A 128,267-nucleotide genomic window follows, 5' to 3' on the forward strand; every position below is an offset into this window, starting at 1 on the left:
TATATATATATATATATATATAAAACGGAATACTACTCAGCCATAAAAAAGAATGAAAAAATGCCATTTGCAACAAATATAGATGGAACTAGAGATTATCATACTAAGTGAAGTCAGACAGAGAAAGACAAATATCATATGATATCACTTATACGTGGAATCTAAAATGTGATACAAATGAACTCATTTACAAAACAGAAACAGACTCACAGATATAGAAAAAAAACTTATGGTTACCAAAAGGGAAGGGGTTGAGGAGGGATAAATTAGGAATTTGGGATTAGCAGACACAAACTACTGTATAAAAAATAGATAAACAACAAGGTCCTGCTGTACAGCATAGGGAACTACATTCAATATCCTATAATAGCCCATAATGGAAAAGATTATGAAAAATTATATATATATAAAAACACTTTGCTGTACAGCAGAAACTAACACACTGTAAATCAACAATACTTCAATAAAAAAAGAAAAAAATATTATATTTTCTAGCTGCCCACAAAGTGATCTTTGAGGAACCTCTAGTGCTCCCAGTATTCCTGGTTAGGATCTACTGTTCTAAATAAACCCTAAGGAGCATATTTTGCAAAATCGAATCATTTTAGTGTTAATCAATTGACAAAATAATCCTAGAAATCCAAATCACCTAAGTGATACGTCACTTTTTTATTACTTTGGGGGTTTTCTATTCAAAAGTAGGTAAAGATTCCAAATTTTAAAATGCAAGAAAGGTATAAGAACAATGTGATGTAACATCACCATGAATGACAAATAATGTTTCATTAAACCCCTAAGAGCTGAAATGACACCCAATAGTGGATCATGGTCAAAGAGTCAGAGACTACTAGACAGAGGCAGCAAATTTTAAGCTTCGTTTTAAAGGAGAAAAGGAACATGACTTAGTAAAAAGAGATAAGGTAAAAGGCATAAGATATAAGTAAAAAGATACAAGACCTGTTCTTGTTTATTTGTTTATTGTTTTTAAGGATTTCCAAATCAGAAATTTTATCAAGTCCTGGTAGCCTGCTCCAGGGTATGTAACAAAAAGGGAATGAAAGTCTCTAACATACAAAGGAGTTTCAGTTGGCTTACTATTTTCCCTTGTGTCTGTAATTTTGTTCGGCTCTGTTTTTGCCAATTATAGATTTCAACACAGAAACAGCCGGCTAAAGAAAATAGCTTCTAGATATATGTTGTTCTTAATGACTGGTTACTAAGTATTTTCAGATCTTAATTTTGGGTCAGGTCCTTATTGTAATTATTGATTTCATTTTGAAGCTTAAAAGTAAAAGAGTTACTGTGCACTCACATATCTATCCTGTATTCAAGTTATTAAAAATTGTGTCATTTTATAAGCCATGTTATAAAGCATTCTAGTAATATTGCTCAGTGTCTCTATTTTAATAGGAAGTGCTCAAATTTTGTCTCAGACATAAGGCATAATACCAGAAAGTTCATGAGTCAGTCCATTGAACGACCAAAAGCAATATACTCATCCATCCTTTCATTTACTCAACAAATATTTATTAAAGGTCAAAGCACGCACACACACACACACTCCAAACTCTTTTGCAGTGATCAATGATTATCAAACCACATGTTTTCAGTTCTAATATGTTGAGCTTTTTTTTAATCTCATACTGATTTTTATTTTTTCTAGTTTTTTTTTAAATTAATTAATTTATTTTTGGCTGTGTTGGGTCTTTGTTGCTGCGCGCGGGCTTTCTCTAGTTGCGGAGAGCAGGGGCTACTCTTCGTTGTGGTGCACGGGCTTCTCATTGCGGTGGCTTCTCTTGTTGCAGAGCATGGGCTCTAGGAGCGCAGGCTTCAGTAGTTGTGGCTCGTGGGCTCAGTAGTTGTGGCTCGTGAGCTCTAGAGCACAGGCTCAGTAGTAGTGGCACATGGGCTTAGTTGCTCCGTGTCATGTGGGCTCTCCCCAGACCAGGGCACGAACCTGTGTCCCCTGCATTGGCAGGTAGATTCTTAACCACTGCATCACCACGGGAGTCCCTATCTTGAGCTTTAAGAACTAGAAATAACAAACAAGTGAGTATTTAACTCTGAATAAAAGCCAGTGAGCTTCATTTCTTCCCAAATTAGATTATACATTATGTTAACAACACACATCGCTCCCCTTCAGGAGAGGAAACTACAATGGAAATGCCAAATTTACTTGTGATCTCAGATAACACTGGCATTCAAACATAAAATTAGGAGCCACAAGAAAAATCCTAATAGTTCCCCCTGAAAAATAGTATAATGTTTGTCTTAGGTGGTACACTTATTTTTGTAATCAAAATGGTTATTGCTACTCTAGTTCATCTACATTTTCATTTTTTATAGCACCTTAGGAAACTCATCAATGGCTCTTCAGTAAGGATGATAATGAGGATATTGTTTCTGTAGTACAAGTGTTCTTTTGAGACACTCAGGTGACATCTCTTTATGGTCTTAGTGTTAAGTGATGACCATATTTTAAGCAAGTAACTACATTATATTGCCTTGAATCACATATTAAAATATGCTTCCGCTTTGCACTGACTTCTGGAAAACTCAAAGTAAAATCTGTGATTGATTCACAGCGAGTAAATAAGGAGAATATATGCTCCATAAGAATAATGCTTACTCCATGAGTAAAGTTCCTGGACTGTATCAGTGTTACACTGATATCCTATTAACTGCATCAATTTTCCACACAGTTATATTTCTTGATGCCTGGCTTTTAGTATTGACCTTTACTTGTTTCAAATATTTGCTGTCCTTTAATAAAAGTTTTCTATTTTCTGTTTTGAGTTCATAACTACTAAGTAATTTGTACATACCTCTATACTTATATAAACAGACACACACTATAGTACAGATATGACCACAACCGTGTACTTGACATATAAACCCAAGGATGATGGCCAGCCCCAATTGCTTATAGGTATAGATTGCAATAGGTGTAATACTTTTTGTTTTTATTGCCAGCTTTGGGTGTTAGCCATACTAGCAGAACATCAGGAAAAATCTTATTCCATATCTTGTCAAGTCTTCCCTAACAGAATCTTAGTTGTATTCAGGTAGCCGGCTAAGATTCCTTCATCTCAGGGAAGGTAAGTCTTTTGTTAGCCCTAGAAAATGACCCATGATTAATAAAAACTAGTTACAGAAATCCTATTATACCACGTTCCTTCATTAAATATTTTTTCGCAAATTTCTTGGAGACAGAGGTGGTCATATCACAATAGTTATACTCAACAAGACATAAGAGAAAGTCTGCTAGGAGACTTTGGGGAAAAATTTTGTCCCCCTATAAAAAGATAGACTTTGCAAGAAGAAATTTTTATGTCCCTGGCCCTTTCTACTCAGGATACTGGTTGTGTGGTTTCGGTGCCTGCAGCTGCTGCAGCTGTCTTGAGACTATGTCTGGAAGGCCCCTGAGAGAGAGCGTGGAGATGCTAACAAAGTGAAATGCTATCCTTGAGCTGCTATACGCAACCTGTCATCACCTTCGTTCAGATTTCTTGCCTTTCTTATATAAGCCACAATCCATCAGGAATTCTAATTGCATATAAATTCCTTCCCAACTGATAAAATTAATGCTTTAAAAATGTATGGTTAAATTATTAACGGACAAGCATTTTTCATTAAAAAATTATATTTACCTCCAGATAATTTCCTCCCAGATATTAGGACATGTAAACACACTCTACCTTGATGACAGTCTCTCTACCAGTATGAGAGGTTAAATATTGCTTTCTGGAATAATTACTCACTGGTCTCATTATCTTCAATAGCTGTGATTTCAAGGGATTGGAAATAAAAAATAATTTTTCTTTAAAAATAACTAAACAGTTCCTATCAAGCATCTAGTTCCTGTAGCTGGAGCTAGAGAGTCAGTAAAAAATGAAATAAAGTTATAAAGAGTGTCACAAATGGAAAAATCAGAGTTAGACTAACTTTTAAAGTAAATATATGACATAAAAAGAATGCCCATAATTTGAACATCTGTCTTGGCAGAGATATAGATGGTTAAACTTGGAAGAAACTGCTACGTGACATTAATTTCTACTATTATTTGCTGAACAGGTAAGTTCAATAGAGTCTTTTAGAAGAGCTTACAAGAACAGTTTTATATCATGCATATTTTTGCAAGGAAAAGCTTTTTAAAAATTAAATTTAGCCCATCATGCATGTAACAAGAACAATAGAGTTGGTAATTCATTATATTAATGATATATTTTCAACCTGTGTTATTTTCCATATTCTAACTATTTATTTAAATACATAATTAATATATTTCTAGACAACTATACAACTTTTAACTCCAGATTTACTTTAGAAACAGAGTTGCATATTCCTACCTGAAATCTAATTCTTTTATATTTAATCTTCCTATCACAATATATGTTCCAGTTACAAAATCGTGTTTATTTAATTTTACTTAACTAATTAAATGAGATAGATAACCATAAGTAGAATTTACAAATACAGCCTCTTTCTCTTTCTCCCCAAGGGAGCTATACCGGTCCTTTAGTTGCTTTATAGTCTAGTTAACTGCAGCTAAAAGTAAATGGTTATTTTCTAGTTGGAGATTTGATTTTTCAGGGAGAAACAAAATACTTGTTTGCTTATGCAGGTTCAAGCAGCTTTGTTTCCCACAAGTTATGTAAGACAGATATTTTTGATGCTACTATTCTCAGGCTAAATTTGTTAATATTTCAAAAACAAAATTCATTTGGGATTTTCTTCTGTTACCACTAAGGAATCATTAAGCTGTGTATCACAGACTAAATGTGCACATTTCAAAAGAAAGGCCCTAGTCTTCCAGTATATCTATTCTCATTGCTTGCATGGTATTTTTCCCCATTGTAACCACAATGTATAAACCACATATACACAAATCTGGGAATAACTTGAAAAGTAAACAAATTTTTGTTTCTTAACTGGTGTCTTAGCCAACCAAACACAATATTCTCTGATTATAATGCTCTAAAAGAGACAGATATAGAGGAAATTGTGACTTAGGCAATGCTCATTTTTTAATGGCTTCTTTACCTCACCTCTGGAACTCACCTCTGCTTTCTATTTTCTATAGCCCCAACCAACAAACCATTAATTCAACTGGCCACTCTCACAAAAGCAGCTGAGCATAATGGACTTTGCAGGGTCGCTGCTTATCGTATGTGTTGTATATACCTTCCTTCCCAGTTCCTTAAGGCTGTGCTTTCCCTGGTGAATCTCACACTAATCTAGCTGACAAGGTTTCATTAGGAGGAGCCCCACACCATTGCCATATTTATTACAGCCTCTGAAAAATAAATATATTTTTAAAACTCTAAGTTGCTATGTAAATATAGGTGGCCATTGTCTTAGTCTGTTCAGGCTGCTATAATAAAATACAAAAGACTGAGTAGTTTATAAACAATAGAAGTTTATTTCTCAAGGTTCTGAAGTCTGGAAGTCTGAAAGCAGGGAACTAGCACAGCCAGGTGAGGGCCCTTTCCTAGGTTACAAACTTTGTTTGTATCCTCACGTGGCAGGAGCAGCGAGAGATCTAAGCAGAGCCTCTTTCATAACGGCAATAATTCCATTCATGAGACCCCTACACTTATGACCTAATCACGTCCCAAAGGCCCCATCTCCTAATACCATTACCTAGGGGGTTACATTTCAAAATATGGATTTGTGGGAGGCACATAAACATTCAGACCATAATAGTCACTGCTGATGTTTCTGTTGTCAATTCAACAACAATTGATATTTATTGAGTGCCTACCACATGCCAGGCACTTTTCTAAGTGATTTGGGATGGACCAGTGAACTACACAAAAAAATCTCTGATTTCCTTCTATCAAGAAGAAACAAAATAAATATTAAACATAATGAACTAGTAAATTATATGTATCACAAGTACCCTAGTGAAAATAGAACTGCAGATTAGGGTACAGAAGTGTAAATTGGAGACCAGAAAGTAAGATTTAATTTTAAATGGGATAGTCAGGCCTATTGAGAAGGTGACATTTGAACAAATATTTGAAGGAGGTGAGGGAGTGAGCTTTGAAGATATATATGAGTGTTTCAAGCAGAGGAAGCATCCAGTGAAATGCCCTGAGGTTTGAGGGCTCTTGGTGTGACTGAAGACACATAAGGATGTCTTTCTGGATGGAACAAAGTGAATGAGGGAGAAAACAGTAGGGACAAAGTGAATGAGGGAGAAAACAGAGGTCAGAAAAAAAATGGGGAACAGTTTATACAGAGCCTTGCAAGCCATTGTAAGGAATCTGGTTTCTATTCTGCATGAAATAGGGGAGCCATTGAACAGTTTTGAGCAGAGAAGTGACATGATCTGACTTATGATTTAATAAGATTACTCTGACTACTTTGAGAAGAATATTCTGTAGAGAGGCAAGTGTGGAAGTACTGAGACCAGTTAGGAGACTAGTGCAACAATACAGACAAAAGATAACAGGGGCTGAATTAGACCAGGCCAGTAACAATAGAGATAGTGAGAAATGGTCAGCCTCTGGATAGAGTCAATAGGATTATTAAGTAGAGCCAGTAGGATTTTCTGAAGGAATGAATGTGGAGTGGAATTTTTTTAAAATGAATCACGGATGACTCTAAGATTTGGGGCTTGACAAGGAATTTCTGAAAGGATGGAGTTGTAATCAACTGTTACTACCAGCAGGGTTTAAAAGTTGCCTTCATTACCATGGCCTGGAACAAATTTTGGTTGTTGTTTCTTAGCTAGCTTCTTATCTTAATATAATCAGTAAAGGTGAGTTCTATACATGGAAAAGGTGTCTATGTGGCATGATTTCCAAGTAGCAGGGAAGTACAGTGCCCTCCAAAGTCCCCCACTTCTTGTTTGTGTCTTGAATTTAAATTGTTTGAACTTTTCGTAAAGGTTTTAAATACTACTACAATACAAATGATCCTAAAAACAGATGCCATTTAAGTTGTTATCAATTAACAAGTATGTTTACACCTTTTATGCAAGAGTGGTCAAAGACATATAGAAAGATGGAGATGGAAAGGGTCTTTTCAGCTGTTATGATGATTTAAAAATAAGTAACCTGAAAGTCGTAGAAATTAAGTGACTTGTCCAGGATCATAAAACTCATTGGGGGGCTTCCCTGGTGGCACAGTGGTTAAGAATCTGCCTGCCAATGCAGGGGACATGGGTTCGTGCCCCGATCCGGGAAGATCCCACATGCCGCAGAGCGGCTGGGCCTGTGAGCCATGGCCGCTGAGCCTGCAAGTCCGGAGCCTGTGCTCCGCAACGGGAGAGGCCACAACAGTGAGAGGCCTGTGTACCGCAAAAAAACAAAAAACAAACAAACAAAAAAACTCACTGGGGCAAGATGAGACCAGAATCCAGGTCTCCTGGTTCCTAGTTCAGTGCTTGTTTTGGGTAGGTTTGCTGGAGGAACAGAATGAGTAATGCAGAATGGATCCCTGTTTGGGAAGACAGTGGTGCTAAAGGTGGGAAGGGACATCAAACAGAAGGCAAGAATTATTATAAGGTGTACACCTTGAACATATACAATGTTTATATGTCAGTTATGCCTCAGGAAAGCTGTTAAAAATAAGTAAGATAAACAAACAATTAAAAAGTAAATAAAAATTTGACCCTAGATTCTTCTTCACCTCCTGCTACATCTACATCTCTCTCCACTCACAACCGCCTCCTAGAAACAAAATCTACACTGGATGACCACTTCTCTTCACTTCTCATTCACTCTTCACCCTACTGCAAGCAAGTCTCCCCTCATCACTACTTAAACTCCTCAAGCAAAAGTCACTAATGACCTCCTGAGAGACCCATAGAATCTTTTTCGTTTTCTGAGACTTGATTTCTCTCGAGCATTTGTTCCCCCCAATATTAAAACTCTCTCTTCACTCAGTTTCTATGACATTATGCTTTCTGGGTGTTCCATCTTACAACTCAGCCCACGCGTTCTAAGTCTCCTTTTCAGCTCTTTCTCTTATACTTGCTCTTTAAATGGTGGTGTTCCCCAGGGCTCTATTCTCGGCCTTCATCTCTTCCTGCTATACAAGCGGTCTCTGAGTGATTTTATCCTTTCCCTTGACTTCATCTACCACCTGTGTGCTCATCTCCATCTCCTGGCCAGACTTTTTCTCTAGTCCTTCTCTCATGTGGTCATTCATTTAATTATTCAACTTGTCCAAATCAAGTGCCCCTTTTGTGCATTCTATCCACAGGCATCTGAAACTCAGCAAGACCCAAACTGAAAGCATCTTTTTCTCCAAACTCTATCTACCTGCTGATGTACTCCTTATCTACCTGCTGATGTACTCCTTATCTCTATAAAAGGCACTACCTGACTCACATATTGCTCCCCTCCTCGTCATTCCTCCTGATACTGCCTTAGTCCAATTCCTTACCCTATTTGGGCTCACTAGCTGCAATGATGTTCTAATAATCTGTCTCCAGAGTCTTCCCATCCGTCTGTTCCCCACAGCATAGCTAGAATTATCTATTATACAAATCTGACCATATAATTTCCCTGATTAAAATCATTCTATGCCCCCCATATTGATAATGGAATAAATTCCAAGGGCCTTATCATGGTATAAAATGTTCCAATAATCAAACCCTTGGCTACTACCCCATTTTAATTCACTTCTTGCTCTTCCCTTACCATGTATTCACTTTCACCCTTCATTCCACCTATGTGCAACAGCCTACAATTTCTTCAAAAAATCCACCTCCAGGCCTTCATACTCAAGAGGCTCACTTTACTGAGGATAACTTATCTCCTTGTCTACCTGGAACATACCTATTAATCCTTCAACACTCAATTACCCAACACTCGATTATCCTCAGCAGTTTCTAACCATCCCAATAGTTTGTCATTCACTCATTTATGCCCTCAAAATAATCAGCACTCTATCATAGGGCATATAAAAGTTCATTACACTCATTTTAACACAGCTTTCTTTTCTTACTAGACAAAGAGAGAAATTGACAAGGACTCTATCTCATTCAACTTTATATTCCCACAATTTGTAAAGCATTTGACATACAATTATGTAAAATAGTTGCTGAACAGAATGTATCATAAGTAAAAAAATAAAAAATTACTGCATATGTAATATCTTTATCCAAAGAAATAAATATCTAATTATATACTTTCAAGTACCAAAGTAACTGTGAATGGGTATTTTAGATATGGAGGAGTGGGGAGTTGGTTTCTATATCCTTTAAGTTATTCTCATATTGTTAGTGCTTCTACTATGCCTGCCTAGGGTACACCTGCCTCACAGACTTCATAAATTTTCCTTTGCATTATATAGCAATAAGGTAGCAGAGAAGTCAACTCTGTACAGAATTTGGTCTGTATTTTTATCTTTTCTGTGCACTATTTAAAACCTCATTCAAACTAGCAAAGCTTACTATAATTTTCAGGCAGTGTCTCTACAAGCCACAGCATTTTCCTTCAAAATGAGGGTAATGATCATTTTCCTATAAGACTTATTGTACAGTAGAAAAGCACTCATGCTTCTCCAAGAAATGGAAGGATATTAAATTATAAAGAGAAGTTCAGACTAAGTTAGGAAATCTGTCTAAACCAATATTTTGGTACTTGCCACAAAAGATTTTAACATACCAGGTTTTCAAAAAACACTCTAAAATAGCAAAGAGACCCTTATGACATAATAGCAGTGAAACATTTTTTTGTAGCTTCCACATAGTTATATATTTATCTCTAATTAGAAAATAAAGCATATGGTACAGAGAAACTAAAAGTAAGATTTATTTACATCTACAAACATATTTTTTCCATCATTCATTTCAGTATTTTGAATTTTCTAATGACTATATAGCCAGCAGTCACTATAGAAATATTACATCTCTTTAAGCTTGCACTGTAAAAGGGATGAGGATGATAAAAAAACTTAACTAAAACTGGCTCTTTAGGGCAGAGGAACTTCAATAAATCTGAAGAGTTTTCCAAATACATATCTGTATTCAAAATGACTGAAAACACACATTCATAAATATTCTATTTTGCATAAGAAGATGACTCTTTTGTAATCAGGGTAATACTCACTGATGATTTGGATTTATTTTCAATGTTTAATTAAATATTTCATTTCTGCCAGTATATCCATTATGAATTACCCTCCTTAATGATACACATTTATGCTTTTCAAGTTGATTTTCATATATTAAATTTAACTGGAAAAAATTGAACAAATATTCTGCACAGGGGAAATAGGCATTAAAGCAACAGGACTCCTTTACTGGTTTCTGGTAGAACAGGTGAAATTCCTCCCACTCCTTGTCAAACAAAATCTAGAAAACCCACATTTGTTAAAAATATTTGGGACACAAAAAGCTTCTAGCTATTGTAATACTGTTTGGCTAAGAATTTCTTCTACATGGATAATTGCCTTTCAAAGGATCAAAATAATACAATGAGATATATAATACCTATTGATTACAAATGAATCATTTTTTGATGAGGGTAGTTCAAACTGTTGAAATTTCTCAATTACCACCTTTTTCAGCTTCATTGAGGTATTGACAAATATAACTTGTATATATTTAAGGCATCCAACTTGATGATTTAATATACATGTACATTGTAACATGATTACTACAATCAAGTTAATTAAGATATCCATAACCTCACATGGTTATTATATTTTTTGTAGTGAGAACACTTAGGATCAACTCTTCTAGCAAACTGCAGGTATACAATACAATACTATTAATTATGGTCACATGCTGTACATTAGATCTCCAGAACCTATTCATCCTGCATAACTGAACATGTGCACCATTTGAACATCTCCCCATTTCTCCCATCCCCCAGCCGCTGGCAAATACCTTTCTACTTTTCTGCTTTTATGAGTTCAAATGTTTTAGATTCCACAGATAAATGACATCATGTAGTAGTTTGTCTTTCTGTGTCTGGCTTATTTCACTTAGCACAACGTTCTCCAGGTTTGTCCATGTTGCAAATGGCAGGATTTTCTTTTCTTTTAAGGCTGAACTATATATATATTCACATTTTCTTTATTCACTCATCCATTGATGAACACTTTAGGTTGTTTCTATGTATTGAATATTGTGCATAATGCTGCAATGAACCCCATAGAAGTGCAGATATCTCTTCAAGATACTTGTTTCATTTCCTTTGGTTATATACCCAGATATGAGATTGCTAGATCATATGGTAGCTCTATTTTTAACTTTCTGAGGAATTTACAAGCTGTTTTCCATGATGGCTGTACTAATTTACATTCCCACCAACAGTGTACCAGGGTTCCTTTTTCTCTATATCCTTGCCAACCGCTCTTTTGTCTTCTTTTTTTTTTTTTTTTTTTTTGCGGTACGCGGGCCTCTCACCGATGTGACCTCTCCGGCTGCGGAGCACAGGCTCCGGACGTGCAGGCTCAGCGGCCATGGCTCACGGGCCCAGCCGCTCCGCGGCACATAGGATCCTCCTGGACCGGGGCACGAACCCGTGTCTCCTGCATCGGCAGGCGGACTCTCAACCACTGCGCCACCAGGGAAGCCCTTGTCTTTTTGATAATAGCCATTCTAACAAGTGTGAGGTAATATCTCATTGTAGGTTTGATTTCGACTTCTCTGATGATTAGTGATGTTGAGCATCCCTTCATCCGTATACCTGTTGGCCATTTGTATGTGCTCTTTTGATAAGTATCTATTCAGGTCCTTAGCCCATTTTTTTTTAAACATCTTTATTAGAGTATAATTGCTTTACAATGGTGTGTCAGTTTCTGCTTTATAACAAAGTGAATCAGTTATACATATACATATGTTCCCTTATCTCTTCCCTCTTGCGTCTCCCTCCCTCCCACCCTCCCTATCCCACCCCTCTAGATGGTCACCAAGCACTGAGCTGATCTCCCCGTGCTATGCGCTTAGCCCATTTTTTCATCGGGTTTATTTTTCGGTTTTATTGTTTGCTTGTTTTTGCTGTTTAACTGATTGAGTTATTTATATATTTCAGGTATTAACCCCTTACCAGTTATATTGTTTGCAAATATTTTCTCCCATTCTGTAGGTTGCTTTTCCACTCTGTTGATTGGTTCCTTTGTTGTGCAGAAACATTTTAGTTTGATGCAATCTCATAGAAAAATAGACAAATCTCATTGTCTGTTTTTGCTTTTGTTCCTGGGCTTTTAGTGTCATATCCAAAAAAATCACTGCCCAGACTAATGTGAAGAAGCTTTTTCCCTATGTTTTAATCTGGTAGTTTTGCAGTTTCAAGAATTATGTTTATTCCTTTAATCTGCTTTGAATTGGTTTTTGTAGATGGTGTGAGAGAAGGGTCCAGTTCTCCCAAAATTTATTGAAGAGACTATCCTTTCCTCATTATGGGTAATTAGCATCCTTGCCAAAGATCAGCTGACTGTAAATGTGTGGATTTATTTCTGGGCTCTCTATTCCATTACACTGATCTATATGTCTTTCTTATGCCAGTACCATACTGTTTTGATATAGCTTTGTAATAAAGTTTGAAACCAGGAAGTATGATACCTTCAGCTTTGTTTTTCCTTCTCAAGATTCTTTTGGGGTTCCATATGAATTTGGGGATTGTTTTTACTACTTCCGTAATGAATGTCATTGGGGTTTTGATAGGGGTTGCATTGAATCTACAGATGGCTTTGGGTAGTATGGACATTTTATGAATTCTTCCAATTCATGAACATAAGATGTCTTTCCATTTATCTGTGTCTTCTTTAATTTCCATCATCAATGTTTTATAATTTTCAGTGTATAAATCTATGTCTTTTGTTAAGTTTATTCCTAAGTATTTTATTATTTTTGTTGCTATTGTGAATAGAATTGTTTCCTTAATTTCCCTTTCAGATAGTTTATTGTTTGTGTATAGAAACATGAATGATTTTTGTATTTATTTTGATTTTGTATCCTTCAACTTTACCGAATTCATTTATTAGCTCTAACAGGTTTTGTTGGTTGAGTCTTTAGGGTTTTCTACATATATAATTATGTCATCTGCAAACAGGGATAATTGTACTTCTTTTCCAATTTGGATGCCTTTTATTTCTCTTTTCTTATCTCACTGCTCTGGCTAGGACTTCCAGTACTATGTTGAATAGAAGTGGTGAGAGTGGGCATTATTGCCTTGTACCAGATATTCAAGAGAAAGTTTTCACTTTTTCCTTGCTGAATATGATATTAGCTGTGGGCTTTTCACATATGGCCTATGGCCTATTTTGTGTTATGGTAAATTCCTTCTATACATATTTTCTTGAGAGCTTTAATCATGAATGGATGTTGAACTTTGTCAAATGCTTTTTCTGCATCTATTGAGATTATTATACAATTATATTAAATACTTATTATACCTTGATATAATTATTATATATTATTACTAGGTTGTTTGAGATTTTTCTTGTTTCTTGATGTAGGCATTTATCTCTATGAACTTCCCTCTAAGAACTGCTTTTGCTGTATTCCATATATTTTGGTATGTTGTATTTCCATTCTCACTTGTCTCAAGGTATTTTTTTAAATTTATCTTTCCATTTCTTCTTTAACTCATTGGTTGTTCAGCAGCATGTTGTTTAATCTTCACTTATTTGTAAATTTTCCAGTTTTCTTCTTGTAATTGATTTCCCACCTCTGTGGTGGGAAAAGATGCCTGATATGATTTCAATCTTCTTAAGTTTATTAAGAATTGTTTTGTGGCCTAAGATAGGATCACTTACGGATAATGTTTCATATGCACTTTAGAAGAATGTGTATTCTGTTGCTTTTGGATGGGATGTTCTGTGTATTTCTGTTAAGTTCATCTGAACTAATGTGTCATTTAAGGCTGATGTTTCCTTAATGATATTCTGTCTAGATGATTTATCCATTGATATAAATTATTGTATTGCTATTTCTCCCTTTAGTCTGTTAATATATGCTTTATATATTTAGGTGCTCCTATGTTGGGTGTATAAATATTTACAAATGTTAAATCCGCTTGTTGGATTGATCCCTTTATCATTACGTAATGCCCTTCTTTGTCTCTTATTATAGTCTTTGTTTTAAAGTCTATTTTGTCTGATATAAGTATAGCTACCCCAGCTTTCTTTTAGTTTCCATTTGCATAGAATAGCTTTTTCCATCCTTTCATTTTCAGTCTGTGTGTTTCCTTATATCTGAAGTGAGTCTCTAGTAGGCAGCATACAGACGGATCTTGCTTTTTATCCATTAAGCCACTCTATGTCTTTTGACTGAGGAATTTAGTATATTTATATTTAAAGCAGTTACTGATAGGTATTTACTTATTGTCATTTTGTTAATTGTTTTCTGGTTGTTTTATAGTTCCTCTCTATTCCTGTCTTCTTCTCTTGCTCTCTTCCTTCATAATTTGCTAACTTTGTTTAGTGGTATGTTTAAAATCCTTTCTCTTTAAGTTTTGTGTATCTACTATAGGTTTTTGCTTTGTGGTTACCATGAGGCTTACATATAACAACTTACATCTGTAACAGTCTATGTTAAGTTGGTACGAACTTAAGGCTGATAACATTCTAAAGCTCGACATTTTTTCTCTCCCCCACCCAACAATTTTTTTATGTTTTAGAAGTTACATCTTACATCTTTTTATCTTGTGTATCCCTTAACTAATGATTGTAGTTACAGTCCTTTATCAGATGAGCCTTTTGCAAATATTTTCTCCCAGTATGTGTCTTGTCTTCTAATTCTCTTGATATTGTCTTTTGCAGAGCAGATTATTTTAATTTTAATGAAGTTTAGCTCATCAATTTTTTTGTCATGGATCATGCCTTTGGTATATTATCTAAAAGTACCATCATCACCATACCCAAGGCCATCTAGGTTTTCTTCTGTGTTATCTTCTAGGAATTTTATAGTTTTGTATTTTATATTTAGATCTGTGACCTATTTTGAGTTAATTCTTGTGAAGGTAATTTTGGTATTTTAAGGTATGAGATGGTTTCCAGGATTGGTGCCCCAGTTTATAACATTATGCATATGGGAAATAAGGATTTGATTTACATAAACTTGTTTTTTAAGCATCCAGGAATCAATTAGTTCATAAGCTGGAGGTCATTTGCTCAAGTGGTTTCCAAATATCTGTCTTTAAATTGGTTTCAGTAGAGTTACCTGAGATGGTTGGATGGATTTGGTTTGTTTTTTAAAAATTAACTCTCAGGAGCTAATAGTCAAGAGGGGAATTTATGGTACATAGAATAATTGATCATTAGATACTACTATCATGCAGTATGTAAAGTATTTAAGTTTAAGAGCCCAAAAAGGAATTCAGCAAATTTACAGGATTTAAAGGAAGTGAAACTCATACCTAATTTTGCCATTGTCTCCAAAATTGACCTAAAAAATACACCAGTGCTGATGTCTGAGCATGGTGTTAACCTTCTAGTGGATGGAAGCTTCAGAAAGGTTCTTCATCCTCTGGCAAGCATCATTTTATGCTAACACTACTATGATTAACCTTCCTTGAGATTTTAGATTCATTCTGAAAGTGCTACATCACATTTGTACTTTAAAATGACACATGATAGAAACCTTTTAAATATTCAAAAAGTATTTCTGGGGCTTCCCTGGTGGCGCAGTGGTTGAGAGTCCGCCAGCCGATGCAGGGGACGTGGGTTCGTGCCCCGGTCCGGGAAGATCCCACGTGCCGCGGAGCGGCTAGGCCTATGAGCCATGGCCACTGAGCCTGCACGTCAGGAGCCTGTGCTCCGCTACGGGAGAGGCCACAACAGTGAGAGGCCCGCGTACCACAAAAAAAAAAAAAAAAAAAGTATTTCACTTCTATTTTTGTCAGAATTGCATAATAAATATTACTTAAGTCATAAGCATCGAAAGACTTATCTACAATATTACTATTCCTTAATGCTCAGAGACCATATTGACAAAATCAGCTGGAAAAAAAATGCAATTAGGAAAAGTAACAATTGGGAATGGAGGTGGGGAGGGACTCAGAAGGGTACCAAGGATACAGATTATATTACCTTCATTAATAAACACTGAATATAATCTCTTATCTTTCCTTACCCAACAGACCCAACTTCAACTTTTTCCTTGTGCTTACCTAACTTACAAGCATTGCTTTATTAACACCCAAAACAAGTACTTACAAAGAAATGGTGCATTCCCGTTTCCTTATGTCCTAAGTTCATGTCCAATGCAGCATTTTATGTCCCGATTCCAAATTTTGCTTTACAAATTAGGAGAGGCAGAGTTTTCAGTTTGCAGGTTGAGCTTGCAGCAGGGGAGATAGAACAAACTTTGGACTTTGAAATAAATTTGACCTGCAAATCACCAAGGAAAAATTAAATTGAAAGTGAACACTTAAACCTATCCATGACTAGCCTGAGCAAAAACTGTGAAGTTCTAAACATTGTGTTCAAGTCACACACCTCCTGCCCCCCAATGTGGTCAAGCTACAGCAAAGCATGCCCAGGCCCTATGATACCATTTCTTGTTTGTTTGACCTGGCACTCATTCACTTCAACACAGCTGATCACCTCTACTAGCACCAATTTTCCAAGACAATGTTTCTTCCTCTCACTGTTAGTACTACACACACTTTAACAATGGCTTTGGACATTGTGATTCATTCTGAAATAGTGACTTTGACCTTAATATTTTCATTTTGTCAGGAGGAGGAAAAGCAATCCTAAGACAGATTGGTAGTAAGGAAAATGGAAACAAAAAGTCACTTTTGGCAAAAAGTCATCTTTGGCAAGCCTCAATCACACTGAGTGGCCATCAACTTCACTTCCACAGAGCAGGCAAATATAAGTAGAATATGGGATAAACTTCTCAAGCAATTTTATTAATGATCTTTCTATTAAGGAGTGCTGGGTCTGAATGATACTTGTTGATATACTCTGCCTTGTGTCATCAAGCAATTACACACCTCTTGCCTTCATTTTTCCCATGGCAACCTAGAAAGTTTGGTGAAAATTTGTTCATTTTTATTTGATAGACAACATGACTTAGTAATAAGAGGAAATAGCCTAGACAGAGAATCCAGAGGAATTCTAGATTCTCTTGTTCTCTGAGAGCCAAACTGTGGCAAATCACCAAATTTCTGAGACACAGATTCCTCTTTAAATGAAAAATTTAAATATCTCATATTATCATTTTAAGATCAAATGGAAAAACGAACATGAAAGGGCTTTGCAAAACGAAGTTCTACTCCTAAATCATCAGTCATGCTTTTCTGCCTCCAAAGGGAGTTAAATTTACATTTACTCATTTACTACCTCTCAACCATTCCTCCTCCTTGAGAACAACTTAAAACATTCTTTTCTAAAATTGATGACCTGAGTTAGGGGCAAGGTTAGAATAAAGCTACTATCCCCAAAAGGAACTGGATCTATAGCTTTGGCCTAGTGGACCACACAAGGAAGCAAACGGTCTGACTTCAGCTACATTTACAGTTTCAAGAAGAAGCAGTTGAACTCTATGTAGACTGAGTGGTTCCCTGATTGGTTGATGTCTGATCAACTGATTCCCACTTGAGGAATGCTATTACATCTTTAGCATCTAATGGGTGGATGAACTGAGTGTTGTCAGGGGTGAACAGCTATTTCACAGCTGCGAGCTTCCAGAATGCAAAGGTGCAAAAATGAGCATTAGCTCTGGTGATTCTAATATGAAAAAACATTACTTCATAGAGAACTTTTCAAAGACTACACAGGGCACTTTGCAAATACAGGATTGAACATACCATTGGAAAATTCAAGAGGAAGAATTTTCTTTAATTGTAAGAACAGGATACTGTATAGAATTCCATCTCTGTAGATGAAATTACATCTCCAGACACACAACTGGATCTACACTTTAATATTTTGTACAGGATAACAATAATGTCTATAGAGATTAATTACCCTGATCAAGCTGAACAAAGATGAAATTATGCTGTGCTTATTTTTAAATATTTCTGCCTGGTACCAGCTGAACTCAGTCAAATTATGAGCTTAATTTTCTGCTCCAATGGTGAAATGTGACATAAAACTATCAAAGATAACCTTTTACAGCACAATAAACGTTTAAATATGGAGTTTCAAATTACACTTCCAAAAGAAAGGCTCCATTATGTCTTGTATCAATACTTAGTTAAAGGATCAGTTCTCCAATGAAGAGGGACTCTGCTTGCCTACTGCTCCAGCACTAGCATTTCTTTTTCAACTTGCCTTATGAAGACTTGGATAAGGTCACTGATTTCCACTGAATTCTACTGGTTTCATTTATGCAAATGGCCTCTCTTAAGCTATTTTAGAGGTCTAAAGAATATGGACCACTCCGGACTCTCTCCGCAGCTAACGGACGCTCCCATAGGCAAGAACTTACTTTTGTCCTTCTGTGATCACACAAGCCAAGACGCCACTCCACAGTATAATGCTGAGTCCTTATTAGGTACTCAATCACTGAGTGCCCCATGTTCCTGAGGGTTATTTTTCAGGGTCTTGGCCCTGAAGCCTCTCAGTTATGCCAGTTATCTAGGCATAAGCCTACGTCCAAGAAAAGCGGCTACCGCTCAGTGAAGAGAAGGAAAAGGACTAAGATATTGGAAGGCCAGCTTCAGCACAATACGTGTAGTTTTTTCCTCATCTTAAAATATTTACTCACATCTCCCTGGAAAGTCTTTTAAAATCACTTTTCTGAGGGAGATAAGCTTCATCCGTAACTAATTAGTGGCTGCTTTCTGGAAACAATTTAAAAGGTGCATTTGCAGAATTCTCTTCTTTTTGTTAAAGCCACAACTCTTACATCTGGCACTCGCTTCAAACTGGTCCCACTCCCTTCAGCCGGGAGCCTCGCCCCTTCAGCCGGGAGCCTCGCCCCTTCAGCCGGGCGCCCCGCTCACTTCTAAATCCGCTTAGAGCCCCGCCTCCTCCTTAGAGCTTCCAGCCAATCCTGTATTCTCCAATGGCTTGGTGTCGAGATATCGCGAGACTTCGACCGTGTCTTTCGAGAGTCTCTAATCGTGTGGACTTGCGCAGAAGACACTCATGAAGCCACTGCCGGACAAAGGGGGCGGGGCGCTCCTACGTGCGCGTTCACCTTGACCCCTCGCTCCAGCGCGCGCCCGGCACCTAGGAGCTGTGGTTTCTGGGCCCCTCAAGGAACTGCAACACACGCCAGCCTAAATCGCGCGTGCCTACCTCAGGTGGATGTTCGCTGGGTGGCGAATGCATGTCCGGGACCTGCGGGGGCATTAGAGGGCCCTGAGCCTTGGTGCAGAGAGGCTCTAGGGGCTTGGAGAACGAGTCTAGGTAGGCGCTTGGGTGATGGAGGGTCAGGGGTCAGAGGTCGGGGACGAAAGGCGTCTCTGCACAGAGACGGAGGTCCCAGGGAGGGAGGACTCTGTTGTTCTGGAGTCCGGGAAACTAAAAGGCTGAGAAGGAGCCGCAGCGCGAGTCCCCCCGACCCTTCCCCATCCCAGACGTGTGGGCCCGTGCACCGCCGCGGCTCCCCCGGGACGAGGTGGGGCCATGGGAAAGGAGGCTGTGCTTCTCCTCGGGGGCTGGGGCCTGGGGCCTGCAGTGTCTTGTTCGAGCGCCCCGAGGGCTGTGATCGCGCTCCTCCGCCTCGCGGCAGCTTGTTTGCCCGGCCTGCTGGGAGCGGTCGGCGCTGACAGCCCTCCTCAGACTCCTCGAACCGCTTTTGAGTCTTTTGGAAGAAAACTGAGTGGGTATCACTGTTCGCCGCAGATATGCCCCTGGAGACTTGGAACTGGGCAGCTGCCTAGCTTCTTGGTGGGCGGGGTTGTAATGTAGTACAGGGGAGGCCGAGGCCAAGTTAGTCTGAAAGTTCTCAGTTGCCTCTGGAGTCATATTAATTACATTCGCATTCTAAACCACCAGTGCACATTGTACACTTTGACTCCTTGGTAGTTGCTAGTTTCCAGAACCAAGATGTGTTTTCTGATGATTGACGGTCACTGTCAGATAAACAGTATTATTAAATAATGACCATTAAGCTTGTGTCTTTTTTCTAAGTGACTTGACATTAGCCATGAGGTTAAAAATCCTAGATGTTTGGTGTTTTCCTACTTGTGTTTAAATTAACTTGTGGCTTTAACGGAACAAAAAAATAATAATTTTAAAGTCATTAAAGCCATTTTTTACTATTCGGTTGGGTGATAGCAAGAATGATGAAACTCCCATGAATTGAAATAATCCATAATATCTGTACTGTCACCAAAAAGACTAGTTGATTTATGATCAGTAATCATGCTGGAAGCAGTGTGGTAGTGAACAGTTGTGGGATAAGTGTACCTGTACTGCAAAAGCTGGCACTTCCTGGAGTTTACAAGGTCCACTTGGCCAATAAGCTGGCAGTTGAGAATAAAATAGTTTAGTTTTGAAGGATGCTATATATATGTATATATATACTCTTCTTGTCCAGCCTGAAGAACTGTACTTACAGGATTATTAAAACAAATCTTTTATTAAGAGTTCAGGCTAGAAAGATTTGGGGGAAACAATCTGCTGGTGAAAAATCTTATGAGGGCATTTTCTAAGTATCTGTGACTAACATATGTTCTAGAGTTCAGTAGATGAAAATACTCTCAGCCTACTGGGATTATCACTAAAGAAGAAGATTGTGGTAATGCTAGGTCACTGAGAACTTTTCAGTTATCAGTAGTGATTGGGCTTCACTTGCATAAGGCTTACCTTGGACAGCAATATCTCAAATGTATATACTCTTTGTTCCCCTAATAGCCTAAACCCAGGCCTACCATGGATTCGTGGTAATTCAGGATTGGTATGTGTCTTTTAATGAAGAGCTAATAATTTGGAGAGGAAAGAACCTGAATAAGTTTAATTGATATCCATTTGTTGTATTGTCTTAGTAACTTAACATTTTATGTTTACTCTTCTAGCAATCTATCTTTGTTTTCTGTTAAAGATACAGGTCAGTCAGTTTTCTCTGTCTCATTCTGGGCCAGAAATAGTAAGGAGTAGTTTCACACTACCTATAGTCTTTTAGAATATGGTTAAGAGAGATTTTTCCATAAAGAAATATGAGTAAAGTACTGTACTAGGTCCTTAAAAAGAGAAAGGGTATTGAGAAAATTAGAGATCTTTGGTTCACGCTACTTTGTATGTCATTTCCATCCTGACACTGACCTGGCATTGGGAGTACAATGCTGAATAGGATACTGTTCTTGCCAAGCTTTCAAATAGTTCAAAGTCAAACAGTTAAGAACACTGTAGCAGTTGGGATCAAGGAGGAGAGGCCCTTAACTCAGCATACCTGGTCATGGAAGGTTTTGTGAGGAGATTAGGACAGCGATAGGCAGAAAAGCATCAAAGGGCATTTCAAGCAAAAGGCTTTTTACATCTTAAGTGAGGGACAATAAAAATGTGGTCCATATAGAAAACTGCATATAATCATGTTATACCCAAACACTGATATTTAAGGGGAGGAAGAAGAAGCAGAATCATCAAAGATGAGATTCATCTGGTATGAGGAAAACAAGGAGAAGGATTTAGAATTGGAATATGATTAGAGATACATGGAATTTTACCAGTACTTGACTTATTAGCTACCAGTTAACATTATGGTTATAAGTAGCTTTGATCAAATATTATCTTCTTTGGTTCAAGAGTTATCCCTAGATAGAGATCTGCTAGAAAAAGAGTCAACCAAAACAGGATGGTGGGGTGGAGGGAAGGCAGATCATGAATGTTTGCTCAATAGAGAACTGAACAAAACGAGAGCCTTGCTAGAAATCCTGGTCTTTATTTTTCTTCAACTTATCATTGTAATTGACAAATACTTCTGTAATATTAGAAGAATCAGATTGGAAGCAAACATCTGAAAGAATGTGCAGATTATAGTGGTATATATCACTTAAAAGATACTGGATGAGCCTTACCAGAGAAAAGAACAGAGAGTTGAAGGAATGTGTTCGGATTCAATAATATCTCTATTACAAGACTGTTGTAAGAGAAAGGGCACATATTAACCTCTCTTCGCAATTGATTGGCTCAAAATGGTCATGGATTACTAGAGATGCAGCACCAGTTGAGCAGACATTTCCCATCTATACTATACTTTGGAAAGAAAGAAGTGGATTTTAGTAGGCAGCTGGCTAACAATAACGAGATTTCTCAAACTTGGCTGCGTGCTGGAATCGCCTAGGGAGCCTAAGAAATAATGGAGGTAGTGCCTGGGCCCTGCCCCAGAGATTATAATTTAATTGGCTGGGGTAGTACCAGGCATCAGGATTTTTTAAATTTCCTCCAGGTGATTCTAACGTAAGTCAAATTTGAAACACACTGATCTATAGTCTCCCATCCTGCCACTTTAAAGTTTGGTTATTGTGAAATATAGTTTATAGTGTTCTCGGGGTGATGATAATAGCAACTACCACTTACTGAATATGTGCTAAATTTCTGTTGCTGTGCTCTTGTGCATACACAAAGAGGCTAGACAATTTGTACGTGCAAGGCTAGAATTAGAATCTGTTGATAGGACTTCAAAGCCCACATTCTCTCCTGTAAACCGGATTGCTTTGCAGATGTGAGACACTTTAGCCAGTTGCTTTGGGGGCTTTTAGAGTTAATGATTCCATAATTACCATGTTACTAATATTACTGTGATTGGTGTGATAGGTTGTGTAACTGGCCCAGTTCCCTCCCCATCCCCTACCTCATATCCACGCTCTTTGCCATGAGCGGTTCCACCCATAAAGAAGTGTAATATATCTCCCCACCTCTTGACTTTGAGTCCATCCATGTGACTTGCTTTGGCCCGTGGAACCTTAGTGGTTTTACCCTGACCAAATGCAGGAAAATACTTGTTTGGTTGGATTTGTACTCTTACACCTCAGTCACTGCCGTAAGAACACTCCTGAGTTTTTTTTCTGGTCCCAGGAGAAGGATGAGGACTACGTTAAGCAGAGCCAAGCTGCTTCTCCTGAAACCTAGCCCAGATCAGTCAACCCTCAGCTAACCTGCAGATCTGTGAGAATAAATGATTGCTGTCTCAAGGCAGAGCTTTGGGTGATGTGTTATACAGCATATTTATGACAGTAGCTAACTGATCAACTGGTATAGCCTAACTTCAGCAGAGTGACCCAATTCCAGTATTCCAACCTGTGCTCTGAGGAGAACTGGACACAGATAAGCACTTAGGTTATTAAGGGCTTCCTGTATTATTCTGACCTCTTATCCAAGATAGTAGAGGCGATAAGATGCTTGAAGAGTAGTTAACTATAGTCAGAGATAGATCACCAGCTGCATATTCATAAGCCAAGCACTGGTTGAGGGAGTGGAATTCTCATGATTGACTTAGACCAGCAATGTTTGATAGACATTTTGCAATTAGGAGAGTGTTCTATATATTTATACTGTCCAGTACAATAGCCACTAGTCACATATGGCTTTTGAGCTCTTGAAGTGTGGTTAGTGAGAATGAAGAGCTGAGTTCAAATCTTTTTATAACTTAAAGTTAAATAGCCACAGGAAGCTAGTGGCATCCTTATTGGACTGCACAAACAACTTCCTTGAGACTACGGAGGAAACCACTCTTCTTCTAAGTCACAAGGCCAATGTGTTCCTAAGTAAGAGAAAGGTTCTGTCAACAAGGAAATGAGGTAGATCTTAGGTAGATAAGTAATATTATATGTTTCTTTTATGGTTATTGTTCTATTCAGATCTTCTATTTATTGGACCAGTTTTATTCATTACATTTTGTTAGTAAATTACACATTTTATCTAGATTTTTCAAGTTTATTAGAATAAAGCTATTCTCAATATTCTCTTACAGTTTTTAAATCACTTCTGCACCTACTTTTTGTCTTTGCTTTTTAAATTAGGGGTTTTTTTAATTTATTTATTTATTTTTGGCTGCGTTGGGTCTTCCTTGCAGCGCGTGGGCTTTCTCTAGTTGCGGCGAGCGGGGCCTACTCTTCATTGCGGTGCGCGGGCTTCTCATTACGGTGGCTTCTCTTGCTGCGGAGCACGGGCTCTAGGCGCGCGAGCTCTAAGCGCATAGTAGAGCCACAACTTCAGTAGTTGTGGCTCGCGGGCTCTAGAGTGCAGGCTCAGTAGTTGTGGCTCACGGGCTTAGTTGCTCTGAGGCATGTGGGATCTTCCCCGGCCAGGAATCGAACTCGTGTCCCCTGCATTGGCAGGCGGATTCTAAACCACTGCACCACCAGGGAAGTCCTGCTTTTTAAATTAGTTTTATTAAGGCAAATTACATGCAATAAAATTCAACAATTTTACACATACAATTTGATGAATTTTGACAAATGTGTACCATCATGTGATCACCAGTAGAACATTTCTGTTACCCCAAAGGTTTCCCTTCTGCTTCTTTGCTGCCAGTCACCTCTTACCACTTCCTGGCCCCTGATAACCACTAATCTGCTTTCTATCACTAGATTTTTACTTTTTCTAGAATTTCATATAAATGGAATCGTACACTATGTAGTCTTTCATTTCTGGCTTCCTTCACTTAGTATAATGTGTTAAAAATTCATCCATGTTGTTATATGTATCAGTAGTTTATCATGAGTAGTATTGCATTTGTTTATCTATTCATCAGGTGATGGACATTTGGGTTGTTTCCAGTTGTAGGCTTTTATTAATAAAACTGCTATTAACAAATTCAAGTTTAAGTCTTTTATGATTCTGTGTTTTTATCTCTCTTAGGTAAACGCCTATGAGTGGGATTAATAGGCTGTGTAGAAAATATATATTCAATTTTGTAAGAAATTGACAGACTTTTCCTGTTGGAATGCTGGAGAATTCAGTTCTAGTTCTTCTACATCCTCAGTCTTTTAAATTTTAATCATTCTACTGGATATGTAGTTTCTCATTGTGGTTTATGGGTTGAATTTGAAATGCCTTAATAACTGATGATGGTGAAGATATTTTCATGTGCTTACAGTATTTGCAACGTATAGATCCTCTTTGGTGAAACGACTGTTCAAAATTTATGTCCATTTTTTAATAAGGTTGTTTTTCTTACTATTGATTTGCAAGTTGTTTATATATTCCACATAGAAATCTTTCATCAGGTATTTGTTTTACTAATATTGTTTCCCATCCGCAGCTTCCCCTGTCATTTTCATAACAATATCTTTTGAAGAGCCAAAGTATTTAATTTCATTAAAGCCTAATTTATCATTTTCTTATAGTCTCTGCTTCTTGTGTCCTATTTAAATTTTTTTTTTTTTTTTGGCCTAATCCACTGTCACTTAGATTTTCTCTTCAGTTTTCTTCTGGAAGCCTTACAGTTTTAGCTTTTATATTTCAGTTTATGATCCATTTCAAGTTAGTTTTTATGTGTGTGGGGAGGTAAAAATCAAGATTCTTTTTTTTTTTTTTGCATAGAGGTATCTATTAAAAGGGATATTCTTTCCCCCTTAATTGCCTTTGAATTTCTTTCAAAAATCAATTGACCATGCTATGTGGGTCTATTATGGGACACTTTATTTTGTTCCATTGGTCTATATGTCTATCTTTATATCATTACCACACTGTTTTGATTACTGTCAGTGTAAGTCCTGGAGTCATTGTTAAATATTTCAACTTTACTCTTCTTTTCCAAAATTATTTTGACTCTTCTAGTTCTTGGGAATCAGCTTGTCAGTTTCTACAAAAAAAAAAAAAAAAAAAGGCCTGTTGGGATTTCGAATGGGATTACTTTGACTCTGTAGATCAATATTGAGGAATTGACATTTTGGCATCTTGAGTCTTTCAGTCCATAAACATAGTACATAGTATATATATATCTCTATGATTATACTACTAGGCTATTTCTCTCTTTTTATGTAGACTTGACAATTTTCAGAATAAAAAATTCTTAAAGTTATCTTTTAAAGAACTGTAAAAACAAGAGAAAAAGACATTTATGCACATATTTTTCATTCACAATGCTTTTTATCCCATTGTGTAGGTCCAAATTTCCATCTAATATCATTTTCCTTTGTGAGGACTTCCTTTAACATTTCTTGTAAATGTGGGTCTGCAAGTGAATTCTCTTGGCTTTTGTCATTTTTTTCACCTTTATTTCTTTAAAGATACAGTCAGCCCTCCATGTCTGCAGATTCTGCATCCACAGATTGAGCCAACTGCGGATCGAAAATATCCAGTAATATAATTTGCTTTCCTAAAATTGCCAGTCAGTTTTTTTAATAGCCACCTTTTTGTGTTATGACTTCCTGATTCTGTTTCATGAAAACAATATGTTATCTCCCTGAGGATGTAATGATTTGACTGTTTTATAAAGTTCTTATTCAGATTGCTCCATCTGTTTGGGTGAAAGTTTCTTTGTTCATTTATACTCCTGTTGGAGATCCCTTCATGTTTGTTGATTGTGAACTCATCTTTGAGGTTCAGATTCCTTGCTTTACCTTTCATTGTCTCTGCTTGTACAGTTTGCTTAAGGGGAGGCTCAGAAGCAGATGTAAGACTTGTTTTCTGTTGTATTCAGTGAGAAAGGGAGATTGGTGAGACCTCCATATAGGCAGAGTCCATTATCGTCTGCCTTTTTTTCTTTAGTCAGTGGCAAAGGACATCTTTCCAGTTTAGGCACCGCTCTCACCAGAAAATAGATACCCCCATCACAGCTACCTTGGCTTTGGGAGAAATACGGCAGGTAAGGGCCTGTGGGTTTCCACTTTATTGTTCCACTATTATCTGTGCTGTAGCCCTGGACTCACTTTGGGTTCCACTACCAGGTCCCCCACCACTGAGCATGTCAGCCCGCTTGATGATGCTCCCATCTTTTGTGCTAATACATTCACGCTGTCACTCAGCTTTCCAGTCTGATTCCCTCTGTATCATTCTTTAGGAATACCTCAAAGTTTCTGGTCAGCTGAGATTTCCCCTTGTTTTGTATTACCTTAAACAGGGCTAGATTTGGAGCAGAGTAATTAAGGATGGCGAGTTAGTGGAGGTAGAGGGATGTAGACTGCTGTGAGCTCAGTTTGTCGTCAAGAAACCAAAACACAGCTTATCGTCTGTATTGAATTAAAGACCATGGTTTGATCTATACTTCTTTTATATCCTCTCCTCAAATACAGCACGGTGTTGAATACTTACTGGGGACTCGGCAAATACCTGACTGGATTTTATTTAAAAATGGAATTACTGAGAATATTTCTCTTTTTTGTTTTTCTATATATGTTATATATATATTTTTAACATCTTTATTGGAGTATAATTGCTTTACAATGGTGTGTTAGTTTATGCTTTATAACAAAGTGAATCAGCTGTACATATACATATATCCCCATATGTCCTCCCTCTTGCATCTCTCTCCCTCCCATCCTCCCTATCCCACCCCTCTAGGTGGTCACAAAGCACTGAGCTGATCTCCCTGTGCTATGCGGCTGCTTCCCACTAGCTATCTGTTTTACATTTGGTAGTGTATATATGTCCATGACACTCTCACTTCGTCCCAGCTTATCCTTCCCCCTCCCCGTTTCCTCAAGTTCATTCTCTATGTCTGCGTCTTTATTCCTGTCCTGCCCCTAGGTTCTTCAGAACCATTTTTTTTTTGATTCCATATATATGTGTTAGCATACGGTATTTGTTTTTCTCTTTCTGACTTAACTTCACTCTGTATGACAGACTCTAGGTCCATCCATCTCACTACAAATAACTCAGTTTCTTTTTATGGCTGAGTAATATTCCATTGTATATATGTGCCACATCTTCTTCATCCATGCATCTGTTGATGGACACTTAGATTGCTTCCATGTCCTGGCTATTGTAAATAGAGCTGCAGTGAACATTGTGGTACATGACTCTTTTTGAATTATGGTTTTCTCAGGGTATATGCCCAGTAGTGGGATTGCTAGGTTGTATGGTACTTCTATTTTTAGTTTTTTAAGGAACCTCCATACTGTTCTCCATAGTGGCTGTATCAATTTACATTCCCACTAACAGTGGAAGAGGGTTCCCTTTTCTGAGAATATTTCTTAAACTGCACTTGAAGGCAAATTTTGTTTATACATCCTTTTTTTTTTCCCCAGCTACATGGTTGGAATAAATTGGAATAGGCACTAACCATCATTATGACTTTGTGATTTAACTTCTCTGAGTTGTTTTATGCTATGTATAGGAATTGGCTATTATTTTGGGAAACGTAGTTTAGGACCTACCTTATATAGGCTGCTTTTAGCCCAGTTTCCTCTTTTGAGTTGACAAAGCTTTCTTTTCTTTTTTCCCTATATTTTTAAATTTTCTTCTTTTATTGTCTCTGCCTTATTTCCCCTGTTTGCCATCACCACCTTATTTCTTGCCCAGATATCCCTCTTATTCTTTTTATATGCTGATTCACAAAAAGAAATACATTTCTATGTTTTCATCTTCCTCTTTTGAAAAAGAAGATATATTTTTAGGGATTTTTAAGTTATGTAAGAGTCAAGTGAAGTTTTGTTAACTCTTTGGGATTATAAAACAAAATTGAAATTCTATGGTGATGATATGAATCTAAATGTCACGAAAAGTTTTCAAATAAGCATTTCCAGGATATCTGAGAGATTTACCTTACTATCATGCCGCTCATTAAATGTATTTTTAGAATTTATTTTAGTTTAAACAACAAATTATCTATATTAAATTTATCTGTAAAAGACCAATAAGACCATTAGAATTTATATGATACATGAGATTATAGTGAGTGTGTTCCAAAGCTGTATTTGACTTATTAAAAAAATTATCCATTACTTTGTGTGTCTCTGAAGATTCCATGTTATGTGTGGGATTATTTTTCTCTGCTGAATTTCTCATCTGGGAGTATTTTAATACTAAAATCCTCTCTTGGAATGCCTACTGTTGCGTTTGTCTTCTAGACTTCATATTTACCAAGATAACTTGAAAATGAGCAGCCGACGGAAACGTGCTCCTCCAGTGAGGGTAGATGAGGAAAAGCAACAGCAGCTTCGTTGGAATATGCATGAGGACAGAAGGAATGAACCTCTCACCTCAACTGATGACGAGCAGTCCTGCCCAGGTTTGGACTCCTCTTCTGCTCACTGCATCATCCTAGATGATAGTCTAAAGGAAGAAGTGGCTCACAAAGATAAGAAGAGGTGTCCAGAAGTGGTGAGCGTCTCAAAATCAGTTGAAGAAGAGACTGGTGGCATTTTTTCCCCTTTGTCTCCAAAGCTGAATATTGTGATTTCTCCCTGTCACTTTGATAATTCTTGGAAAGCATTTCTAGGGGAATTAACTCTTCAGCTTCTTCCTGAACAGAGTTTAATTGAAAATTTTTCTGAAAGGAGTTTTACACTGATGAGTTCAGAGTCGAGCTGTCAGTTTGTGATCTATGTTCATTCAGAATGCGAAGATATAGAGAAAAAAGAAAGAGGACTCAACGAGCCAATCAGTATTTGTGACAAAGGTATTCAAGTGGAATCATCCTTTAGTGGTGAAATGTTAGAAGATTTGGGGTGGCTGCAAAAGAAGAAAAGAATAAAACTTTACCAAAAACCAGAAGGAAATCACATTATCAAGGTATGCAATTTCTGTAGTGTCTTTTAAGGTTTTTCTGCAGCAGACAGCCCATTTTGAAATTAACTTAGAAGGAAAGTCTGGAAAGCCAACAATAAGCCTCTCATTATTAAGTGTCAGAGTACATTTTATTTGGGACATTCAATAACTATAAAAAATGTATATTATAGCTAATCATTTTCAGGCTGTTCTTTTTTCAGGATCTTCCTGATTCGCCCTTTCCAGTTCTACTCTCAGTGACTTGTTTTGGTCCTCATTATCTCTTTCTCTTCCTGTAGCAATCCTTTAATTACTGCCTTTTCAACTCCTTCATTTCCTTTGTCTCTGGGCTGGTATGCTATGAATGCAAATGGAATTCTAGTCTATTTACTGCCTCTAGAATTAATGATAATCTGGCATATAAGTCTCTCCTTTGATAAGCCTTTGTCTCCTTCTCCAGCCTCAACTCTTAATCACTCTGCTTTTTAGTTTGTCCCAGAAAGTGCAAATTAATTTGTTTCCTGCAGATACCCTGCTGCCTTTTTGCATCTCTGCTTTTGCTCTCACACTTCCCTCTGCCTGGGTTGTGCCTTCCTCATCCCTCCAAACTCCTGGTCGTCGCTTAATGTTCAGCTCAGAGTTTACTTCACCTAAGGAGATGCTTTCTTAAACTCCATGGATGGTGTTACATGCTCTTCCCCCATAATATCTAACACATATGCTTATTTTTGCCTTGGTCACTTGTAGTGTACTTACATTTTATATCTTTCCCCCTCACTAGACTATGAAGTTTTTTATCTTCACAGCCCAGTAAAATACCATGTACTAAACAGATTTTCAGTAAATGAATGAATAAATTTACCATTCATTTCAGGCTCTGCTATTCACTAGCCAAGTAACTTTTTGTGAATCATTTAAAGGCCCTAATTTCAGCTTCTTTTTGTACGAAATGTAAATAGTACTCATTCTTTTTACCTCATACAGTTGTGTTGAGAATCAGGTGAGGTAATGTAAGTAAATGTACTTTGTCAACTATGAAGCAGGTTTATATGCCTTCATGCTAGAACTTGAAAAGAAATTCTAAAATGTTAAATTCACCTCTGTTCAGTTGAAAGCTGTGTTATACATTTGTCACATTAAAAATCAATTATATTGATAGCCCCATTTATAGTTTCAGAATTGACAGAAGGAAAGGAGAAAATTTAGAAGCATTGGATTGTAATTAATTCTTCCCTGCAGTCTAACTGTACAACCAAGCATTCCCTCTCTTTGCTGATAGTGAGTGCCAAAAATTGTGGCTCAGGGATAACAAGTATGTAAGAATTCATGGATTGTATGCCTGTGTTCTGTCTACTTCTCCCACCCACACACCAAATCTTGATCTGTTCTGTCTTCCCTAATCCCAATTTTTATAAACTTTTAAACACTTATTGCTGCTGTAGCAAGCCATCTCTAGGTACAAAGCAGAATATAAGTAGTGAAAAATAATCTTTGCCACTTATTCCTGTATAATGCTGGTTGATTCTTGTTCTTTAGTGAAAAACTATGAGAATCTCAGTGATTAGGGAATCAAGCTCAGGATAATACAGGAAAATGAAGGAAACTGTATTTATTGATTATCTACCATTAGGAAGTTTTAAAATTGTACTAAGTGGGCTATCTCATATAGGTTTCTCTCTATTGGGGTCAGAATAAATCAATTATTTTGTTTGTTTATTTAGCTCTTAAATATCAATGCCAGTATTAAAATTCAAGTATTTTGACTACAAAACTTCATACTACATTGTTTCACTAGACTCAAGCTACATAACCTTAATCAAGGTCTGTTTTCCTATACATTTTAGTGTTTGATATAGTAATAGGGATTCCCAAACCTAACTGTGCTTAAGAATCCTGTCATGTGCATCAGAATCTTCTGGGGGAATCTGCATTTTTAACCAGCTTCATTGATATTCTGATGATCATCCAGTTGGGAAATCATTGACTTGGTTGGTAGAATTGGTGTTCTCATCACAGTCTCCCAGGTTCAGTTTCAGTTAAGGAAATATTTTTTTTCTAGCTACTTAAATGGTGCATCACACATACTAGGTACTGCATTTGTAGAATGAATTTGTTATTGAAAGTGAAAACATCTAAGGGAGATTTGGTAGGTATATATTTAGTGCTTGTGGGGTAAATACTGTGAATACCTTTAAAAATGATGATGTTAAAAAATGTTTTTCTTATATCCTCAAAAATGGTATAGTACAATCAAAACTATTTTTATGTTGATTAATTCTATGTAGGTTGGAATTTATCTTTTGGAAGGTGGCCTAGCAAAACTAGATTTTCTGAGTGATGCAAACTCAAGAATGAAAAAGTTCAATCAACTCATGAAGAGAGTGATGGAAAAGTTATACAATTTTATTATTCCAGGTAATATTTAAAGTAAACTTTAAAATTACTACTACTGAAGAGCTGTGGGTTTTCCCCCAAATCCTATACATAACAGCCAGAAAAACAGCTACTAAAACCATAGTAAAAATTAAACCTTCATAAAATTGCTATATGACAAAATTATACTTATCCGAAATACCCCTACTTCTATAATTTTTGTCTTTATTTGCTTAATAATGTGCTTAGCTTATAGTAGTTACTCAAGAAATGTTTATGGAGTCAATAGGCAGAATTTAAAGGGATCTGAGCTGATTGGAATTTTTGCATTATTCCTGTGCTTTTTTATTTTGTCATGGCCAGAGATTCTTGGCTGGCCTTTATTCCACCTCTCCTTTGCAGTCTGACAAATAATCTCAAGAGCCTGCTTCCCATAAAGACCAGTTAACTTTGCTACTGTTTCTTGGCAAGACGTTGTATCGTTGGTCAGGACTGCAGTTTCAGAGTTGTCTGCCATTGGTTCCCAAGGGAGAGTGTGGATGGCTTGATGCAGCCCATCAACACTACTGGAAAAACGGCTCAAATTCTCCAAGTCCTGCTCATGGTGGGTCAGCCTTATTTCAGGTGCAAATTATAGAACATTTTTATACTGGAATATTTGGGAAATCCGTTTCTGAGCTTGGTTATTGAATTGTTTCTGCAGTACATTCTTTGCAAAGCTTCATGATAACTAATAATAGTAAATCATTTTGCATGTTAAAGACTTAAAATTGGAAGGAATGCTTTTAAGTACACCTAGAATTTTTAAAGTTATAAGAATTCCATTATTCTGCCTTTTAAAAATAATAAAATTTGAACTTTTCAAAGGAAAACTTCAAGGATTTTAAAGGAAAACTTCAAATTTAGTTACTAATACTGGAGTATACACCTATACTAACAGTCTGAAATAACTAAGCATATAACCACACATTAATTGTAAACTTTTGAAAATCTTAATATGACATAATTTTTATTGAAAATAGTAAATTATGTATTTTATGGTACAGTTTTTATTTTAGAGCATATGAGGCCTGTTCTATAAATGTGTGTAGGCCTATTTGAAACCTTTCAGTAATAAATCATTAGCTTTAGTTAATAGGGTTTGTAAATTTGTTCAAGAGTTTGAATTTTTTTTTTCATGTGTAGGCATGAATCTTCTTCCACAGGGCAATTGTGCCCAACAAATGAGTCTGAAATTCTTACGAATTTGTGTTGATGGCTTAAGCCCTTAATCTCCTGATTGGCTGCTGGTGCTGCTACCAAATACCTATCCTTTTTAGCATAAGAAATAGAATGGGAATCCTTGTCTTATTAGACATAGAAAAATTGCGTATGGATTTTTTTTATGTTAAGATGTAAAAGTGAAATAAATTATCCTTTTACAAACTGCAAAAGATATTCACATTCAGTTCCTCAGATGTTTATTAAACATCCACAACGCGCAAGGCACGTGCTAGCTGCTCTGAGGAACTATAAAAACAAAAGACAGCCTTTGCTCTCAAAGAGCATTACAGTTCAGTGGGGAAGGGATGAATACACACAAATGATTGTATTACCAGACAGATTGCAATATATTACTATATCCAAAGTATAAGAGTATTGCATGAACACAGAAGAGAATATTAATTCCGACCAGGGAAAACAAAAGAAAATGTCATGGAAAAAGTATCAGTTGAATTTTCTTGAAGGATGGATGGGTAAATTTTTGATCAGTCAAAAAACATAGTAAGAAAGGCCCCAGAAGTGGAAGAATGCATGGTATGTTCTTGAAATAAGAATTGCTTATAGTTATAAATGTGGATGGGATTGTTTTGAGTACATTTGTTCTTGGATATACAGATGTGTTGGAAGAGGATGAGGAAGATTCAGAGAGTGAGCCAGAGGGACAGGACATTGATGAACTCTATCACTTTGTGAAGAAAACACATCAACGAGAAACTCCATGCGTCCAAGTGGATGTCCAGCATCCTGCACTGACTCCTGTGTTGAGACCATACCAAAGAGAGGCTGTAAATTGGATGCTACAACAAGAGCATTTCAAAAGCACCCCTGCTAGTGGCAAGTATAAGATGCTTAAAGAAAGGCAAATTGATCAGAGGGATTATATGAGAGAGAGGGTAGGGGGAAATCGATCAGTAAACAAATCATATTGAAAACATAGGATAGAATGGGTGCTACTATGAACAAAATTATTTTCTAAGAAATCCTTCAAAACTGAAATCTAGAGAAATTCATATATGAGTTCCCTCATCCATAAAAGTTCAAACTGATTTTTCCAGCCAAAGTAAAGGCTGCCTTGATTGGAATTTTTAAAAACCAAGAAATTTTTTACATGCCTTTCCAACTAAGAATTGCTTTTGTAACCTGACCAGATGGAATCTTCCTAATATATGTAAAAGGCTTTACAATTTAATCATGAATGTTAGGGACAGAAAACAAATTTACAAAAGTGGGAGACAATGTGTAACTAACCTAATTTTCCTAGGTTTGCATGTATTTTCTTTACTCCACAAAATAAATAATAAAATGAAACACCATCTAATAAGTGTTTTCAAAAAAGTAGTAGATTTATGGGAGTCATTTGTGCCACTTCTTTATCATTGTCTTTAAAGGCATGGGCACAAGATGAGATTTTTACATGACTCTAGGAAGTAAAGTGTTAACTATTTCTCACTCTTCCTGTATAGATTTATTTTAATCAGTGATGAATAGCTCTTATTTCTCCCACTTTTTTATCCAACAAACTTTATTTTTTTAACTTTTTATTTTGGAAATATCAGTTCATAGCCAATATTATTTCTTCTTCCTCCTCCTCCCCCAATATTTTGAATTATTTTGAAATAATAATCCCACATATTGTATCATTTCTTCTGTTAATATTTCGGTTTATTTCATGAAAAGATAAAGGATCTTTTAAACAGATATAAATATATGTAGAATGCATTTTAAAACCCAGTAATTCCTTAATATCACCAAATCTCTCTCCCTTCCTTCCCTCCCTTCTCTCTATTTCTCCTTCTTATAGTTTGTTCAAATCTGAAACCAAATAACATCCATATATTGGAATTAGTTGCTGTCTCTTAAGTTTCTTTTAGTCCATAGGTTCTATCTCCTCTCTCTTGTATTTTTTTCGTATATTTGTTTAAGGAATGGTTAGCTCTGTAGAGTTTACCACAGACTGGATTATTTTTTCTCCAAAATGAAATAATTTTTTTCAACTAAGGAATTTGATTAAGGTGTAACTTACATACAGTAAAATGCACAGACCTTAAGGGCACAGTTTGATAAGTTTTGATGAATCTATGCATCTGTGAAACCAGCAACTCAGTTAAGACATAGAACCAGACTTTTTCAAGTGTAGCCACTGGCCACACATGCCTCTTGAGACTTGAAATGTGGTTGTCCAAATTATGTGCAATAGGTTTAAAATATATACTAGATTTCAAATAGTACCAAAAAAAGAATGTGAAATATCTCACTACTAATTTTTATATTGATTGCATATTGAAATGATAATATTTTGATTATATTGGGCTAAATGAAAACAAGTATTAAAATTAATTTTACCTGTTTCTTTTAATATTTCTATCATACAGGACTGACAAAGTATTTCCATCACCCCAGCAAGTTCTATAATTGCCCAGTCAGTTCTCCTACTTCAACCCCTTCGGGAGGCAACCACTATCACCGTAAATTAGTTTTGCCTGTTGTTTTTGTTTTTGTTTTTTGGGGTTTTTTTTTTGCGGTACGCGGGCCTCTCACTGTTGTGGCCTCTCCCGTTGTGGAGCACAGGCTGCGGACGCGTAGGCTCAGCGGCCATGGCTCACGGGCGCAGCCGCTCCGCAGCATGTGGGATCTTCCCGTACCGGGGCACGAACCCGTGTCCCCTGCATCGGCAGGCGGACTCTCAACCACTGCGCCACCAGGGAAGCCCAGTTTTGCCTGTTTTTGAAACAAACGGAATGATAAAATGTGTACACTCGGGTGGAAGGAGTTGGCCTCTTTCAACATAATGTTTTCGAGGTTCATCCGTGCTGCATGTGTCAGTGATTCATTGTTTTTTGTCCACAGGCTGGATTTTGTTGATTAAATCCCATGTGTCATTTAGTAGTTTTTCTGTTCCCTTGGTTCCCGTAAATTAAAGCTTTTTATCTTTTAATTTTTTTCATTTTATAAAACCTATATGTCTGTATTCCTACTTCATCTATTAATCCATAAAGAAAGTAACAAAAAGTGACTTACCATTTCACTGGTGAGTGGAGCCATACTTCCTACTTAGCAGTTGGTTTGAACAACTTAAAATATTAAGGGAAGGGTTAGTGGACGATTCTGGCTGAAATAAACTCAGTACTTCAGTGTTATAGTTTTAGATATTATTTCCTCAGTTAAGCCTTTCCTCCGACTCAGACCCATATAAAAGGTTAGGTCTGATTTACGTTAATGTATTAGTCCAGTATCGTATATCTGTTGAGTTATTTAAAGACATCAGGTAACTTCTTGAAGGATTTATAAAAGATAAGCTACTTTCCTTTATTGGGTAAGACTTGGTTATATGTATTAGTTTTCTTTTCCTGTTAATCCTCTGTAATTTGCTAAACTTTTTCTGTCTTATCACTTGTTTATATGGAACATATTGGTGCCCAAAGCAAAGAAAGCTAAAGAATAATATCTGAAGAAAAGAATGAGAGGAGTCCTAGCCTTTTTCCCATGTGTATGTGCCTTTCCAGGGTGTCCTGACTGTTAACTTACTTTTATTTTAATGTGATTATCTGGCAGAAAGGAAAACAAACAAACTTGTTCTTATGATTATATTTTTCTTTAGAAAATGCCCTGCACTTCCTATGGCGAGAAATTGTTACATCTGAGGGTTTGAAACTCTACTACAATCCATATACAGGCTGGTAAGGCAAAACGATAGTAAAAATAAATATTACAAAAACCTGTATGAGATTGGTAGCGTAAGTCTTCAGCCTCAGCAGTACCTCAAGAAGGAATACTAAGTCCAGGTCTCATTAGACATTTTTATAGATAGACATAGAATTAATAGCACTTGTAATTTTTCAGTAGATAAATGCAGTATAATAGACTTAAGATGCATAGTTATTGATATTTAAAGAGATTATAATTTTAGGTAAAATGTCATCTTATTATGGGCCAGTTCATTAAATTTGTTAATTTCTATTACAAAAGAGTTTTAGGAATCATTAAATATGACTAGTGAATCAGTAGTTATTGCCATTCTTAATTTTTTATTCACAGATTCATAAAGGTCACAGAAAGAAGGTAGACATGCTTCCTTTTATTTATAGAAGAAAAAAATGATGACAGTACCAATTCTGTTTCTGCAGACTTTAGTTGTCAGCTCAGGCAGTTTTTTGATCACAGTTCTTATATTCATGATCTAGGGATTATAATTGTTGCAACCTAAAATATAATTTTTAAAAGCTTAGCCTTCTATGCATTTCTCCCAGTTCTCTTTAGGAACAGTGTAATTTTTATTTGCATTCCTATGATGTGTTTTTCTTGTCTTTTCCTTAGCATCATCCGTGAGTACCCAAATGCTGGGCCACAGTTGCTTGGTGGAATCTTAGCAGATGAGATGGGTCTGGGAAAGACAGTAGAGGTTTTGGCTCTGATTCTGACACATACTCGACAAGATGTCAAACAAGATGCTCTCACTCTTCCTGAGGTAGTAGGAGTACTATAGGGCTTGGGAAAGCGGGGACATATGTTCTCCAAAAGCATCATGTATCAAACATTTGCTTGGCACTTAAGTCAACACTTTCAGTTTACTCTGCAATTAATGATTTATATTAGTTGTTAGTTAACTTCAAGTAGGCACAGAAAATGGGATGTTTGTGACCTGGAGGGGTTTTTTTAAAGTGATATTGACCAACTAGGAAGGCGACATGCTGTCACTTACCAAGCTTCCTTCTAGCTGGCAGAGAAATTCCCTTAGGAAAGTTTTATTACTTCCTCAAATGTTTTGTCACTACTTCACATCTCTGTATTACTGCTAAATATTTTTGAGAGCTATTTTTCAAAAACTGTGCAAATCTCAGATATGTAAATCAGAGTCAAATATCAATAATTAGAACTTTGTTACAGGATAAACAGCTTAGTAATTAGATTGCTAGATGAAACAAACTCTGAGTCTTTATTCCAAAATACAGTTGTGTTTAAAAATGCAAATTTTAGAGTTTATAAGAAAAAGAAAAAACTTCAGTGAGGCAAATATAGCTCACAGTTCATATTTTCCAATAATGGAATCTGAAATCAGCCCATTTAATCCTGCCGAAATGAGGCCACTAGTTAAAGGCATAACTGTAATTACCTGTAGGGCCCACCATGCTCACAACCTTAGTGGTTATGTGATCTTTTAATAGTGTAAAGTTTGCAAAATTAGCCTTTCAGATTTGAGTAAGGGTTAGAGTAGGGAATGTCTATCTCCTTTGTAGAAAATGAGTTGGAGTATTCAGTTTTAACTATCGGTAACTTCCTTTGGATATTTTCTGTTCATTAGCTGTGTTAATTTTAAGTTATTTTGAGTATTACTACAAATTCAGTGGGTTATTACTATTTTAAACAAGGCTTGAAAAGTTAATTTCAGAAGTTTCACACTTAAAATTTAGGTAATTTAAGATAACGTGCAATTTTAAAAAGTGATGGCTAGCTGTAAACTCTGAAATAAAAAATAAGGTTTATATTTGTGCATAACATATTTAGCCCTTTCTTTCATAATTTATTATAACTCTTTTGCATCTCCTTAATAGAAGGAGGGTTTGTCTTATTAAGCAACTCAGAATACTGAAAGCAAAACACTGTGTGACTACTTAATGTTGTTTATATCAGGGAAAAGTGGTGAATTATTTCATTCCATCACATAATTCTGGAGGAAATGTAAAAAACACAGAAACCCAGAATATGGAATTTGAACCAAAAGAAAAAGTTCAGTGCCCCCGTAAGTATGAAATCTCTTAAAGGTAACACCTTTTTACAGTGATCTTTGTTCTGGTTCTTATTATATAGAGATATCTTGTAATTGTTATGAATAATTGTTTCTACAGTTATTTATACTTTGCATAAAAGTTCAATTACAAGGCATATTATCTTAACAAAAATAAACATTTATTCTTTGGTTTGACTTGGTCCAGACAGTTTTTTGCTTAATTTGTAACATTTAAATTTCTTTAGCTTACAGTTTAAATCAGGCTTTGATAAAGAGTAGCTACTTCAAATTCTGCTAGCAAATGAATGTTTCCCTTGCTAATGGTAGCATTTATGTAAATAACTGTGAGAAGTTTTTTTTTTAATATGTAGTTTTAAATAATAGTTGATTTGTAAGATTAGCAAATTAATGTAATTCTTCCTTAAATTATTCCATTACAGTAATTTATTTCTTAATTATTGAGATCAATTTTTATTACATATTCTTCAAAATGATGATGTACAGACAACATATCTTTAATAAATCTTTGATTTATTTTCTTCTTAACTTGGTCCTCGGTACACATTAAGATTAACTGAGTTTTCTTTTCATTTTAATTGTTTTGACTGAGTTAGTGTATCCTTTTGCATTTAGCTACACGTGTGATGATCCTGACAGCTGTTAAAGAAATGAATGGAAAAAAAGGAGTTTCCATTCTTTCCATCTACAAGTATGTCAGTTCTATATATAGATATGATGTTCAACGGAACAGGAGTCTTCTGAAAAGGATGCTGAAATGTTTAATTTTTGAAGGTCTTGTGAAACAGATCAAAGGCCACGGTTTTTCTGGTACTTTTACACTGGGAAAGAATTACAAGGAAGAGGATATACATGATAAAACAAAAAAGCAGGTAACAGAGCATTTATTAAGTAGCTTTATGTGATGCTTTACAGAATAAGTTGACAGACCCCACCTGTCTGAAGCTCTTACAGTCTGATGATAAAAAAACAAACATTGGGAAAAACGCTTACGGCTGAGGCATATGTTTTCTACTTCCTGAATATAAGTTCCATCAGAGTAGCAACTTTATTTTGGTCACCATTAAGCCTGGAGAAGAGTGCGTGACATGTCAGGTACTCAATAAATATTTATTGAGTGAATTATATATAAAATTAGTTTGTTAAGCATATTATAATTTAAGATAACTTTTCTTACCCTCATGTTGTCAGCAGTTTAAAAAGCATGTTCCATACTTTATAAAAATATTGATACCTTACATTTGCATAGCTCTTTATATACAATGAATCTTTTATATAAGTTTTTATTTTTCCCATGTCATCACCTTATAAAATGTTTATATTTTTTTTATAAAACTGCTGCTTTGTGGCCAGTAAGTTCAGTTTGCTTTTAAGAAAATTGTTACAAATTGGCAAACATAAATCAAGAAAAGACTAATGACAACAATTTAGAATGTAAAGTTACCAGCTTAGCTACTGTGAAAGAAATGACAGTCCAAAAAGTTCATTTCCTAGAGCAGGGAGTCTCCACCAGTTTCTCCCCAGCTAGGTTAGAAGACTGCAATGAACTTATGTGCTTTTAATAATCCTTCTGCTACCCAAAAAAGAAAATCTCCTTCAGTTAATGCCAGTCATTCCATGTTAATGTCATTCATTCCTCTGTTCAACCTTGACTGTGACATCACTTCTAGGAAGCTATTGCTGGCACCTACCTCCCCATCGCAGCCCCTCTGGGTTATATAACCCTCTTATGCATTCCTATGGCGTCATTTTATTTTTTACTGTTCTGTCTTTTCCAACAGACCCCTTTGAGACCAGGAGCTAAATACTCCTCATATATATATCCTCAGCATCTAACATGATGCCTGGCACAGAATTGGCATTCAATAAATAATTGCAGGAGGGTACACAGTTAGAAAGGAGAAAGAAAGAAGGAACTTATTTGCTAATTGCAGTAACTAGTAGATTAATTTTCACTTTGTTTAAATGCTGTATTTTAATACTTGGTATTTGTATAATTGCCCTAGTTTGTATATTTATATATTATAAACTACCAGTCTTTTATTGATTTAGGCAGATTGTAAATTATAAGAAGTTGATGCCAAAATTAGTAGCTTCCTTTATCTTTCTAACTTTTGTTCACTCCAAATCTTAATGATATAGCAGTAGAGCTTTCTTTTGCTTTTGGAGGGGAAATCAGGGAGGGGAGTTCTTAGAGCAACTTGAAAGCCACTGATCAAGAGTGATTCTCCTCAGGGAAGGGGTAACAAAGACTGGCTACTAGATTTTTATGTAAAGCACATGAAGTTGGGCATTTAATTTCAGATATGTCACTCTGTTGAGATAAATTAAATAAATAATATTTTTCATAGGTTGTGGGGAGTCCAAGGAAAATTCAGAAAGAATCCAGAAAACCAGGGAGCAAGGACACAGATTCCGAATACTTGCCATCAAACACCTCTGATGATGATGATGATCCTTACTATTATTACTATAAGGCCAGGAGAAATCGTAGTAAATTGAGGAAAAAGCCTGTTGTTCCATCCACAAAAAAGGAAAAAAGTCAGCTTAACATCAATCTCAACTCACAGGATCACTGTCCAGCTACTGGTGACTCTGCAGTTACTGATGTTACCACATCTGAAAGTACATGTGTCTTTGAAGTCAAGCAAAAACATGCAGCAAAGGACCAAGCTGAATCTCTAAATCCTGTTGGTCATGACATGCCACATTCTAATATCATGGGTCCCTATAATTCCTCCGATTATCACTTTGAGTGCATATGTGGTGAAGTTGACCAGGTAGACCGTAAGCCTCGTGTTCAGTGCCTGAAATGCCACTTGTGGCAGCATGCAAAATGTGTGAATTATGAAGAGAAGAATCTGAAGATTAAACCTTTCTACTGCCCCCACTGCCTTGTTGCGATGGAGCCAGTGTCAACAAGAGCAACGCTGATCATCTCCCCTAGTTCCATCTGTCATCAGTGGGTGGATGAAATCAATAGACATGTGAGGTCATCATCTCTTCGGGTCTTGGTAAGGTAGTTTGGACTCTTTAAAGGGATAGGAAAATGTAAATTTTCACTCCATGATTTTTTTTTTTTTTTTTTTTTGAGGTATGTGGGCCTCTCACTGTTGTGGCCTCTCCCGTTGCGGAGCACAGGCTCCGGATGCGCAGGCCCAGCGGCCATGGCTCACGGGCACAGCCGCTCCGCGGCATGTGGGATCCTCCCGGACCGGGGCACGAACCCATGTCTCCTGCATCAGCAGGCAGACTCTCAACCACTGCGCCACCAGGGAAGCCCCATGATAATTTTTATAATCTTTGTCACTTTGTTTTTTGTCCCCAAAATTAACTTAATGAGATAATAATAATATTAAATCAGAACTTGAAGAGGAAATTGAGAATAAGAAATAGAACCGTAGACTGTTTATTCTTTTCTGACATCAGAAGTTAAAGCACTTTGGATGGAAAGATGAAAGCTTTTGAAAAAAATCTTGATCGTATAAATGAAAAAGTCTTTGTATAAGCGTTTATACTCTGAGAGAAATGCAATTCAAAGGCAGCATTGTGTAATAGTATGAACTTGTATGATCTTTCAACTTTTAGCTCCAGAATCTTCCTCTGAAGCCTCAGTTACCCCATCTGTAAAATAAGGATTTACTCATTCAACAGATATTTATTGAGTACCTATTATGTGCCAGGAATTGTGCTAAGTTCTGAAAGTAGTACCCCCTCACAGACTTTTTGTGAAGATTAAATGATTTGATAAAGTGCTGGCACATAGTAAGTGGTCATTTAATGTTGTTGTTCACTACTGTTAGTTTTCTTTACTCTCTTTGTTCTTCTTTCCACACAAATGTTATGTATGTTTTCTGGATTTCAGCCACTATGATAGGCATGGAGAGTACAGTAATATGTAAAAGACCGTCTTTGCCATTGAGGAGCTCTGTTCTGTAGGGTAGGCAAACCTTGGTTTGAATCTTGACTCTACCAGTTTGGAGCAAGTCACTACATGTTTCTTATGTGTGGGATAGAAATAATAACAACTAACAGGATTGTTTTTGAAAGTAGGAGATAAAACTTTGCATGGTGTCTGAAATATAAAAGGCATTCAGTAAATAATAGCTCTTATTGTTCTACTTTTTCACACCTTTGTGCTTTCGTACAAGCTATTCCATCTACCCACCTACCTGTAAGTCCTTTTCCCTTTTTCTCCACCTGTGAGGACTCCTCAATGTACTTCAAGATCTACCGCAAATTTGAATTTCTCTCTGAATTTACTTTCTTAGCCATAGAATTGGTCTTTCCACTGTGAGCCTTCACATTTACTGTTCCATTCACATTACTTATGTTATTAGTCTTACACACTAAAATGCATCTTTCTCTAGACAGGTATAGGATGTATCTTATAGCACGTTTGGTTCTAAACAAATAGAAAGGGCTCAGTAAGTGTATAAATAAATGACTGTTTCAGTATCTTTGATGTGCCTTTCTGCAATAACTATGTCTATGCTGATTATTTCCTAGGTATATCAAGGAGTGAAGAAAGATGGTTTTTTACAGCCTCATTTTTTGGCAGAACAGGATATAGTCATCATTACTTATGATGTCCTTCGTTCAGAACTAAACTATGTAGATATCCCACACAGCAATAGTGAGGATGGGCGTCGCTTAAGGAACCAGAAGCGCTATATGGCCATTCCGAGCCCCCTTGTAGCTGTGGAGTGGTGGAGGATTTGCCTTGATGAAGCTCAGATGGTTGAATGTCCTACTGTAAAAGTGAGAATTTCTGCAGAACCTTCTGAGGGCTGGGGAAGAGAAAAGGGAAAGGGATTGGAGGAAACTGTCCATAGAAAATTTAATAGTTTAAGTGTAGTTAACCCACAGCATTGACATTGGCCAAAAGTTTGCCTTTAAACACTCAACATTTGCTTTTCTCTGTGTATGAACTATATAATCCTTAGGAATTAGTTTGGTAATCTGTGAATCATTGCTCTAAATGCAATGCACATGTATGTTTGATTGAATAAGACGGCAGTTTTTGTGTGATGCAGATCAAAGTATTTAGGGACTTTTATAAGCACTTCTGCTATGTGGAAGGCTTGTCATATAGCCTCTGATAACTTTGGCAGTTTTTTGATCAGAGAGACCAAATGGTAATAGAAAAATACTACTTTAGAGGACAGAATTTTTATTCAGACTTTGTTGTATGTCTTTATTCTGTCTTTGGCCAGTCTATAACCTGAATTGAATTTATAAATCATGTCTATTAGCATGGTGGTTCACATCTGGAGAATGGGGTGGTCGAGGGAATGTATCATTCAGTGGGTATTTTCATTCTACACATACTTGAACTACCTTTCCTTTTTGGAAGGACACATGACAGCCTCCTGCTAATGAGAACCACTGTACTAGAAGATAGCCCGTTGAATATGACGTTCAATATTGAGTGTGATAAGTGTTCGATAAGCGCAGATGCATCTGACCTGAAACGTAGCTTGACATGGGCTATTTTCATAAGTAAACATATTCCTGACTTTTGAGTTTTTCCTGTGTCTTTTTTCTTTTCTTTTTTATTTAATATTTCTCTCCCATCAGGCTGCAGAAATGGCTCAGCGCTTAAGTGGGATTAACCGCTGGTGCATCAGTGGCACTCCAGTACAGAGAGGATTGGAGGGTAATGTATGGTTTTCTCACATATTGCATATATTTGAAAAGCTTAATTTTTTTGAACAAGAAGTATTTTATGTTTAACTTTTGCTGAAATCCTTACTTAAGTGATTATATATGTATTTATATTTGACTCCTAATAGTTTCAAACACTTAACCTTTTTAAATGGAATCAAGCGATATTTGTTTGCATATATGAGGATAGGTATATGGTGAGTAGTCCCATTGTCCTAATTTGAGCAGTTACTGTGCGTGCTTGAACAGTGTAGACATAGGTCTGAATTGAACTCAAAGTTCCAAATGGTGAGTAGAAAACAGGAAGAACCTGACAAGAAAGAAAGAGGGAAAGAGCCAGAGAGAGAGGAAAAAGGAATTAATTTCACTTGGCTGTGTCTATAAAAATAAGGACCTCCCGCTCACACAGTATAACTCATGCTTCTACATTAATCTCATTCATATAACTTATTTTTTCCATAGAACATAGACTGCATTTTTAAAACTTTTGTTCAAGTTGCAAATATTTAAAACTAAAGATTTAAGTAAATGTTGTTTTACATAATAAATTTCCTGAAAAGCTGTCATTAAAATGCAGTTAATTATAAAATATAAATATTTTTGGAGTCCTGTGGCAAATATTCATCCTCAAAATTTATCATTCTGAAAATTCAAATTTTCATATATTGTTTGTTTCTAGCAGAATAACTTATCATTCTGCTAAAATAAAAATATCAACGTCCATCCATTACAATGATGTGAAAAACAATTTTTTTTGATGATTATTTTTAGGGGGAAAGAGTTTTTTAGGAAGATTTTAGGTATATATTAAAATACCTGTGTAATTTTAGTAAGTTACATTGCGAAACATATTTATAGAATAATATCAGTCTAATTAAAAGGCCAAATTTAGTGGTCTGCTGTTACATTGGAAACTGCCCAATTATGATATTTAGGTGTTTATAAGATATCACTCAGCTCAAAAGTTAGCTGAGAAGGTATAGAAAAAAGAAAATGACTATCAAAGTTACTTTTTTTCTGATTTTAATATTGAAAAGTATAAGCAATAATTCCTCAGTTCCCTGGGTAGTTAGTTTATTTTGGTTGAATAAGATGTTGGCAGGTGTTTTGAGCACTTGTCACCATTCAACAAATTTTTTATTAATTTTTTTAACACCTTTATTGAGGTATAAATGACATATAATGAAACTGTAAATATTTAAAATGTAAAATTTATAAATTTTTGACATATGTATTTACCTGTGAGTTTATTTCCGCAGTCAACATAATCACCCCCAAAAGTTTTCTCATGCCCAAGTTACCTTAAAAAATAGCCTTTCCCAAATTTCTAGAAATTTAGTTTATCTCTCATCTTTGCTTCCATGATTCGCTGATATCTTTAACACTATGACTCTTGTAATATATCTGTTCTTTTTGTAGTTGTTGCAGTGGGAATGTTAGCCTGACGTGACTTACTATGTTGTATTTGGAAGTAGAAGTCTCATTTGTTTTCTTTTTGTGTTAGACCAGGGTTTCTTCACCTTAGCCCCATTGACGTTTAGGGACAGATAGTTCATTTTTGGGGGGAGCTGTTCTGGGCATTTTGGATATTGAGCTTTTACCCTCTAGATGCTGGTAGCATTCTTGCAATTGTGACACCCACAAATGTCTCCAGACACGGCCAAATGTCTCCAGTGGGCAAAATCGCACCCCTCCACCTCCACCTCAGTTGAGATCCACTATGCTAGACTGATAGAGATAAATCAGATTTGATGATTTATTAATTAACAATGTTCACTTTTGCACCATGGTGAAGTCAAAAAATTGTAAGTCGAACCATTGTAAGTTGGGCACCGTCTGTATTCTCAATGTGCTTTTTTTCTTTCTTTTCAGATCTTTTTGGGTTAGTGGTCTTTCTTGGTATTGAACCTTACTGTGTCAAACACTGGTGGGTTCGACTTCTCTATCGCCCTTACTGCAAGAAGAATCCTCAGCTCCTCTACAGCTTTATTGCCAAGATACTGTGGAGGTCTGCAAAGAAAGATGTGATTGACCAAGTCAGTAGGATAAGTTTTTATTGATTAAGGGTATTAGGAAAAAAAAAAAAAGAAGAAAAGCAGAATTTTGGTAGAAAGTTAAATTTCCAGGTGAAATCTTCTTTTTTCTCCTCTGTATAGATCCAGATACCCCCTCAGACAGAAGAAATCCACTGGCTCCACTTTTCTCCAGTGGAAAGACATTTCTATCACCGTCAACATGAAGTGTGCTGCCAGGATGCAGTAGTAAAACTCAGGAAGATTTCTGACTGGGCTTTGAAGCTCAGCAGCCTGGACAGAAGGACTGTCACCTCCATCCTATATCCATTGCTGAGGCTCAGGCAGGCCTGCTGCCACCCACAGGCTGTTCGTGGGGAGTTCTTGCCACTCCAGAAAAGGTTTTATTACCAATTTTCTTATACTCCAATTGATAATACAGTAGTAATAGACAATATTTAAGCAATTAGCTTCCTAGCCCACAGTTTCGTTCAGGGTATTATAACTGAGTTGTCAGCTATTTTTAGCAGTGTGGTGACTTTTCTTTGATATGGAACCCCCTTTGTGAAAGAGAATCACATCAAAATTATTTTCATTGTTTTGAACATTTCTTTAAAATTAGAACTGTTGTAGCGTTTTGTTGTTTTTTTGGGGGTGGGGTTGTTTTCTGCTGCACCCCAGATATGAAAGGCTTTTGTTCTTTTTGCATTATATTTTTTGGTTCCTACATCGGGGAATTAGATGAATTAGATTACCATTAAATATTTTCTTTATAGTCGTGTTAGCTATATTCTTTGATTATTCCTTTCTAATACATTAAGGTTATTTATGCCCACAATACTCTATTGTCCCAGAAACTTTTTTGTTCATCAGACTGTGACTTAAGAACTGGCCTTTTTTTTTAGCACTTGATATTAAAAAGATACCCTTTCAGGTGCTGTAAGAAACATAAAGAGGAATTTGACTTTTGTCCTTGCCTTTAAGCAGTTTATGGACAAATAAAGGAGCTGACAAAGATTATAGATCTCTATTATGCAAGGCAAACATGATGTATTTCACAAGAGGTATATATGAATTGCTGTGGACAATTAGAGTATGACAGTAATTTCTATATAAAGTAGTTAATGTTAGACAGCCTTCTGGTGGAAATGGCATTTGAGCTGATCCTTGGAGAGTATTCATTTTCTTTACAGATTAAAAAAAGTCAGGCTCTTAGAGGTTAATTAAGTTTAGTGCTAGGATACAGATTCAGTGTTACATTCTCACACCCATACTGTTCCAAGTGTATCATGTGTACTTTGTACTTTAGGAAGATTTTCCTAGTTCTGGTCTTCATTGACTGAAATGAGAGAAAGTTAAAGAATGATGGGATCAGAAGAATGCTTGCTAGAATAGTAAGAGGTAATCAAGCTAAAAGTGATAACGGTGAAAATGGGGGTAAACAGAAAGATACTGAAGATCACAAAGACTCTGTAAGAGTCTGGTGCTCTTGACCTTATGTAATATAATACTCTAACTTAGGATTCTTTCTAGTCCTGAACAATCTCCCTTTTCTTTTAGCACCATGACAATGGAGGAACTGCTGACATCTCTGCAGAAGAAATGTGGAACTGAATGTGAAGAAGCACATCGGCAGCTAGTTTGTGCCCTCAATGGCTTAGCAGGCATCCACATCATTAAAGGTAGAAGGTGATTGCTTTGTTGTCTCTGATTCTTCTAAACACTTAATGAGGAAGATTAGTTATAGTAGAAATCAAAGTTTCCCAAGAAAGACACTTTCACACGGTACTATTCGGAATTTAAATAGGTTCAGCTTAATGAAGAGCAGTTACACAGAACACTTCAAAAACCTTCAAAGTTTACATATGCTTTCACCAAACATTTCCACTTTTAGAAGTTTTTTTAGGGAAATTATAATGTGAACAAAGATTTGGCAATAAATTATGGATTTTAGTCTATAGTAGTGAACAACTGAAACAACCAAAATGCCTAGAAGTAGAAGAATGGTTAAAATTTGACACATTCAAGTGAATATTGATTTACAAAGTAATACTGTTTATAAATTCATTCTCCCAACAAATATTAGAATGTCTGCTGTGTGCTGGGTATGATCTAGGTACTAAAAATAATACAGTAAGATAAAGTAGTCTCTGATCTTGTGGGCCTTAAATTCTTAATAGAGGAAGACAAACAGTTAATCAGATTGAATAGGAAAAAAATAAAATTATCTTTATTTGCTGCAATGTGATTGTCTATGTAGGAAAACTACTAGAGCAAATAAATGAGTTTCACAAGGTTGCATAAGACAAGATGAATATATAAAAATGTATTATATTCCTATATACTGGGAATGAACAATAAGAAATTATAACAATGCCATTCATAGTAGTATCAAAAAAATATGAAATACTTTGACATCAAGTTGGAAAAAATATGTACAGGACCCATACAAAAATCACAGAAACATTGAAAAGTACAAATATTGCTAACAGAAATTAAAGAATACCTAGTTATACCGTGTTCATGGATCAGAAGACTTAATATTATTAAGATGCTGATTCATCTCAAATTGATATACAGAGTCAATGCAATCACAATTTTCCCAAACAAAAATTTTAGCAGGCTGTTTATGGAAGTTGACAAGCTGATTCTAAAATTCACCTAGAATAGTCAAAACAAGTTTGGAAAAGAACAAAATAGTTGGAAGATTTACCTGAATCAACACTTATTTTAAAGCTATAATAATCAAGACAATATAATACTGGCATGAAGATAGGCAAGTAGACGAATGGAACAAAATAGAGTCCAGAACTAGTCCCACTTATTTATGATCAGTTGATTTTTCAACAAAGACGCAAAGGCATTTCAGTGGAGAAAGCTTCGTGTTTTCAGTAAATGGTACTGGAACAGTTAGTTATCCATATTCCAAAAGTTCAATTTGGGCTTCCCCGGTGGCGCAGTGGTTGAGAGTCCGCCTGCCGATGCAGGGGACACGGGTTCATGCCCCAGTCCGGGAAGATCCCACATGCCGCAGAGCGGCTGGGCCCGTGAGCCATGGCCGCTGAGCCTGCACGTCCGGAGCCTGTGCCCCACAACGGGAGAGGCCGCAACAGTGAGAGGCCCGCGTACTGCCAAAAAAAAAAAAAAAAAAAAAATTCTGAAATGGAGTAATAATGTTACTTGCAGATGGTCACAATAATAAAAATAAATTTCAGATTTCCCATCTTAATTCTAAAACTGCATTCCTCATTTTATTTTATGTTGTTATGACTCAGAAGCTTAAGACAGTAAATGAATTTCTTCACTTGGCCTTTTTTCTAGTCTCCTTATCAGATTTGTTGTCTCTTTTTCCCTGTGGTAAAGTTACGCATAATATGGGAATTGGGGGAAAAGGTTATTCATCTGATCATTTCCAAACACTGTAACAGCAGGATCAGCATGTAGTTGGCTCTTAAGTGGCAAAATACCGTGCTATGGTGTAACAGGAGGTGCATCACTGCTCTTTTCAGGTAGTTTCCACTGTATTCCTTTCCACTGTATTTATTTATCTATGGATGGAAACTATTGCTAATTGTTCAGAGAAATTCCTATTAGAAAGTCCATTAATAAATGGTATGTCTATTCATTTAAATGTAATTATGAACTTAATTGTGGAGGATTAACTACTTTTAGTTTCCATGGTTTAACTCATAGTAGTATGTTAAACAATACACATTTTTAAAGGTAACATTACATATTTAACTTACATAATTTAAACTATTCTAATATTAGAGATCAGATAGTAAAGATCTGACTTGTAAAAGAAATCTAAACTTAATATCAGACTCTAAAAGGATTTGTTTATATTGTATACAAACATATATATATTATATACAATGTATATTCTATGTTCCTCACTGATTATGGTATTAAAAACATGGTATCATTTCAATTTTGTACAATGTATACATGAAATACACACACACACACACACACACACACATATATGGTATAGAAGTGTTTTAGGTTCAGTTTTCTGAGAAAGAAAACTTTTTTCCTGATCATCACATACATTTTTCATTTCTACAGGTGTTTTTTTGGAGAAAATTAGTTTGGCAATATAGAACCAGTACAATTTGTTTACCTGGAAATGTTAGTGCCATCAAGTGGCAAAGAACCGGTATTTCCATATTTGGCTTAAACTTGTATAGCTTATTGAATATGCATATTTTTATGTCTTCCCCAGAAAACGTCCTTTTTTTTTTTTTACTAAGCATTGAAAACATTATAATGACTAGTTCAGTTTCAACTGTTATTATTATAGTCTAGTAATTGTACCTTCTTTAAAAGGTATAATAATTATGAGGGGAAAATCATTAAATGAATTGTTCTCTATAAATGATAGTATAAATATTAATAGAATCCATATGTCTTTTGAAAAGCTTTAGAAAAGTCTTCAAAACTAAAGAGAGTTCATTGTGTGGAGATAATTATGTTACTCCTACATTGTAATGCAATTTTATTATTGCAAAAATAATCTTCTCCTTTATTAAAGTGAATAGAAATTGGATGACTGTAAAGTACTGTGAAAACGTGCTTTAGAAAGCTTAGATAACTGGTAGAATTAGGTATAAAGCAGTGGTATAAAAGCAAATGTTTTGCACAACAATATGAACGAATATACTTAATGCTACTGAACTGCACTCTTCTAAAAATGGTTGAAATTGTAAGTTTTATTTTATGTGTATTTTACCACAATAAAATTTACATATATAAAATCAACTTTTAACAAAGAGAGAGAGAGAACCAACAACAAAATTTACAAAGGTGTATATATGGAAAACTCATTATGGCCATGAACAAATTTATAAAGTTATATATATGGAAAACTCATTATGGCCATGAACAAAGTTCTAAATCCATGATATTAATGAAACTAGTTTAAAGTTAAAAAAAAATAAAATGCAAGTGTATGTGATGATCAGGAAAAAGCCTTTTTTCCTCAGCAAACTAAAACCAGAACATCTCTTTACCTTTTTTTCCCCTTGTATTCCATGATTTTGCCACTGTTAGATTTTTATTTTAATTGTATGTATCAATTAACAATTTTGAGTTTTTCCCCAGGCAGCAAATAACATAGGTTCCATTACTCAAAGCCATTAAAAATGTTTCATCTCTTCTTCAGTGAAGTCTCATCAAACTTTTTCTGAAAGAACCAGGTAATAAATACTTTAGGTTTTGTGAACCGTAAGATCTGTGGCAACTATTCAGCCCTGCTATTGTAATGCAGAAGTAGCCACAGACAGTACATAAATAAGTCAGCATGGCTGACTTCCAATAAACCTTTATTCGTGGACCCTGAAATTTAATATCATGTAATTTTCACATGTCACAAGTTATTATTATTAATTTTTTCAGCTATTAAAAATGTAAAAGAAAATTCTTAGCTTGTAGACCCTACAAAAATGCAGTCAGAGAAGACCCATGGGCCGTAGTTTGCCAACCTGTGCTTTGATACTTTTTTAATTACTTTATTTGAATAAGGTGCTAACTATGTATAATAAAAAACAGCATAAATCTCAGACTAATAGTGATAGAAATAGAAAGAATTCCTAAGCTTTTGAAATGTAGTTATTGACTGTAAATCATTCTGGCCAAATACCAATAAGAACGATTCCTATCAAGAAGAGTGCATTATTTTTCTGAGAATTATGTGTAGGTTGGCCATAGTATTTTGAATATTTGTCTATAAATACATGTAAGTACCCCAAATTTGTCCTTAATTTCAAACATCCTAATGACTACTGATTGGTAGTCAGTAACTTTAACAAGAAGAAAACTGTTTGTTTAAATTAAAAGTTAATTCAGAGTTTGTTTTTCAGTATAATTATAAAACATTGTGTTTGATTGGTGTTCTAGTCTGTGAAATTAACCAACAACAATGAAAAAAAAGGTGCTGTTACTAGTTTTTTTTTACTGGGGCAGTCATATTAATACCACATTAAATTCCTTTTCTTAAAAATTAAATTAGTGAATTGTAATCATTGCTATATTTTTACAGTAGGTGTTTTTAGATTATAGATAACTAGATGACATTGGGAACTAAATACATGATTTTCTTATGCTTTAAATATATTTTGATTATTCAGGTGAGTATGCCTTGGCAGCAGAACTGTACAGAGAAGTGCTGCGTTCATCTGAGGAACACAAGGGAAAGCTCAAAACTGATTCACTGCAAGTAAGTAAAAAGTTTCAAAATATTTGTTTTTTATAAAATAATTTTTCTGAATATTTAAGAGGACAAAGTAACAAATGGACTAAGTCATAATCACTGGGGATGAAGCTTGGAAATCATGTTCTTTTAATAAGCACCCAAGGTGATTTGTATATACACGAAAGTTTTAAAGTCACTATTCTGTCTGCTCAGGTCAGTATTGGCCACAAGGCTGACTAGATAAGCCTAAGCTACATTAGAAAAGCAGCTCAAAATATTTGTATTTCAAAGAATGGGGTCAGTTTTATCACTTCACATATTAACATCAACATATTTATTCACATGGTATTCACCAAAAAGAAGAGAAATTGAGTTAAACTCAAAAATGAAACTAAGTGATAATAAAAACTATCCAATGATCTTCTAATTTAATTTTTGGAGGTCTTTTAAGGAGACTTGGATATTTGAATTATAACACTTACTTAAGTGTGAAATATCTTCCTCTTTCTGGTTCAATCCAGTGGATCATATAGACAAGGCTCTCTAGCTAAATGGTAAATAAGGATACTTTTTTGAATCTTGGTAAGTTTAGGCTTGAGTCCCAGGTGAGGCTTCTTTTTTACCATTCAGAATCTAAACCTTGGGACCTACATGTTCACCTGTGCGTGAGCAGGTATTAGGAGGAGTGTATGGGGGGAGAGGGAAGAAGAGAGAAAATTAAATACCAGTCTACTTATATTTTGCCTGGGTAAGGATTACAGAAGGTCATGGACCTTTTAGCAAATGTATTTACCACATGCGAGAAGGAGGAAGTACAAAGATATCTTGCTCCTGAATAAAGGAAACAAAAGTAGGACAGGTAGGTCCAGTATGCCTGAGTTCAAGAGTGAAGAGTAAGCTGTCAGTCAGCCTGGTTCTTGCTTTTGAGTCACAGTAACCCCAGCTGCTGATAAAGCATGGTCCATCAAATGTCTTGCTCTATCAAGTCAGATTAGCCACCCTGCTCTGTTGGGCATGTGTAAGGCATGTGTAAGGGAATGGAGAGAGACAAGTATTCCTCCCATTTCAGTCCACCACCTTGTGCAGAAAGCAGCAGAAGTCCTCTTCCACAAGTGCACACAGAGAAGTGGAGCCGAGTTTCTACCATTTTTTCTTTCATGGTATTTATACTTTTGTTTTTGCTATTAAATCTGATAGTGTTGGGCTTCCCTGGTGGCGCAGTGGTTGAGAGTCCGCCTGCCGATGCATGGGACACGGGTTCGTGCCCGGTCTGGGAGGATCCCACATGCCGCGGAGCGGCTGGGCCCATGAGCCATGGCCGCTGAGCCTGCGTGTCCGGAGCCTGTGCTCCGCAACAGGAGAGGCCACAACAGAGCCCGCGTACCGCAAAAAAAAAAAAAAGAAATCTGATAGTGTTACTGATTATGTTATCTATGAAAGCATGATTAAAAGACCTAAGACATTTGAGGTAGTTCTTCAAAGATTAACTCTACAAAGATCTGTACCACGGCCAAACAGAGTAAACCCTTATAGTCTCAAATCACTGACACCAAATCAGACCTTACCAGAAAGTCTCCTTTCCCATCATCCTTTAGCCTTTAGTTGTCTTCTCAAATAAAGACTCAAATTAGATAGAAACTACATTCACTTTATTTTTTCTCATAGCCCTTTACTCCAGAGGGAGCGTCAAACCAGTCGCAGACTCAATACCACAGTGAGATGCCTGGCTTATATTTAATACAGAAATTTAAGATGGAGTTTTCTCCTTTATTCTACACCATCTTCACCTCTAGCTCCTCCGCTTTTCAGCCCTTAAGTTCAACAGATCCAGGTCACAGCCCTGTTTTCTAAAGTATTTCATTATCTTTGTTTTTATCATAATATAATTGCTAGGCTCATCCAGACTCATTTCCCAGGAGAAGAGGAATCTAGTCTGTGCAGTCAACCTTTCTACTTTACTGGACTTACTTGGCATACTCATATTTCCCCATATGGACAAGTGCATGTATAAGAGAAGAAATATACCTATATTACATACTCTGTTAAATACATAGACATGTTTCATGAAACTGTATCTTTTTAATTTGAAATTTATGTCATTATGAGTTAAGATAATTACTATAAAACTGACTCGGAGAAAGTTGGTATTCAAATTGTTTTAAAGGAAAAGAATTCAGTGATTAAATCTTAAATGTGGTGTTAGTGTTCTGTATGCCTTAATAATAGTAGGTTCTCCCCTTAGAGTTCACTGCATTGGCTGTCATAATTATTGCCTTTTGTGTGTTTTACAGAGACTTCATGCTACCCATAACCTGATGGAATTGTTGATAGCCAAGCACCCAGGGATACCTCCTACCCTGAGAGATGGCAGACTTGAGGAAGAGGTAATTATTATTTTTTCATTCTGTCTATAAAAGAATTTTTTTTCAGACTTCATGCTCCATCTAATTGATATTTCTTAAAATAGTTTCAAGAGTCAGTTAAGTATTTCAGTTAAATGGACGAAAGTGAAGAATTTTTCTTTTTCCTAATGGTAACTTATAAGAATAAAATTTTTCAGTACTTCTGTTACTTGCAAATAACATGATTCTTCTTGTCTTGAAAAGTTGAAAGAGGAACAATTTTTAAATCCTTTTTGTATTAGTCTTTTATGGTTTCTATAACAAAATGCCACAGACTGGCTTAAACAACAGGAATTTTATTTCTCACACTCATGAACTGGAAGAATTAATATTGTTAAAATGTCCACGCTACCCAAAACAATATACAGGTTCAATGTAATCCCTATTAAAATTCCAATGGTATTTTTCACAGAAATAGAATAAATAATCCAAAGATTTGTATGGAACTAGAAAACATCCTGAATAGCCAAAGCAATCTTAAGATTAAGAACAAAGATGCAGGCATTATGCACCCTGATTTCAAACTATATTGTGAAGCTATAGTAATTAAAACAGTATGGTGTTGACATAAAAGCATACACATAGATCAATGGGACAGAATAGAGAGAGCCCAGAAATAAAGCCACCCATATATGGTCAGTTAATTTACAAAAAAGAAACCAAGATTAGACAATGGGGAAAGGACAGTCTCTCTTTTTTTAATTGAAGTATAGTTGCTTTATTATATTAGTTTCAGGTATACAGCATAGTGATTCAGTATTTTTGCAGGTTATACTCCATTATAAGTTATTATATGATTATTATTATTTTATTATTATTATATGATAATAGCTATACAATATATCCTTGCTGCTTATCTATTTTATACATAGTAGTTTGTATCTTTTAATTCCATACACTTAATTTGTCCCTCCCCGCTTCCCTTTCCCCTTTGGTAACAACTATTTTGTTTTCTACATCTGTGAGTCTGTTTCTGTTTTATACATACATTTATTTGTTTTATTTTTTAGATTCCACATATAAGTGATATGATATTTGTCTTTCTCTTTCTGACCTGTTCACTAAGCATAATATTCTGGGTCCATCCATGTTGCTGCAAATGGCAGAATTTCATTTTTTGCTTATGGCTGAATAATATTCCATTGTAAATATTATACAACTTCTTTATCCATTCATCTGTTGATGGGCACTTGGGTTGTTTCCATATCTTGGCTATTGTAAATAGTGCTGCTATGAACATTGGGGTTCATGTATCTTTTTGAACTAGTGTTTTCCTTTTTTTTCCAGCTATATAACCAGGACTGGAATTGCTGGGTCATATGGTAGTTTATATTTAGTTTTTTGAGGAACCTCCATACTGTTTTCCTTAGTAGCTGCACCAATTTACATTCCCAACAACAGTATGCAAGGGTTCCCTTTTCTCCACATTATCCCCAACACTTATTATTTGTAAACTTTTTGATGATAGCCATTCTGACGTGTGTGAGGTGATACCTCATTATTGTTATGATTTGCATTTCTCAAATAATTAGCAGTGTTGAACATCTTTTCATGAACATCAACAGTATGCAAGGGTTCCCTTTTCTCCACATTATCCCCAACACTTCTTATTTATAAACTTTTTGATGATAGCCATTCTGACATGTGTGAGGTGATATCTCATTATTGTTATGATTTGCAGTCCTCAAATAATTAGCAGTGTTGAACATCTTTTCATGTGCCTTTTCACAGCCATCTCTATGTCTTCTTTGGGAAAATGTCTTTTCAGGTATTCTGCCCATTTTTTGATTCAGTTGTTTGTTTTTCTGATATTTAGTTGTATGTGCTATTTATATATTTTAGATACTAACCCCTTATCAGGGGTTTAGATATTAACCCCTTATTAGGTGATTAGAAAATAGGCAGACAGGGACTTCCCTGGTGGTCCAGTGGGTAAGACTCCGCACTCCCAATGCAGGGGGCCTGGGTTCGATCCCTGGTCAGGAAACTAGATCCCGCATGAATGCTGCAACTAAGAAGTCCACGTGCCGCAACTAAGATGTCTGCACGCTGCAACTAAGAAGCCTGCGTGCCGCAACTAAGACTAAAAAGGCCACATACCACAACTAAAGATCCCACGTGCTGCAGTGAAGATCCCGTATGCTGCAGTGAAGATCCTGCATGCTGCAACTAAGACCCAGCACAGTCGAAATAAATAAATACATTTTTAAAAAAGAAAAAAAAATAGGCAGAGGATCTGAATAGACATTTTTCCAAAGAAGACGCACAGATGGCCAACAGGCACATGAAAAAATGCTCAACATCATTAATCATTAGGGAAACACAAATCAAAACCACAATGAGATATTACTTCATACCTGTTAGAGTGGCTATTATCAAAAAGACAAGATATAAAAAGTGTTGGTGACGATGAGAGAAAAGGGAACCCTTGTGCACTGTTGATGGGAATATAAATTGCTGCAGCCACTATGGAAAATAGTATGGAGGTTCCTCAAAAATTTTTAAATAGGACTATAATATGACCCAGCAATTCCACTACTGGGTGTTTATCCAAAGAAAACAAACAAACAAAAAAACTAACTTGAAAAGATATATGCACCTTTATGTTCATTGAAGCATTATTTACAATAGCCAATATATGAAAACAACCTAAGTGTCCATTGATAAAGAAGATGTTGTATACATATATGATGGAATATTGTCTAGCCATAAAAAGGAATGAAATACTGCCATTTGCAACAACATGGATGTACCTTGAGGGTATTATATGCTAAGCAAAATAAGTCAGACAAAGGCAAATACTGTATGATTTCTCTTATATGAGGAATCCCAAAAAAAAGAAAGAAAGAAAAAGAAAAAAAAACATACTCATAGATACAGAGAACAGACTGGTGGTTGAAAGAGGTAGGGCTTGGGTGTGGGAGAAATGGGTAAACTACTGGGTTTTTTAATTTAAATAAATTGAATAAAATTTATTTTAATTAAAAAAAATGTATTTCTCACAGTTCTGGAGGCTGGCAGTCTAAGATCAAGGTGTCAGCAGTGTTGGTTTCTCCTGAGGACTCTCTCCTTGGCTTGTAGATGGCTGCCTTCTCACTGTGTCCTCATGTGGCCTTTTCTCTGTGTACCTGCATCCCTGGTGTGTCTCTCTTTCCTTTTAAGGACACCAGTCATATAGGATTAGGGCTCCACCCTTATCTCATTTATCTACATTTACTCATTTAATTACTTTCTTAAAGGCCGTATCTCCAAATATAGTCACGTTGGGGGTTAGGACTTCATAGATTTTGAGAAACACAATTCAGTCCTAAAACCCAAAGTATTATTTCTAAACTGAAGTAATTCCAAGAAATGGTAATAACTGAATCAGACAAGAAATTCTAAAATGTATTGTTTTGCCTTATAGTTTGAAATATTACTGTTCTTTCCCCTCCCATTTTTTAAAATTAAAAAATTAGAAACTTGGGGAGCAAATCCTTGGAATTTCTTAAATTATGTGACTGACAGGTAAATGTAAGTCAAGGTGGCTTACAGGTAAAATCTCTTCAATATACATCTTATGAATTTCTAGCATGGCTTTTTTTTTTTTTTTTTTTTTTTGCGGTACACGGGCCTCTCACTGTTGTGGTGTCTCCCGTTGCGGAGCACAGGCTCTGGACGCTCAGGCTCAGCAGCCATGGCTCACGGGCCCAGCCGCTCCGCGGCATGTGGGATCTTCCCAGACCGGGGCACGAACCCGTGTCCCCTGCATCAGCAGGCAGACTCTCAAACACTGCGCCACCAGGGAAGCCCTCTAGCATGGCTTTTATGTTCTCTACAGTATACTTGTAGAGTTTAATGCTTAAATTGAGTTAAATAGATTAAATAAATAAAGTACACTGTTCTGGAAACATCATACTAAATTATTTTCTTGACCTGAAGTGAAAGTTTATACTTGTTTCCTGTTTCAACACAGGCCAAACAGCTGCGAGAGCATTATATGAGCAAGTGTAATACAGAGGTTGCTGAAGCACAACAAGCTTTGCTGCCGGTGCAGCAGACCGTACGTGACCTCCAGAGAAAGGTATGGCCACCAATGTGACTTTCCTTATGTTTTTCTCCACATAACATTTTGGTTTTTGTTCTGCTCTGGGGAGAAACTTGAACTTTCTTATTCATCTTGGAATTTTTAGCACCTAGTACAGTACCTGAGCCACAATAAAAACTTATTTGCTGTTAGCAGTGTTTATTGATTGGATGAACAGACACATAGATAAATCACCTATTTTGAGGTTATTCTCTTTCATTTCTTTTAAGGTATAATGGGGTTTCCTCTTACCTTCGGTATAGAACAAGTTGTCTTTTGAAGAAAGTGAAGACTTCCATAACCTTCTTTTGATCTTAGATGTGCATGTTTCCAAAACCTTTTCTTTTAAGATGTTAGAATATGAGAACCATAAGTATTTTCCTTATGAAATATGTGCCATTTGTTATTTCTAAAATTCCTCTTTCATGAAATCAGTAGCAAAGTTTAAAGAGAAGGCTACACAAAATATTTTTACTTTTTGATTTTAACCAGTTACTCCACATTTTATTCTTCCTAATTAATTATTTAGTATTCAAGCATATAATTTTATTAGTTATCAAAGATTATTCATTGAGTAGAATCTAGTTCAGTTAGTTGAGGATAAGCATTATGACTTTATTATGCTGAGAAAGAAGCCTGTTACCTTTTCAGATATATAGAGTGAATACTGAATTTTTATTTTGTTTTAGGTATTTTTTTAGCACAGCTTTGTTATAAATGTATGTAAATAAATTCTCACCCTTTCAGAGTAATCATGAAATAGGTGTTCTATTTAGTTATATATGCAGAAGTTGTACTTATTCATTGTATATACAACATGTATACTTGTCTCCCCACTACTGTGATTCCCTTGAGAGTTGCATTTATTGCTTCCTTTTAATTTTTCACAGAACTCTTTCCAGTGATAGAAACGTTGTGATTACTAAAAAGACATTAATTGATCAGCTGTTGTCTTGTTTACAGATTTATTCTAATTCTCCTTGGTGGCTGAATGTGATACACAGAGCAATGGAATTTGGTATTGAAGAGGAACTTGTTCAAAGAGTGCGAAATGAAATAACCAGCAACTACAAGCAACAAACTGGCAAGCTTTCTATGTCAGAGAAGTAAGAAAATAGCACAAAACAGAATAGTTATATGAGTAGTCACCCCAAATATTCAGATCATTTGGTATGGTTACAATTAAAAGTCATAACATATTGTGGTTATGAACATCTACATTTTACCTATTGTTGCATATATTTCAGACCAAAATATGAGGTATGCTTTTTTCCTGTATTTTAGTCATTTTTAACTGTTCTCTTTTCAGGGCTTTTTTTTTCTATTTTTTAATCTGCTTAAAGTATTTTCTTTGTATCTTTGTTGGACAAAGTTGCTTAAAGCCAGCTCTTTAAGCAAAGTTTTGAAACAGACTTTGTTTAGGAGAATTTTTCCCTTGGGGTAAGGCATTCATATTTCCCTATGTCATTCATTCCCTAAGGGCTAAGAAGCTCATAGTGCCACAGTGGCCCAGGTTTTATATTGTAGAGTCTGCTTTGTCTTCCCCATCTTTCTTCTCAGCAACAATCATACAGTTATACAGTGCCTGGCAAAGTGCCTGGCATTTAGTACATGCTTAATAAAAATATATGTGTATATATATAAGTTCCTTGTAATATAATTCTTGGCTACTTTTCTCCTTTCTTCTCAGCTTTCTGTCTCTACTTTTCATCCTACAAGTCACCTCTATGTAGAGCACAGGTGTCAGGAGAACATCTGTAGTCCATCAGTATTACAAAGAAAGAATGTGGCAATCCTGATCTTTCAAAGACATCAGGCACAGAGACATAGATTTTACATATTGTTTTTCAGATTTTACATATTGTTTTTCGTTTCTGAGGGCAGGCACTATCAGATGTTTTTGTTATCTTTTGTAGTAGACAACCCAATGTTATTATTCTTTGTTTACTAGTAGATACCAATTGAATACACTCCTACTGTAAACTCACTCAGGTGTGACTAGGTAAAATGTTGCAGTTTCTTTAACACTTTGCCAACCACTTCTTGAATTTTTAGGAAATTGACCTACTGTTCTTTTCTTTGCTGTGTGTGTGGTGCTGGTGATGGGAATCAGGTTCCATGACTGCAGAGGTCTTCAGTTCTTACTTACAACACATATGGAAGAGCTAAGTAAGTTCCAGAAGCAAGTAAGAGACGCTGTAAAAAATCTGGAGGGACCTCCATCTCGTCATGTTATTGAGTCTGCAACAATCTGCCACCTCCGGCCAACCAGGCTTCCTCTCAATTGGTAGGTAATAGGAGAAATCATCCAATGAATGGCATCATTCCACTGAGCTAGATTTCTCCTGAGAGAAGAAACACTGGCTCACATAATAAAACATTTTTCATTTGCATTCAGACAGAAGTAGAGATGTATTATTAATCGAACTTTAAAAAAAAACCTCTCTAGGACCACATACCTGAGGACCACGTTTTTTTTTTTTCTAAAATGGCATATTTGTTGTAAAGAAAATGTGAAGTATAAAATACTAAGCCTCTTTTAGAAGTTACCTGATTGCAGTTATGTTTCTGAATATTTCTCTGATAATTTCTTCTTTTCCAGCTGTGTCTTTTGTAAGGCTGATGAATTGTTCACAGAGTATGAATCGAAGTTATTTTCTCACACGTAAGTTCTCCGATTGATTATTTCCCATCAGGAAAATGAAACATTTTACAAGACTTGGTATTTTAATTTATACAACTACATTTTCCTCACAATAACATTTCTTATATTTTTTTCTCTTATCCAGCCAGTTTACTAAACTTTAGCATTTGCCCATTTAACATGCTCAGTTTCACCTGTGCTGACGTTTACCCCCAAATACTCCTGTCGTGTGGTAATATGTGCTTAAGGGACAGTTTATGGGAGTACACAGACTGTGCAGTCCAACAGATAAGACCTCAAATCCCTGCTCACTACTATGCACAGATTACTTCTCTAAGCCTCAGGATCCTCATTTGTGAAATGAAGATAATAACACCTCACTGAGTTTTCTTTATGTATATTAAATAAGAAAAGGCATATAATTACTTAGCATAGTGGGGTTTTTCAGGGTTTTTTTTGTTTTTTTAATTAACATCTTTATTGGAGTATAATTCCTTTACAATGTTGTGATAGTTTCTGCTGTATAACAAACTGAATCAGCTATATGTATACATATATCCCCATATTTCCTCCCTCTTGTGTATCCCTCCCACCCTCCCTATCCCAACCCGCTAGGTGGTCACGAACCACCAAGCTGATCTCCCTGTGCTATGCAGCTGCTTCCCACTAGCTGTCTGTTGTACATTTGGTAGTGTATATATGTCCATGCCACTCTCTCACTTCGTCCCAGCTTACCGTTCCCCCACCCCGTCTCCTCAAGTCCATTCTCTACATCTGCGTCTTTATTCCTGTCCTGCCACTAGGTTCTTCAGAACCTTTTTTTTTTTTTAAATTCCATAAATATGTGTTAGCATACAGTATTTATTTTTCTCTTTCTGACTTACTTCACTCTGTATAACAGACTCTAGGTCCATCCACCTCACTACAAATAACTCAATTTCACTTCTTTTTATGGCTGAGTAATATTCCATTGTATACATGTGCCACATCTTCTTTATCCATTCATCTGTCGATGGACACTTAGTTTACTTCCATGTCCTGGCTCTTTTAAATAAAGCTGCAGTGAACATTGTGGTACTTGACTCTTTTTGAATTATGGTTTTCTCAGGGTATATGCCCAGTAGTGGGAGTGCTGGGCCTTATGTTAGTTCTATTTTTAGTTTTTTAAGGAACCTCCATACTGTTCTCCGTAGTGGCTATATCAATTTACATTCCCACCAACAGTGAAAGAGGGTTCCCTTTTCTCCACACCCTCTCCAGCATTTATTGTTTCTAGATTTTTTGATGATGGCCATGCTGACTGGTGTGAGGTGATACCTCATTGTAGTTTTGATTTGCATTTCTCTAATGATTAGTGATGTTGAGTATCCTTTCATGTGTTTGCTGGCACTTCTGCCCATTTTTGGATTGGGTTGATTGTTTTTTCATATTGAGCTGCATGAGCTGCTTGTAAATTTTGGAGATTAATCCTTTGTCAGTTGCTTCATTTGCAAATATTTTCTCCCATTCTGAGGGTTGTCTTTTCATCTTGTTTATGGTTTCCTTTGCTGTGTAAAAGCTTTTAAATAGGTCCCATTTGTTTATTTTTGTTTTTTCCATTTCTCTAGGAGGTGGGTCAAAAAGGATCTTGCTGTGATTTATGTCATAGAGTGTTGTGCCTATGTTTTCCTCTAAGAGTTTTATAGTGTCTAGCCTTACATTTAGTTCTTTAATCCATTTTGAGTTTATTTTTGTGTATGGTGTTAGGGAGTGTTCTAATTTCATTTTACATGTAGCTGTCCACTTTTCCCAACACCACTTATTGAAGAGGCTGTCTTTTCTCCATTGTATATCCTTGCCTCCTTTATCAAAAATAAGGTAACCATATGTGCATGGGTTTATCTCTGGGCTTTCTATCATTTTTCATTGACCTATATTTCTTTTTTTGTGCCCATACCATACTGTCTTGATTACTGCAGCTTTGTAGTATAGTCTAAAGTCAGGGAGTCTGATTCCTCCAACTCCGTTTTTCTTTCTCAAGATTGCTTTGGACTTTTGGGGTCTTTTGTGTTTCCATACAAATTTGTGAAATTTTTTGTTTTAGTTCTGTGAAAAATGCCAGTGGTAGTTTGATAGGGATTACATTGAATCTGTAGATTGCTTTGCGTAGTAGAGTCATTTTCACAGTGTTGATTCTTCCAATCCAAGAACATGGTATATCTCTCCATCTATTTGTATCATCTTTAATTTCTTTCAGCAGTGTCCTGTAGTTTTCTGCATACAGGTCTTTTGTCTCCTAAGGTAGGTTTATGCCTAGGTATTTTATTCTTTTTCTTGCAATGGTAAATGGGAGTGTTTCCTTAATTTCTCTTTCAGATTTTTCATCATTAGTGTATAGGAATGCAAGAGATTTCTGTGCATTAATTTTGTACCCTGCTACTTTACCAAATTCATTCATTAGCTCTAGTAGTTCTCTGGTAGCATCTTTAGGATTATCTATGTATAGTATCATGTCATCTGCAAACAGTGACAGCTTTACTTCTTCTTTTCCAGTTTAGATTCCTTTTATTTCTTTTTCTTCTCTGATTGCTGTGGCTAAAACTTCCAAAACTATGTTGAATAATAGTGGTGAGAGTGGGCACCTTGTCTTGTTCCTGATCTTAGTGGAAATAGTTTCAGTTTTTCACCATTGAGGATGATGTTTGCTGTGGGTTTGTCATATATGGCCTTTATTATGTTGAGGTAAGTTCCCTCTGTGCCTGCTTTCTGGAGGGTTTTTATCGTAAATGGTCGTTGCATTTTGTCAAAAGCTTTTTCTGCATCTATTGAGACCATCATATGGTTTTTTTTCTTCAGTTTGTTAATATGGTGTATCACATTGATTCATTTGCATATATTGAAGAATCCTTGCATTCCTGGGATAAACCCCACTTGATCATGGTGTATGATCCTCTTAATGTGCTGTTGGATTCTGTTTTTTAGTATTTGGTTGAGGATTTTTGCATCTATGGTCATCAGTGATATTGGCCTGTAGTTTTCTTTCTTTGTGACATCCTTGTCTGGTTTTGGTATCAGGGTGATGGAGGCCTCGTAGAATGACTGGGGAGTGTTCCTCCCTCTGCTATATTTTGGAAGACTCGAGAAGGATAGGTGGTAGCTCCTCTCTAGATGTTTGATAGAATTCGCCTGTGAAGCCATCTGGTCCTGGGCTTTTGTTTGTTGGAAGATTTTTAATCACGGTTTCAATTTCAGTGCTTGTGATTGGTCTGTTTATGTTTTCTGATTCTTCCTGGTTCAGTCTCGGAAGGTTGTGCTTTTCTAAGAATTTGTCCATTTCTTCCAGGTTGTCCATTTTATTGGCATAGAGTTGCTTGTAGTAATCTCTCATGATCCTTTGTATTTCTGCAGTGTCAGTTGTTACTTCTCCTTTTTCATTTCTAATTTTATTGATTTGAGTCTTCTCCCTTTTTTTCTTGATGAGTCTGGCTAATGGTTTATCAATTTTGCTTGTCTTCTCAAAGAACCAGCTTTTCGTTTTATTGATCTTTGCTATTGTTTCCTTCATTTCTTTTTCATTTATTTCTTATCTGATCTTTATGATTTCTTTCCTTCTACTAACTTTGGGGTTTTTTTGTTCTTTCTCTAATTGCTATAGATGTAAGGTTAGGTTATTTATTTCAGATGTTTCTTGTTTCTTGAGGTAGGATTGTATCGCTCTAAGCTTGCCTCTAGGAACTACTTTTGCTGCATCCCATAGATTTTGGGTCATCGTGTTTTCATTGTCATTTCTTTCTAGGTATTTTTTTATTTTCTCTTTGATTTCTTCAGTGATCTCTTGGTTATTTAGTAGTGTATTGTTTAGCCTCCAAGTGTTTGTATTTTTTCAGATTTTGTCTTGTAATTGATATCTAGCCTCATAGAGTTGTGGTTGGAAAAGATACTTGATATAATTTCAGTTTTCTTAAGTTTACCAAGGCTTGATTTGTGACCCAAGATATGGTCTACCCTGGAGAATGTTCCATGAGCACTTGAGAAGACAGTGTATTCTGTTGTTTTTGGATGGAATGTCCTGTAAATATCAATTAAGTCCATCTTGTTTAATGCATCATTTAAAGTTTGTGTTTCCTTATTTATTTTCATTTTGGATGATCTGTCCATTGGTGAAAGTGGGGTATTAAAGTCTCCTACTATGATTATGTTACTGTCGACTTCCCCTTTTATGGCTGTTAGCATTTGCCTGATGTATTGAAGTGCTCCTATGTTGGGTGCATAAACATTTACAATTGTTATATCTTCTTCTTGGATTGATCTCTTGATCATTATGTAGTGTCCTTCTTTGTCTCTTGTAATAGTCTTGATTTTAAAGTCTATTTTATCTGCTATGAGAATTGCTACTCCAGCTTTCTTTTGATTTCCAATTGCATGGAATACCTTTTTCCATCCCCTCACTTTCAGTCTGTATGTGTCCCTAGGTCTGAAGCGGCTCTCTAGTAGACAGCATATATATGGGTCTTGTTTTTACATCCATTCAGCCAGTCTGTGTCTTTTGATTGGAGCATTTAATCGATTTACATTTAAGGTAGTTATTAATATGTATGTTCCTATTATCATTTTCTTAATAGTTTTGGGTTTATTATTGTAGGTCTTTTCCTTGTCTTGTGTTTCCTGACTAGAGAAGTTCCTTTAGCATTTCTTGTAAAACTAGTTTGGTGATGCTGAATTCTCTTAGCTTTTGCTTGTCTGTAAAGGTTTTAATTTCTCTGTTGAATCTGAATGAGGTCCTTTCTGGGGAGAGTAATCTTGGTTGTAGGTTTTTTCCTTTCATCACTTTAAATATGTCCTGCCACTCCCTTCTCTCTTACAGAATTTCTGCTGAAAGATCAGCTGTTAACCTTATGGGGATTCCCTTGTATGTTATTTGTTGTTTTTCTCTTGCTGCTTTTAATATTTTTTCTTTGTTTTTAATTTTTGATTGTTTGATTACTATGTGTCTTGGCGTGTTTCTCCTTGGATTTATCCTGTATAGGACTCTCTGTGCTTCCTGGACTTGATTTTTTCCTTTCCCATATTAGGGAAGTTTTCAACTATAATCTCTTCAGATATTTTCCCAGTCCCTTTCTTTTTCTCTTCTTCTTCTGGGACCCATATTATTCGAATGTTGGTGCGTTTAATGTTGTCCCAGAGGTCTCTAAGACTGTCTTCAATTCTTTTCATTCTTTTTCCTTTATTCTGCTATGCGGTAGTTATTTCCACTATTTTATCTTCCAGGTCACTTATCCGTTCTTCTGCCTCCGTTATTCTGCTATTGATTCCTTCTAGAGAATCTTTAATTTCATTTATTGTGTTGTTCATCATTGTTTGCTCTTTAGTTCTTTTAGGTCCTTGTTAAACGTTTCTTGTATTTTCTCTATTCTATTTCCAAGATTTTGGATCACCTTTATTATCATTACTCTGAATTCTTTTTCAGGTAGACTGCCTATTTCCTCTTCATTTGTTTGGTCTGGTGCGTTTTTACCTTGCTCCTTCATCTTCTGTGTGTTTCTCTGTCTTCTCATTTTGCTTCACTTACTGTGTTTGGGGTCTCCTTTTTCCAGGCTGCAGGTTCGTAGTTCCTGTTGTTTTTGGTGTCTGCCCTCAGTGGCTAAGGTTGATTCAGTGGGTTGTGTAGGCTACCTGGTGGAGGGGACTAGTGCCTGTGTTCTGGTGGATGAGACTGGATCTTGTCTTTCTGGTGGGCAGGACCACGTCCGGTGATGTGTTTCAGGGTGTCTGTGACCTTATTATGATTTTAGGCAGCCACTCTGCTAATGGGTAGGGTTGTGTTCCTGTCTTGCTAGTTGTTTGGCCTAGGGTGTCCAGCACTGTAGCTTGCTGGTCGTTGAGTGGAGCTGGGTCTTAGCGTTGAAATGGAGATCTCTGGGAGTGCTTTCGCCATTTGATATTACGTGGAGCTGTGAAGTTTCTGGTGGGCCAATGTCCTGAATTCGGCTCTCCCACGTCACAGGCACAGGACTGACACCCGGTCGGAGCACGAAGACCCTGTTAGCCACACAGCTAAGAAGAAAAGGGAGAAGAAAAGAAAGAAAGGAAGGAAGAGAGGGATGGAGGGAGGGAGGACGGAAGGAAGGAGGAAGGAAGAAAGAAAGAAAGAAAAAGATAAAATAAAATGTAAAAGTTATTACAATAAAAAATTTTTAAATTATTAAAAATTAAAAAATTTTAAAGTCATAAAAAAAAAAGAAAAAGAAAGAAAGAAGAGAGCAAGCAAACCAAAAACCAAGTCCACTAATTATAACAAGCACTAAAAACTATACTAAGGACAGACAGGACCCTAGGACAAATGATAAAAGCAAAGCTCTACAGACAGAATCACACAAAGAAGCATACACATACACACTCACAAAAAGAGAAAAAGGAAAAATATATATATATCTGTATTTAACAAAAAAAAGGAAGAGAGCAACCAAATCAATAAATAAATCTACCAATGTTAATAAACTCTAAGTACTAAACTTAGATAATCAAAACCAGAAACAAATTAGATACAGAAAGCAAACCCCAAGTCTACAGTTGCTCCCAAAGTCTACCGCCTCGATTTTGGGATGATGCGTTGTCTATTCAGGTATTCCACAGATGCAGGGTATATCAAGTTGATTGTGGAGATTTAATCCGCTGCTCCTGAGGCTGCTGGGAGAGATTTCCCTTTCTCTTCTTTGTTCTCACAGCTCCTGGGGTTCAGCTCTGGATTTGGCCCTGCCTCTGCGTGTAGGTCGCCGGAGGGCATCTGTTCTTCGCTCAAACAGGATAGGGTTAAAGGAGCAGCTGATTCGGGGGCTCTGGATCACTCAGGCCGGGGAGAGGGAGGGGTATGGATGCGGGGCGAGCCTGCGGTGGCAGAGGCCAGCGTGACTTTGCAACAGCCTGAGGTGCGCCATGTGTTCTCACGGGACTGCGGCAGTGGCGGGCTGCACAGGCTCCCGGGAAGGGAGGTGTGGAGAGTGACCTGTGCTTGCACACAGGATTCTTGGTGGCTGCAGCAGCAGCCTTAGCATTTCATGCCCGTCTCTGGTGTCCGCGCCAATAGCCGTGGCTCACGCCTGTCTCTGGAGCTCGTTTAGGCAGTGCTCTGAATCCTCTCTCCTCATGCACCCTGGAACAACGGTCTCTTGCCTCTTAGGCAGGTCCAGACTTTTTCCCGTACTCCCTCCCAGCTAGCTGTGGCGCACTAGCCCCCTTCCGGCTGTGTTCACACCGCCAACCCCAGTACTCTCCCTGCGCTCCGACAGGAAGCCGGAGCCTCAGCTCCCAGCCCCGCCCACCCCGGCGGGTTAGCAGACAAGCCTCTCGGGCTGGTGAGTGCTGGTCGGCACCAATCCTCTGTGCGGGAATGTCTCTGCTTTACCGTCTGAACCGCTGTTGCTGCGCTGTCCTCCGTGGCTCCACAGCTCCCCCCGACGCCGCCACCCGCCGCCTCTGCCGGTGAAGGCACTTACTAGTGTGTAGAAACCTTTCCTCCTTCACAGCTCCCTCCCAGCGGTGCAGGTCCTGTCCCTATTCTTTTGTCTTTTTTTGTCTTTTTTCCTTCGCCCTACCCAGGTACGTGGGAAGTTTCTTGACTTTTGGGAAGTCTGAGGTCTTCTGCCAGCATTCAGTAGGTGTTCTGTAGGAGTTGTTCCACATGTAGGTGTATTTCTGATGTATTTGTGGGGAGGAGGGTGATCTCCACGTCTTACTTCTCCGCCATCTTGAAGGTCTCTTCTCTAGCATAGTGTTTGATACATGGTAAATGTTCTATAAAAATGTTAGCTCTTTTTAGTAATACACTTTCTCCAACACAGATTTGAAGTCTTCATCCTTGTGTTAGGGATTAAGCTACTTAGTGAGTACATTTAGTAAAATTATTCCTATTTTACAAACATGGAAATTGAGAAGAGAGAAAGTCTGATTGTACTTTTAGGTCATCTTGTGGTTTTTCTGTTTTATTTTTGCATGGTTGATAGTGGTGGTAATTTGTGTTTTGTATTATTTTAATTCTCAGAGCAAGATTTTAGCCTGGAATTTATAGCCATTTTTTATTAGGCCAGTTTGCTCTCAAGAAAGCACTTGTCAAATGTATGATACCTCAAGCATTTTCAGAGTTGGCATGGTTTTTCCAAAAACTTGCAAGCATGATCTTGTAGATGTGACATTGAAAGATGTTGAAATTTTTGTTTTTGACCTTGCTTTCCTATTAGCTCTGGCAATATCATTTTTATAGTACTTGTTACCCACTGACAGTAATTACTGTGGTTTTGTTCTCGAATGTCTTCAGAGTCAAAGGCCAGACTGCAATATTTGAGGAGATGATAGAAGATGAAGAAGGACTGGTGGATGATCGAATACCTACCACCAACCGGGGTCTGTGGGCAATAAGTGAGACAGAGCGATCCATGAAAGCTCTGCTATCGTTTGCAAAATCACATCGATTTGATGTTGAATTCATTGATGAGGGAAGTACTTCAATGGATCTCTTTGAAGCTTGGAAGAAAGAATATAAGGTAACAGTAATTTAAAACTTCCTTTCCATATTAAGAATTCTCCTCCTTGGGCTTCCCTGGTGGCAGAGTGGTTGAGAGTACGCCTGCCGATGCAGGGTACACGAGTTTGTGCCCCGGTCCGGGAAGATCCCATGTGCCACGGAGCGGCTGGGCCAGTGAGCCATGGCCGCTGAGCCTGCGCGTCTGGAGCCTGTTCTCCACAACGGTAGAGGCCACAACATTGAGAGGCCCGTGTACCGAAAAAAAAAATAAGAAAGAATTCTCCTCCTTTACATTAATTTTAGTTGCTACTTTCCTTTTTCTCTCTTCAGCTTTTAAAAATCTGCTTTAGAGAGTTGAGGTGTCGTAATTTATCTTTCCCTAAAATGTAATGATTGTAATGATGAATAATAAATATAATAATACTGAACAAGTGAGAAGTTTCTGTTTATTAAATTACTAAAAATCATTACTAAAATGAAATTTATATGAAACCTTTTGTTTTTCCTTGAAAGTGTGTTATTCTAGTCTTAGCTTGGTCTTACACTGCTGTTCTCTGAAATCAGAGTGTGGCTTTGTTTCCTTTTTTGTTTTTTTCTTTTGCTCTGTGAATAACAACCAAACATCAACAACCTTAAAGATTGGAGAACATAGTAAACATTTCTCAACATATAAGACTAGAAACCATTGCAATTAATAATGTACAAAGGGACTCTTCATATTTATACTTAATAATTTCATCATATTATAACTCTATGCTTGAGATTCCAGAATTCATTAATTTTGAATTATTCTTTATATGTGGATTTTTTAATCCCTTGTCCTACTTTGCAAGTGAGATGGGTGAGGAAATAAAAGAAGTGGGTTTTTTATTTATAATGTTATATTCCATTTGATATCTTTTATTTTTTTAATCTAAAGTTCTTGCCTTTTAAAGCAGGATAAAAATTTCTCTCAAGAAAGAGAAGCTGTGCTGTCTATAATATCAATTCATACATTTGATAGATTGAAGAATGATACTTCCATAGCATCAAAATCATTGGTTCATAGTAGTTTTTTTCTTTTCACATTACTATTCTAAAAGCAAAAGCACATTAACACAGTTAATTACAGCAGGTCATGGAAGAAACAATACTATATACAGTGTTCATTTGCCCCTACGTTCTTCCTTTGAGTTCAGTTTAGCCACATGGTCTGTGTCAGAGGAGTACTTATCATGCAGTTCACCCAGATCTTTGTTCATTTGTTCTCCATAACATTGCAGACTAAACCCTTTAACAACAGTGTAAATGAATGAGCTACTGCTACGCACTTCAATCAGGATCTAACTCAAAGCATAATGTTAGTGAAGAAAGCAGATCAAAAAATTTTATACTGATTGATAGCATTTTTATAAATTTCAGAAACATATAAAACCAGATTATTAAAGATGTATGGATTAGTATAACTCCAGCAAAAAGTACAGAATAGTAAGTCCAATTCAGAATAGTGGTTACCCCATTGTTGGGGGTTGAAGGAAGAATGCGTGAGGCAAGAGAGTGATGCAGTTGAGAAGGAACACAGGCTTCCTAAGGAACTGGCATTATTCTCTTTCCTAATTCAGATGATGTGGACTCAGTTGTATACTTTAATATTCTCATTATCATATATACATATTATTTTGAGAATGTGCAATATTTTATAATAAAAAGTATTTCTTTAAAAAATAAAGCAGAGATTCCACCAGTCTAGTATTGATCTGTAAAGCTCTTTGATCCTACCAAGAAATCTCGGGGTATGCTGTTCCTGAGATTCTGAAGAGGCAATACACTATAGTGTCCTGTGGAGATTATTCAGACCCACTGCCTCATCCTAAAAATGGCCCAAGAATTGCTTGTACCTTAGACCCGTAATGAAAACACTGTGTATGATTTAAGACCTCAGTGAAGACTCTTGACCAAGGGACATCTTGGTGGTTTTAACCAGTTTTAATTATGTGCTTTACCACTGCCTGTCTTTTCTGTTCCTTCAGTTGCTTCATGAATATTGGATGGCTCTGAGGAATCGTGTGTCTGCTGTTGATGAGCTTGCAATGGCTACAGAACGACTAAGAGTACGTGATCCTAGGGAGCCAAAGCCCAGTCCACCAGTTCCTCATATCATTGAACCACATGAGGTAATTTGCAAATGAATCACAGAAAAGAACACAGCAAATAGATGTCACAAAAATCCCAAGATCCGTAGAAGGGATAGAGTCAGGGCAGTGATGTCTTCAATAAGTAAGTGTTTCATATCTGCTCTTCGTTTGAGCCATATGAAGTTGTTTGTTTTTGTAGTAGGTCAGAGATGAGCAATTTCATGTCTAATACATGCTTAGCATTCACTGTTTGGGTGCATTTGCACGTTTGTTTGTTTCTCTCCACATTGCATATTCATCTATTCTTGAGCACCTTTTGCGTGCCAAAACCTAAAGATATTCTTGGTCAGTTTTTAGACGTATGTCCTATTACTTCAGCTTTTTCAGAACTAAAAAAATCTTCCATAAGAACAACCAAGAACTGATTTTGCACTGTTTTCCTTTGCTAACGATGAACAGATATTGACAACTTATCGTCTATTAAATTCCTCTTTGTATCTCAGAATTAAAAAAATAACTCCACCAACCTTTTTTCTTCATATTAAAAATATTATTTTCTTTAGAATTTGTTTTTATTCCTTTAATCTTTTAAATCTTTTTTTTTCCTATAAAGCTTGAAGACTGTAACTTAGAAAAACTTAGAAATATTCATTATATACTATTTCACTTCATTTTTAAAATAGAATTCTCAATAAGTTTTAGGTGACAACAAATTCCTCTTTTTTTTTTTTCTGTTACCATATTCTACTGGCGGGGGGGTGGGGCACAGAAAGGAGGAGCAGAGAGATTCTTCCTTGGATTTCTTAAAATCACTTCATTTGTATGGCCAAAGTAGCATACCATTTTATTTTTCTTTATCCCATAAATGTATTACTGAAAAATCATACACAAATAGCCTTTGGTTGATTTTTAACCTACTTCAGGTATATAGGGAAGCTTTTTATTTAAAAGAATTCTGCCTTGAATGTTGTCTTCTATACAGTAAAATATATATATATTTTTAAATATGTTAATATTATCTAGTATCCCTTTTGCAAATTTGAGTTTTCACATGTAAATATGTTTCCATAAAATAGGACACTTTTTAAGAAAGAATTAAAATAGAAGAATTGTGCATGTTTAATATAATGTTACCATCTTAGAATAAAGAAGTTGTTTTGTTTTGTTTTTAGGTAGAACAAAATCGTATAAAACTACTAAACGATAAAGCTGTTGCTACATCACAGCTTCAGAAAAAACTCGGGCAGCTTCTTTACCTAACTAACTTGGAGAAGGTATTGTTTTTAAAAGATGCTACTTTTTCCCATACTGTATTATCAATAAACCACTTTATTGACTCCTTTCATTTAATCTATTAGTCCCCTAATTAATGGTATAGGTGTTTTTTTAATCATTCTTTTATTTGTTTGTGTTAGTTATGTGAGTCAGAACACTAGCTATGTCTGCAATAGCTACACAGATCACAAAAGAAGATGATATCTATAGAAAATATGTTATACAGATAATGTAAAGGGTATGCAGTATATAGTATAGCACAATGTAAACAGACTGTAGTTGGAAGCCTTGAATAGTGAAAGTATTACAACATACCACTCAGCAAAGATAAACGCATGCATCCAATAACGCACACACGGATTTTTTTAATTTGTTTTTTGAAACTGTGTAGTGTGTTTGGAAAGCTGCTAAATAAGAGGACGTGGAAACGAATTATTTAATGTAATTCACAACATATTTTCTTAGTAGTAAGCAAAGTACTGTATTGGACTTTGATGAATATAATTCCATTTTCTGGCAAGAATAAATGGGAGTGGCAGAGTAACTTATCAGAACAACATATAATAGTAGTTTTTTGGATAGGGCAAATGAAGGAAAGCAGTAGACTACAATTGGTCCTGAAAACTAGTACAAAATACATTTAAGTGAATCATTAAATCTCAGCAATGACAAAATGAAAAAGTTGGACATTCTTTATAGGTAAAATAGCATAGTAGTTAAGAAAGTAGACTTTTGGACCTAGATAGTGCAAATTTGAATCATGATGCCACTATTTTCTAGATATAGGACTTTATTCAAGTTATTTACTTCTCTTTGTCCCATCTGTAAAATGAGAAAAGTAACACTATCTTGTAGGGCTCTCTTGAGGATCAAATGAATTAATATATGTAAGTGCTAAAGTGTTTACTGGTTTATTAAGCACTTTCTAGGTATTCACTATTAATGTTATTATATTATTACTATTATTATAATGATGACTACTATTTTGGCAGGGGAAAAAAGAGAAGAACTTCAAGTCAATCTCTCAAAATGCTAGCTATAGAAAAATAACATTCAGAAAAATATTCTTGATATTTCTGGACATGAGTTTTTAAAATACAAGATTTCTGTACTTTAAATGTGAGAGTCAAAATTAAGAGATAGTTGATGATTCTTTTAGTTATGGAACATAAGTTGATATCCTCTATATGTTGAATTATTTTTTTAAAAATTAAAATTCCAAGGATATAATCTATGTAGGAAAACCCATTTGGCAAAAAATATAAGAAAATAATATTTACTCTATAAATGAAGGAAAATAAGCAATCTGCAAACTACTAAGCATAGGACAAATCCAGCCCATCACCTGTTTTTGTGAATAAAGTTTTATTGGAATACAGCTATACTCATTCGTTAAGTATTGTCTACAGCTGCTTTTGTGCTATAATAGCAGAGTTGAGGAGTTGGAGCAGAGATCGTATGGCCGACAAAGCCTAAAATATTTACAATCATGCCCTTTATGGAAAACACGCTAATTCTTACATTAAATAAATTAGAAAAGAAGAGATATTGTAAATTCTGGTCGATTGTTTACAAAATGCTATAGTAATACCTTCTCTTGCGTGCTTGCTCTTGGTTAATCCCCTCCTACACTGACTCTAGGCTTAGGCAGATGACTTGTTTTGGGCCTTGTGTCACAGAGATTTGAAAAGTCCACGCACTTTGGAATTCTCCCAATTGTGTCATGTTTTGGAACTCTGCGACTATGTGAAGAAGCCCAGGTTACCTTTCTTGAGGAGCAAAACCCTCAGCTTAGCCCTCTCCCCAGACCAGCTAGCCTACCAACTGCTAGATATGAGTGTGGGCCGTCCTGGACCATCCAGCCCAAGCCAAATCAGTGCATCCCAAAGTAACCCAGGTGACCTGTAGCATCAGGAGAAATTAATGTTTTTTTAGCCACTAAGGTTTTAGGTGGTTTGCTATGTTACCTGAAACAAATCAATAATTAACAGAGGAAAAGAATAATTCAGTCCAACTTTTTTTAAATGCTGCGTACTTACGTTGTAGTTAATGGAATTGTTTTAACCATTAGAACTTCTGAATCCATGCACAATTTGGCTTTTTTTTTCTGCTTATAAGAGTCAAAGGATAATCAAGAACAATTTAGTAATCTATGAGTCTATTTTACTTTCCTTTATGTTTTCCTCAGTTTTAAAACCTGTTCATTTGATGACTTTTTTGGAAATCTTTCAGTTTTTAAAGAGACTTTGAAAAGCTATTATACTTCAACATAATTTCCAGGCATAGTTAGGTCTCAAATCAGTAATATTTCTGGTTTCTAATTATTTGCTTTGCCTTGGTGAGATTAGAAAAAGGATACAGAGAAGAAATCAGTATTAATAAGAGTTATGTGAATAAATGCTGCCTCTTCCCAGTGTCTTTGATCCCATGCCAAGTGGACATGCAGAATATCTATTTCTTTATTAAAAAAATATATCTAACATGAAAGTAAAATTTGAGAATTTAGGTAAATTATATCATATTTTGCTTTTTATTTTGCCTTCTATCATAATCACAAATACAGTAATATGATAACTTTAACAAACTGTGTTAAAAATTGAGTCCATGTTTTTCTTCACACCTTAAATAAATGTTATTTGTAAATCCCAGGAATGATAGTATTAATATATGAATTATTAGGTCATCTCAATTATTAGATTATTTTAATTGCCAACATTTACTTTTATAAATGAGTTGTACAACATGTAACGGCTTTTAAAATATAACTAATATATGTTTTAATTCTTTTTTGGATAGTCTCAGGACAAAACATCAGGAGGTATTAATCCAGAACCTTGTCCAATCTGTGCTCGGCAACTGGGAAAACAGGTGAAATTATAATAAATATTACATGCATTTGTAAAATACTTTACAGTCTTCAAAGGCTTTTACATACAACTCGCCCCACCCTCAAACTTTGCATGCAAGGCAAATAGTACCTCTGTCTGAAAGGTAGGGCCAAAGGTTAACTGACAGGCTTAGTGCCAAATATGTTTGAGCAATGTTTTCCCTTAAGTGATAGGTGAAAACATATTTCTAGAATAGCCCCATCTTTTTCATTAAAGGTGAATAATTTTAAGTATTATTTCCAGTCACTTGAGTCTGTCAGTTTACCATGGTTATTTGGTACTTGTACAGAAATATAATACGGCATATACAGATTTACTTAAGTTATGACAGAGGTATAGTAACGTAGTTCTTACTTAACATTATTACTGTCTAATAGTACCAGGATTTAAAGCGCAAATAACAGCAATCCTGAGGAAATTCATATGTGATTTTTAGAAGACTATTATATCAATTAAGTATATTTCTTTGTGAATATTAGTATACAAATGTCTATAAACTTAATGGAACTGTATTAGTTTTCCTCAAAGAGATTCTTATTTTTACTTTATGAAATGTGATTTATGATACTATAAGTTCCTACTTTGTATGATAAATAAATATATGTAATATCGGTATATTCACTGCTTTTCAAATTTTGAAAGATAAGTCTATTACTATTAAATGAGTAAAAGTGTCCTTGGCACTTTTTTCTATGGAGCTGAGAGTAGAAGCCTAAATATATGAGTTCCATATTCTGACCAGCAATAATCAGAAAGAACATATCTTTTAGTTTCCACGATTCATGGAGAAGATAAGATTTTAAAGGATATTTTATTGATAATAAATCTTAAAAGGACAGATTGGTAATGAAGGAGAAGAATAGTAATTACAGATACTGGCTATTTCTGTTAAAAATCAGTGATAAAAACATTTTGATAAAAATTACTATAAAAATGGAAAGGATCATGGTGTAAGTAGTTTCTTCTTTGCTTTTAGTTTTGATGAGATTCATGCAACTAGATTGTCTCAGAAATTTTATTATCTTTAACATTTCCATCTCATTTTCTATATAATAAATGCTTTAACATGTGAAAATGTAAATCTGCTTATTACTAAGTTGTGTAGAATATACTGAATATGACATTATGTCCAAATTAATGTTGTAGTCAGTCTATTCTGTGAGAGTGCTAAAGAGTAATTTGCATTTTTCCTAAATGCTGAAATGAGAACACGAGCATCTTACAAAATAATGATGACTGACTATTATCCTCCTATTAGGGTGAACAGAACTAAAGACTATGAAAGCTTAGTCTAGTTGGACTAAAACATAGTTAGTTTAAAAGTATAACTTAGTTTTTATGACTTAAAAAGGATATTTATATCATGAAATAGTTAGGAAATGAAATTTTGACTCTCTTCTCCTTTTAATATGTTTATAGATTGGAAGGCATCTTTGATAGCATCTCACTGAGGCATATTCTATGTGTTTTCTTTTTTAGTGGGCAGTACTGACCTGTGGGCACTGTTTCTGTAATGAATGCATTTCAATTATTATCGAACAGTACAGCGTGGGGTCTCACAGGAGCTCCATTAAGTGTGCCATCTGCCGCCAGACCACATCTCATAAAGAAATCTCGTATGTCTTCACCTCAGAGAAAGCCAGCCAGGAAGAGGACATCCCTGTGAAGGTAAAGTCAGTTAAGAACATGTAGACACATAGTCAGAGCAAGATAATAGGAATCAGTATCTGGCCGTGAGAGCATCAAAATCAGAACAAGCCTGGCCCAGTGACTATGGAGCAACCACTGTTGTCTGTCTGTAGATACACTGCCTGAAAGCCTCAGCTTTACCATCTACTTGTTCCTCATGGGAGGAACACAAGAAAGCTTTTTCAGACATATTTAGTTAGTAATAGTTATGCCCATCGTGGCAAAAAAAGTAACATCTTAGAATTCCAGTCCCTTACTATTTTTGCAGTGTTTCTGTCCATTACAAATTGATAGAGCTCTGGTTAAGTTCAAGGTTTCTTTTTCTTCATTCTTCCATTCAGCCCCGGGTATCAGGAAAAAAGATGTGCCCCACCAAATTGAAGGATAAAATAAATTGATTATTGAAGTTAGTGAAGACTGTCACAAGGAGGAGGTAGTGCACTTTTAGACGGCATGGGTTGGTATTTCAGAGTATAGCCAAAGCTTTGCGTTATTTTCCTAATTTTTTTCCCATGCTTCCTTCAGAACTTTAAGAAATAAGACTATAATTTAAAATCCAAATAGGATCTGTAACTGGACTTTCTGCCTAAGGGGTATTTATTTAATGAGAAGCCTTTACTAGACTTTTTTGTTCTTTGTTTTACTTAAGCATGCTTTTTTTTTTTCTCTCTAACCAAACTTAGACAATGGACAACTCAATGTATGAGTATAGTAGGGAATATAGGCCAGAAGGAGTGGTTGGGAGAATGGGGCAGCTGGCTCATAAGCAAGAGGTAGTAGAATATTTTTCATTCATTTCTTCTCCTTCTGGGTCCCTGATGCTCTCTGCTCACTTATTTTTCAGGGTTGTATTTTGTGAGTAGAATTAACCACAAGTTGAAGCTGCCAGGAGTTAGGCAGTTGTTAGGATGCCCTCTCCCGAGAACACTGGAGTTCCATTAAAGAATATCTAATTGCTATTTATTCCCACTGTCATTTGAGTAAAACCTGAAAATATCAGTCACAGTGCTCTCAAGTGTGTTGAGGTAAACAGAATCCCAAAGTTGGGATGAACTTTCATTCATTCATTCTTCCCGTACATGTTTACTGGACACATACTGTATGCCAGGCAGTGTGCTGGGCCTCACAGATGCAACACACACTCATGAATAAAACAGGTATGATTGCTGCCCTCATGGATTTTACATTTTGGCAGTCGGGGGAAGGAGTTTGAGTTGAGGCAGAAAGCACAGACATTAAGCAAATAATTGACGTGATAAGCACTACAAAAGAAAATCAAACCTGGCTTCTCTGAGGGAATGGCAGTTAAGTAGAGTCTAAAGGATGAATGGATCAGCCAGCCTGAGAGAGGGTAAAAGTGGTCTTGTTGGGAGGAGGCTGCAAGACAGAAAAAACAACCAACCAAAAATCCCAGTATGTGAATAGGTCTGAGACAAGAAGAAACTCAAATGGAACTGAGTAGCTGCGATGTAGAAAACACAAAGGAGAATGGAATGAAATGAGTCGAATCCAAAGAGGGGCCAGATACTGAAGAGCCGTCTGAGCATCTGAGAATTTTCTTTTCATGTAAAGAAAGCTATTAACATGTTATATGTTGTAAGCAGAGGAGTATCATGATCAGACTTGGATTTTTAAAAGATTCCTCTTGCTACAGTATGGAAATTAGATTAGCAGGTATAGAAAAGACTAGAGTAGAAAAAAATTTGGAGAGACCAATTTAGGAGGCTACAACAGTAGTGATGGTGGCTTTGATGAGGTTGGTGGCAGTGGAGATGCAAAGAAGTACATATATTCAGGAGATGTTTGGAGTAGAGTTGATGAATGAGATACAGTATCGGAGGGGTTGATGATGAAGAGGGAGATTTCGTAGGTGACCTCTGGTTTCTGATGTGAAAAATCAAGTGGCTAAAAGTACAGTTAACTATATAAGGTACTTGGAAGAAGGGTACATTTAGATATACTATGTTTGAAGTGCCGAAGACATCCACGTAGAACTTTCCAGCAAAGTGTTAATATGTGGAGCTGGAGAGAGAAAATTCAGAGACATTGGCATAAGTGATCTTTGAAGCCATGAAAGTGTATAAGCTGGCCTAAGGAAAGAAACATAAAATTTAGCTTCAGATCAGGTCCTGCAGCACTCCATAGCTTTTAAAAAAAAATGGAATAAAGGGAGAGGAGCTGAAAAAGGAGACCAAGAAAGAGCAACTAGAGGCATAGGCAGTCCTGGAGAACATGCTGCCAACAGAGGCAATGGAAACTCGGCTTCAAGGAGGAGGCGGTTATCAGCTGTTTCCCTTGATGCTGAAGGTGGCTCAGCTACAAGATGGACTAATTTGGCTACTGAAGGTCATTGGAAAGGAGCCCTTTCCGTGGAAATGTATTAGCAAAAAGCAGATCGGGAGGGAATGAGAAGTGAACAGGAAATGAATAGGTCAAGAGAGAAAAATGCCCAACTACTTCATAAATTTAGCTGTGAAGTAGCAAAGTGAGTGTTGTAACCAGAAGGGGATATGAAGTGCAGAAAGGCTTTGTGTTTTTTTGTTTTATTCTGCTTAATATAAAAGATTCTTGAGCATGTTTAATCTTCAATAAAGAAGAGTAGATTGAAGATATAGGAGAGAAAAGGGATAATGCATAATACAAGATTCTTGAAAAGACAGGAAGAGTGTTGATATGTAGAGAGAAAGTAGAGATCTCATTGAAATTGAATAACTAACAAGTGTAGGTTGGGCTATTGCACAACCAAGCTATAAGGGTAGGGGTCCTTATCAGAGAATAGGAGATCTTTAATTATTATTATTATTGAAATATAGTTGATTTACGATGTTTTGTTGGTTTCAGGAGTACAGCACAGTTAATCAGTTATACATATACATATATTCACTTATTTTTTTTTTTAGATTCTTTTCCCTTATAGGTCATTACAGAGAATTGAGTAGAGTTCCCTGTGCTATAGATTAGGTCCTTATTAGTTATCTATTTTATATATAGTAGTGTGTATATGTCAGTCCCAATCTCCCAATTTATCCCTCCCCTCCCTTCCCACCCCCAGTAACCATAAGTTTGTTTGCTACATTCGTGATTCTGTTTCTGTTTTGTAAATAAGTTCATTTGTACCATTTTTTAGATTCCACATATAAGCGATATCATATGATATTTGTATTAGTTCTTTCCAGAGGAACAGGTTTTCGGTACTCCAGATGTGACTGTAGAAGTGGGTGACTCAAGTGAGGTGGAGGAGAAAAGGTGGTAGAAGCTGAACCAATGAGATCTGAATGTTGAATAGGTGGTCCAAGTGGACGGTATATAATGTCCAGAGTTAGTATACTTTAACCTATTCACCACACAAAGAACTGCTTTCCTTTTCAGTCCCCCCTCCCCTTTTCCTCCTACTCTTATAGTTTCTTTCTCCTTTTCCTTCCCATAAAGAGTCTTTCTTTAGCCTTTTCTTCTTCCCTTTTATCTTTTCCTCTGGCCTCAGGCATCCCAAGGGCCACGGATAGCATTCACGGCCTAAGCAGGACTGCTGACCCTTAGGTGAAAGCATTCATCACAGTATGGGGAACGAGCATAAGAAAGAACTGCTGTGTCAGGCTTCATGCAGTAAGGTTTAGGAAGTGATTGCTCTGGCTACCAGTAAACAGCACAGCCTCTGTGAAACTGAGTCATTGAGCCCATCAAACCCAAACACCTGTTCATTTTATGGCAGCTTTCCTAGACACCCAGGAGAGAGATCAGGACAGTTACATTTGCTGTCCTGTTGGAACAGGGATATCTGTCAAATACTGTTTATTATGTTCTGACTTCTTCCTGTCTTTCATGGGTATTGATAAACACATGAATTAATTGAAGGATCTTGTAAAAAAATTAAAAGAATACAGAATTCACTAAAGTTAATTTCTCTTTTTGATGCATAAATATTTACATTTCCTTTTCATTAAATACATGACTGAATATTGTCCTTACTATGCAAGCAAGTTTTATCACTTTTCCACATTCTCACATTGCTTCTTGCTACATTAACTTTTGTTTTCTGTCACCATTTCTGTCTGCCACTTCTGCCTTCTGCTGCCTGTCACATTTCTGCCACCTTCTCCTTAAAGCATGTGCTTATCGTTTTCTCAGACTCTCACTGTACTCTGACCATCTGAAACTACCCCACTAAATGGTCACATCATCTGTCTTGGAGTTGAGGGATATAAAGATGACTCTATATGAATAATGAAGGCATTATTTTGAAATTTTATAAATATTAGTTCATACTATTCCTAAACTTAGGGGTTCTTTTTTATTGTTGGTTATCCAATCCCTGATTTTTATTAAACACTCCTGAGAATTAATTTTTCATTTCATTAAAGTTTTTATCTGAAATGTTTATTTTACTCTAAGCATTCATGTCAAGGCTCTCGGACATAGCAAACAGTGTAATATCATACATGGTGCTTAATCATATAGCTGATCTCAGACAAAAGATATTTGGAGAACATAAAAATAGAATTAAATAATATAAGACATTTTTTTCTACTGGTATTTCACAATGTAAGGAATCCTATTGACTGACCATATAAATAAAATGAGTAAAATGTTCATTAGTGAATTAGTGGACTCTATCTACCCTAACAGCAGTGTGACAGTATTCCTGAATGACCCTTGGAACCTACTGGGCATTTCACAAAGTAAACAAAATTCCCCCTGCAAGTTCTGACAGCTGCCAGGCATTTTAGAGGGTGAAGTAGGCCTCCTGGCAGAACATATGCCCCACGTGGCCTGTTCCCCATGTCCTCAGTTTGGCTAGGTTTCATACAAAGCATTTTTGTCAGTGGAAACCGTGACCCCATAATGGACACGATTCTTATGTCATAAGTTTCTGTCCAGGAGAAAATACATGGATATAGCCATAGCAAAGCCTTCCCACCTGTCCCACACACACCACAGTGCTTCATCTTCTCACACTTTTGAGTGTCTAATAATCAAGTGGTCTGCTTTTTAAAATAAAGAATTTTTTCAGGCTCCATTCCCATATATTTTAACTCGTTAGATCTCGGGTCTGGTCCAGGAAACTACATTTTTAACAAGCAAATCTATTGCTAGTAGAGATGTTTTATACAGCCTTTTTGTAGAGGAAAAAAATACTGTATTTCTACATTAAAACTCTCAGAGAAACCTAGTAATACCATGGGTCATATTCTACTATGTGTAGAATCCTGTTGTTTCCTTTCTGTTTTTCTCTTTTCTTTTTCTTTTTTTTTTCTTTTTTGACTTTTTGTTCAGTTGATTCAAAGGTGACTTGTGAAGTCTGTCTTGTACTTTCTAAATACAATTAAAATATCTGGGTGGGATAAAACTATAAAATTATGACTGAGTTTAAAATTGACATAAAATAATTTGGTAAATATGCTTATCTAAATATTTTCATATGAGATATGTGATATTATCTTATAATACTAACTGGTAAATTAATATTATGTATAATATTAATGTATAGTGTAATATTAATACATGAATATTAACTGGTAAATTTATAACACAGTTAAGTGTTTTTGTTAGAAAATGTCATGAATAAATATAATTGCAAAAAACCATTTCTATTCACCAGCCAAGTTAGCTCTTGAACTGTTAGTGAGTCTCATGTTGAAGTTAGCAATAGCTTGCAATAAATTGAACATACAGTAAAGACTTCTAAGATATAAACTATAAGTTATTTTTATGAACACTTTTACTGTGTGGAGTATAAACTCCATTAAAATGTGGAAAAGACATTATTCATGAGGTGAGGACTTTTGTTTCATTTGCTACTGTATCCCTAGTATCTAGAACAATGCCTGGCATGTAAGAGGTACTCAGTGGATGGATGGATGGATGGTTGGCTGGATGGATGGATGGACAAGTAAACCACTGATTAGTATTTACATATAATATCCACAGAAACCTTTGGTTCCAAATAAAATTTTTAACTTTTTTGCAGTTGCTAGCTTTATCTCTTTGAAATAATCATTAAAGTATTTTAAAGAACAGGATAATATTTTTGTGGCTAAGTGCACTTGTAAAATTTCCCACATAGGCTGCCTGGATGGAGTTTCCATTGAACTTTATTCAAGTAACATGTGAAGAACCCAACCCAGGTATATGCTTGAAAAGTATTCCTACTTTTTGAGATCAATCATACAAGCTGTGTAACTGCACTAAATTGTATCTGTCACTATCAACATGGATTTTTAGCGTGGTGAACAGGTGCAGACAGAAATAAAACAATGCTAACTGATCTTACTCAGCAGAAACTACTATGGACAGCACAGGCAAACTGAAAGAGTTAGCTCTGCTTCAAAAGGAAAAGTCCAGAATAAAAGTAATGAAAGTCAGAAAGTACTAAGACAGGAAATGACTTCTTCTATACTAAACAATAGGAAACAGATCAAGTTACAAATCAGCAAGGAAACCTAAAGAAAAATCTATGATCTATCATACAACTGATTAGAGATCATAGTTCTTTTGGGGGGGGGAGGTTGAGCTAGATTGTGTAAATTTGTCTTTTTTAAAGTGATGTTCTTCAGTTAAATGAATCTTCAAAAAAATCTCTAATCTCAGGATCTTTGATTCTTGTAGTAGGTTTAAAAGATTGCGAAAAGCCAATACAAGTAATAACTGGAAGATTTAAATGTTATCCCTGCTCTGTTTCAGATGTGATTGTCCCATTTCTGATAAGGCTGAAACTTCTTATCTGGGGCAGCTAGCACAGGTTAGGCATCCATTTGACCCTAGAGCAGTAAGAGGTACTGCAGGTACAATAGCATGCAGCACTAGGGTAATGGCATAATTCAGAACACCAGTTCACTTGTGATAAACACAGTCCCAATTGTATCACTAATGTAGTAAGCTTAAAAGGTCCCAGAATTACAAGCCTCCCACCCATTCCCCTAAAACTCTTATTCATCTGTAAGAAATCAGGGTAAACCAAAAGTAATATTATTTTTCAGTAGAAGTAATTTGCACAAAAGCATAAACATAAATTCAGAATAAAACAAACGGCATACAATGAAAAGTAATGTTCTCCTTCATTCTTCCTTCTTTGCCTATTTCTATTGCCAGTTTCTATTTTTAGTTATGACTTTCAGTAATATACATAAATTTTGTTTCTTGAAGTACTAGCTGTAGACAGTATCTGCTAATAGTCCTCACGTCAAAATAGGAGGAAATTCATGCATCTCTTCTTCCTTCATTCTTTCTTTTCCCTTCCACATTCTAATTTTTGTTATAGTATCATTTTTATATTATAATGTTTATACTGTCATGTTTTGTTATCTAATTGTAGATGTGACTTCCATATCTAAAAATATCAGTAAATGGTGTGTACAATATTATAATATAAATACTTTTCATTAGAGAACCAAGCAGAGTGATTGAAGTCATGCAGAAAGGAATGTAACCCTAATCCTCTCATTTAAACTTCGCTTTTCAAGGAAGAATCTTCTGAGTACCCCAGTGTAGTAGAAGTTCTCATTTTTTTAGCTAGCTTCCTTCATTTCTGTGTCAGCCTTATCTGGCACCATTGTTCATGTAGTCCTCATTCTACAATTCTTTTTTCGCTGTGATCTGCTGCATCAAGAAATTTTAACATGATAAGCATGTGAACGGAAAATCAGAGTTTTTACACTTCTGAAAATGACTTCATTCTGCCTTCACTTTAGAGTCATAAGTGACTGGCAACCCCCATACTGTAAGACATTATTTGACATGTTTTATGTATATTAGTGTGTATGTATGGAATATATATAATATATAAACATATATACTAATATATCATATATTAATATATTATAAAGATACATTAAAGATAATATATAGTATCTATAAAATCCCTAAAGATTTAATCTGCCTATTGACATAAAGTAGCCTATAAACATGAATATTCTCTCTGATGTTTGATGAAAAATAAGACTCAGTACATTCATCGTCTCCATTGTGTTGACTTTTTTCTGATGTTCTTCAGAACACAGTGGCCACTTTAGCCCTTAATTCTGCCATTGGAGCTGAGCATGACCATGAGAATCCATATATATTACAAAGAAAAAGGAGTGGGAGAGCAATGTGGACAGATTAGACAAACAGAGAAAATAAAAGGGGCCAAAGGAAGAAGGACTAGACTGGTGAAGAAGCAATATAATGGGTAACAAACCGTTGGTTCAGAGTCATGGATTGCCAAGCCCTGCTTCAGAGTCCCCAGTTTTCAACAATAACTTTCCAGTCATAGAGAGCACTATTTTTCTTTTATTTATATACATCAAGTAGAAGTAGTGCTTTGCTGCTACAGTTGGGAGGTGTCATAACTGTTCTCCTTCCTTTCCTTCCTTCCCTAAATAAGGAGTCTCAACAGATAGAAAATAGATGTGAAGGGAATAGGGTGAAGCCAGCTACAGTATGTCTTCTATGCTATACTCATGGATTTTTCCTATTGTTCCCTCCTCTTTCCCCAATAACAAGACTTCAGAGAAAAAAGCAGTACCTCACTCTAAGATGCATTGGTAAAATATTTAGACCTATTTTGGAGGAGAGGGGTTGATCAAAGTCTAAATCAAATACTACTTGATTGCTTCCTTAGAATTCTGCATCTCCTGAGTATACAATAGAAACAAAACTGAATTTTCCATCCTTTTAACACATTTAACAGCTTTTAACTCAAAGTTTAGGTTCTCAGATTTTAACAAGAGCCTGGAAATGTGTAGCTGCTTATTCCAATCAAGTTTAACTCTATGATAAAAATAAGTTAGTTGCACCTATTTAGTGCAGATAAGAGGCTACGAGACATTTCTGATTTCTAGTTATGCTATTAGACAACCTCTAGGCCAGATTTCATGAGAAATTCTTTGTTGGCCTTTATTGCTAATGGATCTCTACTGATTTTTCATTGCCTTGACTGCCTGAATGGTCTGGAGCTTTTAACTTTGTACTTAATTTTCCAGAAAGGGAAAGACTTATATGTGTAGCTTTGAGGTCTAGTTTGGTTTTATTCATTAAATTACAAGCAAGGGAGCAAAGATCTTCATAAAGAACATTTTGTAAGATTCTTTTGTTGTAAAGAAGGAAAATTCCATCCTTTTCCTTCAGTGTTAAGTGTTATAATGCTCTTGGCTACTTACCTCATGAGAGGAAGATCAGGAGAGGCACTAACTTGATCTGAGTGGTAGCACTTTATATGTCTCCTTTCATAGTTCCCTAGTTGGCCTTAGAGAGAACTAGTGCCTCAGAGAGAACAGCCACAAAGATACAGTCAGGGGCGGGCAGAGGACAGATGATGGGTCTTCATTCCAAAGCTGGGCCTTGGTCTTTGATGTTTCAGAAACATGAAGAAAAACCAAGCATTAATCATAGAGTAGGGTTGGTAGATATACATGTGGAAAAACTGAAGAGACTACCAAGAAAGGATAGAAATGAGGAAAGGGACAGGAACTTCAGAAGAGGGCAGAGCTGCTTATAATTAAATCCAACTCTGTCAGCCTAATATATTATGAAATGATCTAGCAGTTTGGGGGGATTTCTCTTCCATGCACCCCCCCTCCCTAATTCCAGCCTAACTTTGCATCTGTGTGTTTGCTGATAGAGCTAAAACATAAACTGGGTTGGATTAAGGCTGCCAGTGTACCTGTCTTGAGAATATTCATACTCTTGAGAGTATTCATACTTGAGAATATTCATACTCTGTTAACACCTTGCACAGGGATGGATTGATATCTCTGTTTTCCTCATCCATATCTCTTTTGCTTTTTCTGTGATCCTCTCCTATATAGATATAACCCATCTCCTTCCTGTTTTAATCTTTTTAACAAAGTGAATATTTCTTTTCTGTAGCAGTGACCACATTGAGTAGTCGTCTCAGAAACTGACAGATCTGAGCCAAAGTTCATTTATGTATTTGAGATAGAAAGAAACATTAAAAGGAACAGTAGAATGTGCATAATGCTTATTAAGATGGTATAATAAAGCATTCACTTAAGTCGCTTCCAGGCCAGCCCAGCAGTATAAAACCATCCTTTGCTTTTCTCCATATTCTGTAACATGCATTAGACTGTGTGTATTTGAGAATAAGGGAGTATCTTTTCATCATTGTATATTCAGTGCCTAGTGTAGTTCTTGTCATTTATGTGCACAGAAAGTTTTTGTTGAATGATTTGAATAATCCATCGTGAACTCACCTGAAATGCTAGAGGGTTTGATCCCTTTGATCCCTTTTATTACTCTGCTCTTAGACCAACCGTGGTCTTTTCAGTATTATTTGGGGACTTTTGCTTTTCACTTGGAAGTGTAAAAACACAAGCAGAAGAGAGAAAAAAAGTTAAGAATAAAGGCCTAATGTGGTAGATATCTCTGATTCTAAAGATTGGAAATAAAAGTCCACAGGGTTTGCTGACTTTATTAACCTCTCCTATCACTGCTGGTAGGTAGGGAAAAAATGAGTGTTGATAGACCAGAATGAGATAGCACCACCCTCCAACTGGTAGCTTCTTTTTAGACCAGTTCCAGTGACTTCATTACACAGTACTAATCCAAAAACCACCTCAGGTCTGCTTTGTGTTAGATTAAATCTGCTCGTCTTTCAAGACTGCTCTTGTCTGAGTCTCTCTAGCTTTTATAATTTTATAATCTCAATTATAAAAGAGATTAATTGCAAGATTAATGTTCCAGTGATTTCATTACACAGTACTAATCCAAAAACCACCTCAGGTCTGCTTTGTGTTAGATTAAATCTGCTCGTCTTTCAAGCCTGCTCTTGTCTGAGTCTCTCTAGCTTTTGTAATTTTATAATCTCAATTATAAAAGAGATTAATTGCAAGATTTGATTTGCCTGTTGTTAATCATTCTGAATGACCAAAAAAATATGTTGAGAGTTTTTAATTGTATTCTAACCCGCTTTTATTTTTATTTTGTTTATTCATTGTTTTACTCAGGTATGTTTGGGATTGAGAAGCCTAAACATACATATTAAAAATTTTTACATTAAGTAAACTGGTTGAGTATATACTATTTACAAAGGACCGTGCTAGGCTCTAGGTGATATAAAAGTAAATGCCATTTGGTCCTTGTTTTCAAACAAATATCAACTGATAAATGACAGGAATATACTGTACTCTGAGATATGATATAATATCATATGAAATCATACTAGATAGAATCATGGCAGGGCAATTAATTGAGGAAAAAGCTATTCTTCTCTAAATAAAATCTCTCATCTTTCCCTTATGAAAGACAAATTTAAATGTCAAACAAACACAGAAAAGTCTAATAAAGTAGTAAAGTCAAAGAATACTTAGTTTTGGGCTTCCCTGGTGGCGCGGTGGTTGAGAATCTGCCTGCCAATGCAGGGGACACGGGTTCGAGCCCTGGTCCGGGAAGATCCCACATGATGCAGAGCAACGAAGAGTAGCCCCCGGCTCGCTGCAACTATAGAAAGCCAGCGCACAGCAATGAAGACCCAAAGCAGCCAAAAATAAATGAATAAATAAATAAATAAATTTAAAAAAAAAAGAATACTTAGTTTTTAAATCCACATATCATTCATCAAGCATTTGTGAGTTACCAAAGCTAATATAATATAGCACTTTTGCTTACATTACTGCATTTAATACAATTAAATGTGAACTACATATAGGAAGTTAGGAAAATATTTACAACATAAATTTAACATGTACAGTATATGAGAGGTCCTACAAACCAGTTTTTCTTTAACTTTTGACCAACAGTTCCACAGTATATGCCTTTCCAACAAAAATATGTGCACGGGTACCCAAGGGTATAAGTATAAGCATAGTCACTGAAGTATTGTTTGTAAGAACAAAAAAGAATGAAATCAACCTAAATATATATTAATAAACAAATATTTAATAAATTGTTGTATCCTAAATATTGTGCAGCCATTGAGGTGAGGTATATATAAAGGTCCTACATGGTTAAGATTGCCAAGATACAATGTTAAATATAAAGGCCATGTTATAAAACACATTTAAAAATATTTCTGGGGTGTGTGTGCATTTTTATAGAGGCTTCTAAAATGCACAAGAAGGTCTAACAGAATAAATGCCAAATTCTTAGTGGTGTTTAGAGAGAGTAAGGCATAAAATAATAGACTTAAATTTTTTAATCCTAAACTTCTATTAACTTAGTTGTCCAATGAACATACATTGCTTTTTTGTAGTTTTTAATAAGTTATCCAAGGACTTTCCTGGCAGTCCAGTGGTTAAGACTCCATGCTTCCACTGCAGGGGGCACGGGTTGGATGAGTTGGATCCCTGGTCAGGGAACTAAGATCCCACATGCCGTGTAGGCGGCCAAAAAAGAAGTTATCCAAAAAGTGTTTGTGCTGTATGTAGCAAATAGGACAGAAACCAGATCCTTATTTAACTTCTATTCAGTTTTTCTCCTACATTGTACTGCCTTCCTTTTTAGAAAGATCAGTAATGCGTTTTAGATTGGTAATCCTTCACTGTCTAGGGCATTAACTTTTCATTTAGCAACATGTTATGAATTTTTATTAAAATAGACTCACAAAGGCAGTGTATTTTCAACACAGCATCTTGTAACTTGAAGCAACATTTGTAATGATAATTTATGATAATTTAAATGTCTTCAAGTAGTCTAAAATGTGAAATCTTTGGGAGAAACTGCTTTAACACATAGGTCTAACATAAGGATTATGCATTTTGGCTTTGTTTTCAAAAATTGTGTAAGTCATGCTTGCTCAAACCAAGGAACACAGATATATATGAGCCACCCTCTTCTTTCTTCAGTTTTCTCATTCTCAATAGCCACTTTCTGTCCATCTGGAAGAAAAGGGTATTAAGGCCATCTCACTCCCCATGTAGCTTTCTGCCAAGCAGAGCTTTGGATTTCCAGACTTCCTTATTGTTCTTCTTTCATAGTAGGAAGTAACTGGACTGGGACCAAATGGTTCAGAATTGTAGCATTTGGAAGGGATCACTGAGAGCTACCACTGAATTGGCCAAATTTTGATAAAAGAGAATATTCTAGTCTTTTCCTTCATAGAGTTAGTACTCCGGTTTGGAATGTTGCTTATAAAAGACTATTCTGTTTTCTTTTGAAATTTTTGTAAGAAGCAGCTTAATTGATAGAAGCATTCATAGTTATCCTGGTATTTCACTTGAAGATATCTTTGAAAATGAGACCTTGCAAGGAACATGGAAGTTTCTGTCTAAAGTACTAAATGATCACATTATGCTAATTTCCTGTTTTCTCTTATTTGAGATAATTTTGCTCTTATTTAAGATAATTTTTAGATTGAAGTAGGTCCCTTATACTTTTTAACCTTGCAAGTATAATTGAAAGTCTGCATATCCAGAGAAATAAATGTAGATCCAGGATTTTAATATGAGAATTTTTTAATTTCTCCCATAATTCTTTGTTGGTAACTTTAAAATTAGTAAAGCCTTCTTCCTTGTTTTGTTTATATTTCTACCTTTGAGTGTCTCTTTGTGTAAAAGTAGTAAGGGGGTGTGATTTGAGGAGAAGAGTAGTATGGGAATATTTTTACTTCTTTTTGGTTAGATCTGCCCCCCTTGTAGGATAATCTCTGTCATTGTTGTGCTCATATTTAATGTCTCTGAAAGATAGTAAGTTATTGGGTATCTACTGTTTGCCAACTATTGGGCCAAGCGCTTTGTATTCGTTTTCTCATTTAACCATCACAGCAACCTTTGGAAATAGATGTAATTATCATCCCTGCTTGACAGATAAGAAAACTAAGGCTTAGGAAAGTTGGAATCTATATAGCTAAGGAGTTGCAGTACTGGCAGTTGAATTTCGATTTATCTCACTCAAAATCTCATGCCCTTGATCTCCCTGTTGTACCATCTCCCAGAGCATTCCAGGAGGAAGACTTTCTCAATGAAGGCTGCAAAAGCACTTGCCTTATTTCTTCATTTTCTTATTTCTTCACTTTTTCTCATTTTCATACTCTTATCCTGGAAATGGTCATGGAAAAATACAAAAAGCACTCTTTCAGTGTTTATCTAGCTTTGTATAAATCTGCTTCCGTCCAAGTGGACGTCATTTGTATCTCTGTCATTGTCGTGCCCTTGTAAGAAAGGATTCTTTGTAGGTTAGATTCTTTACTATTTGCTTACTTTGGAGTTTTGATTCATTATATTCTGAACATTTTCAATGCCATAATATCTGAAATGAAGAGTGTTTTTAATATAAATTCTGCTTATCTAAAGTAACAAAATTTTGTAACTACAAAACCCAGCCACTTAACTAAAAAATCTTATCTTAGGGTCATATCACTGTATGACTTTCTGGTGTGCGTTTTTATATTTGATTCTCTCAGGGTATAAATCCGTATCTTGTACAGTTTGAGGCTAAAGAAAATTTCCAGCAGATACAAAATGAAAAAGGATGAACACATACGTTCCTATCATATAGTTTTGATAATAAGTGTTTTATGTTAGTTTTCCTTCCACTGTTAACTGGATTTTATTTGGTAATAATGTGTTTTCTTCTTTGTGTTCAAAGGGCAGCCATTCTACAAAAGTGGAAGCTGTGGTCAGAACTCTGATGAGAATCCAGCTGAGAGATCCAGGGGCTAAAGCACTTGTTTTCTCAACGGTACAATCAACATTTTCATCCTCATTGTTAACTCGGAGTGGCTTTCTGTTTCAAATCAGTTTTTATCTGAGAAATAATTGTTAATGTTTGCCAAAATGTAATTGAGATTTAGAATTACTGATAGATTTCTCCATGTTAGATTTTTTTTCTGTGTCCATTGGATAGGATTATTTTTAGAGAAATTTGATGATGCTTCACAAGGCAATTCCTATAGCTACATTTCATGTTTTTATATTAATCTTACTTAGGGATTTTCTTATATTATTTTTAAATTGGAATCTCTAACCTTGAAAGTCATTTCATGGATGAACTTGGTTAAGGCAAAGAAAATGAAAATAACCTATTGAATAAAAGGTATTGAGTAAAGCTTCTAGTTTTCATTTTTGGGAGATAACTAACCACATCCATTAAGCACTCTGTAATTTGTTTTCTGTTGTTTATGTTTATCATAATTCATTTACTGAAGACGCTCATTTTTTTTACCCTATCTTTAACCAGCATTTGATACAAAAAAATCTTTCAGGATAGAACAAAATATATTAATGGTATTATACTTGAAGATTTTGGTTTTGTTTACTTAATTCTGAGGTATAAAGGATATTTTGGTTTAGTCACTTTTCAAATTTTTGTTATATGAAAGCTGTTTGTAAATATTTATTTTCCTATTATTTTATGTGTTCTTAGTGGCAAGATGTATTAGACATTATTTCAAAAGCTCTCACTGATAACAACATGGAATTTGCACAGATCAGTCGTGTTAAGACATTTCAGGTATGTCAAAAGACTTTACTTATGTTTTTTTGGAGTGGATTCAGTTGCAAATTGAAACTGCTCTTAACTAGCTTACTTGCATTTATTGTCTTGTGTCGTATAAACCACAAAAACATGGTTTGAGTTCTTGATTAACTATAAAATTAACATTTAAAGGCAAAGTAAAGAAATTGCATTTATTTTCCATCTATTCAGTTATACCCATAGCAAACCATATTTAAAGATCTTCTGATTTGAGGTCTGTTTCTTTAATATAGGAAGAGATGGCCTATGACGCACCTTTTGAATGGACAGAGGCCTCATTGCCCCTGGGATTAAGCTCTAAAGTCACTGCATTAGGCAAACTGCGTATGGTTAAACTATGCTTACATCACACTCAGCACAATGACAGGTGCACACCTAAGTGACAAACACCAAAAAAACCACCAAGAGTAAATTTAGTAGATTCATGTCTCTTACCTCACACTCATTCTTGCATTCTTTCTCTCACTTTTTTTCCTCTAAGCTCATATAGTTTAATTTGCATACATCACATACATGTATCTTGTGATTCCATTGTATATGATAAAGAACAAGAGAGGTTATGTGACACTTTTTTTCATAAAGTCAAGCAATAAGTTTATGTTTTCTAAAATTGGTAATTTTACATTTAATTTTCTTAGTCACTACATTTCACAATGACCTGGGTACCGTTAGGCATTTTAACATGAGCTACCTATAATATACTGCTCTTATTTTTAACTATGCAGCTAAAATTTAAACGTACCTTTCTTTTTTAGGAGAACCTTTCAGCATTTAAACATGATCCCCAAATCAATATTTTGCTGCTGCCCCTGCACACAGGTTCTAATGGATTAACTATCATCGAAGCAACTCATGTTCTCTTGGTGGAGCCCATATTGAACCCTGCCCATGAGCTTCAGGCCATAGGAAGGGTGCACCGGATTGGACAAACAAAGTAAGGGCTAAAGTTAACATCAGTAATATTTTGCTCCAGTTTCTAAGATACAGATCAGCATTTAAACTCCTCATTTATGTTCATCATAACCTATTCATTTTTAGTTACTTCCTTATGTATTAAATTTTCAAGTGTTATTAGATGACCAGAAGACATTTTGAGATTTGCAACCCTCCCTCCTCCAAGCAGCAAACCCCCAGATTCTCCCAGATTTTTGTCTCCTCCTTTAGAAACTACCCTGATCATTTCATCAAAACAGCTTCTTAAAATACTTAAGACAACTACTAAGTTGAAGGCATGTATCATAACTTTGAGAAGAAGTGACTTTCGATTGGCTAAAGTAGCCTGTATTTAAAAGAAGGTATATTTCGTACATGAGTGAAAACAAACAGCTCTTTTATAAATTCTTACCCTTAGGAAAATACAGCCTTCCAGGTCCACTCTAAGAGACAATTCGTTAAGCTTAAGGCGCAAAGTAATCCTAATAGAAGATATTATGTAGTATGTACTACTTTTATTCAAATGTCAGAATGGACAATTATCCTTTATAAGGTCTCTCAGATGTGTTACCTCCTGGATGTTAGATGCTTTGAATTTTTTTTTTAAATGCATCCATACTAAGCACTCATGAAATCAATATTGATTGAATACTTACCATATGTCAGGTGTTATGCTAGATCCTGAAGATGCAGATTGCATAAGACATCATTTGTTTCCCCAAGGAGATCACTATGTGGTACAGGAAACATGATTTAACATATTATAGTAGAGTGTGAGAAAATATAATAGAAGTACTATGGTAACAAAAGAAGGGAGTGATCTCTTGTGCCCTAGAGAGTCAGGAAAGGCTTCATTAGATTGACTCTTAAAGGAATAATTATTCCAAAGTTGGGCTAGAAAAGCGTGCTCACACAGCCAGAGTTGCCTGTGCAGAAACACAGAGGAAATAAATAACATGATATTTCTAGGGACCCTAAGAAGTGAAATTGCTGGAGTATAAAGTATGTGGAGAGGAGTGGCAGGAGACGAGGTCTTGTATGCCGTCCTCAGAAACGTGGCCTGCTCTGTAAGCAGTGGCTGGGAGAGCAAATGATGACTTTTAACCTCAAGCAAGAAAGAGACGTGTTCATCAGGCAAAATATGGCAAAATAATATAATTGTAATAAATGCAAGCTTATTCTAAATTACTACCAAGTAGCATTTGAAACGTACTTCTATCTTATTGGGTTATTGCTTTTTGTTTGGTTTGAGTTTTTGGCAGTGGGGTGGGGGGAGCAGGGCGTTGGTTTTTTTGCTTTTTGGTTTTGTGTTATATCTTTAAACATTGAGTTCTTATCATTATCTTCTAAAGCATACAGTGGACTCATCCCAGATGTAACGCCACAAATCTAAAAAGGCCACTCAACACTGTTTTACAATCCTACTATGCTTCGCTAGTAAATAGATTTTTCTACTTTCTGAGGAGACTCTCTTAAGTCTCCTGTATCTTCCTCCTCCCCTTTGAGGATGATCTTGCCTCATTCAGAGAAAACAGATACAGTCAGATTAGAAGTGCCTCATCTTTCCATCACCAGCTTGAACAGTCTACCTACATCAATACCCACATAGTTCATTCAGTAAGTTTTTATTGAGCTCCTCCTGTGTGCCAAGCACTGTTCTAAGTACTTGAGATGCCCTCACAGGGCTTAAACTCTAGTTGTAGGGGGTTGGTAGAGAGACAAATGGTAAACAATAAACATAATAAGTGAAATATATACTATGCTAGGAGCAAGGAAGAGAGGATTAAGAGTGCAGGCGGCTGGGCAGGAAGGCATGGAGGTTCTTATGAAGAAGGTAACAGCCGAACAAAGAAATGTGAAATGAGATAAAAAAGAAAGTCATGCAGATACCTGCCATCTCTGCCTCCGCTTTCTGCCTAAAAGTCCGTCCTCCACACAGCAGCCAAAAGGACTTCTAAAGTATAACCAAGAATAATTCAAATCATGCATTAAACCCACTGATGGCAAGAATCCAAATTTTTGCCATGCCCTACAAGACCCTATGTGATTTGACCTCCCTGCCCTTGGTTTACAATATGCTGTGGCCATGCTAGCCTTCTTTCTGCCCCTCAGACATTTTAAGCTTGTGCCAAGCACGTTCTCTTCCCAGGACTTTGCATTTATTTGCTGCTGCTTCTACCTGGAAGCCCCTTCCACTCCTCCTTTTCTTACTAGCTGTCTCGTCCCCATCAGTCATGCTTCAAGTCAAGTGTCACCCTCCTCATGTCATTGTCTGCACCTGAAAATATCTTATTTTGTGTGTCTCCCCTCAATAGATACTTGTTCACTCAGATTAAATCATTTGTTTTATTCACTGTTGACCATTGCCCCCGCCAGCACCTGGTTTAGTCCCTGCCACGGTAGATACCAACTGACTGACGAATATAACATATAATGTATGAAGTTTGTTTGTTCTAATTTGTTTTAAGGTGTTTTTAAACTTATAATTGTTATGTACCTTCTAGACCCACTATTGTACACAGATTCTTAATTAAAGCGACAATAGAAGAGAGAATGCAAGCAATGCTGAAAACCGCTGAGAGGAGGTACGTAACAGTTTACTTCAAGTGGACAGGAGAAGTTTTCCTGTTCATAAAAGGTTGTATAGGTGTGTAGAACTTCTTCACCTAGATGACCACTTAGTCAACCAAAAGATATAAGTGCAAATACTTTTTAAAAGCATGGTATGGCATTTTACCTCTCCAAAATTTCCCGGTTAGTACTTTGGGCATTCTATATTTGACTTAGTTTATTAATAGGGATTGTAATATATAAAAATATTTAAACTGTCCTACTATTAAAGAAACTTCAGTTCAGAGCTAGTATACTTTAAATCACCCATGTGTATTGGGGCAGAGGGTGGAGGGAGGAACTATCATACATTTCTTTGCCACTGGATTACTTTTTAAATGAAATCTATCTTTATGTCCAACCTAAAAGCTTTAGTCTGATAGCTGTAACATGAAATTTAGAGTGCTGCTTGATACATCACACTGGTTAGTCACATGCAGGTAGAAAGGTCTGGACTTAAAACTAGGCCGGTAATTGTGGCATTAATTTCAAAGGCAGAACAGAAGCAGAGAGACCAGAACAGCCTTAATTTTGAAAACTTAAGTTTGGAATCATAAAACTTCCTAACATTTATTTCCTAATTAATTTTCTTTAAAGTCATTTTGAAACATAAACTAATACCTAACTGAATCCTTGTGAGATAGGTATGATTGGAAGATACACTCAGAAGAGATGATTGCCTTAGAAGGGATTGTTTCCACAGAGGTACTTTGCATAGCAAAGAAGCCATTGGAAACCAGAAATTCTCTTTCATTGGTGGTCTGGGAAAGAAAGGCTACCACAAGAGCTTTTTGCCTCAAACATGAAGGCTTTTTGTTAGTGGTGTTTCCATATGTCACAGAATTCAGTGCTTATATATAAGCTGCCTCAAAACAGCAATTAAAAGAGCTGTTGAATTTTTCTTGAAACAAATTAACTTCAGATACTAAGAAGGTAAGTTGTAAGGTGAGAGCTTTAGTACTAGCTGGCAGGGGTTTTGTTTCTTTGTTTTATTAATTGTGCAGAGAAAGACATTTTATGACCAAGTTTGAAAATGGTATATAGAAATCTTCACTAATTTTAAGAAGTTGTAATAATGATCCCATTGCCTACTTTCTTCCAGGAATTTCCTATAACTCAATTACAAAAACTTAGAACAAATATGTTCTTATATAAGAATATAATATTATGTACTATTATGTCTTATATTATTATTATAAAGACAAATAGAATAATTTATTCCTTGGGGTTTCTTTCTGATTCTGCTCACTTGCAAAATCCTGCAGTCACACAAGCCCATCAGCGAAACATTCCGAGGCCTCTGTCTTGACCGTGGCTGATCTGGCAGACCTATTTACCAAAGAAACTGAAGACCTTGAATGAAGTACACTTGATTCAGTCCACAGACTTTAATGTGTTTTAAATTTTTCATAGTTTAAAGAATAAAGTTATAAGTTAAACAATCCAATAGATGTCAGTAAACAGTGTTCTTAGTTGAATGAATTTATTTCTTTTTCAGTTGTACAGTGTCCTAGTAGTTATTGAGTCCTTTCCAATATACTGTTTCCACAATAGCTATAAAGATTTTTAATTCTACACTCCCAATAAAATATTTGTTTTTGTTCCAAAGAGTACCTCTATCTGAGGGAATTAAGAGAGGTAATGTGTACTTTTCTTTTGGTAAGATCAGTCTTAAAAAGAGTTAGAATAACAGAGTAAGTCAACTAGTCTCGTTGTACATGACCTGGTATACTCTACCAACTAGATCTCATCTTTGAAAGAGCCTTCAGTATCTTTAGCACATGATTCACCAATATCTTATTAGTGATATTTTTAAAAGATGGTGAATTATGTTAGCTCCTAATTCTTTGAGTAGATGTAGACTGTAACTCCATAAATAGTAACTTTAGAGTAATGCAACTCCTAACAATAAGTTAATATTAGGCAATTATTTCTTTTCTCTGTATCTTGCCACTAAAAATCAAAACACTGCACACTTTAAGTATTTCTATTCTATGTTAAGTATTATCAGTGTAAGCAGTTAACTTTAGCCTTTCGAAGTGTATTAATGTTTACTTTCCTTAAAATTATCTAAACTGCTTTCTCTACTTTTAATTTGTCTTATTGAGTTTTTACATGTTTTAAGATTGATGTATCTGTAAATATTGCAATGTTTATCATTTCAATTCTTATCATTATAATATGACAGGGTTTTTTTTATCGTTATTATACTAATGTCCTGGGTTCTTTTCCTTTCCCATGTTCTCGTGTAACTAGACTTTTAATCATTAATATCTAAATTTATGATAGGATTTGTTATTTCATTCCACTAGAACTTTCCTCAAGGACTAGTATTTGATCTTTGGAGCAAGAGAATGTCATATTCACATAAGCAAATAATTGCAAGTGATAATAACCTAGTGTTTCTTCTTCTGTGAAGAATTAATGGACTTTGAAATTGCTAAATAAGGAGTAGCTTGTTGTATCCTAGCCGTTTGATGTAATACAGATGTTCTTGGTTTGTTTTCTTTGAGCCTTCAGAGTTTTAAATGACCCTCAGGACTCATTAGCTCCTACTTAGTTGCCCAGAAAACTGTAATAGAAATATACCCTGGATCACATTTGTCCTAGAGGCTTTGGTGCTTAGTTAAGGTGCATTTTCTTATTCTGGTTTATAGGGTGACATAATTCAACTGAAGAAAACACACACACATTTTTGGTGCTTATTTTCTTCAGTTGAAGGAAGATATGCATTGATTCTTTTATATGAAATGTTATTAAACAGAACTATTATTTTTGTAGCTCTTTACATGTTATAAAGAGCTTTCCTATACATTCACGTGCTTAATTTGCCCAACAGTCCTGTGAAGTTGATATAATTAATATCATTCCTGTTTGAAAGGTAGAGAACTGAGATTCAGAAATACTGAGAAATGTGCCTATGACACACAGCAAGTAAACAGTGGAGCCAAGGTCCCCTGACTGCAAATCTCATGTTCTTTCTCTAAATCATATACCTTGTTGAGATTCAGAAGGCCCATGGTTATAATTTAATGATGAACATATTTCAGTATTTCTTTTTGTTTGTTTCCTAGTATTCCTTTCTGCGCTACAGTTTTAGGGAAAACAATTTGATATGCTTTAATTTTGTAAAAAAAAAGAAATATAAATATATAAATATACCTATCTGTATTAGAGAAAACCTGCTCTTATTTATTTCTGTAAAATATTATCAATTAAATAAATATTTTAGTGTAAATTGAAATTTGGGGATTTATTTAATTTCTGATCCATAGAACATACTGCGTGGTTTTGGGGGTTTTGTTTTGTTTTGTTTTGTTTTTGTTTTTTGGGGGGGGTTGTTTTTTGTTTGTTTTGGTCTCTCGACAAAAGGTGTCAAAATTGTTTATACCACAGAATCCTATATTTTATAGACATTTATTATTTCTTCAAAACTGTTGTGACACTTCTCCCAAATGATTGTTCAGAACAAATTCAGATCTCGTCCCCACATCTTGGCTGTAAGCAAAGGACTTCTTTGTTTCCTCCTTCCATCATTTTATATTCTCTGAAATATCACTATACTTATAAATAGTTGTTCTTAAATGGGTGCTTTATTAATGAACCAGTGAGAAAAAAAAAATGAGGTAGTTCGAGTCCTTAGCTGAAATGCATGTGGATCTGGGGCCACATCTCTGTTTAAAGAATCGAAGTGAGCTTACTAGGACTGAAAAGACTTATTTATAGGCAATGTGAAATGCATATACCTAATTCCTTAGTCTTTTGCTTCAAACCCAGGTAGCTTTACTATGTCTATTGCAGCTTCATCTTTTCTCTCTGTATGTGATCTCAGTAGAATGGCCCATGTTTTAGTGATACAGTATTAGGGATTGGTCCCTTTCATATCATATTAATAACAAAAAACTGAAAACTCTCTACATTGATAATTCAACATATAACCACAAATTCAGACTTAACAATATCAGACTTAACAATACTTGTCAAAATATTTAGGATTTGAATTTAATAATGCAAGATTAATCAACTCAAGTTACCTTGTTAAGTAGACAAAGGAAGAAATGATGTCTTTTAAATCTTCTGCTCTCATTTACTAGTCCTCCCAAGATTTAGTGTGCTTAGTTCTTTATGTTTATTAAACTACAGGATAGTCTTCGAGAAATGCAAAACTCACCTGTGCTAGAAGACCTCAGCCTTAGTTAAGCTGAATAAAAAGTATCTTTCAGTTTTTCTAGAATTTAAACGAAATCCCACAATTATATGCCATTTCTTAATTTCTAACTGACATATCAATATAAAAATGAAATGTTATTAAAACGGTACAGTACAAGCAATGTGTTTTAAACCTGTCTACTCTGATAAAGGAAATCTAATCCTCAATGATGCTTCTTCAAAGTGGGATCAATCAACTCTATATTTTATATAATTTACAAGAATTTCCATGTACTTCTGTTACATTGTGAATGTGATGTAAACACTATCACACGTAAGGCTTGAATATGAACCACTTGCAAGCCTTCCTTTAGAGGAAGGCTGTGTGAGTAATTGATAACCCCAAAGGGAATTCAGTTCTCACAGTGGGTATATGGTGTTGCCTCTGAGTTGAATAACAGACAGTATCACGTACAGAAAATAGCAGGAGAACTTGGCTGGGACCAAAGTTGGCATCTCCAGCTTTCCCATTCCTTCAGTCAGGCTTTCAGAGACCTGCATACCTTGTCTTTTAAGTTCCCATACCATCCCTTAACCCTATTCCGTTATTTAACATCAGTGACTCTCAAGACTGATTTTGTCCATTAAAACTGACTTTGCTATATTGAAACCAAATCCTTTGTACTATAGCATATGCTTTTTACTTGCAAAATAGAAATAAAATTTAACCTCCATTATCTGTGTAATGATTCTTTGTATGGGTGACTATTATTATTATTAAATTATTAGGTAACTTTTGCTTTCTGCCTTTCAGATATTCCATACCTTCAGCCTTTACTTAAAGAACTCCCTCTCCAAACCCCTTTGGTATCTTTGTCTCCTAATAAACCTGCTCTTATGTTCCACATCCTTGATAGAGCCTATTCAAGGAGCAATTTTGAGCAAGGACCTGTTTTCAACACATGGGATCTTTTCAGATCCGTGATTTGTATGTCTCACGGTTCTGATCCCTGAACTCTCCGTGTCTTACAGAGCAAACATCTGTGCCCAGATTTCCTTAGAAACTACTTCCTCCTCACTTTATTAATAATTTATTTGGGGTATATCTACTGAGATGACCTGCGCTTATTTTCTTTCAAGACCATTTCATGTATATTTGCCACATCCCTAATTCTGAGCTCAGAATTATAAAGGCACCTTATGCCCCTTTGTTTCCCTGCTTCCCAATCAAATGAGTGCTACACCAGTTTTTTTTTTCCAGACTGTTTGTAAAAATGTCCATCAACTAAAATGAAAACACTACTGTTTGTTGACCATACTGAGTATATTTTCCTTTGGCTGTCACAGAATATTGTCTTCTTTGCTCAGTGCAAACCTGTGTTTTAAAAGGGAATGTATTTTAGTCCCTGATCTCGCTCTATTGTATTAGAATGTTTATAAATGATTAGCTAGCTATAAAACTGTTAAAAGCATCATTGTGGAATATTGCTTAATTAAAACTTCCTCAGTGCTTTTCACTTTTTAATTGATAATCAGATTACTGCTTATATGCTGCAGGTGACCGCTTCTACCCTGAACTCATTCAGCTTCCCAGAGAATTGTCTACCAGCATGATACAGTACAAGTAAAGGTGTTACATAGCACTTCGCCTTCCTATCAAGTTGTTAACGATGACTCAATTAAGTAGACATCCAGTTTATGCAGTGAGTTGTTTTTAAGGGAGGATTACTTTTACTCATGATCTTTCCATATACATACAGCAAAAGATTAGCACGTTTCCTACTTAAATGGCTTTGGTCTTTCAAGCATCACCATAAAGATCTTTACTGAGGGCTTCCCTGGTGGTGCAGTGGTTGAGAGTCCGCCTGCCAATGCAAGGGACACGGGTTCGTGCCCCGGTCCGGGAAGATCCCACATGCCGCGGAGCGGCTGGGCCCATGAGCCATGGCCGCTGAGCCTGCGCGTCCGGAGCCTGTGCTCCACAACGGAAGAGGCCACAACAGTGAGAGGCCCGCGTACCAAAAAAAAAAAAACAAGATCTTGATTGAGTAAACTACTTTTTAATTCTCTCTCCCTTCCTTCCTCTTTGTTCTTTTCCTCCTTGGTTTTAAAACTGTATGTCTAGGTACTGGAAGAGCAGTTTATTCACCATCACGTAAAAGGGTACTTATCAGACCCCCACCCAAGTGTCCTAACCTGGAGTCAGTGGGCCCTTGGGAGGAAGAGGTTTCCCAGATGAGCTTCAGAGGATAAGCCCCCCAAATTGTATACAGTCTGCAGCTCCCTGGAGAGAGTTCTGTAGCAGCCCAAACTGACAAAGACATAATCCATATAAACAAAAGAGCTTCAGAGTATAAGCCCCCCAAATTGTATACAGCCTGCAGCTCCCTGGAGAGAGTCCTGTAGCAGCCCAAACTGACAAAGACGTAACCCATATGAACAAAAGTTCTTTAGAGTCCTCAATAATTTTGATGCACATAAAGGTCCTGAGACCAAAATTTTGCGAACAACTACAATAGACTATTTTTAAATTATCTTCAATGTCTCCTCATCAAGAACAAGGCAAGGAATGGGCTAAATTTTTCTAGCCAAGTTTGTGGTAAGTTGCTATATACACAATTTTATTGATCATAGGCAAAGGCCCACTGTAGAAAGAAGTCTACCCACGCAGCGACAGCAAGTCTGGTAGACTGTAGAACAAGGAGTTCCATTTAATTTTGCATCTTACACTTTTGTTTTAAAAAAAGTCAAATGGTTGAGGTTGCTTATAACAGCTGACTTTAAACCAAAAGCCATCTCCGTATGAATACAAAGTAAACTGATATTCAGAGTGACTGCTCTATGACCACAGAGATACTTGTCACCTGTGAGGCTCAGTTTTTGAGGCATTTTGTCTAGGCTGTAATCCCAGTTATCCAATCAAACACTGTGTGTTGCTGTGACAGTGTTTTACAGATATGATTAAAGTCCATAATCAGCTGACTTTAAGGGAGATTATTCTGGATGACCTGGGCAGGCTTGGTTTAATCAGTTGAATGGCCTTCGAAGCAGAAGTGAAACTTCCCAGAAGAAGAAATTCCATCTGTGGGCAGCAGTTTCAGCTCATGCCTGAGAGTTCCAGCCTGCCCTTCCCGATAGCCTACCCTATGGACTTGCCTAACTGGCCTCCACGGTCACATAAGCCAATACCTTGCCATAAGTCCTGGTTTTGTTTCTCTGGTTGAACTCCGACTCATACACTACCCTTGGGGAAACAAATGGGTGATAGGGTTTATGCTACCACTTTTAAATAGCATCGTAGTGTTTCTAAGAAAACATACCCCAAAGTGTTTAGCCATGACTTAAACATCAAAGAATAAAGATTGCACCCCCAAAAATAGGACAGTTTATGAGTATCATTGGCTCATTAGTGGCCTCTGGTGTGGCATGTACACATTCTAGGGATAGGCAAGGAAATCCATTAAGATGTGGAAAGAAGATATTGGAACTTACACAGAGTGGAGGGTTATTTATAAAGGAGAAATTAAGCTTTCTCTTATTTAATATCAGATCAACACCAACACCTTTATTCCCATCCATTCATATGGCAATCACATGTCATCTGTGTAAGTGAATATGGGAGCTACTATACTATCAGGCAAAGAAAGTGTGAAGAATTTCATCCTTATAAGATGTCAGCAGGGAGGAGCTAGTCTACTGAATGCAGAGGAGGACAGGCCTGAAGCATCCAGCATTATTTTGATTATCCGTGAGAAAGGAAATTTTAAACACAAAATGAGTTCTCAAAGGAGATAGTGAAATCGTTTCTGAAAGATTTTAAGTACAAGTGAACTTTAAGGCTCTTTTAAATCTTGTAGATGAAGCACTGTGGTATTTTCCATTTTAGATTTTCCTTTCTCCCAGAATACGTGGTGTTAAGTTCCAGAATCTCTTTAGCCAAGTGAATAATAAATAACAAAAAAAAGGGAGGCTGCTATTTCCTTTTCTAAAAAGTTAGTAAATATACAACTATTTCTTTTTAAAAATTTATCAAAGAATTCAGTGAATTCAGTAGAACAGGCATTGCCTCTCTTTGGGTGTGCGGTAAATAGTTGCTGAATTTAATTGGTTGAAATAACTGGTAAACACGGTCCACACCTGAGCAGAGTTGTGTGGGTTACTAAAACATCTGCAAACGTCCTGTCCGTTAAAGAGCACTAGCTAATAAACACTGAGAAATAAGATAACACTTCTCCTATAACTGCACTATTCCTGTGTGTTTCATATTTAATTGTAAGACGTGCTGTTTGAATCTGTTCTTTGTGATATCAGGAACGAATTGTTACACTATTATCTCTCTAAGATTGATTGAAAATTGCCTAAAGCTATTTGTTTCTTTTGGACTCCTATGAATCCAGCTGCCAAGAAAAGTGCTGCCTCTGCCCTGAAATCACAAGGCAACAGCAGATCCCAGATATAAAGAAACAGTGAAACCTGCTGAGGAGACTACCATTCAGGATAAGACACTATAGTGTGTCTCTTATACTAGACAAAATCGTGGGTCGTTTTCCTTTTCAGTTGGAGGCAAACTGGACCTTAAAAAGCACTGATATCCAACAATAAAAAGATAAATAATCCAATTTTTAAATGGGCAAAGGATTTTTTTAATAGAAATATTTTTATTTCAAAACAAAAACATCAAAATCTTAAGAAGTCTAAGAGTTCTATAAAATTACTTCAAAAAACATCATGTATATTTTGTATTGCCACAATATAATATCACTAAACATGTTTGCCCTCAAATACGATTATCAGGTAGTCAGTACAAACAGTAGCCATTCTAACCTTAAGGGTTTTTTTTTTCCAGCTTTAATGAGGAATAATTGACAAATATAATTGTATATATTTAAGGTATACAATGTGATGATTTGATATACATATACATTGTGAAATGATTACCAAAATAAGACAATTAACACATCTATCACCTCACACAATTAACTCTGTGTGTATGTGTGGTAAGAAGACTTAAGATATATTCTCAGCAAGTTTCAGTATACAATACTATATTATTAACCATGGTCATCATACTGTACATACTCATAACTGAAAGTCTGTAAACTTTGACATATATCTCCCCTCTGAGGAAGATAAGTGACCAATAAGCACATGAAAAGATGATCAACAGCATTAGTCACTCGGGAAATGTAAATCAAAACCATCAGAACCCTAATGAAGAGGTTGGGGGAGGGGGAGAGAGGAATGAATAAGCAGAGCCCAGAGGATTTTTAGGGCAGTGAAACAATTCTGTGTGATGGCTACAATGGTGGATACATGCTACTATTTATTGTCAAAACCTGTATAGAGTCTACACCACCAAGAGTGAACCCTAATGTAAACTATGGACCTTGAGTGATAACGATGTGACAAAATAGTTTCATCAGTTGTAACAAGTTACAAATTTACCACTTTGATGTGTGATATTGATAGTGGGAGACTTGGGGGTAGGTGGAGATGGGTGGGAGGTTTCTGAGAACACTGTACGTGCTGCTCAATTTTTCTGTGAACCTAAAATGGCTAAAAAAAATGAACTCTATTAAAAAAAAAAGACACACAATGAAATATCATTTCACACCCACTAAGATGACTATAATCAAAACAATGACAAGTTTGGGCAAGGAAATGGAAGACTGGAACCCTCATATAGTGCTGGTGGGAATGTAAAATGGTATAGCCACTTTGGAAAACAGTTTGTCCATTTCTTAAAAAGTTAAACATACACTTACCAGCTATGCCACTCCTAAGTGTTTACTGAAAATAAAACATATATCCATACAATGACTTGAATGTGAATAATTTGGCAGTTCTGCAAATTGTTAAACATAGAGTTACCATATGACCCAGGAATTCCATTCCTAGGAATATTAGTCATCTAGGGCTGCCATAACAAAATACCACAGTCTGGGTGGCTTAAACAACAGGAATTTTATCCTCACAGTTCTGGAGGCTAGAGGTTGAAGATCAAGGTGTCCTCACATGGTCTCTCCTCCGTGTGCATCCACCCCTAGTGTCTCTCTTCTTATAAGGACACAAGTCATATTGAATTAGGGCCCCCACCCTAAAACTTATTCTTATCAGCATTATTTACAATATACAAAAGTGGAAACAACACAAATGTCGGTCAGGTGATACATGGATAAACAAAATGTTGTATATATTTACAATAGAATATTATTTGGGCACAGTAAAGAAAAAATGTACTGAGACGTGCTACAAAAGGTTGGATCTTGAAAACATGCTAAGTGAAAGAAACCAGTAGTAAAAATACTATATGGTCCTATTTATATGAAATGTCTAGAATAGTCAAATCTATAGAATCTAAAAAGTACATTAGTGGTTGCCTAGGTCTGGGGGTGCTGGGGTATGTGGAGTGACTGCTAAGGGGCATGAGGTTTCTTTATGGCATGATGAAAATATTTTAAACTTAGATTGTAGTGATAGTTGCACAATTCTGTGAGTATACTTAAAAAATTGAATTGTACACTTCGATGGCTGGGTTTTATGGTATATGAATTATATCTCAATAAAAACATTTTAAAACATTTTTTAACACAGCACAAGGGTTTTTTGGTTTTTTAAAAGTAATTTGGCATGCAAAAGCTTTAGAAGAGCCTATTCTAGATTAAAATGAGACAGATGGTCTTCAAAATATCAGGCATATTTTGTTGAGAATATTGTACTGGGGGCCTGTGAATCTCATTGATATCTGGCAGCCACAGTTAAAATGTGTGTGTGTGGAGCATCTCGAATAGCTAGCTGTAACTGACACTCAACTGAATAGATAGCCATGGGATTGGAATGAATAAAGAATGCATAGATAGGGCTTCCCTGGTGGCGCAGTGGTTGAGAGTCCGCCTGCCGATGCAGGGAACACGGGTTCGTGCCCCGGTCCGGGAAGATCCCACATGCCGCGGAGCGGCTGGGCCCGTGAACCATGGCCACCGAGCCTGCGCGTCCGGAGCCTGTGCTCTGCAACGGGAGAGGCCACAACAGTGAGAGGCCCGCGTACCGCAAAATAAATTAAATAAATAAATAAATAAATGCATAGATAAAGTTCTTAGACATGAAACAAAGGTGACTATTATCTTTCAAAGACTCGTTAACCCTCACGATATTCTTAGTAAAGCCTTAATTTGGCACACTTGCCAGTTTCCAATAAAGAATCATATGGTCTTCCAACTCACCTAATGACTGTAAATCTTATAACTTCAACCTAGTGGGTTCTTCCCATCCTAGAGACGCAATATAGTGCCAATCTTCCTTTGACACTCAAATATTGAGTTGAACGATTGAACTGTAAGGCTCAGCTAAAGGAATGCATTTGTGATGTGAGCTGTGGAATGAGCTATGAGCAATGGCATGAGTCAGGGATTCTCAACCTTAGCATTACTGACTGACATTTTGGGCTAGATAACTCTTGTGGGGAATGTCCTGTGCTCCATAAGATGTTTAGCTCTATCTCTGGCCTCTACTCATGAGATGGTATTAGCATACCCCACCCCCAAAATGACAACCAAAAATGCTCCCAGGCATAAGCAAATATCTCTGGGGGGTACAAAATTGAGAACAATAAGTCAAGAAATACTTAATCATTTTCCATGGTAATAACACAGACCATGTATCAAAAGGAAAATTCCATATATTTGACTTTTACTTCACTAGTATAAGCTCTGTTGGTTTGTAATATTAAGAATATTGTGTAATAAGTGGTGTCACTGATATTACAAATTTAGGTGACCATATTATTTGCCAAGGATATTTGGAAGATTGTCATATTTTGCTCTTAAATTTGAATCTGATGTTGAACAGCCAGCGCGGAGCCACAGAAAGAATTATATTTGTATTATAGTAAAAGACTGCCCTTGGACACATAAATGGAAACATTTCAAAGCAATTGAAATGTAATTGTGTAATTAACTTTGCCATGTAGCAAAAGATTTGCTACCCACTGACAGAGAATTTGCAAATACACTCGATGTCTTTATCATTATGGACACCAGCTCATCATGGTAGAACTCACCTTCATTGTCCTTCAAGCCTATCAATTAAATCATCTAAGAAAAAAGGATGTAATCTTGTAAGTTTTGATACATCGTACTTCAAGGGTTTTAAATGTGAATTTACTGCATTCTGAACCTGTGGTGTGGACAGCGTCTGTCCACACATTTGAATATGTCATAACATTAATATAATATCACTCTGTGACATTAGTTTTCCCACTGAAAAGTCTTCACCTGCCTCAAGAGGACCATAAGTAGACCTGATGCCTCTGCCTTTAAGAAGCTGGGGTTAAATGGTTCCTAACTTTCTTCCATCCTCCCTCCCTTCTTCCTTACCTCCTTCCTTCCTTCTGCCTTCCTTCCTTTCTTCCTCCCTCTTTCCCTCCCTCCTTCCCTCCCTCCCTCCTTCCCTCCCTCCTTTAATCAGCACCACTGAGACACTAAAGCTAGCATCCCCACCCACCCTTTGCAAATATTCTACAGGGAACCATGGACAAGCTATCCTCTCCTATGTGCAGAATGGGAGCCTTTACCAAGAACCGGCCCCAGCGTTCAAGTCCATGATATTGGCTACAGATATTCACTAAAGGAATATAAGCTTATAGAAGGAAAGTCTTCTCCCAAAACTTTCAAAAAATGAAATGAATTTGTTAATTGGAATTTTCATTAACTAATGGTATAAGAATAAAGCTACTGGCTGTTTTTTTTCAGTATCTCATTAAATGGCACTCCATCTTTCCCTTACTTAAGACAAAGATCTTTTTCTTCTCTCATCCTTCACATCTAATCCATCACTCCACCTTCAAAATACATCTGGACTCCAACTACTTTTCATCACCTCCACAGCTGCCACCTAGCCCCTGCCATACTCACTCTTAACTGGATTATTTGACAGCTTCCTAGAGCATTTTCCCAACACAGCCACCAATGTGATCATTTTAAGATATATGACAGATAATGTTCTAGCTCTGTGCAAAATTCTCTCATGGTTATTCAACTCAGAGAGAAACCTAATCCTCATGAAGCCTGGAAGGCCCCAGCCGATCTGAGCCCCTGCCACCTCTCTGTCCTCAAGTCCCACACTGCCCCTCTATCCTTCTGTTCCATCCTCAGGGTGCTTCTTGTACCTGGAGCATTCTCAAGCATGCTTTCTCAGGGCCTTTGAAATGACTATTCCCCCAGGTACTCGCATGGCCCACTGTCTCACTTCCTTTGAGCCTCTGCTCCAATGTCAGCTTATCAGTGAGGCTGACTTGAGAATTCTACACAAAATTGCACCCTTCCCTTCTACCACGTCATTCTATCCCCCTTATTGCTTTATTTTCTCTAAGCTCTTATCACCATCTGACATATATTCATTTTATACATTTTCTCCATCTTCCTCAATAGAAAGTCAACTCCATAAGAGCTGAAATTTTATTTTGTTTACCTCTATAGCCCATTACCTGGTAAAAAGATCAACAGATACTTGTTGAAAGCTTGAATGAATAAAAATATCCTTACCCCCAAGATCAAGTGGGATTCATCCAAGATTTACAAGGCTGGTTCTACATTCAAAAATCAATTAATGTAGTCCAACACATCAACAGGCTAAAGAAAAATCACATGATTATATCTAGATGCCTAAAAAGCATTTGACAAATTCCAACACCCATTTATGATAAAAACTCTCAACAAACTAGGAACTGAAGGGAATTTCCTCAACTTGACAAAGAATATCTACAAAAAACCTATAGCTAACATCATACTTAATGGTGAGAAACTCAAAGTTTTCCTACTAAAATCTGGAACAAGTCAAGGATATGCTCTCTCACCACAGCTTATCAACATCATACTGGAAGTTCTAGCTAATGAAATAAGACAAGAAACGGAAATAAAATATATACAGATTTAGGTATAAATCTAACAAAATATATACAAAATCCATATGAAGAAAATGACAAAACTCTGATGAATGAAATCAAAAAGCTACTAAATAAAGAGATAGTCCATGTTCATGGATAAGAAGGCACAATATTGTCAAATTGTCCGTTCTTTCCAACCAGATCTATAGGTTCAATGCAATCCTAATCAAACTTCCAGAAAGCCGTTTTATGGATATTGACAAACTGATTCACTTAACTGGCATTTCCTCTGAAAGGCAGATATGATGGTGTCCTTCAGTCTCTCACAGTGGTAAAACTTAGAAATGTCATGAGGACTTTCTGTAGTATGTCATTCCCAGATTCCTGTTAAGGAATTTTGTCTGAAGATACACCCCCTACCAGAAAATTTCCTCATTTCAAGTCCTTTATTTAAATTTGCTTCACCTATGAAGCAACTTAATTTTATCATCCGTAGATTTCTGACTTTAAATAGAAATCAAGTTAACCAAGAAGAAAGTACAAATGCCAGTCATGTCTTATTTTTTAATCCACATTTGCATCAGGCCTAACAGGGGTTCAGTATCCTGATCTGTCTTATTCTTTGGCTAGGAATGTCCTATATCATTGGTTCTCAAACTGTAACACTATAGCCTGCATCAAAATCCCCTGGAGGGCTTGTTAAAACACAGAATGCTGGGCCCTGACCCTAAAGTTTCTGATGCAGTAGGTTTGGATGGGGCCCAATAATTTCTAATAAGTTCCCAAATGATGCTGGTCCTACTGGTACAGGGACCACACTTTGACTACTGCTGCTCAGTGTGTGCAGTGCCTATAGTATCTCTCCAATGGTGTGTCTCCTTTTTAATTATGAAGACCTTAAGTTGGTCAGAAATATGATGTGTCAATGTTCCAGCGCTCTATCATGTTATATGATATTGAAATAGAAAGACAAGCTGCATTTGTCTGCCATCCACTTAGAAGGATCAATGCATTGATCTTTCATTGCCACCAAATGAAGTACCACTTCAAAGTGTCTGAAGAATCAACTATAAATAGGATGTAAGAAATAGAGTAAGACAATTGTCATATGCCTCGGGGCAAATACATTTGCCATTTAAGTGCAGGCTTCCCTGGAGAAACACTGAGTGAATGTTAGCGTACTTATGTCAGAAACCTATAATATGAATTCCTTCACAGCGCAGTAAGAATCTTTAAGCATGGCTGCAAATTAGCTATGCTGTAATAATTTTGTATAAAGATTTCTCTTAAGATTAGCAGCTAAATAACACATGCTACCAGTAGATTGTGTTTTGACCTGCAACATTGTCTTATGCAGAAATCAACGAAATCATCATCTGTTCCAAAGATTTGATTCAGGTGGAAACTCCAAGACGTTTTTGTTGTTGTTGTTGTTAATGTTGCTGTTGTTTTTACAAAGAATTCCCAGCCCTATATATAATAGGTTTATTTGAAATACATAAATGTGGGGCGTTTCCTCCTTGTATAGATATTCTGGGCTGAAAGGGCGATATGCTCCATTCTCTCCTCAGCTGGTAGAGGCTACCACTTTAACAGGGGGAACCACGGCAATCTGTAAAAGTCCAATCCTGTATGGTCAACCAAGAATACATACAATGCATTTTTAAATTGCCTTCAAGTCAGTTAATGGCTTGGAGAACAGGTAACACATACTTTTATTGTCTAGATATAAATCTATTAAGCTCAACGTTAGTTTTATTTGTTGAAAGTTAGAATTAACCTATGAAAAATAAAGAAAGTGAGGGGAAGAGATTTATCCTTTTTTTGAATATCTATTGTGACAAGCACCGTTCAGGTATTGTAATTACCTAGAAGCGTTCTTTCTAGGTAAAGAATGTTAAGGAGTAATTGAGGCTAAGCAGCACAGAAAATTAGGTTCTCTGGATAGGAATTCACATTCCTTTGAAAGAGCCTGATCATTTAGTGATACCTGTAGCTCCTCAGAAATATCAGGCTCTTCTAAGAATGATACTATATATTAACAACTGCTTTCTGTAAGGTCGAATCTTAAACGGCACCGCGAAACAGAGGAAAGCTTCAAGTGAGCTTTATTAGGGAGCGCTCCCAGGCGAGGTTCACTGGTCTGAGAGAAAGGGGCCAGAGAGGTTGCACCCGGGCGAGGGTTGGGCAAGATTTTATAGGGGAAGAAGGGAAAGGGGTGTGGTGAATCTGGGAGGGCGCAGGGTATTCCTTATTTGGTGGTCTTTTCGGGTATCCTGGGGGACGGTTAGTCCCGCCCCTCGAAAGGCGGGAAGGCTGGGCCGGGTTCAAGGTCCCCAGGTCAGTTCCTGGAACTGGGTGGTCCGGAATGTCTCCAGGGCAGTTTCTGGAATTGGGTGGTCCGGAATGTCTCCAGGGAAGTTTCTGGAACTGGGTGGTCCGGAGAATTTCGGTCTGATGCAACCTGTGAATCTGATTGTTTTCCCCTGCCTCGGGCCAGTTGGCCTTACACCCCGACATCTTTGGTGTAAAGGGGCTGCGTTCTGATCTCTGGCTACTTCATGCTGAATGGGGGCGTCGAAAGGGGAGTCGGGCGACCAGAGAGGTCCGAGGCTTCGGGGAGGCCAGTGGGGGGTTCTGTAGGAAGCAAGGTGTAAGGACCGAGGAGCATCTGGTTTGTGGCCACCCGAGAGACTTCCTCCATGCGCCTGAGAAGGAACCTAAGAAAACAGGGAGCAAACGTGAGCAAGATACAGATGAGAATTAAGGGGCCTAAGATTGGTGTTAGCCAGGTATAGAGGGTGGATCGCCGCCAATCGGGAATTGGGGAGGCGGACTGTTGGTGTTTGCGTTGAAGTTCTTCTCTTAAGCGATGGAGGGCTTTTACGTTGTCTTCGACGAGTCCTGTTTCATTGATGTAATAGCAGCATTCCTCCTGTAGGAAGAGGCAGGTACCTCCTTTGTCGGCCGTCAGGAGATCCAGGGCTCGTCAATTCTGGAGAGCGACTCGGGCTATGGAGGTGATTTGGCGCTGGAGAGAGGAGATGGAGCCCGCGGAGGCTTCAGTGTCTAGCTGGAGTTTATGTTCTAAGTCGCGGGATGCTGAAACACTATGTGTTAGAGCTCCCCCCCGAGGCCTGCAGCAACCAGGGAGGAGGCGAGACAGATGCCTGCGACCAGAGGAAGAAAGATAGCTCTTTTTCGTCGGGTAAAGGGCGGCGTGATTAGCGAGGAAAATTCGGCTTGGCTATACAGTGTGAGTTGTGGGACGAGAGAGAGTTGTGGGATACATGGGAAGGGGGAGGAAGAATTGATCTCTTTTGTGAGGGAACCATTGCACCACAAAAACATGCCTGGTGGTGCTTCAACTGATGTGTTTACCGTGAGGGATGAGTTGCAAAGAAACCCAGTATCAGCTAGATTTGGGCGGCTGCCGTAACAGATGGTGAGATTTTTCGAATCAAGGAGGCAGAAGGGAAGCCGGGTTCAGGCGAGGGGAGAGATCAAGAGAAATAGCTGGGTTTTCAATAAACAGTAGGTGGAACTCCTGGATGCGGGAGGAGCCCAGGAGGGAGAGAGACTTGTGGCCTAGGAGGTCGACCAGCGGGTGGGAGGAAAACACGGTTAGTGGGTGGGCCAGAGTCAGTTTGAGTGCTTGTTTGGTCAGTTCGGCTGCCGCTGCTAGCACCCGAAGGCATGGTTGCCATCCCCGAATGGTTGAATGGTTGGGTCTAGCTGTTTGGAGAGGTAAGCCACGGGGCGGTAGGAAGGCCCTACAGGCTGGGCAAGGAGTCCAGTGGCTATTCCGGCCCGTTCATCCACAAAAAGGTGCAAAGGTCGGTTTGGGTTGGGCAGAGAAAGAGGAGGAGAAGATATCAGAGTGTTGGAGGGTGAGAAAGGCCTGCCGAACGGCGGAAGGAGAGGTGAGGGGTCCTTGAGGGGTTTCTTTAGCGGCTAGATATCAGGGTTTAGCGAGGAGAGCAAAGTTAGGGATCCAGTGTCGGAAAAATCCTATAAGGCCCCAAAAGGAGAGAATTTGTTCCGCTGTTTCCGGAGGCTGGAGTTCACGGATAATCCGGGTGCAATTGGCTGTTAGACCTTTTGTGGTAGGGGTAAGGTGGAGCCCCAGGTAGGTTACAGAAGATACAGATAACTGAGCCTTGGCTGGGGAGACCCGATAACCGCGAGAGCCAAGGTAATTGAGGAGATCTGCAGTATGTTGTCTTGAGAGGCTGAGAGATGGGCTACAAAGGAGGAGGTCATCTACATATTGAAGGAGTGTGCTGGGGGTAAGGGAACAGGAAGTGAGGTCCCGTGCGAGCGCCTGACCAAAGAGGTGAGGACTGTCGCGGAAGCCCTGGGGAAGAACTGTCCAGGTGAGCTGACTGGAAGTATGAGTATCCGGATCCGTCCAGGTAAAGGCAAAGAGGAAATAGGAGTCGGGATGTAGGGGGATAGTGAAAAAGGCATCTTTGAGATCCAGAACCATAAAGTGGGTTGTGGATGGGGGGATATGGGAGAGCAAGGTGTATGGGTTTGGTACTACTGGGTGGAGAGGAATTATGGCCTCATTGATTATTCGGAGGTCCTGGACCAGGCGATAATCCCCAGAGGCCTTGCAGACAGGCAGGATGGGGGTGTTGCAGGGAGAGTCAGTAGGGATAAGGAGTCCCTGGTTTAGGAGTCTGGTGATAATAGGTTGTAGGCCCCTAAGGTGAGTCTCAGAGATGGGAAATTGGGGCCTTGATGGAAATTTGGAGGGGTCCTTTAGGCGGATGAGGACGGGGGAATGGTGTGTTGCTATTATGGGCTTAGAAGTTTCCCAGACTTGGGGATTGATTGGGTTCGGTGTGATTGGAAGAGGGGGATACGAGGGGGAGGGTTCTAGAGACAGGCCGAGAAGAGGAAGCAAGAGTTGGGAGGAGGGGACCTTAGGGTCAAGTCTAACCAGCTGGAGGGAGGCCCCTAAGTGGAAAAGGACATCTCGGCCTAGCAAGGGAACTGGGCAGGATGGTATGACTAAGAAGGAATGAGTAAAAGGGAGTCCTTCGATATGACATGGGAGTGGACCGGTCTGGAGTGGGAAGGATGGTTTGCCATCAATACCCATGACCGAGATCTGGGAAGGAGAAACTGGCCCGGAATAAGTAGGCAGGACCGAATAGGTAGCCCGCGTGTCCACCAGAAACGAGATGGACTTACCCGCTACCTGTAGCGTTACCCTGGGCTTGGTGAGGGTGATGGGGGTCTAAGAGTCCGGGCGCCGTCAGTCGTCAGCCAATTCCAGCAGTTCGAGTGGTAATGCCGTTGGGTCGGCCTGCCCCCCGCGCGGAGACGCTGAGGGAGGGCCAGTCGTAGGGCAGTCACTCTTCCAGTGGCCCGTTAGCCTACAGCTGGGACAGGGCTTAGAAGGAGGTCGGGGATTGGGACATTGGCAAGCCTGTATTTGGAGATAGGGTCCTTAGAGAGGTAATTAAGGTATAATGAGGTCATATGTGTTGGTCGTAATTCAATATGCCTGACGTCCTTAAAAGAAAAGGAGATTGAGACACAGACACAACCATGCACAGAAGGAAGACCAGGTGAAGACACAGGGGACGATGTATCTATAAGCTAAGGAGAGAGGCCTCAGAAGAAGTCAACCCTGCTGACACTTTTATCTTGAAAATCTAGTCTCCAAAACAGTGAGACAATAAAATTGTGTTGTTTAAGTTACTCAGTCTGACCACAAACGCGGTGGCTTAAAACAGTAGAAATGGATTCTTTCCAGGTCTGGAAGCCAGAAGTTTGAAATCAACTTCACTGGCATGGAATCAAGATGTTGGCAGGGCTGTACTCTCCTGGGAAGCTCTGGGGGAAAATCCCTTCCTTGTCTCTTCCAGCTTCTGGGGCTTCCAGCATTCCTTGGCTTATGGCTGCATCACTCCAAGCTGTGCCTTTGTGATCATGTGCCTTTACCTCTTCTGTCTGTGTCTTCCCTTTGCCTCTCTTTTATACTGATACTTGTAATTGCATTCAGGGCCCACCAGGTTAATCCAGATAATCTCCCCTTGTCATAACCCTTCACTTAGTTACTTTTATAAAGACCTTTTCCCATATAAGGTACAAGTTACAGGTTCCAGGGGTTAGGACCAGCATCGTTGGGAGCCATTATTCAGCCTAATGGGGGGAATGCATTCAGATACCCACTGAGCGAACACAAGTTGCCTTCTTGTTACCCTTGCATTAGTAATGCTTAATGAACAAGATGTTCAGTGGACCTGCTCATGTTGAGATCAGGGAGAGATGAAGAGTGGAAAAGAGAACACTGAGCCTTAAAAACTGTTGCAGAATATTTCTATAGTGACTTCAGCTTTGAGCTTTAGCCTCCTATTTTAAAGTGTTAAAGTTTATATTTTGGAATGGAAATAAGTAATTTGAATGTAAAAGTAGGATACAGATCCAGCCAGCAAGTGTCGGCAGTCTTTTACTGTTGCACCCAGTCTTGCTATTCAGTATAGGACTTTGCATACCAGAAATCGTGCTCTTTCCCCTCTGCCTATCCTCCCATCTCAGAGGCACAGAATGACAGGTGACTGTGTGTTAGAGCAGCTCACGTTTGTGTGGGAACAGCACTTTTGACCTCTGAATCTCTGGTGGCAAAGGGCCCAGAAAGGAAGAGGCAACTCTGAGACTCCTTTAACCCTTTTCTGTCACCTGTGGCCTCTTCCCGGGAATCAGAAACCACCAGGTGTGTCCGTGTCCCCATTTGCCCAGCACGTGAGCTTTGTTCCTTTGACTCCTTGAATGCTACCTAAGGTGAACCGTCTACCACTTTCAAGAGGAGGTCAGTGGTTGCTGGCTCCTGGGCTGCCAACAATGTCTGATAATAATAATAATGCCTCCTATTTAGTTTAGTATTTGATACCAAAGGGCACTTTGGGGCAGGTTCTGCCTTCCAGATACTGGAAATACAAAAGCAGAGAAGACACATTTTCAGCCCTTAGGCATCATTTCAATCCAGTTAATTATAACTCATTCAAGCCCAAAAACTCAAGGAGGAGGATGAGAGAGGTATTACTATGCTCATCCTCCAAATGAGGGAGCTTAGGGTTAAAAGCTTATTTAAAAAAAAAAAAAAAAGTAAAATTGTGACTTTTATACAGACATAAGAATGGACATGCATTAAAGATTTTGTTTAAATCATTCAGTGTGGGAACCAGGCAGATGTTAAAGCTGGTTCAGAAAAGAAGTCAAGGGAACCCCCTGGCGGTCCAGTGGTTAAGACTCTGCGCTCTCACTGCCCAAGGGCCTGGGTTCAGTCCCTAGCTGGGGAACTAAAATCCTGCAAGCTGCATGGCCAAAAAAGAAAGTCTAGAAGCACATATTTGTGTGGAACAAAGGAAGGAAGGTTGAAGTGAACTGTAGATGGAAGCACAACTGTTCCCACCTCATCCCCCCTTCATCCCCCTACATTGGTGGCAGAGGGAGACTGAAGGAAATCAATAGAACTCATACCAGACAGGACAGAATTTGTATGCCTGCTACTTACAGCATACAGAGTAGTAAAATTGCTCCCATGGAATCAAAATCAAATAAATCAAGGATATGTAGACATACACAGGGTTTCCCAAATAGGGCCTGCATGTGAATCTTAACTCCCTGGCACCAGGTTAGAGACAACCTGTTCTACACAATCAGGCCTGCTTTGTCTCGAAATGCTCATTGAAGCAGCCCATGTAGCAAGATGCAGCCGAACCCAACTCTTGGGGAGACTGCCCAGACTCTCCTCATACCAGGACACAACTCCCTGGGGGGAAGCCAGCTCTGGAATTTGCTCAGACATCCACTGCTTCTCACTGCGGTTGGAATGACAGCTTGAATTAGATTGAAAAGTAACCATTTGTTTCCTTCCAAATTCAGATGGGAAGAGCATAAGAGGGGTCAAAGGTACCAAAATGTGAACTCAGAAAGGGGCTTAAGTCAGGGACGTGGGATGATCATAGCTGTGGGGAAGAAAGCAGTCAGCCCAGAATAATAAAACTATAGCAGTTTACAAAATTGTGGCAGTTTATGGTTCTGAACATTCCATACTGGAAATAAATAGAAAAGCATTAAAGTCTCAGATTATCTTTGTGTATTAAATTTTATGTATTTGATATACTGGGCTGAAGAAAATGACATTAACAAAAAAAAAGATAGCGCCATTAACAACTTTGCCTACCACTAAAGACCTAAAAATGTGGCAACTCAAACAGAAACAAATAATCATTTCAGTGTAAACCGTCTCAGAAATCTAGGTCATCATCAGACTTTGGTCTCTTTGGGCTTTTGACTTGGAAAGAATGCTGTGCCTTTTTTTTTTTTTTTTTTTCCCCGTATGCGGGCCTCTCACTGTTGTGGCCTCTCTCGCTGTGGAGCACAGGCTCCGGACGCGCAGGCTCAGCGGCCATGGCTCACGGGCCCAGCCGCTCCGCGGCATGTGGGATCTTCCCGGACCGGGGCACGAACCCGTGTCCCCTGCATCGGCAGGCGGACTCTCAACCACTGCGCCACCAGGGAAGCCCTGCTGTGCCTTTTTTAGAAAAGTTGTCTTTATGCTCTAAGCCTTTTAAAAACTTATTCATAAGCTAAATGACTTTAACTCTGCACCAGGTGGCAAAGTGCTGCCTTATTGCAAGAGGCTTTATTGTTTGTTCTGGTTTTTGTTTTGTTTTGTTGTAATTGTTGTTATTTTTACTTTAAAAAAATCTTCCATTTCTTTTTCAAGGATCTTTTTCAACTTAAAAATGTTTGGCATAAGTAAAAATAGTGAGGGTTATTCAGTAATAAATGTCCTTATGGAATAAATGTGAAGACCCCCAAATTAAGGTCCAAAGCAAGGAAAGGTAAAAAATGAAGAGTAATGAAACAAGAAGATAGGGTTTCAGACGACAGCCCTGAGGGATTTGTCTTAAATTATAGTCACGTAACAGCAAGAGAAGAAGAGGTAAATTAATCTGTCAACAAGATGTAAGAATCAACCACTCATACAAAGAAGTGCTTTGTAGCTTCGTGGAACCATTGCCAGACACTCTTATGATTCAAATTACTCACATGGATAAATAATAAGTAAAAAAGATTATCACTCAAGATTTTAACACAATCTGTTTAGCAAAAATACCCCAATAATACACCATGAGTAATTCTTCAATACCCTGTATCCTACTGACTGTAGGCCCTGCTTCCTGACAACTAGTCACTTAACGAGTCACTAAAGGCAGCAGGAAGCAGCAGCCAGAAGATGCTGCTTGTCAAAGTTACCTTTCTAAAAATACTTTGATCACGTCATCTCCCTACTTAAAAAACCTTTGCTAGCTCCTTGTTGACAGTGGAAATGTCCCAAACTCCTGAACAGGGTACAACTGTCCTTTATTAGCTGACCCAGCTCTACATATCCGGTCCCATCTCAGCCACTGCTATGACCTGTATTGTGCTCTCCCCCCAGATTTGTATGTTAAAGCCCTAATGAAGCCCTCATTGTGATGGTATTTGGAGATGGGGCCTTTGGGAGGTAATTAGGGTTAGATGAGGTCATGATGTTGGGGCCCTCATGATGGGATTAGTGTCCTTATAGAAGAGGCACCCAGAGAGCTTGGCCCCCACCCTTCCTCTGCCAAAGCATGCACCAAGGAAAGCCCACGCGAGGACATAGTGAGAAGGCTGCCGTCTGCAAACCAGGAACAGAGCCCTTACCAGAAACTGAATCAGCTGGCTCCTTGATCTTGGACTTCCCAGCTTCCAGAACTGTGAGAAATAAATTTCTGCTGTATAAGCCACCAGTCTTTGGTATTTTGCCTTAGCAACCCATGCAGACGAAGACAGCCACTTTCTCTTAACAAAATTTCAGGTACACTAAACTTGCTATCCCCTTAACACCTGAGTGCCTTGTCAATATGCTGTTCTCTTTACCTAGAATGCTCTCCTAACCCTTCTCTGTCTTTTTAATAACAGGGGCTATTGCAAACCGACCACTCACCACTGTCATTTTCATCCAGATGGCTTATAATATTTGTTGCTTATTGAAGGGGCGACACCACTTAAACTCAGGGAATATATTACAATATATTAGCATCTATCCATGCATTTCTTTGGAAACATGGTCTTATATATCTACTTTTTTATGGCTGGTCTTGGTGAACTTACTTTAAACATGTTATTCTGAAGATTTCTTCTTTGGTTAACCTTTAATCAAAACTTCTGCATTCATTTTTATTATTTTCAAGCCCCACAGAAGTAGCTCTTCATCTAAAAAACCTTCACTCCTGGACTTCCCTGGTGGCACAGTGGTTGAGAGTCCGCCTGCCGATGCAGGGAACACGGGTTCGTGCCCCGGTCCGGGAAGATCCCACATGCCGCGGAGCGGCTGGGCCTGTGAGCCATGGCCGCTGAGCCTGCGCATCCGGAGCCTATGCTCTGCAATGGGAGAGGCCACAACAGTGAGAGGCCCACGTACCACACACAAAAAAATAATAATAATAAGTAGTATACCATTTGAACAGTGTCATTTTTCTAAAGTACATATAGATCAACTAGAAAAATGCAAAAGCTAAGAGAAAATCGTATTTAATATGACAGATTAATTAGGTGAGATGAAATTATTAGTCTTTTGCTGAATTCCAAGTCGGGATTAAAAAGTGATTGGACCTACGTTTTGTTTACGTCTGATCTTCTATAAGTACATGTACATACAAAAGCTGTCTGGGCAAAAATTTGGGGTTGCTTTTCATGCTTCTGAAGACTCCCATATTGTAATTTTTATACCACCAAGAGTATGAGATACATAACAGTCACAAGCACAATGATTAATATCAGATTTGCTTGTGATTATGCTATGAACTATATAGACATACAGGCAAATGAGAGGAGCAAAGTCAGGGTCAACCACAAGTAAGTTCATTTCTGTCAGCCCCGTCGTGAAGAACTGTGAAACCCAAACCACACAGCCCTGCAGGCCTCTGTTGCCAATAGTTGGTTGCCTCGTCACACTGTCCTCCAGCATCAGTGTTTTGAGCCTTTAGATTTTCTGTAGTTCTGTGATGCATTTGTTGAGTACTGTAGGGGGAGGAAAGAACAGCAGAGGGTTGCTTTGTTCTTCAGCAGTTTCATTGAGGTATAATTCACATATAATAAACAGCACACACTTAAATTTTCAGTTTTATAAGTTTTAACATTGAAATAGCCCCATGAAACCATCACTATGGTCAAGACAGTGAGCATCTGCATTACCATTACCACGAAAAGTTTCTTCATGCATCTTTGTCATCTATCTCCTACTAAATCTTCCCAACAGATCTGTTTTTTGTCACTAGAGATTCATCACATTTTCTAGAGTTCTGTATGAATGGAATCAAACAGTGTGCACACTTTTTTTTTATGGAAGAGAAGACAATGAGGCAGACACGAAGAAGTTATCAATGAATGAAAGAGCAAGGTGAACTCAACATGATGTGTGGCAAGATTGGATGACGTGCATTTCACAGAAGCAGTGATTTTTGAAGGAGGACTAAAGAAGTGGCTTATAAGAGGCTATCTTCATGCTCTGAGGTTCTTGGGGTAAAAGCAATGGCTCCCATGCTGTTCTCTCTAAAGGAAACTATTTGTAAGGGAAGGTCCAGATTTCTATTAGGGCTGGAAGGTGAAGGGAAAGTTAGAGAAAAGGCATGGGATAAGGTATCTCACAGCTAATAGATCGTAAGTCCAGAGTGTACACACTTTTTTTTGTCTGGCTTCTTCCACTAAGCATAATTATTTGAAGATTCATCCATATTGTTACACGTATCAATGACTGAGGCAATCATAGGGCTCGCCTTACTTGTCTCGGAAGGGTTACTCTCCGGCATTGCCTGATGTCTGCTGTCTAGAAAACCATTGTTGTATATATTTGATTTTATTGTTTGTTTGTTTCATACAGGAGAATAAATCCTGCCCTTGTTCTTCCATCTTGCCAAAAAGCAGAAGTCTCTGTCATAGAGTTTTACAGGAAAAAAAAAAAACATATCTTAAAATAGACTTAGTTTATTTAAATTCAAATGGTTATCAATTGACATACTATTTGCAGTGAAAACAAAAACAAAAATACTTCACTCAGAATATATCTTTTTTTTTTTTGCAGTACGCGGGCCTCTCACTGTTGTGGCCTCTCCCGTTGCGGAGCACAGGCTCTGGACGTGCAGGCTCAGCGGCCATGGCTCACGGGCCCAGCTGCTCTGCGGCATCAGACCGGGGCACGAACCTGTGTCCCCTGCATCGGCAGGCGGACTCTCAACCACTGCGCCACCAGGGAAGCCCCAAATTATATCTTAATGGAAGTTAATTGGCTGACATAGCAGGCAAAGAAAAATCCAATAAGAATCAGAATGACATCTTGGCAACTGACTAAATTAAAAGGCTAGTCTCTGAAACTTATACATTTTGCTATATAACCAAACCCACTGCTTATTGCTGAAAATTCTTATGATCAGAATTTTCTTTACATAAGATGCTTTTAATAAAATATTGACAAGCATATCTTTATGTATAACTTAGTGGAAGAAACCTTTATTCAATTACTGTTAAATAAATACATGTTTACTCTTAATCTATTGGTCTTGTAGTCAACTTGAAGAGTGGAGACAGGGGAGAAGCTGGAGCAGGGTTGGGGAGGGAGAAAAGGCTGCAGACAGAAAACAGCCAGTAATTTCATGTTAGACAGATGAAAAGAAAGAAAGAGAGAGACAGAGAGAGAGAAAGGAAGGAAGGAAGGAAGGAAGGAAGGAAGGAAGGAAGGAAGAGAAAATTTTTAAAAAAAGATTGATTTATGAAAAAGCTGGCACAGTACCAGACCATAAACAAAATCCCTCCAGGGCAGATTGTACAAAAGGCATTTCACAAGTTAAACAATCCCCTAACCGTCAAGGTTGTGAAAGAGACCAGAGATTAAAAACGGAAGCAGTCTCTCTTCTTTCTGTATTGTTTAAGACAGAAATTCCCAGTATCTTTGAGGCTGAATCTCAATATCATCATGAGTTTGATTCCCTGACATGCTCTCCAACCCCCCATTCCTTCTAGAAGTGTGATATGCTATTTCTCATGAAATTAAAGGTAATTTTATTCCATCTTTTGATTTGATTGGGCTACCCCGTGGACTCTCCCCAAACAGAAAGTGAGGTCCATAGATTTAGAAGATGAGAGCTGCCTGGAAAGGAGCTGACCCATGCATGGTGGGCTTTCCCATTTACTCCCAACTTCTCTGCTGGGTTCCTAACTATATTTAAGTGTAATTCCACCCTGCCTGAGCTTTTCTAGGTAAAGACTGGTTTCTGGGTCAGAACCCTGGTCTGTGAATACCACTAAGTCCACTGGAAGATGTTTTGCACATATAGGCTTTGATAATTACAATTTGTCTTTTATTTGAACAGTTCTTAGCAAAAGACAGTTGGGTGCTTAAATATAAAAGAACCACAATACCTCCTTCTCATAGAGCAGCTTATGGTATTATTAAGAGAAATTTGGCCAACAGTGGAGAAAGCAAGAAAAGTTAGTGCCTGGTAACCAGAGGTCTGCACATGCTGTTTTGTCTTGAATAATTACTAACAGTGCCTCCTTTTACTCTCAGAAGAGTTCTGGTGTGAATGATAAAATATAAGGTCACTCTACAAACAACCCTACTAATACTTTAAGAGATACTCTTGCATTCTGTGGACATGGTTAAATACTGTGACATACACAAAAGCTCCTTGATAATAAGGGATTAGTGCAATTGCAGTGAATCAAAAGTCTGAAAGCATATCACAGGCATACTTTACTTTATCGCGCTTTGCAGATACTGCATTTTTTACACACCGAAGGTTTATGGCGATACATTCCACAAGAAATAATGAGTGTGCTGCTCTGCATGCAAAGGAAGTGGTTTCTTGAGGTGGAATCTGCTCCTGGTGAAGATGCTGGGAAGATTGTCGAAATGACAACAAAGGCTTTAAAATATTACATAAAATCAGTTGATAAAGGAGCGTGGGGTTGGAGATGATTGACTCCAATTCTGAAAGAAGTCCAACTGTGGGAAAAATGATATCAAAGAGCATTGCATGCTACCGAGAAATTGTCCCTGAAAGGAAGAGTCAATCGATGCAGCAAACTTAAATTTTTGTTTTTAAGAAGTTGCTGCAGTCATCCCAGGCTTCAGCAGCCACCAGTCACCCTGATCAGTCAGCAGCCGTCCGCATGGAGGCAAGACCCTCCACCAGCACAAAGATTACTACTCCCTGAAGGCACAGATGATGGCTAGAATTTTTAAGCAATAAAGTATTTTTAGGTTAAGGTAGTATATTGTATTTTTAGACGTAATGCTGTTGCACACTTAACAGGCTACAGTCTAGTGTAAACACCACGATTATGTGCCCTGGGAAATCAGAACATTCTTGTGACTCGTTTTATTGCAATACTTGTTTTATTGATGGTCTGGAACCCAACCTGCAATATCTCTGACGTGTGCCTGTAATTAATCAGTTATCTATTATTTTGTCCACATTTTCCACTTAACCTGCCTGTCCATCCCCCTGGGCCCTGGACAAGAGACAGTGTGCACACAGGTGCTCAGGGAAGACAGGGCTGTTTGGGAACCAGGGGAAAGGCTTGCACCAACCAGAGGAACTGGGAGAATATCAGCTCTGGGAAGGAACTCACACGTTTTTGAACCCAGCGGTCATTACAAAGTGATGAGTGCAGAGGGGAGGGAAGAGGTAATAGGAAATCACAAGTTGCCTTTGCCTGGTTCTGCTCCTGCCTGTTTTGTCACAGCCTGTGGCAAGGGGTGGGGAATTTAAAAGCACTTGTATTGCCTCGGTCAAGCTTAGAATATACTCCGCCCAACATCCCACCAACTGTCCAGGACAAACTCTTCCTCGTGTCCCCACTCCTGCTCCCTCCATTTGTTTACTTCCAAGAGTAGAAGGGAAGCTGCAGTGCAAGCATAAAGGTGAGCATCACCTGGGAAACAAGTTCCTGATAGAATGATGGCATCGTCAGTGGGTCTGTTCTGTTGTCTAAACTACAATTGGGACACTCATAGTCGCAACTAAAACCCATCAGAATGTTTAAAACCATAATCATCACTTGAATTGCTGGGAGGAAAGAAAAGCATGCAATTAATAAACACTTGTTAACCCAAAGAAAAGAACATTGGTCAGTATTCATGCAATTACTTGCTCCATAGCAGAAATGCCTAATTTTTAAAATAAAATTTATTTCTGGCTTTAAACAAACTATTTCCTGTGGTGTTTAATACATAGTAACACATTATGAAAGCAGATCAAGAACAATGAAGTCTACTTGGCCTTACTCCTTGAGGCTATTCAGATTACACTGATCAAATAGGATAAAAAGTCAGTTGTACTAGTCGGGATTCTCCAGAGAGACAAAACCAACAGGAGACATATGTATATTAAAAAAAATTTTTTTATAAAAATATATTAAATTTCTATCTAATATATAACATTGTACATATATAATTTACCATACAAATTGTATCCATATGAAATATAGATAAGAAATTATATATATAATCTCTTCTGATATATATAACAGAAAGAGATTTATTTTAAGGAATTGCCTCATGCAATTTTGGAGGTTGGCAAGGCCAAAATCTGCAAAGTAGGCCAGCAAGATGGAGACCCAGGGAGGAGTTGCAGTTCAAGACCAAAGGCTATCTGCTGACTGACTTCCCTTTGTCCCTAAGAGGTCAGTCTTTTTCTATTAAGACCTTCAACTGATTGGATGCAGCCCACCCACATTAAAGAGAGTAATCTGCTTTACCCAAAGTCTACTGATTTAAATGTTAATGCTTCATCTCTAAGCTAGTTCTACTTTGATTTTAACTTATGAAGTCCTGAGCTTCTGAGCCATTATTATCACAGATTTACCTCATACTCTTACATTAACCTAAAATATTTAAGGTGTTCCGTACAAACCATAGACCTCTGTAAATTTCTGTCACTGTTGCTGTCTGTTCTTAGAAATGTTCTTTGCCTTCTGGTTTTAGAGCTCTTTCTCTTCTATTTAGAATGACTATACCTATTGCACAAATTTTATTTCATGTAATCTTGCCTCAAACTCTTGAAAATGCAAATGTATTCATAGGGGAAGATAGTAGACACATATATAGGATCTTATTACAGAGTACTTGATAGTTTTATGCGACATAGTCCTCTTATAATGGAGTCACTTTTATTTTAAAAAATCCTCCCAGTGTATGTAGTCTTCGGGTTTTTAGTACGCCTCCGTTCTTCATTCCTAAGGAAGTCAGGGAGGTCAAGGGTCTGGGCAAGAGGGTCAGAGCCACAGGCAGAGGATCACCACCAAACCAGTGGACCAGGGCCAGCCTGGCTCGGGCCAGAGCAGGAGGCAGCAAGCAACAGCCACGCCAGAAAGAGCTGGCGCGGGAGCTAGGTCATGCAGCCAGAGGCAAACAGGCTGGGGAGGTTAGAGCAGAGCAAGGCCTCTCAGAGCTCACGGGACAGAAGCTTGGCCCTGGCCCTGCCTTCTCCTGTGAGCAGGCATCTGTAAAGTGGTTGTATTTCAGGCACTGCTTTTCTCTCCTTGCCTCCAACACTTCTAAATGACAGTAAATTCCTGGATTTTCGCACCTTCAGCAGCTCATTCTGAATCTAAAGTTGCTGTTAATATTAATCAGATATTTAACTAATATTAATCAGGGCAAACTGCAGAAACTATCATTAAGCAATTTGGACTGACTGACTTCTGCGAGAGATGTGGGATTTTTTTTTAAGCTTAAATGCCTCACTTCCAAACATGATCTTTTTCCTGTATTAAAACATAGTAAGTAGTTTCTTTCCTGTGTGGTTTATTGTAGAAGCCTTTTATGAAATGCTTTATTATTTAAATGGATTTATGAATGAAATGGGACACTTAAAGCCATTGTTCTCTAAATCACAAATACACTAAAACATTATTATAATCTGATGACTTTTTGAGGTGTCT

General features: G+C 37.1%; 1 protein-coding gene across 7 annotated transcripts; it reads left to right on the forward strand.

The window, feature by feature from the left end:
* The first annotated feature begins 19,087 nt into the window (after nt 1–19,087).
* Nucleotides 19,088–106,264, forward strand: SHPRH (SNF2 histone linker PHD RING helicase). 7 transcript variants are annotated; one of them, XM_027084166.1, is made up of 30 exons: nt 19,089–19,275; nt 28,827–29,490; nt 31,752–31,881; nt 33,718–33,936; nt 36,701–36,779; nt 37,417–37,567; nt 38,731–38,839; nt 39,461–39,717; nt 41,197–41,859; nt 43,355–43,606; nt 44,426–44,504; nt 46,385–46,548; nt 46,669–46,925; nt 48,085–48,206; nt 52,653–52,741; nt 55,009–55,101; nt 59,075–59,182; nt 60,149–60,291; nt 61,299–61,472; nt 61,788–61,850; nt 70,120–70,345; nt 72,336–72,479; nt 73,613–73,714; nt 76,512–76,583; nt 78,083–78,271; nt 92,810–92,902; nt 93,587–93,673; nt 94,453–94,631; nt 97,135–97,215; nt 105,787–106,264. In XM_027084166.1, exons 2-30 carry the CDS (start codon nt 28,855–28,857, stop codon nt 105,857–105,859), a joined length of 5,034 nt encoding a protein of 1,677 aa, XP_026939967.1. In that variant the 5' UTR covers nt 19,089–19,275; nt 28,827–28,854; the 3' UTR covers nt 105,860–106,264. The 7 variants fall into 7 exon arrangements, 6 of the variants coding, with proteins under 6 accessions (XP_026939967.1, XP_026939985.1, XP_026939949.1 ...); XM_027084148.1 differs by lacking the exon at nt 105,787–106,264 and adding an exon at nt 98,506–100,479 and having other exon boundaries at nt 19,090–19,275; XM_027084157.1 differs by lacking the exons at nt 19,089–19,275; nt 105,787–106,264 and adding exons at nt 19,392–19,486; nt 98,506–100,479.
* Nucleotides 106,265–128,267: the final 22,003 nt, after the last annotated feature.

Source organism: Aethalodelphis obliquidens, unplaced genomic scaffold (assembly GCF_003676395.1).
Source record: "Aethalodelphis obliquidens isolate GAN/ISIS:26980383/991018 unplaced genomic scaffold, ASM367639v1 scaffold3, whole genome shotgun sequence".
NCBI lineage: Eukaryota > Metazoa > Chordata > Mammalia > Artiodactyla > Delphinidae > Aethalodelphis > Aethalodelphis obliquidens.

Excerpts from the sequence above, each read along its gene's own strand:
- SHPRH (XM_027084148.1), top strand. The coding sequence starts at position 28,855 with ATGAGCAGCCGACGGAAACGTGCTCCTCCAGTGAGGGTAGATGAGGAA. Across the intron at positions 78,272-92,809 it reads AAGAGGACATCCCTGTGAAG|GGCAGCCATTCTACAAAAGT; the intron begins GTAAAGTCAGTT and ends TTGTGTTCAAAG. Across the intron at positions 94,632-97,134 it reads CACCGGATTGGACAAACAAA|ACCCACTATTGTACACAGAT; the intron begins GTAAGGGCTAAA and ends TGTACCTTCTAG.